The sequence below is a fragment of the Miscanthus floridulus genome, chromosome 19 (genome assembly GCF_019320115.1).
Source record: "Miscanthus floridulus cultivar M001 chromosome 19, ASM1932011v1, whole genome shotgun sequence".
In the NCBI taxonomy this organism is placed as follows: Eukaryota; Viridiplantae; Streptophyta; class Magnoliopsida; order Poales; family Poaceae; genus Miscanthus; species Miscanthus floridulus.
The window spans coordinates 101,007,877-101,150,686 of NC_089598.1; the positions used below are offsets into that span (position 1 = coordinate 101,007,877).

The following is a 142,810-nucleotide window of genomic DNA, read 5'->3' on the forward strand; positions in this document are numbered from 1 at the left end:
CCACAGAATAAGCAAGATCAGGCCTTGAGTTCACCAGATACCTCAAACTCCCAACTAAGCTCCTGTACTTTGTTGCATTAGCTACCAGCTCTGGCTTGCCCGGCAACAGCTTGATATGCTGTTCCATTGGTGTGTCAACAGGGTTACACCCTTTCATTCCTGAGATCTCAACAATCTTTTCAGCATAAGCACTCTGACACACAGTGATTTCCCCTGGCTTCTGCTTCACCTCCAGACCCAAATAGTAGGTCAACAGCCCAAGGTCACTCATGTCAAAACTCTTCTTCATCTGCTGCTTAAATTCAACAATGTTCTTGCTGTCTGGCCCACAGATGATCAGATCATCAACATAGACTCCAACTAGGATCAGAGAGTTGCCTGTACCTCTTCTGTACACAGCATGCTCTTCAGCACTCCTATTGAAACCCAACACCTTCAACTCTTGATCAAGTCTTGCATTCCAGGCTCTGGGAGCCTGTTTGAGGCCATACAATGCTTTCTTGAGTCTTAGAACCTTCCCTGAGTATTTAGGATCAGAGAATCCAGGTGGTGGGTGAACATACACCTCTTCTTCCAGATTGCCATTCAAGAAAGCCGACTTCACATCCATATGATGCACTTGCCATTCACCCTGTGCTGCAAGAGCCAACAACAGCCTAACTGTTTCCATCCTTGCAACTGGAGCAAACACCTCATCATAGTCAACTCCCTGAACTTGGGCATATCCCTTCACCACCAGTCTAGCTTTGTGTTTGACAATCTTGCCAGATGGATCTTTCTTCACCTTAAACACCCATTTAGGCCTATAGCCTTATGATCCTTGGACAAGTCAGCATAAGCCCAAGTCTTGTTCTGTTCTATAGACTTCAATTCAGCTATCATTGCATCCCTCCAACAACTTTCTTCAAGAGCTGCTTCAACACTAGCAGGTTCATCTGCTGCCAGTAAACACATACCACTGTACTCATAGTCCTGCACTTCATCAGTTGAATCCAGCAGTTCTGACATTAGCCTGTATCTGTGTGGCCCTTGGTCAGAAAAAGCTGAATCCTGGCTCGGAGGTGTGACCCAACCATGCCCTTGTGCAACACCCGGCTGTGGTGTGATAGGTGTGCCAGGTGCAGCTTGATCAGAATCAGCAGCACCCCCTTGATCTCCTAAAACTGCATCTTCGGCTAACTGTTCTGCAGGTTCAGGATCTCCTATTGTCGGATTACTGTCAGAGTCTTCATAATGAACAACAAACTCTCCTGACAGCTGATCTGTGTTGCCTGCTGCATTGGCCCAGTCCCATGACACATTTTCATCAAACATGGCATCTCTCCCAACCACTAGCTTGCCAGTAGCAGGATTATAGAATCTATAGCCCTTGGTTCCACTTTCATAGCCAATGAAAATCATCTTGGCTGATCTGTCAGATAGCTTTGTCAGACCAGGTCCAACCAACTTCACATATGCAACACACCCAAAAATCCTCATGTGCTTCACGTTGGGTTTTCTTCCATGCCAAGCTTCATATGGGGTCATGTTGTTCAGGCTCTTTGTAGGACACCTGTTCAACACATACACTGCAGTACATATAGCTTCACCCCAAAATTCAGAAGGTAGTGCCATTGTCTTCAACAAGCATCTGGCCATCTCAACTACACTCTGATTTCTCCTTTCTACCACCCCATTTTGTTGAGGAGTGTAGGGAGTAGTAGTGTAATGCTTTATCCCACCTTCACTGCAGAAAATTGAGAATAGATTGGAATTGAACTCTCCCCCCCCGATCTGTTCTCAATGCCTTCAACTTGCCATCACATTCAACCTCAGCCCTGTTCTTTATTTTCTTAAAGCATTCCAGAGCCTGATCCTTGCTCTTCAGCAATTCCACCCACATATATCTGCTGTGATCATCAACCACCAGCAAAAAATAGGATGCTCCCCCCAAAGACTTTGGAGAGATATGCCCACACAAGTCTACATGCACAAGTTCTAAGCCTTTTTCTGCCCTATAGCTAGACACTTTTGGAAATGGAGATCTATGTAGTTTTCCAAGAGCACACCCATCACAGACTTTCTCTACCCTTGTTACTGTTGGCAAACCAGTGACCATGTTTTTGGATTTTAGATCACTCAGGGCTTTGAAATGCAAATGCCCAAATCTAGCATGCCACCTCCAGGAAACATCATCAGCTTGAGCTTGTAGACAAACTGGTGAGTCTAACCCAAACTTAGCTAGATATAATCTGTTCCCAACTCTAGGTGCAGAGATTAGCAGTGTTTTCTCCTGATCATACACACACAATCTCCCATTCTCCCCAACATATTTGAACCCCTTTTCTTCCAACTGTCCCAAACTAACAATGTTACTTTTCAGTTCAGGAATGAAATACACATCAGTGAGGACCTTGTGACCCTTTTGGCGGTCTTGAATCACCACTGAACCCATGCCTTGGATTCTAACCCTAGAGCCATCCCCAAACCTTACTGAGCCTTTAACACCCTCATTCAGCTGTGACAGCACTGATCTGTTCCCTGTCATATGATTACTAGTGCCGGTATCCAATACCCACACGCCATCGGGAACAAGCACAGGTGTTACCTTTTCAGTGAGATGAATCTGGGACGTCTCCTGTTCGATGTCGCATGTTGCCAACATCAAAGCGCCAGAGTGGTCAGCGCCGCCGGCAACCACGTTCGCCTCCGGCTGCGCCACCTCCTTCTTCTCCTTCTTCGGGCGTTTGCAGTCCTCCGCCCAATGACCGTAGAGGCCGCAATTGCGGCATCGGCCTTTCCTCCTTGGCGTGCCCATGGACGTCAGTTTTACCTAACCCGTGGCGCTGCCGTCAGAGCGCGCTGCTGCCTTGCCCTTGGAGGAGACACCGCCACCACCGCTCCCTCCAGCCTTGTTGCCGGGGTGAAAACGATGCTTGTGCTTCTCCAGCCAATCATCTTCGGCCAGCAGCAGCCGCCCTGCCTTGTCTACGATCTGATCGATCTTGTCGTCAAACCGCTCCTCCGCCGCCCTCAACCGACCGACCAGCTCTTCAACTGTCAGGGTCTTGAGGTCGACGAACATCTCGATGGACACCACGATCTGTGTGAACCGTGATGGCGCCACGCGCAGAAACTTCTTCACAACCCGGAGATCGTCGATCGTCTCGCCCAGCGTCTTGAGATTACCCACCAGATTGGTAATTCTCATGCCGAAATCGTCGACAGACTCCCCCTCCTTGAACTGAATGTTCTCAAATTCTTTTAGGAGCTTTTGGGCATTCACCTCCTTGACGCGATCTGCGCCCACACGCATCGTCTTCACAGCCTCCCACGCCTCTTTCACCGTATTCTTCCTTCCCAACGTCTGCCACATTTCCTTCGGGACCGAGCGCAGGAGCGCACTCATGGCCTGTCGATCTTGTGCACGCTTCGGCTTGTCACCCGGGGTGATCACTTCCCAGATTTCAAGCGCTTCGTAATTGCACTGCATCAACATGGCCCACTCGGTGTAGTTGTCGCTCGTGAGCATTGGCCACATGAGGGAACTCTCCTTCACGGTAGACTTGGTGGATGTGTCGCCCATGGCGGCCGACGGTGATTTTGCGGCGGGGCTTGTGATCTCTCCCTCGGTTCACTCTCTCTCTCGATGGACCACTGGATCCACCGTATACCTCTCCCCTCGGCTCTGATGCCACGATGTTGGAACCAGCCGTCGAAGATCGACGCCGGCGAGTTCGCGACGCCGGCCGGTGGTGACCGCGAAAGCTAAAGACCTAGGAACGAGAGTACAAGAGATGACACGAGATTTTCGCTGCAATGCGCGCAGCTCTCACCGATGCAATCTTTGTTCCTTTTATAGCGGGCTTACCCCGCATCCCCCCACCGCAACAAATTGCTGCACGGTGCGCCGTTATTTTCGGAACGCCCAGTGCGACATGCAAGACATATCTGCTGCGGTGGGTGGACCTGACAATGCGGTCACGGCGTGAGGCTGGGCAGTCTCCAGCTCACCCGCGATTCTACGCCAATCAAATATGGTTTGTTACTAAAACAAACTACCTACATGCACCTAAATGAGATACGTGTTCATTTGACACGATTACAAAGAGATCAAAGCAACAAAACGCGCCGCAGACAGCGTAGACGTCGCAGAGCTGGTGTGGCTCCGCCCAGATGATCATCCACTCGTTGGCCGACGGCACCCAGATGAGCTGTCTCACCTGGCCGGAGACGTCCAAGACGAACCTGGAGATGACCGTGGGGTCTTGCAGAGAGTAGTCGAAGTAGCTGGCGTTGGCGTTGGACACGAACTCGAAGTTGTAAAAGTAGTGCGACGTCATCTCCGGGACACCGGCAAAGATGTTGTCGTTCCACTCTCCACTGCTCCAACTCACGGTTGTGTTCCAGTACGTGAAGAACTGACTGGTCCCGTTCGGGTCGATCCCCAGCGAGTACACGCCGGGAACCGGGTCACTGGAGCTCCTCCAGCAAGTCAGAGCCTGCACGTGGCCGGTGATCTTGTTCATGCCGAGACGGACTCCCGGGAGCCACGTGTCGGTGGGGTGCTCAGCGCTCTGCCACAGGACCTCGCCGTCGTCGCGCCGGAGGACGAGGTTTCCGCTGTCCAAGAGAACAGCCACGGTGCCGTTGGAGCTGCTGCCGGAGATGACGACGTTCGAGGACCAGACGAGCTCGCCGACCTCGTTCGTGAGCACGAGGTTGCCGTCCACCGCAACGGCGAGCTGAGAGGACGCGGGGTCGGAGACCGGCGCGGCTCTGTTAGCGACCCACACGGGCGTGCACGGCGATACGGCTTTCTTGTACCAGATTCCTACGTAGTAGTGGTTGCTGCCATCAGAGGAGGAAGCTGTGTTGCTGTCACCTGCTGGACGGAAGAAGCCGAGCTCAAAGTTGCCGCCCGTCGACACGACGGTCCTGCTGCCGGAGATGGCGGAGTTGGGGATGATGGTGTCCGATGCGAAGCACCCTGCGCTGCCGAGGATGGCCACTGACATTAGAAGCAGTTGCCCGGCTGAAGAAGCCATTGGTGAGGCTAATGAATAATGATGGCGGGGAGCACTGTGATATATAGTGTGATGAACTAAGGAATGGTTCACGGGTCACGCCGGACGGTTGATTGGATGGCCGATTGGCCGGCTAGTCTATACCATTAATGGTAAACAGTGGAGATTTTGACGGGACACTATTCCATTATTCAGGATTCCGCTATTGCTGGATGGTTTGGTATTTTTATTTGTTTGTGGAAAGATTCTCAAACAACAGGAGTATACAACAGGATTCTGACATTGTTGTTCCATCACGACTAGCCAGGTATCTGGCAAGGCTTGGCAGCCGCCATACCTAAAAATACGTACAAAATACTGAATAAACATGGCATACGTACGTATACGTCGATGCATGCTGGTCATCTGTTGGGTCCGGTGGCTGGACTAGTGGGTTTCATCTTGATGGGCTGTAGTTAGCAAACCGAACAGAGGGACCCGTGGAGGCTAATCTGTCCGACGACTGTGTCCAGCAGAATATATCTTGTTTTTTTCCCCTCTCTATCTATCGGATGGCCCTGATCGATCGACTGCTTCAAGCCTCCGTCTATTCGTATTCTAGGATCCGATCACAACTCCAGAACGATAGAACTCTAGCGCTATACACAGTGACGAAGCCTGAAAAAAAAATGAGAGGCTGAACAAAAAAAATAAAGATTTTTTTATCTACTCTTAACCTTAGTCTCTCCTACCTAATACATATATGCATAAAATTTTAAGAAATGACTTAGAGGGCTCCAGGAGCTAGCCCCACCGCTGGCTTCGTCACCGGCTATACAGCGACCTTAGCACGATCATAGATGGCGGCTGCGACGCTGCTCCTGATTGTGCAACGATGGCCCAGCTAGTCTATCTTTTCGTGTTATTTAATCTATATACATGTTTCCTCCGCACCTCAAAATTGTTCCTGCCTCCGCCACTGATCATGAGAGTTATGCAATCTACTATCTATACCTCACACAGTTATTAATGGTTAACAGTGGGGACTTTCAACCCAATTCCAAATTAACAAACATCATCTGGACTTAAAACCAGCAAACCAAGACAACTCTGTAACTTTTCATTTTTGAAACGGTAAAGCTAAGGGCATCTCCAAGATTACCCAAAACAGCCTTCTAATCTAGGAATTTTGGCAAGATAAAAAAAAAACATCTCCATTCCCAATCCTTTTTCCCAGTCTTTTGGCACTTGGTGCGTCACCCGTCTTCCTCCTTCGCGCGCCACAAGGAGGATTTCCCGCGACCGCCTGGGCGACGCTGAGCTCCCTCACGAACCTTTCGTTGCCGGTCGCGGCCGACGTGTAGAGGAGCCATCCGCCGTAGCTGGCCCGGCGGAGGCACGCGCTTGGCGTCGCAGTCGAGCTGGAGGCGGGGAAGGGGCTTATCTAGCTCGGTCGAGCAAGTGGCGGCGGCGATGGCAGCACGGTTAGGCGTGCGTCGTCGTCCCAGACGGACTCGAGGCAGCGGATGCGGCGGAGGGAGGTGAGCTTGACGAGGAGGTTGGGGTCGAGGCGGAGGAGCTCGCGGACGTGGTCGTAGTGGCCGCTGGCCGCCGCCCAGTCGATAGGTGTCGCCCGTGCTCTCCCACTGCACTGGCAAGAAAGGGTGGCCCCTCGATTCCTCCATCGCCAGCTGCATCTCCATGGAGCAGCAGCTATTGACTAAAAACTGAAAGGTGATTTGCACTGTGGAAAGAGTAAGAAATTGTTGTGATAAATTTGTATGCCAGACATGGCCAGAACTAACGTAGTTGATGTCAAGGCGATTGTTTTCTTGCGGCCATTTGAAGGTATGTCGCCGTCGTCCATGGAAGCGATCATCAAGGAAGCGCCAGAGTTTCTCTTCCTCAAAATCTTCTGAATAACTTGTAGAAGATATGGAAAGCTCCTGATTCTTGTCCCTCTCACCAAATGAGATACCTTCTACATTGAGCATAAGACATTCCCGTATCTCACAGCTTCTTTCAATTGTGCTATCACCTCCATGATTGATTTCAACCCAGAGTATAAATGTTCATGCAGCCCGAGGCACAACGGCACGGCACGAAGTCCGCTTTTTTAGCCCGACACGAGCACGGCCCGGCCCGATGACGTGAGAGCCCGGGCTGGCCCGGCCCGAGGGTGCAGGCTGTGCCTAGGCCGCTGCTCAGGCCCGTGGGCTGGCACGACATGGCCCGACCTTCGACGGTCGACCCGGCAGCGGCCCGGCCAGCCCCCTCCCCCTCCTGGGCCTCCTCACTCCTTCATCCCCTCCCCACGGCCCAGTGCGGCCCACCGCCCACCGTCCCCGCCTCCCCCCTTGGCCCGGCTAACCCTAACACCCCATCACCTCCACGTCCACAAAGCCTGGTGCCGGCTAACCCTAACACCCCTCCCGAGAAGCACGGGCGGCTACGCAGCCGTAGCCCCTCAGGCCTCGCTCCCTCCCCGAGTCGTCGGCCTCCACTCCTCCCCCCTCCCCAAGGTCGTCCTCCACTCCTCCCCCCGCCTACGAGCCTCCCAGCGCTCTCATCCCCGACCGTCGCCAGAGCTCAACGCCGGCTAGGTCTTCCCCCTTCAGCCCTTCTCCTCCCTCCTCTCTCTCTCTCTCCGAATCCGTCACCAGCCATGCCTGAATCTGTCGTCCCCTTGGGCGGATCTGGCCTGTCGGCACGTAGATCTATGGTGCCATGGTGGGAGGCGGCGTGGTGGTGCAATGGCAGGGCTGTGGTGCAGCGGCAGCGCGGCGGTGGCACGGGAGCCACGCGGGCTACTCCGGTGGCCGTACTGCGCCGTCCGTGGCCCAGCTGCTCCAGTGGCCGTAGCTCATGGAGCTGCGGGCGGCATCGAGGCCGATGCTGCGCGGGACGTCCCTCCCTCCCTCCCCTCGACCCTCGTGCACGGGCGCCGATGCTGTGCCCCCACACGGACGCCCCCTCCCCGCCTCCACTCCGGCGGCTCACGCTTCCTCCCTTCCCCCTCTCTCTGGCTGCTCGCGCTTCATCGTGGGCCCGAGCTGGCCCAGCACGCTGGACTGATCGTGCTTCTCGGGCCAGCCCGGCCCAATAAACGGCCCAGCAGGCCGTGCCTGGGACGTAGGTCAGGCACGGTGCCCGGTAGGCACGACGTGCCGTGCTGGCCCGAACCCCATCGGGCCATGCCTGGCACGGGCCCGTGCCGTGCCGAGCTAGGCCGGCCCGTTGAACATCTATAACCCAGAGTATCCCAGCATGTACCAAGCAGATGTAAATTTTGTCCATTGGTAGGAATGGAGTCATCTCCTTAGAATAAAAGTTCATGCCAACAAAGTTGCCATCCAAATCAACAAGGGGCCCTCCATTCATTACCATATCGATTCTACACGTGGAGATCATAAAGGTGTTTGCGTAAAACTCGACAGGGATCATCAGTCACTATCCCATACAAGGCCTTCAATTTGCCTGTTTTGAAGCAACGCCCTAAAGCTACTACCTTACTATCAGCGGACCCAAACTGCATGCCATCGTGATCGAAATGTGTAGCTCAAAAACCAGGGTAATAGCTGATGTTGAAAACAGCAACATTTTAATTCAAGTCACAGTGCACCAACCAACCCCTAGCACTTCGGTTATTTGGAAGCCTAAGCCCGGAAAAATCTTGCACCCATTAGCAATATCCAAAGATCTAACCAGATTTACTGAAGTTAGGACACTCGTACCACATTCTTCATTTTTTACAACTATGCCTGTGCATACAGCACGAATCCGATCTCCATTGAATGAAGCCAGTGAGACAACAGTTTCAAATAAATTTGAAACAACTTCTTTACTGAGTCTACTCAAGGTGCCTTTGTTAGATTGATCTCAATCCCAAACTAGGCCCAACGGCCCAGTTAGGCCTTTGATCCGCGCCCTGACAGGGGTGCCCAACCCACTATGGCCGCTCCTGTCACACTACGCAATAAATAGAGATAGAGGCCGGCAGCTCAAGTCACGATGTTTGCCTGAGCCGAGCTCCCCACCGACACCTAAACCCTAATCTGATTTAGAGGGCGCGTAGCCAATGACGGGAAGCACCTCCGCCACCAGCCGCGCTGCCACCGGACTGCGTCACCGCCACCACTGCACTACGCCGCCACCCGTCTTCCCCAACCATTGCTGTCCTAGCGCAGACATCGACTCCATGGTGGACGCGAGCGGATCCTCCTCCACTGCGGTGTCAGGTTTGACACGTCCATCTTCTACCCCTCCTTTTCTCTCGTTCTACCAACTGTTAATGTACTAGTAGATGTTCTATGATTCATGATTCTATTCAACAGCAAGTACCCAGCTAGATCTATGCTACTAGTGATCCTATCGGTACAACAATGGTATCAAAGCAAGGTTTCCCTAGGTGTAGATCTCGATAGAGGTGTTAGAAAAGAGAGAAAGGTTAGATCCGGTTTGGATCTAAGAAGACAGGGTTCGGTTGAACCCTAACCCTAACTGGGTTAAGGAAAGGAGAAGAAGAAGAGGGTTTCGTCCTTAAGAAGGTAAAAGACAAACCCTAAACCCGTGAAGACTTCACGGGGAAGATAAAAAGCGAAACCCTAACCCTAACTCGCAAAAGAAAGAAGAAAAGGAGGGCTCGGCTTCAAGTCTAAATGGAACCCTAAACCCGCAATCAACTGGGGAAGAAGAACAATGCTCATTCCAAAACCCTAACCCTAATTTTTGACCCCATCCCCAATCGGTTGAATCCGAGAACATAAATAGAGAAGCAAATCCGAAGGGGAAGAAGGGGAAAGGGAGGCCTACCTCGCCGCTGCGCCACGCTACTACCTCGCTGGCGCGCGAGGAAAAGAAGGCCGAGCCGAGGGCGCTGCTCGCCGGGCTCTGGCCAAAGGGGCACCGTAGCCAGGCCGCTCGACGGTGGCACGCTCACCCGCTAGGGAGCGCGCTCGCCGGCGAGGGGGCCAGCGACGTCGCTGAGTCATCTGCTCGCTCACACTCGCTCTCGCTTGGGCTCCGCGTGACTGAGAGAGAGGAGGGGACAGTGAAGAGTGAAGAATGGCTAGGGTTTTCGGGTGATGGCCGCCACGTCCCGGTTTTGATCGACCGATCTCATCGCGTAGCCGTCGGATCGGCATGGATGGCTCAGATTGATCGGGCCGACTCACGGCCCAGGCGGGCGAGCGCGCCACGGTGCTTTGCCGGCCCAGGCCCATGTTGCGGCTTGGGTGGCAGCGCGCGCGCGCGGAGGCAATGGGCCGAGCCGGCCTTTTGCCGGTTTTGGGCTGAGAGAGGCAGAATGAGCCCGCTTTTTTTTCTTTTTCCTGGAAATTGAAAATGCAAATTGGCTCAAAAAAATCGAAAAATGTATTTTTTTCCCTGTGGGTAAAAATTCAAGAAAATGAGTTCATTTTTCCGCTGCATATTTTAAAGTTGTTATTTTAATTATTAAATTCAAACCAACGGGAGAATTTAATTTTAAAAACATGAATATATTTTTATCTTATTATAATATTATTTTTATTCTGACCAACGTTGATTAATGGCAATATTATGATGAGTTTTGTCCTGCATTAATTCTATTTCTGTCCAACGATGATGTAGAATTAGTGTAGAAGATAATTGTATGTTTAATTTTGACCAACGTTGGAACTAAGGCATGCAATTGTTATTATTATGTTTATGTTCTCACTCTATATGAATTGTGTTTTCAGGCGGATACAACTTGATGGGTTATATCAAAGAGATCCCCACTCTCAAAGATGATAACTACACGGAGTGGAAGAAAAAGATTGACCTGGCCTTCATCTTGGCTAAGGTGGACTGGGTAGTCATCTCACCATGTCCCACTGAGCCTGTGGCACCGGTGAGGGAGACAAACGAGGCTGATGCCGCTTGGGCAACCAAAGAGAGAGAGATTTAGCATCCCAAAAGATGTCCTATGACCTTGAGCATAGGAAGTGGGTCACTGCCAACAAGAAACGTTTGGGTGTGATAAAGAACATGATTGAGCCTGCAATTGTGGGCTCAATCCCAGAGTGTGATACGATCACTGAGTACCTTGATAGAATAAAGAGTCAGTTCACTAACTCTTCAAAGACATATGCTACACAGCTGATAAAGTAGCTAGTGACAGAGAGGTACTCTGGTAATGGTGGCATAAGAGAGCACATACTAAGGATGAGCAATTTGGCATCCAAGCTAAAACCAATGGATCTGACTCTCAAGGAAGAGTTCCTTATCCATCTGATTTTTGCTTCCTTCCCAAAAGAGTTTGACACTTTTTGTTGTCAACTACAACATACAGCCTGAGAAGTGGGATATGGAGAGGCTCATAGCTATGTGTGTGTAAGAGGAGGAGAGAATGAAAGCTGCCAATGGTAGCACTATCAATTATCTTAAAGACAACAAGAAAAAGAATACTAATGCTAACTCCTCCTCAAAGTCAAAGGGAAAGGGTCACATGCTACATTAGCCTCAGTAGAACAAGTTCACAGTAGAGAAAGACCAGTGTCTCTATTGTAAGAAGATGGGACATTATAAGAAAGATTGTCCTGATTACTTAAAGATGATCATGGCAAAGAAAGGTGAGAACATTATTACGTTCATAAATGAATCCCTATATGTACAATATTCGAAATCTACTTGGTGGATTGACTCAGGTGCAACTGTTCATGTTGCTAATTCTTTATAGGGATTCCATTCGACGAGGACTATGCAAAGAAGCGAAAGACACGTTAAAGTTGCAAATGAAGTCCGAGCAGATGTCGAAGCCATTGGCGATCTTTCTCTAGAGCTTGCTGATGGCTTCACACTTTTACTCAGAGATGTACTTTATGTTCTCTCTCTACAGAGAAACTTGATTAGTGTTTCATGCTTAGATAATGATGGATATGGTTGCCATTTTGGAAATGACAAATGTAAGATAACATTTAATAATGCATGTGTTGGTCTTGCTATCTTACAAAATGAGCTTTATTTGTTATCACTACGTGATGATGTGAATGTTGTATGCGATGATGGGAACGTTGCGTGCGACAATGAGAATGTATCCTTGTCTGCGGATGTAAACAGAAAACAAAAGAGAGCTCACGATACGTTGTCGAAATTATGGCACTGTCGTTTAGGTCATATTTCAAGGGGGGGGAATAGAAAGACTAGTTAAGAATGATATCCTTCCTCCATTAGAGCTCTTAGATTTAGAACAATGCAGAGAATGCATAAAAGGAAAATATGTAAAGAAAATTAAAAAAGATACCAAACGAAGCGCGGGAATTTTACAGATTATTCACACAAACATCTGTGGTCCATTTCCTGTAAAGAGTGTGGATGGTTATGATTCGTTCATAACATTCACAGATGATTTATCCCGTTATGGCTACATTTATCCAATCAAAAAAAGAACAGAAGCATTGGATAAATTTAAGATATTTAAGGCAGAAGTTGAAAACCAACACAATTTAAAGATTAAGATAGTTAGGTCCGACAGTGGGGGGGAGTACTACAGTCGGCATACCCCATATGGCTAAGTTCCTGGACCTTTTGCAAGGTTCTTATAGGAGAATAGCATAGTAGCCCAGTATTCTACACCAGGCGAACCTCAGCAGAATGGAGTAGCTGAAAGGTGCAATTGTACCCTGATGGATATGGTGCGCAGTATGATAAGTTACTCCACTTTACCATTGAGCCTGTGGATGGAGGCGTTAAAAACCACCATTCATATTCTCAATAGAGTACCAAGTAAGTCGGTGCCCAAAACACCGTATGAGTTGTGGACAGGAAGAGTACCCTCACTAAACCACTTACGTGTGGGGGGGAGTCTTGCTGAGGCTAAAGTATTTAACCCAAACATTGGGAAGCTAGATCCCAAAACAGTGAGTTGTCATTTCATTGGCTACCCAGAAAAGTCAAAAGGTTTTCGTTTCTGCTCTCCAGATAGACATACAAAGTTTGTGGAAACGAGATACGCTGTCTTCCTAGAGGATGAAATGATGAGGGGGAGCATGGTAGCTCAAGAAATTGACCTTGAAGAGAAGCGGGTGTATGCGCCCACTCCGATGATTCATGAGCCATTTTTCTCACTACCTACTGTCGCTGCACCGATAGTGTAAGACATTGTGGTGCCAGCACCTATTGTTATTCTGCCTATGGCAACAATGAATGACGATGAGGAACCTGTTCTTCAGGATCCTATAGAACCTATTGCCACACATAAGGGGGAGCAACAACAGCCTCAAACAGAAGATGTGCCAAATGTGGAGGCCCCTAGAAGGTCTCAAAGAGTTAGAAAATCAGTTATTCCTGCTGACTTTGAAGTATACAACACTGAGAAATTTCAAATGGAGGATGATCCCACCTCATTTGAAGAAGCCATGAGAAGTGATCATTCATCAAAGTGGCTTGAGGCCATGGAAGATGAAATGAAATCAATGAATGCCAATAAAGTTTGGGACTTGGAAAAAATTCTTAAAGGAGCCAAAACAGTAGGCTGTAAATGGGTCTACAAAACAAAACTTGACTCTAGGAATATAGAGAGATATAAAGCGCGACTTGTGGCAAAAGGCTTTACGCAAAGAGAAGAGATTGATTACAATGAGAACTTTTCTCCAGTCTCAGGTAAAGATTCCTTCAGAATCATAATGGCATTAGTGGCACATTATGATTTAGAATTACATCAGATGGACGTAAAGACGACATTTCTCAACGGAGACTTAGAGGAAAATGTTTACATGGTACAACCGAAAGGTTTTGTCATGGAAGGAAAAGAACGAATGGGATGTCACCTAAAGAAATCCATTTATGGATTAAAACAAGCTTCAAGACAGTGGTACTTGAAGTTTGATCAGACAATAAGAAATTTTGGGTTTAAAGAGAATGTTGAGGACAATTGTGTCTATGCAAAGTTTAAGAATGGGAAGTTTATCTTCCTTGTCCTATATGTGGACGACATATTATTTACTAGTAGTGATGTCAGTCTACTACTGGAGATAAAGAAGTTTTTGTCCTTAAAATTTAATATGAAAGATCTTGGTGAAGCTTCGTTCGTTCTAGGGATCGAGATTCACCGAGATAGAAGTAAAGGGGTATTAGGACTGTCACAAAAGACATACATAGAAAGAATCTTAAAGAAATTTAGTATGAACAAATGTAGTCCCTCACCTGCTCCTATAGTCAAGGGCGACAGATATGAGGATTTTTTAATGCCCCAGGAACCAATATGAGATCGATCAAATGAAAGCGGTTCCATATGCTTCAGCTGTCGGAAGCTTACAATATGCTCAAATATGTACGCACCCTGACTTGGCATTTATTACCGGGTTACTTGGCAGATTCCAAAGCAATCCTGAAATAGAACACTGAAAATTAGTAAAGAAAGTCTTGCGTTATTTGCAAGAAACGAAAGGCCTCATGATGACGTATAGAAGATCTGATTCACTCTATATAGTGGGATATTCAGATTCTGATTATGCGGGAGATGATAGAAAATCCACATCTGGATATGTATTCACTCTCGCTGGGGGAGCTATTTCATAGAAAAGCTCAAAGCAAACCGTTACTACATCGTCCACTATGTATGCCGAGTTTGTAGCGTGTTATAAGGCAACGGGGTAGGTGAACTGGCTAAAGAAGTTCATACCCGGTTTGAAGGTGGTTGACGATATCTATAGACCACTTAAGTTATACTGCGATAATAATCCGACAGTACAGTATGCTCACAACAATAAGTCAAGTGGTGCTGCCAAACACATTGATATAAAGTATTATGTTGTGAAAGATAAAGTCCGGGATCATGTCATAAGTCTTGAGCATATAAGTACCGAAAAGTTGCTCGTGGATCCGCTTACAAAAGGCTTACCACCCAACGTGTTCAGAGAACATGTAGCCGGCATGGGTTTAAGGGAAAGCCTATAATTCCTGGACAAAAGAAGGCCCAAAGTTAAGTATCTATTTCAGAATGGAGTGGTGTGTTATAGCTGTTAAATCCATCGGCAATTGACCGTGACGATGAAACATGCTCTACGTGCTAATCTGTAATGGAACGAACAAAAGTAAATGATATGAAATTGAAAGATGGTAGGAGATCAACGGGGGATTTGTTAGATTGATCTCAATCCCAAACTGGGCCCAACGGCCCAGTTGGGCCTTTGATCCGCGCCCTGATCGGAGGCGTCCAGCCCACTATGGCTGGAGGGCCCCTGTCACACTGCGCAATAAATAGAGGTGGGGGCCGGCGGCTCAAGTCACGATGTTCGCCTAAGACGAGCTCCCCACCGACATTTAAACCCTAATCTGATTTAGAGGGCGCGCAGTCAGTGACGAGAAGCACATCCGCCACCAGCCACGCCACCACTGCACTGCGCCGCCACTCGTCTTCCCCGACCGTCGCTGCCCTAGCGCAGACATCGACTTCATGGCAGACGCGAGTGGATCCTTCTCCACTGCGGTGTCAGGTTTGACACGTCCATCTTCTACCCCTCCTTTTCTCTCGTTCTACCTACTGTTAATGTACTAGTAGATGTTTTAGGATTCATGATTCTATTTAACAGCAAGTACCCGGCTAGATCTATGCTACTAGTGATCCTATCGGTACAACAGCCTTGACTAGAATGACTTAAGCTGCCAAACTCCTCTTCAAAATCATTGTACAACCACAGCTTTCCTAGTCAAGGAGCATTGCACAACAAAATTATTACTGTTATAATATAACTGCATAAATACATGCAAAAGAGTTACAACTGACAAAGGTGAATCAGTAACTCACTTGTCTTTTTTCTACTTTTGCGAGCTTTTTTCTTACGTATTCGGTTAGGCATCTTTCCAACCCTCCGTCGCCCGAAGTTAGTGGCGGGGGACAAGGCCGATGGACGGTGGCCGGCGGCGCAAGCACCCGAGATCCGGCGTCGAGGAAAGAGAAGCAGGTGAGAGGCGGTGCCGAACCGAGGGGTCAGGGGAACTGCGTGTAGAGCGCCGCCGGATCCGACTATTTGCTGCTTTTTTTTAAGCCGACTATTTGCTGCTGCCAGCAACGATGAAGATGGTTGGGCCGGCCAAAGTTTTGATACAAGCCCAAAAACTGAGTTCAGACCACGGACTAAAATGGGCTAAAGGTGATCCTCTGGCCCATTTCTCCCTGGAGTTTCTGATCCTGTCAAACTGGCTTCTTCGTACGCATCTTTCATTCAGATCGGCTACTTTGACTTCCGCAGAGCCTGACAATTGACCATGTCCATATGAACGAGTTGTCTGCGCTCCGTCCAGGCCCCAAGAATAGAAACGCAACTCCCTTCCCCCTGAGATAGAAACAAAGCATGCTCGCTGCGTAATCTGCCTGTCACGACCACGACGCCGCTCTTATTTTGGCTACGGAACCAATGTTCCTGCAGAAAGAGTGCGTGAATTTTGGGAATTTGGCTACTGTGGCACTTTCGTTTTTATTTGATAATTAGTGTTCAATCATGGACTAATTAGGCTCAAAATGTTCGTCTCGCAATTTCCAACCAAACTATTCAATTAGTTTTTTTCGTCTACATTTAATGCTCTATGCACGTATCGCAAGATTCGATGTGATGACTACTGTAGCACTTTTTGAAAAACTTTTTGGGAACTAAACGCACAGACACATCTATCTGAACAACGCAAGCCATGCACATTTTTCCATTCAACCACGCCCAAAGCGTGGGTCATGCATGGGTGCTTCGGTTTTTAGGAGCCCCGAAGCAAGCGCTCTCCTCTCAATCCTGGGAGTAATACGGTTGCTTCCCGCGTTGGCGATTCTGGGAAACCATGCAAAGCAAACACATATACGTACCTCCCCAGCAAGCAAGCAGGACAGCGCAGCATTTCGACAACGGCATATGCTCACCTCCACTCCTCCAGTCTCCAGGTCCCGAGCCATTTCAAACAACCCTCTTCAGCGCTCTCGGTTCCGTACCATCTCATCATCCTCGATCTGTTCTGCACGCCTCGCCATTGTCCGGCCAAGCAGTTGGTCGCCTCAATCGTCCTCCGGTGAGCGATTGTTTCAAGAAACGTGCGTGCACGGGCGGCGCTAAATACACGTCAACATTTTTGCCGCCGGGGCCGGAACGATGATGCGGGTGCACCGACCTCTTGGCATCGGCAGCATGCTGCTGTGCCACCCTTTCTCGGCCTGCCTCGTCGGCAGCAGGGCGGTGTCGGGCGGGCGCCGCCGGGGGGATAACAATGGGTCGTCGTCGCTGGAGCCATCAGCGAGCACGTGGAGGAAGCCGGAGCCCGGGCGTCTGAAGCTCAACTTCGACGGGTCATCGAAGCACGGCGCGTCCCGGCGCGCGAGCATCGGCGGCGTGTACCGCGACCACGAGGGCGGGTTCGTGCTGGGCTACGCGGAGCGAATCGGCGCCGCGACCAGCTCCGTGGCGGAGCTCGCGGCGCTCCGGCGCGGGCTGGAGCTCGCGGTGGCCAACGGCTGGCGCAGCGTCTGGATCGAGGGCGACGCCAAGACCGTGGTCGACGTCGTGCGGAGCCGAGCGCGGGTAAGGGCACAGGAGGACCTCCGCCTGTGCGGGGAGATCCAGGCGCTGCTGCCGCTGCTCGACGACATGAGCGTCTCGCACGTCCGGCGGCAGGGCAACCGGGTGGCGCACGGCTTCGCCAAGCTTGGCCACGGCGCCGCGCGGCCCAGGGTGTGGCGCGACGTCCCGCCCGACGAGGTGCTCAGGTTCCTGCAGCGCGACGCCGAGGGGAGATGATGTGCATAAGTTCATGTTCATTTATTTATTTGCACGTGATCTCTTGTGCAGTTTGATTGGCGATCGAGATGATCACGCATGCAGCTGCTGACTTTGTACAGAGTCATGATTGCACGTGAACATCAGCTTGGTATTGGGTTGGGGTAAACAATTGTACATTTTATAGGTCATCGTAGCGTTGAAAAAAAATGAAATAACAAAAATATAACTTGAGATATCATTTCTACTTTTTTAGGGCAATCTGCTAGAGCTTCTGTTAATTATCTGAAAGGGACACGTGGCGCAAAGATGACTACTTTGCAAATTGGAGAGTCTCTGTTCTTGTTTTCTTTCTAGTTGTACTAATTCTTCAGGTGTCTGTCAGTGATGCGTTTGTGCATTATGTGGTACCTTGACTATGTAACTTGAGACATTTGCCTCACCTAGTACCGTGAACTACTTTCTAATAACTCCGGTATGATATATTTTCGAAAAATTATGTTTGAAGCTAGTACCCATCACTCCGAATAGAGCCTCGGCGAAACTTAAGGTACCAAATGAGGTTGCGCATCTTCTATTGTGAGCCGGCGTCGGAGCCTGGTCCAGTGCCCAGTGTTGTCGAGCGCCTGGGTCCACCACTGTTTAAAGCTGAAACTTATTATATTATCTTAAAAATAACTACGCTCTTAGGCAATGAGGCATAATGGATCCATATATATATTACCCATGTCTAGGATAAACATGGGCTATCATATTGTCCTTCCGAAATTCCATGAATAAAAAAAACAACTAGGCTACTACCGTGTACACAACTCTTGGAATGACAGCCCTCGTGATCAGACTGACTTCTATCCAAATTCGATGCTATACAATATATTTTTAAGTATGGGTGATAAAATGATTTGTGGTCATTATCACAAAGCATGTAAGGTGGAGCATTGTATTAGAAAGAGTAACACACAATGACAGATTGTGCACCACAAACAAATTCAAAATATCTTAACTTTTGTGAGTGTTGGGGTGGCACAAGGTAGGGGATGGGGGCACGTGCCCCCGCCTCATGCCAATGAATCTTTCAAAAACACTTGCCATGACCCGTGTCAAAATCTACTTCCCCCTCTATTACCACCGAGATTCGATCTATGGTGTTGGTTTCATTTTTTTCCACGCGAAGGTCACCCTCCATTTCCATTTCATGAAAAACCGAAATACAAGCAAGTTTTAAGATAGAGAGAACAGGCATACACAGACGTTCCTACCTCTCTAACTGAACTAGACCTCTGTCTCAGAGACAGCCAGCAGAGGAAACAGAAGAAACACTATCGACAGAATATTGTCGGCAGTCCTCCGAGGGGTATCCCACGAAGGTAGATTGATCGACAGAGATGCGTGTAATCGAGAACAAGAAGGCAACAGAGACACAAGAGTTAGATAGGTTCGGACCGTCAGCGCGACGTAATACCCTACTCCCATGGTCTGTTGGATTGTATTGGCTTCGTATGACGTTGCGTGTGTTTTGAGGGGGTCCCTGCCCGCCTTATATAGTCTGGGGGGCAGGGTTACAAGTCGGTTAGATCTAGGAGATAACCGGAAAGTAATAACAGATTACAGGAATAATGGGATCAAACGTATCCTAACAGATCTCATAGTATCTTCAGGATATCGCCCTTGCCTTGCGGTGCACGCCGAGCAGTGCCGTGCACCGTAGGTCTTCGTCTTGTGGGCTGGACCGCCCCTGGGAGCGCAGCCCATGTAGTCTACCGTGGGTATCTGGGGTCGTACCCCCCACAGCTAGTCCCCGAGTGCCTCGAATCCGCTGTGCAACGCCATCTTGAACTTGTCCGAGCAGGTGTGAATAAAGCCGAGCAGTCAGACTCATAGTCCAACCACCATAATGAGTCGTCGAGCAGTTGTGAACTGTCGCCGAGCAGAGTATCCCAAGTAAGGCTTGCTAGAAGGATGTAAGGAGCTCAAGTTCAAAATCAAAAAATTTCTCACTGTGAACCAAGTGTGCCCACTTAGAGTCCAACCACGAGAAATGGAGGTAATCGTCTTCAACTTTAGGAGGCACGGAGTCTTCCAGATTAGAGAAAAGACACTCACCGCAAGGTGAAGTTTGCCCACTTAGTCCCCGAGCCTGATAGTAGGTGACGTGGTCACGTGGTGTCAGGGTTCAGAAAGTAGAAGAAAAAACAAAGACCAGCCGAGCGGGCAACCAGTCCCCGGGCGTAGCCTGAAAATGAAAAGCGCACATTCACCGCAAGGTGAAGTGTGCCCACTTAGTCCCCGAGTCTGATAGTAGGTGACGTGGTCACGTGGTGACAGGGTCAGAAACAACAGTAACTAGAACAAGTCCCCAGTATGGTGAGAAACCAAGTCATAATGATGACGTAGTCCCCGAGCCACAAGTGGAAGCCTCGGATAAATCAAATCGTGGAGAAAAATTAGAGTAATGGCTGTACAGTAGAAATTACTAAGCCTTGATGGTATTACGGAGAAGTCGGTGAATATTCGGTGTGCAATTCCAAGTTGCGGCAAAAAAAGGGCGATATGGGCTGCAGTTGCGCGGAAGCCCAGATAATGACCCACCACACCGCTTCGGGGAATTCGAAAAGGCACAAATCGTGGTGCGGTTTCCCAAAAACCCTTGAATGCAAAAAGTGGGTAAGGTTTCTTTATAACTGCGCCGCCGCACTCCGCGCTCCCACTTTTGCCACTTTGCCACTTCGTCTTCCTCCTTAGCCCTCGCGCTTCCTGATTCACATTCACACGTGCTTCCGCCGCCAGTCCCAATCCAAATCTAAGATATGGCGTCGAAGAAGGGAGGTGGTAACCCATAGAAGGCGATTGCCGAAGCAAGCCGTGACAAGGAATGGGTGTTGTCCCTCATGGGGGGGATGGAACTCAACGGGATGGTGGAGGTAGGCGTTCTTCCTGACCGTGTCACTGTCGGATGACGTCCGACCGACAGTGAGCCCTACCCGATGCCGCATCCTGACGAAGTGGTAGTTTTTGAAGATTATTTCTAGCATGGATTAGAACTTCCTATTCATCCTTTCTTGCGTGATCTGTTGGAGTATTAGGGAGTAAGCATGTGCAATCTGCATCCGAATACTATCTTGCATATTGTTGTCTTTTATCCACTTCTGCGAGGCATTTCTTGGCATTCTGTCCCACTTCAACCTCTTCCGACGCCTGTTCTGGCTGAAGAAGAAGGGCGGGGGCAGTTCTAGAGTGGTTGGCGGTGTGTATCTACAGCTCCGCGATGGGATGGCGGGTGAGTACATTACTATGCCACTGAACACCTCGCTGAAGGGGTGGAATGCCAGGTGGTTCTACATGAAGCAAAGTCATCCTGCCATCAGATGTGATGTCAACCAGGTCCTGGAGAACCAGAGGAGCTGGTCGAAGAAGCCGACCAATGCTGATATGGATCAGGTAAAGGAGCTCCTCGAGCTGATGAGGGGTATTAAGATGAACGGAGTGGCTGTGGTGGTGAGCTTCATAGTGCGCCGCATCTAGCCCTACAAGGAGAGGGCCCATCCGAGCTTTGACTTCAAGGGAGACACTGACGGCACCCGGGAGAGGTCGGAGTGACTGACGAAGGAGGTTGTGCTATGCCGAGCCATAAAGCTATTCACTCCAAATACGCCATTCAGCGTGCCAGGGCAGCCGAGAGCCTTCAACTGCATGAACCCACCTCCTTAGGTAAAAATCTCAACTATTGGTCCTGGTGTTTTTTTATCATGTGTCGTGCCGAGCAGTGAACTGACTCGCTTGTGGAAAGATCCATTTGTAGGAACGGGCGGCGTACTTCTCGGGCATGCCGAGGAGCAATTGGCTGAAGGCGATAGACACCAGGCCAAGCACTTAGCTAGAGGAAGGTACCATCAGCACCTCATCAGAATCTAAAGGCACAGGTGCTGGTCGGATGGAGAGTCCCCCCGATGTCAGAAAAGGTCAGGGGGAAAAGGGCGACGCAAGATGAGCCGGCCTGAAAGAAGAGGAAAACGGTGGGTGCAGCTCCTTGCAAGCCAGGCGGCATCTCACTTGGCGGCGATTAGATGACTCGGATGCAGAGTGCGGCGATGTCCGAGTGGTCGGACGATGACAGGGCTCTAGTAGCTCCTCCTCCGAGCACTGAGGCACCGCCGCGCAACACGTGCGTGGAGGTGCAGTCGAAAGGAGGGGAGGGAGTCCCCAAGCAGCAGGCGGAGGAGAGGCGTTTGACGCTGAGCTCAACGGCTATACGGAGTCTGTGGAGACATGCTTCATATTCAGCGGCGTTGTTGGAGGCTGGAAAATGAATTCAGAGGACGTATCGGAGCTTATCCTTGGTCAGAGTAATGAATAAAATGCCAGCACCAGCACTGTTGATATTGAGGGCGTCATCGAAGTACATCACCAGTGCTTGGGGCAAGCGCTAGGGATGGGCTCTTGGATCTTGGTCCACTCAGCGATGAAGTCAGCCAGCACCTGCATCTTAATGGTAGATCTGCTTCTAAATTCTATGGAGTAAGTGCCGAGCTCGACTACCCACTTGATGATTCAGCCATTGGCCTCTTTATTATGGAGGATGTCCCCTAAAGGGAACTCGGTGACCACTGTGATCTTGTAGTACTCGAAGTAATGGTAGAGCTTGCATGACGTTACCAGGATGGCGTATAATAGCTTCTGGACCTAGGGGTAACGAGTTTTGGACTCATTAAGAACCACACTGATGAAGTAGACTGGATGTTGCACCTTATAGGCGTGCCTGACTTCCTCACACTCGACGACAATAGATGTGCTAATGACGCAAGAAGTGGCGGCGATGTAAATCAGTAGGGTTTCGTCTGGTTGAGGCACCGTCATGATCGGAGGCTTTGTAAGAAACAACTTGAGCTGCTCGAAAGCTATGTCAGCCTCCACCAACCAGGAGAAGCTCTCAGAGGCCTTGAGTAGTTTGAAGAACGGTAGTCCCTTTTCGCCGAGGCGTGATATAAAGCGGCTAAGAGCAGCCATGCACCCTGTGAGCTTTTGTATATCCTTTACGTAGGTTGGCTGTTTCATATCGGTGATGGCAGAGACCTTGTCGGGGTTGGGTTCGATATCGCGGGTGCTGACGATGTAGCCCAGGAGTATGCTAGATGGAACTCCAAAGATGCACTTTGATGGGTTCAACTTCCATCTGTATCTTTTTAGGTTGGCGAACGTTTCTTTGAGGTCGGAGATGAGATTGTCGGTGGTCTTGGACTTGACGACCACATCATTGATGTAAGCTTTGACATTGCAGCCTATCTGTTGATTGAGGCACATCTAGATGGTCCTTTGGTAGGTCGCCCTAGCGTTCTTGAGTCCAAAGGACATGGTGGTATAGCAATATGCGCCAAAAGGTGTGATGAACGACGTTTTGATCTGGTCATCCTCTTTGAGTGATATCTGGTGATAGCTGGAGTAACAGTCAAGGAAGGAGAGTAGTTCACACCGGTGGTGGAGTCTACAACCTCGTCTATCCGATGCAAGCCGAAGGGGTCTTTAGGGCAGTGTTTGTTGAGATCGTTGTAATCAATGCACATTCTCCATTCTTTATTCTTTTTTTGAACAAGAATAGGGTTTGCTAACCACTCAGGATGATACACTTCTTTAATAAATCTGGCAGCTAGGAGCCATTTTATTTCTACCCTAATAGCCTCCTTGTCTGGCGTGAATCATCAGAGTTTCTGCTTGATCGGTTTGGCGGTCGGCGAGATATTCAAGGAGTGCTCGATCTTCTCCCGTGGTCCCCCCGACATGTCTGTAGGTTTCCAAACAAACACGTCGGTGTTGGCACGTAGGAAGGAGATGAGTGCGCTTTTCTATTTGGGGTCAAGATGATCCCCAATCTTGACGGTCTTGGTGGGGTCGTCGAGGCCGAGGCCGACCTCCTTCGTTTCCTTGGACTTGGCGGAGGCACGTGGAGGCTCTAGCGCTAGGATTTCTAGGTCATCAGTGGGTACTGTCTTGGCATTGGTGACCAAGCTAGCCATCTAGATGGAGAGGTCGGTGGCTTCGATGAGGGTGAGACTCTCTGTCTCGTAGGCGTAGGCGATGGAGAGGTTGGCCCGCAGGGCTAGAACTCCTGTAGGTGAAGGCATCTTCAACACCAGATAGGTGTAGTGCGGTATGGCCATGAACTTGGCTAGAGCTAGCTGACCAAGTATGGCATGGTAGGCGGTGTTGAAGTTAGCGACGTAGAAGTTGATGTGCTTGACACGAAAGTTGCTAGCCATGCCGAATTGTACCGGGAGGGTGATCTCTCCAAGCGGTTTGGATGCCCTGCCAGGTACCATGCCCTAGAAAGAGAAGTCGGAGGGTGTGAGGTCTTCTATTCCAAGGCCTAGCTCCTTTAGGGCTCCGGTGAAGAGGAGGTTCAGAGCACTTCCGCCATCGACGAGTACCTTCTTGAAAAGCACTTTCCTGACGGTTGCATCAAGAATGAGGGGGAAACGTCTTGTGTAAGGGATCTCTTCTACTCTCGGCGGTGGCGAGGCCCCCGAAGATAGTGGTGACCACTTCGTCGTGATCCTAGAAGGCGTTGTTGTTGTTCCCAGGTGGTCAGCGGCCTCTGGTTCTGTCATCATTGTCGTCGTCCGGCTTTTTGGCCTAGAACTCCTTAGCCAAGCCGAGGCAGTCCTTCATCTTGTGCTTGTTGTTCTTATGGAGGGGGAACAGGCCTTCGAGGATCTTCTTATACTGCTTGTCGTAGTTGCACTTGGTGCAAGGTTCGTCAACGGTGGCAACGATGTTGTCTGGTTGGCGACGGCGATACTGACCAGCTCTGGACCCTTCTGGCCAATCACAACCACTGTCCTGACGGTGGCTGTGGTCATCATAGCGGCGGTCACTGTGGCAACGGTCATCAGGGTGCTCATCGCTGTGGTGAATTGGGCGTTGAGTGCCCGCATCCTTGTTGAAGCGTACTTCAGCCTCTTCGGCGTCGGCGTACTAATCGGTGGTCGTGATCATCTAACCAATCCCCTTTGGTGGCTTATGATTGAACTTGGAGCGGAGGTCACGGTGATGGAGTCCTCGGATGAAGGCGGTGATGACTTTCGCTTCCGTGATGTTGGGAATATAATTCCTTATCTTGGAAAAACGTCTGATGTAGGTACGGAGGAGCTTGGACGGTTTCTGATAGATGTGATTTAGATCATGTTTGGTGCCTAGCCGAGTACATGTAGCCATGTAGTTGTCGGTGAAGACCTTCTTCAGTTGTTCCCAAGATCCGATGGAATCCAGGGTGAGGCTCATGAGCCAGTTCATCGCGGTTGGCGTGAGCATGACGGGAAGATAGTTTGCCATGACACTGGTATCTCCCATAGAGGCACACACGGTGGTGGCATAAGCTTGTAGCCACTGTGTGGGGTTCATCCGCCCCTCGTACGGCTCGACCCCAGTGATTTTGAAACCACGGGGCCACTAGAGTGTTCGAAGTGCCCTTGTAAATACTCGGGGCCCTTCAGGATCGTCATTGTCGTGATCAGCGGTATTGGCGGTGTTAAGTGGCTGGAGGGCTGTGTCTAGATTACCGAACTCTTGCTCATACTCCTGACGTCGGCATACTTCTTCTTCATGGTGAGAGAAACGGCGCCCGTCGATATGATGTCACGCATCCCGGAGATTGTTGATGTGCGTCCAGACATCTTGTTCAACCTCTTGGTTGTGTTGGCGAGGGTAGTCGATGCGGTTCCCCCTAGCTCCCCCTAGAGGGGTTGTCCATCATCACGCTATTGATCGATGAAATGGCTTCTGCTGGGGCAGCGATTAGATTTTGGCATGGCGGATCAGTGAATCAAGCTCATCGAGTAGGAAGGTCTTTGATCTTGGTGGATCTCGTTGACCTGGCAGTGTGTAGCTTTGAGCATTACGGCTACCTTGGTGACTTCTAGCATTTGCTCGAGCCGAGCAAGCTCATTGGTGGCCATGACCAAGTTGGCGATTGGGATCTTGTAGACATCATGGCCATCGACATAGACAAATTCATCATCGAGGTTGCATTGGAGTGGGCGTGGCCTCCCTTGCGAGTCAAGCTGTTCATTATGAGCAGCCTCGGGTAGCACAATGGTAGCCTCATTTGCTCAGCGCTGCGCACGGTTGGCGTTCTTGTTGACATGAGCAGCGCGGTCCTCATCGGTTTCTCCATCCTACGGAGGGTTGTCGACGCTAACGTTAAAAATCCCACCTCCTCGGAAGGGTGGGAAAGGAGATTGGACAACGGTGGTTTCGGCGACAGTCTCCATGGAGCCCTAGGACTCAGAGTCTAGATTCTCCTCTAGGATGGTGTGGAGTGATGCTTCGGCGCATCGGTCGATGTGTAGCATGTTGACAGTCGGCGATCTAGTCAGCGAGAGGATAGATGTCTCGCTATTTACTATCTTCCGCCAATTATCTAGAGGGACCGCATTGTCCACACTGCAACCACCGTACGACCGGTTCCCCTATGGCCTTGCATCCCCCGTGGACGCATACGCTCAAGGGCTTCGAAGGACGCTAGCGCTGCCCCCTCTCACATCCGAATTCATGGGAATGGCGAGCTATACTCCCACCTGTTTCTATGAACTCATAGATGACGAGGCTGAGAGTGATGGCTCTAGCATCGGCGACATGGCACCTAGCCACCGTCTGTCCTGGGAGTGTGCTATGGCGGATGCTCTGGGATAGCCGCCGGTGGTAGCGGAGTCCTTGTAGACTCACACCCCTCTAGACCCTCATGCGGGGGCCCTTGCGCTTGCGTAAGAGCACACCGAGGAGCTATGACAATGGCGGCAGAACTAGCCGCCACCTACGCCGGCAAGCTCGGTGCAGCACGTTGCGCCCATGCTCGTAACCCAACGAGCGGCGCCCGGGGTCACGCCCGCCAGGTTCAGCGCGACATTATGGACGAGGGGAACAACCCCCACAGTTTGCTCGGGCTATCCAAAACATTGCCGCTGTGGCAATGCTTCTACACGGCATTCCCGAGCCCGTCGACCCCCAGGAGCGGGCGGTCCACCGGAACCTCCAGGCGCTGGTGGAAGCTACCGCCGTTCAACAGGCGGAAAGCTCCGCATCGTGACTCCAACTCACGGCCTCTCTCCCCACCAGGGGAGTGGAGACGCACCAGACAGATCGCTCCATCCGCTCACTTCTACAGCTGCCAAGCGCAGCATAGGAGGCCACAGTTGCGCTACAGTCCGACCCAACGCCTGCTTCGCACTGACCGCCGGTATGCGAATGGCTCGGTCCGAGCCAAGACACTCGCAGCGTCATCAACAACCGGCATCAGGCCTAGCGTGATGATGACATCCATCGGGTGGCGGTGAGGGTAGGCGACACGGGCCCCGGCTGGACCATCGAGGGGAGCGGTGAAACACGCCCTAGGCATGGTCACCGACCAGACGACTGGAGTCCTAGCCCGGATGGCCCGAGACCATGGGCCTTTGGCCGACGCATCCAAACAGCACCGTTCCCATGGCGTTTGCAACCGCCCACCAACATCGCCAAGTACACCGGAGAGACGAACCCCGATATATGGCTCGAAGATTTCCGGCTCGCCTACCGAGCCAGAGGGATGGATGATGACCATTTCATCATTCAATATCTCCCCATCTGTGTGGGGGAACTTGTTCAAGAATGGCTTGAATTCCTCCTACACGACAATATCCGCAACTGGGTGGACCTCAAGAGGGTATTTGTCAGAAATTTCCAAGAGACGTATGTCTACCCTGGGAACTCCTAGGACCTCAAGAGCTGCCAGCAGGAGCCCAGCGAGTCCCTATGGGATTACATCCATAGGTTCTTCCAACGATGCAACTCCCTCCCTGATGTCGTCGACATAGACATCATCAGCGCATTCCTCTCCGGGATGACCTGTGAGTCCCTGATCCACAAGCTTGGCTACATGAAGCCCCGTACCACCCATGACCTGCTCGACGTCACCACGAACCACACCTCTGGCGAGGAGGCAGTTAGAGCGGTCTTCAACGGAGGTCAGGACAAAGACAAGGCCAAGCGTGAGGACCAAGACAAGGGCCCCTTCACATAGAGGGGCAAGAAGAACAAAAGGAGCGGTGCCGAACGGCCAACACCACGTTGGTTGCCGCAGCTGATCATGCGGGCAAGCAGCCCTAGCTGGGCCTACCTGGCCACTTCAACAAGCTCATGGATAGTCCATGCACCAACCACGCTTACCGAGTCAAACACCTCTACAAGGACTGTGAGCTCCTCAAATGTTTCCTACGATAGGCCGGCGGGCTGAAAGAAGAAAACAACAAAGAGGCGGTAGCCAAGAAGGGAGGCATGGCAGGCAACGACGGGGATAGTTTCCCTAACCCTGAGGAATGCATCATGATCTACGGGGGATCCGACACCATCTGCCCCAAACGACAGCACAAGGTACGCTACAGAGAGGCATGCACCGTCGAGATGGTTGTCCCCTCCTTCCTTACCTGGCCAGAATCTTCTATCACCTTCGATTAGAGGGACCATCCCTCCCACGTCGCTAGACCAGTACGCTACCCGCTCATCATTGACCCCATCGTCTGCAAGAAGCGCCTCACCAAGGTGCCGATGGATGGAGGCAACGGCATCAACATCCTCTACGTCGACACCCTCAATGCCATGTGCATCCCCCGGTTAGAACTCCGCCCAGCGGACTCTCCCTTCCACAGCATGATCCCGAGAGCACAGGCATACCCGCTCAGGCAGATTGACCTACCCATCATGTTTGGCAACCGAGCCAACTTCCGCTCGGAGGTCCTCACCTTTGAAGTGGTGGACTTCATAGGGTCCTACCATGCCATCTTGGGGTGGCCATGCTATGCCAAATTCATGGCGATCCCCAACTACACCTACCTCAAGCTAAAGATGCCGGGACCGAACGGCGTCATCACCATGGGTAGTGCATTCTCGCACACCTTCATGTGCGACCATGAGCATTTCGAGCTCACCACTGCGGTCATCAACTCGTCTGAGCTCCAGCAGCTCGGGGAGTCATCGACCCCAGCAGTCCCGGACAACAACAAACCAACCTCCTCAATGGCCTTCCACTCACTCAAGGAGACTAACATAGTGGGAATCGACCACACTAACCCTACCAAGATGGTGCGGATCAGGACCCAGCTCCCAGCCAAATAGGAATGCAAGCTCATCGACTTCCTATGCGCCAATCGCGATGTCTTCACATGGAAACCTTCTGACATGCCGGGCATACTGCGGGAGGTTGCCGAGCACGCGCTACGCCTCATCCCGGGCTCAAAGCCTGCCAAGCAGCGCCTGTGTCGCTTCAACGACGAGAGGCACAGGGCCATAGGCGAAGAGATCGCCAAATTCCTGGCAGTCGGATTCATCAGACACATATACCACTCCGACTAGCTTGCCAATCCTATTCTTGTTAAAAAGAAGACCGGAAAATGGAGAATGTGCGTTGATTATACTGGCCTCAACAAAGCATGCCCAAAGGATGACTTTCCTTTGCCATGCATAGACTAGATAGTCGACTCCACCTCAGGATGTGAGATCGTCTCCTTTCTGGATGCCTACTCGGGCTATCACCAGATCACGATGAAAGAGTCCAATCAGCTCACAACCTCATTCATCACCCTGTATGGTTCATACTGCTACGTAACCACGCACGTTCGGTCTAAAGAACATTGGCGCCACTTATCAGCGGTGCATGTAGCAATGCTTCGCCGATTAGATCGACCCACTCAACCAACCTGGTCAAGTCGACCGGACAAAACCAACCATCGTCGTCTATGTTGATGACATAGTGGTCAAAATGGCTCAAGCTTGCGACATGATCGCAAACTTGGCCGCAACGTTTGTGAACCTTCGAAGGTTCAACATCAAACTGAATCCCAAAAAATATATTTTTGGGGTTTCAAAGGGGAAGCTGCTCGGATACATTGTGTTCGAGCGCGGTATCGAGGACAACCCCGAAAAGATCATGGCCATCTCCAACATGGGCTCTATACGCAACGTGAAGGGCATACAAAGGCTCACCGGCTGTCTGGCTGCCCTGAGCTGATTCATCTCCAGGCTCGGTGAATGGGGGATGCCGCTCTACAAGCTCCTCAAAAAGACAGATGCCTTCGTCTGGACTGAAGAAGCTCAGCAGGCTCTGGAGAGCCTCAAAGCATCACTGACATCGGACCCAATCCTCGTCGCTCCCAAATAGGGAGAACCCCCTCCTCTACGTCATAGCAAGCAACCATGTGGTGAGCGCCGCCCTGGTCATTGAAAGGGAGGAGCCAGGACACCACCTTAAGGTCCAGTGAACCGTATACTTCATTAGGGAGGTACTCACCGACCCCAAGGTCCAGTACCCCTAGGTGCAGAAACTCCTATATGTCATGTTGATGGTGACCCAGAAACTCCTGCACTACTTCACCGACCACGAAGTCGCGGTCGTCACTTCATAGCCGCTCGGAGACATCGTCCGCAATCGTGATGTCGTGGGATGGATCTCCAAGTGGGCACTCAAACTCATGGGCCACGACAATAGGTATATCCCCCATACCGCTATTAAGTCTCAGGCTCTTATGGATTTTGTTGATGAATGGACAGAGGTCCAGCTACCGACCCCAGACATCACTCACGAGTACTGGACAATGTACTTTGATGGGTCCATCATGGACCCGGCTCGAGGGATGGTGTGGTTCTGATCTCCCCAAATGGGAGTAGGCTCCGCTATACCATCTGCCTCCACTTTTCAGCCTCAAACAATGCTATGAAGTATGAGGCCCTCATCAACGGACTACGCATCGTCATCGAGCTTGGTGCTACGTGACTCTACGTTCGCGGCGACTCGGAGCTAGTCGTCAATCAGGTCATGAAGGAGTCCTCCTGCAAAAGCCCCCTCATGGCAGCACACTGCCAAGAGGTGCACAAGCTCATGGACAAATTCCAGGGGATCGAGCTGCATCACGTCCCCCGAAAGGACAACGATGCCACTGATTTTCTTGCAAAATTGGCCACCAGGCGGGATCCATCTCCAAGTGAGGTCTTCATCAATGACATCCACAAGTCGTCCACTCACATCCTAGAAGATCCAATCTAGACACACCCCGACGCCAAGCCAGCGCTCGGGGGCTCTAACCCAGTACCTCCATGACGACGTCACCAGCTGATGTCGCCGTGTTGGCACTCGATCAAACCAACTGGCGAGCACCGCTACTCGCCTATCTCCTCAAGGAGGTTCTCCCACCCGAAAGGACTGAAACCAGATGGATCGCTCGATGCGCCAAGAATTTCGTCGTGCTCGGTGATGAACTCTACAAACAGAGTCCATCGGGGGTGCTCATGAAGTGCATCCCTTCCAACCAGGGGAAGCAGCTCCTCCTCGAGGTTCGTGTCGGGATCTACGTACATCACATGCCCCCAAGGTTGCTGGTTAGAAAAGCCTTTCACCAAGGTTTTTACTAGCCCACCGCACTACGAGATGCAGAGGAGGTCATCCGTAGGTGTGAGGGATGCTAATTCTATGCTCAGCAAACTCATTTGCCAGCACAGGAGCTTCAAACCATCCCCGTCACCTAGCCATTCATGGTTTGGGGCCTCGACATGCTAGGACCCCTCAAAAAGGGGTCGAGCGGCTTCACTCACCTGCTCGTAGCGATCAACAAGTTCACCAAATGGATAGAGGCCAAGCCCATCACCAACATCCGCTCGAAAGAGGCAGTCAAATTCTTCCTCGACATCATCGACCGGTTCGGTGTTCCTAACTGTATCATCACTGACCACAGGACTAACTTCACTAGGAAGAAGTTCCTAGACTTCAGTGATGGATACGGCACCAAGATCGACTGGGCCTCGGTCGGACATCCACGTACTAACGGTCAGGTCGAGCGTGCCAATGGCATGGTCCTCCAAGGACTTAAGCCATGCATCTTCGACCGACTCAACAAGTACGTCGAGCAATGGGTTGTAGAGGTCCCAGTGATCCTTTGGAGCCTGAGAACGACCCCGAACTGATCCACAGGGTTCACACCTTTCTTCTTGGCCTACGGAGTTGAAGCAGTGCTGCCCTCTGACCTCGACCATGGCGCCCCAAGAGTGAAGGCTTTCGACCACGACCAGGCCACGGAGGCTCAGCAAGACGCTGTCGACCTGCTCAAGGAGGCCTACGAGATGACCATCATTCGCTCCGCTCGCTACCAGCAAACTCTCCACAGGTACCATGAAAGAAAGATCAGGGGGAGGATCCTCGAAGTCGGAGATCTCGTACTCCGGAGGACCCAATCAACGAAGGAGAAGCACAAACTCTCTCCACCGTGGAAAGGTCCCTATACGGTGATCGAGGTGATCCGATCGAGCGCCTATCGACTGAAGGACGACAACGGCAACGTTCTCACCAATACTTGGAACATTGAACAGCTACGTCGTTTTCCCCTAAATTCAGTCATACCGCTTTTATTTGACACTTGCTCCTGTAAAGCACCCCAGCCTGAACACTTTCATCTCGGGTCACTTGGGGGCTCCATAAGGGTACAATATTAAATACTACCTCTCTTTTTTACTATCACATGGTAAAAACTTTTTGCCTGAATGAAAGGGCATCCCTTTTCTTTGATTACCCTACGTGACTTTGTTTTTACTCCTGACTGAGCGCACCCCGCCACAACCTACGGTTACGAGCAGCCCAGCCTCGCGGGCCATGCCCGGGTTCTTAAAGTTGCAGCCTACGAAACGAATGGGCAGGTGCGAAAAAGAAAGGATAAAACAAAGCTATGCTAGGATAAAAAACAAGGAACAGATAGTGATTCTATCACAAAGCAGAACTAATGTATTCATTGATACAAAAACTGTTCACACGGGTGCTCCCCCACGAAACTTAACGATTACATTTGCTGACTACTTCCACTCCAAATGCTACTATGGCCGCTAGGTGGCATTGGCTGATGCCAAAGGTAAAGCCACGACACAAGCTGCCAGAAATAAACACCACCACAAGGGCCCCGCTTGGTTCCGCTCCCTCAACTTTGGTGAGCGCAACGGGTACCTCAAGGGTGTCGCACCCATAGATGCTCAGCAGAAAGCATGGAGCTCTGTTCCTTCTCATGCAGCTGAGGCAGCTCCTGGATAGGGACGCTACTCGCCAAGGTATGGCTGTCGTGGCTAGAGGATGTCTCATCAAACTTTATGAACTGGCTGACCTAAGCAGCTGTAGGCGTGAAACCCGCCACCAGCGTGGTCCTAGGTGACTTCCCCTCCGACAAGGCTTGCCCGATGAAGATCCACCAGAAAGAGTCCGTGTACAGCTCCATCCCGATGAAAGCCTTGCAGACGGTGACGAAGCCGACGATGTGCAGTACCCTCTAGTGCGCCACCTCCTTCGACGAACGTAGCCCCTTCTCAGCGAAGGCGGCCAGCAACACCTCATCTACGCTGGAAGACCTCTAGCTCGACATTGCGCTCTGAAATCATGAATGAGTATGTGAGTTCTCCTTTCCCTCTCCCTTCCCCTATTTAAGGAGGAGATGCAGCAGTTGAAGAAGGGCAAAGGATTAAGGCAAAAAACCCTCTCCCTTCCCCCATTCAATGCGGATAGGAAACGACGGGACGTGCCCTGACCGATGGGACACACCCTGCCTGATGAAATGGTGCCTGGTCAGATGGGACATGGACTAGGTATGGCCCACCACTACCGCTCGCCGGGCATGAGAAACAAAGTGCCACCACGCGTAGGCAGCCCTCCACCTTCCCAGGCGAGACTTGGAAAGGCCCAACTATGGGATCTCTGCCCAGGAGAGACCATTGGGCTTCCTGAGTCAATCGGACGGCTCAGGCAAATGCCGAAAGATAGGTAAGGAGCAGAGGGATGTCCCATATGGGCCATGCCAACTCTGTCATGAACGACGAGCGCGGATCCCAATCAGACATTTCCGATTGGAGCTCCTCAAACCCCATCACTCGAGTCATCAAGGTAACATTACCAACCCCCACTATTTCTTTATATAATCATTCATTCATCTATACATGTATTCATTCATTCCATACATCCGAGGCATCGCATGTGCAGTTAAATGCATCACAACGCTCTGTGTTGCGTCACGAAGCGGCAGTTGCCTCATTCAACATGAGCAATGACCGACCGGGGTTTGAAGGCCAGCCCACGAATGGCTCAAGGCCACCTCGCATCAAACAGAGATAGGGGAGAAAACATAGATGAGCCCTGAGGGGCCCTCGCCCAGTCTTCCCCGAAGCAGACAAGGTCATCTCAACCTTCTTGTTCGATCCTAACCTCAAGCCAAACCCACAGAATCTCCATCGAGGGGGAGCCAAACCTACAGTGTTATGGGCACCCTCAATACCCATACCAAACAAACATGGTAAGGCTCCCCCCACATGCCTCTGTACATCAACAGTGTTGTGGGCGCTGTCATCTACCATACATGGTGAATACGGTAAAACCTCCCACATGCGTCTGACAACAACAGTGTTATGGGCGCTACCATCATCTTGTACCCGACAGTATGGGCAACAAGACTTAGTAGCATGTGTACCCTCTCTCTCCCTTGTAAGGCTGTTCCCTTTATCTATAAAAGGGGATGCACTCTCTCCCAACAGAGAGATCAGTTCACTTACATCGATTCACCCTCTGCTAGCTTTTGACACTCAAAAGTTACACAGAGCGCATGCTCGAATACTTAGCACATAGCAGAGTTCCTGTCCCTCTCTGGCCATTCAAACCAGAGTCTGACCAGACCTCTTGTACCCCCATCTTTCTCCCTTCCGTTTGTAACCCCACAGCAAACTTCGAGCACCTAGGCTTAGGAATAAAGTCACCAACCGACTCAAACTGGACGTAGGGCACGTTGCCTAAACCAATATAAACCCTATGTCATTGAGTGTTAGGCCACATCCGATCACAACGTATGGCAAAACTGCAAATATTTATGTGTTGGTCACTTTCTGCACCGACACATAAACTCTTCTTGTTTAAGAGAACCAACATCAAACCTACTCAAATTAACTCCCACCAGTATACCACCAGATTTACCCTTGGATGGATTTCATTCCCAAAGGTAACCTTCATGAATAATAAAGGATCTAAGTAAAGATAAGACACAATCTTGCATCAGTCTCCTGCTGCCCAATAAAGTCAAAAGAATATTGATGAACGAGATCTTTTAGAAAGGTAGAGACCTCCTTTTTCGAAGGCCTCTACAATTCCATGTCATACCTTGAATTGTCTTTTTTTACTCTTTCCTTTGTTTTATGCTTTAGGGACTGAAGGTTTTTCTTACCTTCAACATCCCCTTTGTTCAAGTCAGGAGCTTCCTGCACTTGTTTGTTCTTTTTTTACTTTTGGGGAAATTTTCAATCTTCTTTTAGGCATTTTCCCTTTTTTTCTTAGAGTGAGCCAAGATGTCACTTTATGTCTCAGAAAGATCATCCTGAAACCATTCAATAAGTCTCTCATTAATATCATTTTCATCTTCTGTAACCTCAATTGAAACCACACTAGTAGATTCATTCTTCCTAGTGTGTAACTTATTCCTAGCAACTTCTAAGTCCCTAAGCAAATCAAAAGTCCCAAAAGAGATATGATTCACATCAACACCCATATTAGCAGATAATCTAAGCATAGTTTTATTAGGAAGTTTAGAAAACATTATAGAAGTACAACTAGTACCTTCCAGATTACGCTTCCTCGCCATTGCTTCATTCTTCTCTTTGGTTGTAAGGGCGATGTCACTCTTCAACCTATCACTCCTTCTAACTTTCACGGGCTTGTTGGGGTTAACTCTAGCTTCTGCTTCCATTGTAGCTTCTTCTTAAGATGTCAAAACTTCTTGATTCTCATTTTCCAGAACAGACACCACTCTCTTGAGTATTCACAATGGCTTCATCAGTCACAACAATCTCAGATGGTGCATTGATCTCCTCCACTGGGTCAGCCTCCTTCATCTGCTTTTCAGTACAAATCTGAGTTATCTTGTCATTGAAGAGTTGAGTCATAGGACTTGAACATCCTTGCCCCACATCACCATAACCCTCAATCTTTCTAATCTTATCACTCAAGGTTTCACTATTAGTTTCTGAATCATCAAAGTTCTCAGGGATATGCACCCTCTCACCATTTTCATCATCTTCTGGTATCTTGTGTAGTTCCTTTTCAGATGTGATACTCTTACCCAACTTTGGTGGTGCTGACATAGTAAGATTAGCAGCCTATTTTTTACTGCCATCTTTACTAGCACCCAATGTGATTATCTTGCCACTAGTGTTACCAGTCAAGTTGATCTATTTATCATTCCCACCTTTGTCATCAGCTTTTGGTTTCTTAGGGGGGAAGGTTGCTCCTGATCATTGATCTTGATTCCACTGTTAAGAATTTTATATGCCCAGTGTACTTACAACAGTCCTTGGAACCTTAGTTATATCCCTACAAGCAATCTTGACTCTAACAAAGTTATGCTTGAACTTGGTCTTCTCATCTATCTCCATAACCTTCCCAACCAGTCCACCAACCTTAGCAATAGTCCTAATAGATCTCTGGCCTGTTGGGATTTTCTAGATTCTGAACTAGGCTTGCGGAAGTTCACCAATGGCTCCAAAACTAACATTATAGAATTGGATTCTTATCTAAGCATTCACATATTTCAGAGGTAGTGAACTAAAGTAGCTCCACTCCTCACATATTTCATTTTGGGTTGGGAAATCTCATGAGAAACTTGTTCTCAGCAATTGGTTTAGCTATCCATCTCCAAGTTTCAGACCCCATCATGTTTCTAAGCTCTTTCTCAATGTCTTTACCAGTTGCATGCCCCCTCTAAAACAATGATCACATCAGTGTTCTCCTTATCTCTGGCCATCCTAGGGTCAACACTCTCTTCAATTAAAAAAAAGCTTTGATCCTCAACCTATGTTGCACATAATTCAAGTCCATAATTCTAGGGGATACACTTCTTCCAGTCATAAGCCATGTGATTACTAAGACCACAAATCTCACAATGTAGCCTCCTATAATCCTTGGTTTCATGATTGGTAAATCCACAGATATCACAAGCAACTCGATTCTGATTATGAGGTGGATCAGGGTGATGCTCAGAATTCTAGGAAGCTTGTTTACCTTGACCTGAACTTGTAGCATCTTGAGCAGCCTTGCCATTCCACTTTTCTTCAGTATCATCTTTCGGAACTGGTTTCCCCTCCCACTTGTCATTTATCGGCGGTTCATCTTGGCCTTCCTTCTAGGTTGAACCACTCCCCGTTGTTCCACCTTTGTTCATGCGCTCCCGCTCCATAATTTCCATGATGTCATCCCCCGTGATTCATCCCAACCTTAACCATGGGAGCCATCTTGGCTCTCACGGTAGCCGCAAATGATCTCGTCGATGAACCTCTCTAGAAGTGCCTGACAAATTTGGTGAGGAAGTGGTTGGATTTGGGTCGGCTAGGGTTACAGATTGGGGACAACTGATTGGATGTTGTCGCGGTCATGGGGAGAGGTGGGGAAGAGGATACGCGGTGATTTGACTCGAAGTCACCCCTTACCTCCCGCTCACCCCCATTGGATCCGCCGCCGCGTGTCCCATGAGTTGGCCCGCACCGAAGGATGCCAGCTACCACCTAAATCTTAGGTGGTGAGCGGAACCACTGTCTCTGACCTGGTGGCTCCACTCCCGAATCTACTGAAATCAAATCGCGTTTACCCGCCGACGCCTTCTTCGTCGGCGTCGCCGCGACCCCATTGCTAGCCCAGCAAAACTCAATTGGAATCGACTTCAACTTCACATTGTTTGGTGCAACATCATCGAACGGAAAGGATTTCTTTGATGCAGTGTACCTGAATCCCTTAGCAGTTGTATCCAAAGGAACTCCGAACCCTCTTGCATGCGCACGTCACCGATTGCTCTGCGACAGCTCCGAGAATGCTTCCTCATTCTGAAGCCAGCTATTTGAAGTAGGCAATGGTGAACTATAGCCACCACGAACCACCGAATCACCCACCGCGCCCCCTCCAGTAGGGACATTAGCCAATTCTGGAAAACCCTCCTCGATCACCAGCGGTGGATCCACACCAGAGATTTGGGGTTTCGGGGGGGAATCTCATCGGCTGGGTGCAGTCACGGCGGAGGCATGGGTGCTATGGGAGAGAGGCGTGCCATCTCCTATCCTCTGATGGTGTTGGTTTCATAATTCTATTGTTTTTGAGTTTGCTACAAGCGTGTCGTTTTAGATTTCTAAGCCACGTGTGGCCCTTTTTATTTGGAGTGGGACTGTGATTTCCATTTTATTATTGTTTTATCATCATAAATCTCCCTAGTCCACTCCCTAATATAGCCCTTGGGCTTAGTGTAAGACAGTTTAAACCTCCAAAATAATGCTAATTTAGTTGTTTCTGTCTCAATGTACTTCATCTGTTGCTTCTAACCTCATACATCATTTGATCATTTTCATGATTCTATCGCTCCATTATGCCTTGGCCATTGATGTTGATTGACAGTGTGAAATTGCAGACCTTAAAAAATGGTGCTATGCATTAGTGACATTGATCACCCTCGTCTTACACCGTGGGTGTGTGCCTCCAAAACCTTGACGTTGATTGACGATGTGAAATTGTAGACCTATGCATCAGTGACATTGATCACCCTCGCCTTAACCGTGGGTGTGTACCTCTTAAACCCTAAGCCTCGGTATAAATCCCTATGTCCTTAGTGATTCGTTTGGTTCACTCTTCCATCTCAAGTTGGATTTTAGGTTTCCCCTCTGACTTATTTATTGAATCGTGGCAAATCAGCAATATGATTTTGGAGTATTTTTACTTGGGTATTTTGAGCTACCTCTAATCTTTGGAACTTTCACAGATTTCTTCACAACTTCTGAAGATTTACTAATCCGTTTCTTTTAGTTGTGTAAGAATTTTTCATATCCTCCTATTCACCCCCTCTAGGCATTGTTAATCATTTCATAGGGCAAAGGTGGTCATGCCCCTCCTCCCAAGAAAAAAATGAAAACTCCTTTAATCAGCTATACTTTTATTAATTTACATTTATTCAATTTAGGAATTTAAACCTACAAGACTAAGATGTTCTTAGAAATCTTCATATACAAAGGTCCCTAAGTGGCAACCTTTTTTCAATCTATGACTGAAGAAGGGACTTTGCAAAGAATATGAAGTCTTTCTATTATCATACATTTTATTTATCATACATCTTACTATATACACTTAGTAAACTTTTGTTACCTATATACACTAAAGTAAAGCCTACTAACTCAGCTTAGAATTAGATTGAATAGGCTAATAAAAATCAATTTTGAGTTGTGGAAAAGGCCTACTTCTGCTCTTTCTGTAAATTGATGCTTGAAATTAATAAATGTGCACATTAAGCAACAAATTAGTACCACTAGCCCCATCTTGATTTCCCTTCAAGCTCCACCATCACTCCTTAAACTATCATTGTGGTTTGATACTCCTCTTATAACACCAAATATGGATTTCTTACTCCCTCCAACTCTCAAAATAGTTTAAAGTACCTCATTGCTCGGGTGAAAAGTCTCTTTCAACGTCTTTTTAATTAAAAAATTAGTAAATACCTGATAAGGTTTTTTAAACCATGAAAAATACCTCTAAGCTTCTCAAATTCTAAGAAAAATCCTGCATATAATTTGCGACACAAAATCCCAAAAAAATAGAGTTGGTGGAAATATCTCTCGAAGGTTCCAAAATTAGATTTAGCTCTAGAAAAATGAGGAAATATCTAAAAAGTTATGGAAGTTTTCCAAACCATTCTAATTAATGTCTACATATGTTATAAAAACTTTCAACTACAAAAATATGAGATATAATAAGCAAACATGCAAAATTCATTTGATGTTGAATGCATTCCTGTTGGTTGCATCTCGAGTTTTTGTCGAAAAGTTTCCAAAAAGACATCAATTATAATGTTTTGAAAAAAATCTAGATTTTCTGAATAGTTTACCTTTTTCTGGATCTAAATCTAATTTATCGAATGTTTTAGAGATATTTTCACAAACTCTAAATATATTATTTGTGTTTTTGGGTCCTAATCTATATCTAAGTTTATTATCAAAACTTTAGAATTTCAAAGATATTTTTCGTGGTTCAAAAACCTTAGCAAATATTCACCAAAAAATTTTAACTAAAAAAAGAATGAAATCACCCTGAAAACACACTTTTAATTGAGTGCACGGAGAGAATTCATATGGTTGTGTAATTTTAAACGTTGAAGGGGGAAAAAATAGTGCAAGTACAAACTACAAAGTTGATCTCTCTTTTACCAAAAACAAAACGTTTCTCTCTCAAACTCACAACCTGTAGTACAGCAGTACCCGTTCTTCATATATGCAGGACAGCAGGAGAGTTGCAGATGCAGATCCAACATGGTTACATGCATGGGAATCGGTAAACTGAAACCGATTGCATCATTGTGTGCAGCGTTGATGAGCTGTGCTTCAGTTCAGTGGTTGTCTCTGATCATATCATTCATCACCGCTGCACCCATCATGTCTTTGGCAGTTGGCACCTCACGCAAAAACCACACACACACAAAAAAAAAATCTCAGATGATTTCTCGCTCCGGGAGTCCGGTTCAACTGTTCCAGTAATAACCAGTGTTAACGCGCGTAAGATGGTCACTCGAGATCAGCAAGACTGCAAGAGCCAAGAGGTAATCACTAATCACATCACAAATTTTCCCATTTCCATTTGTTTGTCACCCAGCAATAAGCAATTCCCATGGCTTCAGAGGACGGATTACATGCAAAATTTGTAGACACATACATCTCTGTATCTGTATGTATGAACAAGAAGAGGAATCGCAATTGGCACACGACGTGTATAGAAAGAAGAACTAATTAGGGCCCCAGCAGACGAGGTGGTACGCCTTGTGCAGCTTCTCCTCCTCCTCCCGCCTGGGCCTGGCGGCCCTGCCGGCGGCCGCGGGAGTGGAGGCCGCGCCCGCGGCCTGGGACGACGAGTGCGACACCGGCACGGCGCGGCCGGTGACGACGACCTTATTGGCGGCGGCGGCGGCGGCGCGGTTGTAGAGCGAGCGGAGCGCGTAGTCCCACCGGCACAGCCCCGCCTGGTCCTTGAGCGCCTCCACCGCGCTCATGCTCGCCGCAACCACCACCGACGACGCCTTCTTGCTCACGGCCATGCACAACGACACGCTAATCTTAATTCACTGCTAGCTAGCTCCGAGCTTGATGATCGGTCACTCGCTCACCAGCTAGAGACTTGTTCTTGCTTCTGAATCTTGGTCTGCTTGTGTTGACGCTCTGCACTGCGGCGATGACGAGGGGAGGGGAGGCGATTATATATGTCCGGCACCGGCAGGTAGCCGATGCAGGCAGTTGGCGGCAGCGAGGAAGGAGAAGGACGGACGCGGCGGGAGGGGAAAACAGGGGGCTCTGCTGGTTGCTGGTTTTCGGCAGCTCACTACACCCAGGTTCCCAAAAACCAGGGGTTGGGCCGCGTCTGGAAGAAGATTCTGCATTCTTTTCTCCCCTTTGCTTTCACCGAAAATGAGCGAGGTGGTGAGGTGCATGTGGGCTGCATACGCCTGGAACGTTCGTTTACGGTTTTTTTTATTGAACCGGTATGAGATAGTTTTTTATACTCCTATAAATTGAGTTTTACTTGGACTTCGTTTGATGACTTTTTACTGATCCATTTAATTCCTTCTATAAAACAGATGATTTCTACTGTCATCCTTCTATAATAACGGTGATGATTTTATAACGCAGTGCAGCACATTTTTACTACAAACTTTATGATTGTGGAATTTGATTTGTGTTTCAGCTACTCTCTATGGCAGCTCCATTTCTAGTGCGTACTAGAATCGGAAAAAGAAATCAAACATTTGTTCCTTCAAAAAAAAATCAAACATTTATAAACTTTGGCATCAATTAGACAAAATATATGTGTTTTCGATGCACCGGTGGATTTGTATTTCACATTTATTTTGGTAAGATGTTGGTTAGGAAAGCTAATGGTCAAAGTATTAGGGCCTCAAGAGGTACCATTTTAGCCTCTTGTATTATCTATAAGATATAGTGGCAGTACACTTCTAGACAGTTATACCCTCGTCTTTTTCTTCACTAAGCAAGTTTTTCCGGATGCATGTCTCATTTCCAAGCCGCTTTGCTTAAACAGCTGTACTTGCAAATGCATTAATTGATAGCACACACGGAGGCTTTGTTTGGCACAGCTTCACCAACAATTTAATGAGCTGTTTTTTTTTTTTTGCCAAACAATCTTTTTTTCAAAACAGTTTTATGGTTGAACCTGTTTTTCTCTTCTCTCACAGAGGGATGAGTTGGGATAAAGCTGAAAAAATTACAATATGCATAGAAACTCCATATGCCCTCTGGGAAGGACCGTGTCAAGAACAGAGCACGCGCCAGGGCATGCGGCCACCAGGCAGGCTCGCGGGCACTGTCGGTGAGGGCTCGGTCGGCGGGACACGGCCGGCGGTGGGGCTCAGGCAACAAAACGCGCTGCCGGTGGGGCACAGGAGGCGGGATGCGGTCACGGGAGGGGCGTCGGCAGCGAGACGCTCCGCCGGTGGGCGCGGGAGGCGGGATGCTGCTGTAGGAGGGGCGCCAGCAGCGAGACGCGCTGCTGGTGGGGCGTGGGCGGCAAGACACGACCACCGGTGGGGCATGGGTGGCGGGACGCGGCCTTCGAGGCTCGCCAACGCCGGAGGGCTTGGACGCAGTTGGGAAGAAGACGAGGGGCGATGGGAAAGAGACGAGGGAAAAATAATAGGAGGAAAAGAAGGAGAGGATTGTATAGTCATTTTATATGCTCAATGCACTAAGTGAAGCCGTTTTGCTAAATGGGGTTATGAAAACAGCTTAGCTTCACCAAAAAAAAAATTGTTTGTGAAAGTAAAATAAAAAATAGTCTTATTAGTGAAGCTGAGTTATGCCAAACGGGCCTAAAAATGATTGAACTTAATCCATTCATATAGTTTTTTGTATTTAATTTGTAGTTTTTTGTATTTAATTTGTATAGTAAGTTGTAACAACTAAAGTGAACGCTGACACGTGTTTCGAATCAAAGAGATCTGACAAGTGATGAGAACTTATGGTTGACGAAGCTGTATACCGTAGAACACACACACGACAAATGAGCCACGGGATGGTAGTTTACTCCATTAGCCCTCTCTCTCTCTCTCTACTTTGATCAGGGTTGGTCGTCTTGGACTCTGCTCGGGTGAGCTGAAGAATTGCATTTGTAATTGTGGACTTGCCAACCAGGGTGTTGGCACTAAATTCAGCCTGGGTTGTCAACACAGAGGTTCACAGATCCTTTTCCCCAGGACACACAACAGAGATGTTACTCCAGCCTCACACATAATAGTTTTGCACGACGGATGTGGACGCTGCGTCTATCGTGACAACCTTTTTGACGCTGAGCCTAGCAGTTCACCGAGAGGAACGTGTACAGTTAGGCGCGTGCCAAACAGGACGGAATCAGCAAAAACAGCTGACAAGATCCCAATCGCTCCAGCCATCTGCTTAAGTTACTACCAGCCGAGCCGTCGGCGATCGATCGCGCGCGGTTTCACCGATGTAGTGGGCAGCACGATGCGATGCGCCGGCGAGGCGACTTCCCTAGAAAAGAACGCGTCCTGTCGTGCCACTGGCCGGTCGTCTCGTTGGTTTGGCAAGGCAGGTTCATTCCATTCCATTCCACCGCCGCGGAGCGAACAGCGAGCAGACGACGACCGCACGCGCGCCGGCACCACGCCACCCGCTGGTTTCGGTGGGCTGGGTCCGGGCGCTTTCGCTGGGTTCGCGCTGCCGCCACGGGCACGGGCAAGATTAGAAGCCACCGAAACCGTGGACGCTCCTCCCGCTCCCAGCCACCGTTTCCCCCGCGCCCGCGCGCACTCCGCACCGCACCGCACGACACGTCGTCGTTCGGCCTGGAACCCACAGCCCCACACCCGCGCCTGGCGCTTGGCGAGACGCGCATCACTTGTTTCCGGAGCCGGGTCTCGCGCCCGCACCAAGGGTCGGTCTGGGTGTGATCGTGTGGCTGAGAAATTCACGCAGGGCCGCTCGCTATAAGTAACGGCCTGAGAAATTCACTTCACCAGGTAGCTAAAACGTACGTGACCAAGCTACCAGTAGCGTCTAAGCGTGCCACAAAGAGAGGTTGCAGCGGGAGCCAGCTAGCCGTCAGGTGGCCTGTGGTGGTGGGGAGCCGTCGGCGTCGGCGACCAGCGGGTGGCACGCAGCCGGCGAGGCATGTGCAACGGGCGGGAGCGCGCGTTCCGCGTCTCCCTGTACGAGCACGACGCGAGGCCGGGGCCGAAGCCGGAGCCGGCGGCGGCAGCAGCTGCTGCGTCCGCGTGCCGGCTCGATGCCAAGGCGGAGGCCGAGACGGTGGCGACGTTGCGGGCCAAGGGACGCGCGTGGACGGCGGCGGGGGAGGAGCGGGAGCGGGAGGCGGAGATCGAGAGGACGGAGAAGCTCATGCACCTGCTCCTCTGGGGACCCAACTGAACTGGAGGGTGAACGGTCCGATGCAATAGTTCGTGGCTTTTCGCGTGCGTGCTTGTGACTTGTGTGGGTAACAATCCATTTGTTAGCATCCTTGTCATGTTCTGCTAGTGGTATTTCGGCTGATTTTGACTGATTTAATAGTATTTTTACGAGGAAGAATAAATCAAAATAAGCATAAACCGGCTGCTTGTTTGGTGGATTCAATACGATGCAAAACTGTCCATTTGTTTGATTTCGTCGTATCATACCGAAAAAGTACAGTACTAATTTTATGTCCAGATGAAGTGGGTGATCATAAACATACGTAGCAATTTTCGTGAAAGTCCGTTTTTTCTTTCTAAACTCTAAAACCAGACAAAACACCTTCTTTAACTTTTAAAATCGTTCATCTTACCTCCCTAGCCCGGTTATAAGCGGTTTTGAAGGCGGTTTTGTCTTTTTCTATTTATTTATTTCGACAAAATCTTTGAAAATCATAGTAAAACACAGAAAAATCATAAAATAGAAAGTCCAATTTTATTGGACTCTACATGAGTAGATCTACACAATGAATATATAATATGGTATGCTTTAGTACAAAGTTTTTGTTATATCTTTAGATCTATGCTTTCTGTAATTAAATGGAATAATTCATAGCTGTAGTTTTTATGGTCCAATTATGGTGAAATTTTTATGGTGGGCTAATTATTGTATGCTTAAACTGTAGTAAAAATTTCATACTCATTAGATCATGTATAACTTAGTTATAGATTTTATTTAGGTTTATGCTTGTTAAATATAAATAAATCTATAACTAAGCTACACATGATCCAATGAGTATGAATTTTTACTGCAATTCAATCATACAATAATTAGCCTACCATAAAAAAATCATCACAATTGGACCATAGAAACTATAGTTATGAATTATTCCAATTAATTACAGAAAAGTATAGATCTAAAGCCACAGCAAAAACTTTATATTAAAGCATACCATATTATATGTTCACTGTGTAGATCTACTCATATGGAGCCAACAAAATAAATAAAAATGATAAAGATAAAACAGCCTTCAAAACTGCTTATAACAGAGCCAGCGAGGTAAGATGAACGATTTTAAAAGTTGAGGGAGGTGTTTTGGCTAGTTTTAGAGTTCAGAAAAGAAAAACGAATTTTTGCGAAAATTGAGGGAGGGGAACTGCGCAGGCTTCCCATCTTAGCTATGGTCTTTGGTCTACGAAGAAGATAGTAGTAGCTCCGTGGGCTAAGATGGAAAGGCCTGGAGATGACACGCAAGACTTGGGCTGTTGTTAATCTCGTTCGGCTTTACGTGGGCTTGTTTTCACGGCCCATTACTGGCCATGATTCCCTGGAGAAAAGAAAGATTGTGGTAAGAGAAGACTGATCAGAAATTCAGAATCAAGTACTCCAACAGCTCGACAAGTAAATACTGCAACAGGCCTTACTTTTAATGCAGGATTTTCTCAAGACACCTTTATGAATCAATACTTCTTCTGCAAAATCTGTATACCCCGTTTGGAGAAAGGAAAAGTCTAGCGAATTCTCCATTCGCGTGACTCTTTGCAGCAAGCAATTTTTTTTTTAAAGTTGTAAACCTTGCTCTGGACAAGTTAGCTCAAATATTGGTATCATTCATGTTGATTTTAGGAGGCCAGTCTCCCTCCTGGCACAAAGATTATAGAAAGTTCTTGTACCTAAAACAAACCCGTCAAGTCATACTACTATTATACTATACAGAGATCAGACAAATGTATCATGCAGCTGAACTGGCTTGAAGCCTGGAAACCTGCTGTACTCTACTACTGGTGTTTTAGTTGCACTATTTTGGCACTACGCTCTTCAGCTGACTGTGTGTGTGGGTCCATGTGTACAGTGTACGTGAATCCATCCTAGTTCTAGCCGACCATTTCTGAGTCGCCAGGTGGGTGGCGGTGAGCGTCTGCTGGACGTGCGCAACGGGCAGGACCGCTGGGGCGCGGAACATGCGATGCGGCAGCAACGGTAGCCTAGCCGGCACACGGCAGCCACTGCCGGCCGGCACGACGCCAAGACGACGGAGTCGGAGCGCGCCAACGCTGAGCTGTGTGTGCCAGGCCAGTGCGGGCTAGGAACCCATGTTCTCCGCACCGTCCCTGGAAAACCGAATTATGTCTTCGTTTTCCCCTGTACTGCATAAAGCAATCTTTTGCGGGAGCTTTTTCTCATGGAGAAGGAGTAGTACACAGTACGGCACACTGTCGAAACCTCCGATTGCAAGAGTCGGTGTCAATCGATTCCATTTCCAAATCGTCCGTGCGAGGATAGGAGGATCCGATGCTCACCACGAGTCCCAACAAACCGGCGGGAAACGAAACCATCCGTGCAGTCTACGGCGCTAGCCGCTAACTCGGACGAACGCAGTTTCTTACGTCTCGGTTGATGCAGAAGCGTAGGTAGGACGCGAAAGGAACGAACTCTCTCTACTTGTTTTTATTTTATATTTATTTTTCGAAGGAACAAACTCTCTGCTTCCGCCAAGAAATAGGCGAAAACACAGAAGCACAACATGCAGAGCCTCTCTTAACTGAATTAGCAGCAGCAGAAGAAAAAAATATGAATTTTGCTGGTGTAAATCATCTTCGAATTTGAAATCTCAGAGATGGAACTTCCGTCGACGGTGGCATGGCCAGTAACGTGTCGAAGGGATGGATGCGACGCAACGACATTCTCCGATGGAGTTGGGTGGGTGTGCACTGGCACAGCAACGTGTGCGGCCCTATTCACTCGAGTTTATTCAAAACTATTTTTTAATATTAAAATAATATTTTTTTCTCACAATATTTAACATAAACATCAATATAAGTCAAATTTCAACTTTAGCGAACAGATACTCCCCCGTCCGAGCCTCCCATGGTGGCACGGTCCCACCCCACCCACTAGTACTCGCAGCGTGGCCCCACTGTCAGCGAGTGTATTTCTCCTTTTTCTACCCCACCCAAAAAAAAATCCACTTGCAATAATACAAGGCGCGGCGGCGCTCCCCTTCCGCTCCCGAGCCCCCAAGTCCCCAACGGTCGAGTACTGACACCCCCCGCCTCTTAAACCTGTCTTCCTCTTTCCCCGCACCGCATCGCCCCAATTCGCACCGCGAGTTTCGAAAAAACAAACCAATCGCGCCTCAGATCACGCGAGGGGGAAGCAGGAAACCATCCCCTCCCAGCCTCCGCTCACCCGTCGATTGATCGTCCCGGTCCAGGTATCCATCCATCCGTCCGGTTTCGAATTTTGTTTGCCCGATTGGATTCCTTCGTGGCTCTGTGCCTCTGTTCGGTTGATTTGCTTCCCCTCTGATCTCTCTGCTTGTGCCGAATCCTCAACGGGACGGGAACAGGGGGCTCTCCGGCGGCGAGGGCGATGGAGGAGGACCCGCTCATCCCGCTGGTGCACGTCTGGAACAACGTCGCCTTCGACCACGCCTCCTCCTCCGCGTGGCACGCCCACTCCCCTGTGCCCGCGAGCGCCCGCCGCGAGGCGGAGGGGGACAAGGAGAACCACCGCCCCGACCCCGAGCCCGACGTCGAGGCGGAGATCGGCCACATCGAGGCGGAGATCCTGCGCCTGTCCTCCCGCCTCCACCACCTCCGCACCTCCAAGCAGACGGAGCCGCCCAAGCGCGGAGAGGTCGCGCCTGCGCCTGTGGCGAAGGCGCCGGGGCCGCGAGGGCTCAGCCTGGGCCCCCTCGACGTCGCCGCTGCCGTCAACCCCAACCCGCTCACCACTGACAAGCAGAAGCAGCAGCCGCGCGCCGCGCAGGGTCTGAAGCCGATCAAGCAGGCCCCGGCGGCGGCGCGGGGTAGGGGTGTCAGCCTCGGGCCCCTCGACATCGTCGCCGCAAACCCTAGGGTCCCCTCCGCCGCCGCCACCGCGCCGCAGAGGAAGATTCAGGGCGAGGGCGGCGCCGCGCGGCCGATCCTGAGGCCGATCAAGGAGCCCCCCGTGCAGCGGCGCAGGGGCGTCAGCCTCGGGCCCTTGGAGATCCACCACGGCGTCGGCAGCAAACCCGGGGCGGCGGCGGCGGCGGCACGGGTCAAGGCCTTCTCCAACAAGCTCGGTGCCGTTCGAGAGGAAGGCCAGCGTTCCAAGCAGCACGCCGTCCCCGCTAGACCGTGGCCATCCAGCAATGTCAGGCAAGGCACCGCAGCAAGCAAAGCCAAGGCGAGGAGCGGGAGCATGAGCCCCAGCAGGTCCAGGAGGCAGTCCACTTCCAAGGCTACTACCGAGACAAGAGCAGGCAGCGCCAAGGCTGCAGAGGCGGCGAGGGGAGGGAACACGGCACTCGTGGTTAACAAAGTGCCTGATGAACTCAAGCCCAAAGGCCTGGTGGTGGGCAATCACACCAGCAATGCAGCCACTGCGAAGAGGCCGGCGGGGAGCTCCAAGGTCAGGGTCGTCCCGAGCCGCTACAGCATCACCCCTGGCTCGTCCCTGGCAGCTGTGTCACAAGACAAACGGTCCAAGCAGTCTCTCCCAGGACCAGCTAGTGCTGCAAGCCAGAGGGAGGAGATCAGAGCAAAGCTCACTGAGCCGTCGAATGACGAGCTGTCTCCTGAAACAGTTGCCAAGGTTGCAGAGCTACTCCCAAGGATCAAGACCATGCCGCCTTCTGATGAGAGCCCGCGTGACTCAGGGTGTGCCAAGCGTGTTGCAGATTTGGTTGGGAAGCGATCCTTCTTCACCGCCCCAGCGGAGGATGGCAATCTCGTCACGCCCTACCAGGCACGGGTGGTTGAAGAACTTGAATCACCTGAGGCAGCAGCAGCAGAAGCAGGAGCATGAGATGTTTGGCTTCGATCAATTCCTTCTGACAGCTTGGCTCCCCTTCGTCATGAGTGTTCGAAGTGCCTGCTTAACTTAAGCTTGCATTTGGGTGAGGCCTCTTTTTGCAGTGTGTTACTACATAGTCTACTGTTACATTCATATCATATCTCATGTCCTATTTTTTTCCCCTCTTGAGACATTGCTAGTACTTTTGTGTTGCCTTTTGAAAAGAGAGTGAAATGTCTGCTCCTGCTGGTGCTCTTGTTTCGAATTGTAATAAGTGTGTTCTTGGTTTGATCAAGTACAGGATCATGCTGTGGTTTATAATATGCCTCTCCTCCTTTATTTGTCTTGCTTTGCTTCCTTTGATTTCGAAATGCATTTGGATAATTTTGCTCTGGGGACTGATGAATTGCTGTCCCTTGTATGTATGTAACTGGTCAGTATCAGTAGCACCTATAAGTTCTCTAAGTTTTCCACCAATCCAGCTAGGAATGTCACATGTTTCTCCTGAATGTTGTACCACAGCCATGCATGATGGTACAATTCTAGTTTTAGTTCTTCTCTGGTTCATGCATAGTTTTTCTCCAACACACAGGAAGAGGAAGTCCGCTGATAAAAAATGTGAAACATTCAAGTAATACATTTTTTCAGCAGTAAAAAATAAGGACTGCACAAACCATGAATCCACATCACCACTGCTTTCAGCTTGGAGATATACATACAAATAGAGGCCAGACTGGACCTTTGGACCACATACAGAGAGGCCTGGATCAGTCATTACTGGATCAGCCATTCATGAGGTCATCTTGAAGCATCACGGGAATGCCGAATGCCCAAATCCTAAGAATATTAGAAAGAAAACAAACTACTGGCGAACAAGACAACCCGCTTTTTTGTCTGAATATAGATGATTGTTCGGTATGAGAGCGATGCCAGTATTTTTAGTGTTGTTCTTGTCTATCCTCCCTCCATTTGGCTGCTTTGACATGTCAGTTGTCCACTACTACTAAATTTCACTGCTTTTTCTCAGTAACAATGTTGCAGGAGCCGTTGGTTTGGCTGCTAGCTAACTCACACGTTTATCCTCCATTTGGCTGCTTTGACATGTCAGTTGCCTACTACTAATTTTCACTGCCTTTCCCAGTAACAATGTTGCAGGAACCGTTAGTTTGGCTGCTAGCTAACTCCCACTTGCTCCTATCATAACGGATTGGTAGGGTGCTTAGGTTGACGGTTCAGCATATGCTCCTCCTGTAGTCCTGACAGCAGAAATTAGAGACCGACACTGATGTAGTTCTTGAGCTATGGATTATAGTCGTATGTTTGCAGTGCTACATGCAAGCCTTAATTCCTTAAAGTCTGGAAATTCTACCTGTCATTGTATTTGTAAGACAAAAATACTAGATTTGCAATAAATCGCACAAAGTACAAGAGACTAAAAGGCGATCGCTATAGCTGAATTTAGAACCCTGTTCCTAAAAAAGGTTGAATTTAACTGAAGTTGCAATATATATCACAAAGGAATCATAATGATGGATCGATGAGTCGAGATTACAAGCAAAAAAAAAAAAGGACATCAAATAAACTAGAGCTAAACCTCAGTGAAAAAGGAGTCAGACATAACTTAGACACTCCATATTTTGCTGAAGATGGTTTGCAGTCTGTTATTAGATAGTTTCCTGACGATCTTCTTGGCGTCGAAGTCACCAGAGTCTGCCAGTTCTTTCAGGCAGCAGAAATTCTCTGATGCCACAATCTTCTTCCTTCCACTGTGGGTCTCAGCCAAGGACATGATAGCAGAGAGAATCAGGTCCTTCGCCATCAGCTTGCCCTCAGCTGGATCAAGAAGCTGCAGCAGCTTATTCAGACTGTCGCCGTCTTGAATGAAGATGACGCGATTGGGGTGAAGCATCAGCAAGCTGGACAGAACCTGAGCCGCCATTTCCCGGACTCGGCAGGATTTCGCTCCAAGCAAGCTTGACAGGGCGCTCAAATACCCTGCTCTGCCCATCATCCGGTTGTACTCCTCAGAAACCTCAGAGAGATGCCTCAGAATCTTGAGGGTGCATTCGAGGACAGCGTAGTCGCCATTGTTCAGGTAGAAGAGCAGCCAGCCAAGAACATCCGAGCTGATGAGGTCATCCAAGGAGTTTGCAGAAGAGAAGCAGAAGAACCAGATGGCTGCAAGAGCAACCTCCCTGGCCTTGTATGAGTATGGAAAGTCGGGGTATATCAACTGGAGGAGTGACTGGATCACCCCCATGCCGACGGCTTCCTCCCTGACGTCGGCGTCATCTAGAGCCATGGCGTGGAGCAACTCGACGGCGCCGAGCTTGCGGACCTCCTCCTTCTTCTGGGAGAGCTTCACCAGCTCCGTGACCACGCCTTGCTCCACCATGAACATCTTCACTTCCTCCACCCGGCTCAGGTTCCTCAGTACTGCAAAAGACGAGCTGATGAGCTTGCTGCTGCTGCCGGCGCCCGCGCAGGCGTGGAGCAGCGTGGCGAGGCCGCCGTGCGCGCAGACGGCCCACACGTTGTCGGAGTTCTCCGTCAGCTCCCTCAGCGCATGCGCTGCCCTCTCCTTGCCCAGCTCGCTGGCCGTGTCCGTGTTCTCCAGCAGCTGGACAAGCGGGGCGATCACCCCCGCCTTCACCAGCATTCCTCTGTAACACTCGGAGCTCGCGACGACGGCGACGGCACCAGCGGCCTCTTCTTGGATGCATGCCTCCGTGGACTCGAGGAACCCGGTGAGCAAGGCGATGCCGTCGTCGACGTCAAGAGCGACAACCTTTGCGCAGAATTCGTCTTCTGCCAAGAGCTCTCTGATGGTGGCCAGTGCCTGGCTCCTCTGGACGGTGCCACCGATCCGGATCCTGGAGAAGAGATCCTTGAGGTAGAACGCCTTCTCACCTACGCTGGCCTCGACGCTAGGCCTGACGGCGACAATGGCCTTCGACGGCGAAGGCACCCCGGACGATGCCATCTCCTTGAGCTGCTTCATGTGTGCATCAAGCTTGCAGCTCAGGTTGTCCAGGTCGCTCCTCAGACGAAGCCTTCCACCCTTGTATGACCCGTCGCTGCACTGAGAAGCAACGACCTGGATGCTCCTCACGGTTGCTGAAGCCAGCCGCAGAAGCTCAGCCAGCACAGGATGCTCCTCGTCGTCATCGTTGCCGTCGCCATCGGCGCCGATGCCGCTGCAGAGCGAATTCAGCCTGCAGCAGAGCTGATGGAGCATGTCCTTGATGGACTGCCACTTGGCTGGGAACTGTGAGACACAGCAGGCCAGTGAAGAGGACGCCATGGACATGAGGAGCTCCAGTGCCTCACCATTGCTGACTCCTGGTGCTTCTTCAGCTTCTCCCATCTCTGCACTCTGTGGAGGTCACCACAAGAACACTGTCTAACTATGTAGTAGCATTCATCTTGGGATTGGGAGCTTGAGAAGCTATGTATGTATGGTGGTGCAGGGAGCTTGGACAAATGTTAGTTTTGTACTGGCATCTACTGGTAGCCAGTGCACGCCACTATGGGGGCAGATGGGTAGGCTGGTTGGTAGTGCCGGCACCAATCTCTGATCTGTCCTCTAGTTACCCCTGCCAATCTGCCGTGCTGCCTGCCTCCTGTTGGTTTCTTCCATTGGAATCTTGCACCTCTCTCTGTCAATTTGTGTACAGCCTGCAGCTTCATCTCTGGCTTGGTCAGTTGTTTTCTCTGTCATGCTCCCATCTCACTGTAACTTTGTACTTAGCAGTCTGCAGTAGCTAAAAGAGTAATTTATCTGACCAGTATGAATGAATTGTTAGCATACAATTTAGCAGCAAATTGCTGCAATGAATGGGATGGAATTGGATGGAATGATGGCTTGCATCAGTGGGCTGGGTGAGTCTGCAGAAAGAGTTAAAGGATGCTGAATACCCTTTATTTCATCGCCTCCTTGGGATATAATGGAGTCATGAGCTACAGTTGAGTTGGTGATTATGCAGCGCTCTGCTCATCATGTATTATGAGGCCAGCATCGAGTACCTTTCCGGGAGTAAAATAACGGCAAAATGGCTTTACGCTTCTCTTTCTGTTGGTACCCATTGGCAGCTGTGTCCCGATGATTCATGCAAGATGTGCTGTTGGTCACCTAACCTGCTCCGTAGCAGCGTATGATACTTGAAGGTAAAGTCACAGTACAGCAACGGCTTCAAACACTGTTCTGGTTATGAGCTCATCTAACGCCCTCCCCCACAAAAAGAATGCAAAAATTCCGTCAGTGGCAAACAACAACATTACAACATGAACTTTTTTTTGAGAGATATTACAACATGAACTCATGATGAACAACATGTCTCATTGCGAACCTGAATGTGGAACAATGTGTCAGTGACACATTAGTCCATATAGTTTGGCATTAGTTGCATATAGTCATTCAGTGGCAAATATGAAATTGTTCCCAGTTCCAAATTACAATATGTCATTAAAAATGTATCTTTGTTTAGCATGTTCTTATTGGCCTGTGGTCTGGGCCAGGACATGCGGCGAAACAAAGGCAGAGCTGGGTCTAGCTAGGGTAATCAGTTGGCAAGTGCGTGCAAATCTAGTAAGGTACACTAAGGACTCTTGGGCTTTAAGCTTGGAGATGACTTGAGAGATTTCTTTTGTGAGAAAAGGATCAGAGGATGAGCCCTACCTGTTCTTGCTTTCAATGATTTTTCCCCCCACCGGCCACTCCAGTGATGAATGGGATCAGGGACTAAAGTTTAGTAAATGTCACATCGGGTATTTAGGTATTACTTAGAAAGACTTAATAGATTCGTCTAGTAAATTAGTCTTAATTTGTACAATTAGTTTTGTAATTAGTCTAATTTTAATACTCTATGCATACGTCCAAACATTCAATGTGACAACGACAAAATTTAGTAGAGGGAACTAAACACCCCCACAGGCAAGGGGACAGGCATTGATTTGGATGGTGTAAATGCACGTTTGTACCATAACTCTGTCATGAAAGGTATACTACCTACAGAAGACAGCGTGAATGGAGCACTTACCAAGATGCCAAAACTACATCACAGGATGCAAAAAAAAAAAGGATGAACTGATGAGGTGTCGTGTCCAATTGTCCATGGATGATGGATCTCATCTGCAAACTGCAAATGCCTCTTGTATCTTCTGCCCCAGCGACGTACGGTACGGTACTTACCGTGGTACTCACCGGATTTTACCTTCAAGTAACATGTACAATTTGCTTTGTACGGTATTCACCGGATTGAGTGAAAAAAGCACTCGTGTCATGTTGCGATGCAAAAATCTCATCCAAATAACTCTTTCTAACGAACCATCACTTACGGTGCCTGTATAGCAGAAAATATATGCAAGAAATTCCAGCAGTTCTATATAAGCAAGTAATTCCAGGAGACTACCTACAAAAAGAAAGAAAGAAAAACAACAACCAAAGCTCTATGGGTGATCAGCAACAACAACAACCGTGTACAATATGGTCACCGCAAATCTTCATAACTTCTATCAACACCGCTAGCTGCGACCAAGAACCGGAAACCATCGACCACATCGTCGTGTCGTGTTCCTTCGCCAAGCAAGTTGCGTCCTCAGCCCGGTTCAGGGGATAGCGACCCAGGACACAATACTGGAATTCTAGAACGCGTGGAGGTCGCAGTGGAACTGACCCTGCAGGCGCGGCGCGGACTCGGGTCTTTGCTCTTGTCGCCTGGGAACTCTGGAAGGAGAGAACGCGAGATGCTTTCGAGGCGCCAACACCCAAATACCATTCCTTATGATAGTCATCAAGCATGAGAAGGATCATTGGGTACAAGCTGGCGCCAAGAACCTCGATTGTCTGATGTCTAGAATAATAGGCTAGAGTCGCAGTGTTCAGGGAGGGCTTGAGCTTATTTCATATCTTTGTGCCCTCGTTTAAGTCGCTGCCAAGGCGCATCGTAAAAAACTCTCTCTTCCTTCATACAAATGCGCACAAGTCTTTTGCGTGTTCGAGAAAAAAAAAACACCGCTAGCTGCCACAACAAAACTCCCCACTGCAACCATAGGCCACTTAAACCGCAGTGCACGCTCGCACTTCAAACCTTATGTATTGTGGTCGTTGAATACCTCAGCCATAACTTAGCATACCACTATGCAGGATCCATTGCTATAGTGTCGCTGCAGCTCTACAAACTACCGATCGATGAAAGAATTCCACTAGATCTGGACTTCTTCAAGGCTACTTTGTAGTCGCCGCCAAGAAAAACAACAAGACTACTTTTTAGTCGTCACCAAGAAAAAACAATGCGGCACATCCGCTATTGGACTCCACACCACACTCTTGCCACCCCAAGAGAAACCACAACACACGAAGGTATCATCATATCTACTCTCACGGATCTTTTAGTTGTATTGCCCCATAAAAAAAGGTGTGCAGCGCGTGCCACCTTGGAACAACACCACTTGAAAATTCTTGCTTCAAATACCACTTGAAAATTCTTGCTTCAAATAGTAGCACGATAAGGATCTCGTGAATCTTGATGGTAATTTGATTTTTTTTTTTCTTTTTAGTTTTTTTAAAAGAGGCGTAGTAGCCTGATGAGCTACCTGCAAAATTTCATAGTCGAATATACCGGTCCAGAAAATACATCCTATCACTATCACTCAGAAACTATACCGCTCTCAATTAGAGCATGTTTGTTTCAACTTTTTTTTGGCTTCTACTAGCCAAAAGCTGAAACAAACAACCTAATTGTTTTTGAAACGAACGACAGGAGCTTTGTCTCTCAATTAAGGAAGGAGAGAATAGTTTTATGTACATGTCTTAGTTCAGCAGAAAGGGGAGGCAAAGGAGGAAAAAAGGATCATCAAACACTGATATGCTAGCCTTCCCTTTCTAAAGCCCTTTTCCTTTGTGCAATGTCTTCCTTCACTCTTGAGGCAACCTGCAAAGCTGATTCCTGAGCATTGTTGAAAATTCTTCGATTTCTCTCCTTTCAAAGATTCCAGCATGTGTAAATCACCAGACCATTGAAAGCGTCTTCTTTCTTCTTTTGCAACCTTGGGCACGGTCTCTCCCCACCATGTTCTCAAGTGAGCAGGGTCCTGGTCAAACTGTGTCAGCTAGGTGTCAAAGTGCTCCCAGGTTAAGATTTGGGTCCATACCACCTTGCGCGAACGGGCATAGAAGCGATAGGTGTAAGCATGTTTCCAAAGGGCAATCACACAACACATAATGATCTTGGTGAGGTCATCCTCTTCTTTTTTTTTTTGCAGGTTCTCTACCCTTAGTCAACCTGTTCGCTGGTTGGTTTCTAGACTGATAAGCCCGACTGGTGCTGGTTTGTTGTGAGAGGAAAACTCCGTTGGCTGACTGATAAGCCCTGACTCAAACCAACACGCGAATAGGCTGTATTTTCTCCTGCACCAGAATCCACGCGAAGACATTACATCTGTTTTCCGCCTGATTGTTGAGTTGGTTTTGAAAAGCTAGAAAAAGCTTACTCTAAGAAAGTAAACTAAAAGTTGAATGCATGCTTTGAGGAGCTTTTCTTGCTTTTTGGCGTGCTGAGAAGCTAAAAAAATATTAAAAACCCAGTAACAAAAAACCAACGACAAGAAGCCAAAAGCTAGGAAGGCACCCAAAAGCTAGAAAGTCACCCAAAGGCCAAAACCAACAAACAGATCCTGACTAAGTAAGTGGTAAACGAAGGTACCAGAGGGAGAAGAACCTGTCCTAACCTGTCCTGCTTTACATGCTCTGCAAGCAGCTCCTGTTCCAGTGAATCCAAAGCAGATTATTATCACAACCGGTAATGATAAACTAACGGTCGAACAGGGGGAGCGTATAGCCGTATCCATACAGCACGTGATTGAGAAGGGCCAGCTGCGGCAGAAGAGGCCGGCGTGAGCAGCAAAAAAAATGGACCACTCGGCATTCCATTGGCCGGGAGGACCAATCCATGCGTAGACACTAGAGAACATGGATGCCGGAGTTCCCACACCATGTGATGTAGGCGTACTACATCCCGTGGCCACCCTTGAGGCAGACATGCCGTTATTGCTGTCAGTAATCAGCATCATCACTGCTGTTACAAGCAGTGAAAACCTGAACAACACTCGAGACCTCATCTGGTTGGTGAGGTCTGGGGATGGTCAGTCAGCTTGGTAGGTTCACATACCCTAGTCTAAAAGATGAGAACTGCAGCAACAATTCACTTCATAACAACGAACTTGCACGGCATGCGTGCAAACAATGGCTCGCGACAATTTCACGTGAGGTGGTTCGATTCTCGCGGCAAGAATCTGATGCCATGTTCCAAACGGGGCTACAGCGCAAGCTAAAAAGGGGGGCCCTCTTTATTCCAAAGCTGCTTCACATGTTGAGAGCCTTCCATCCATCCACATTCATCCATCATGTAGCAGGAGCAAGGAAAATGAACACCGTGCATCAGACACAGACGAAAGAACAGCAGTTTCGTTGGCAGGACAAGGCGCGGGGGCGGGAAACAGGAACAGCTTTGCTTGCCTCAAGCTCCAGCAGCAAATTGATTATTCTTCAGAAGAAATCCCTGTGCAGAAGAAGGGTGACGATGCATCTGGTTCGGCGGCGGGTACTAAATCCGGCTTGAATCCCTCCCGAATATGAACCGGCGAGTCCAGTCGGAAACCACCAGCATCCTCGTGCGCCAGCTCACTTGCTTGCTGGGATACATGGGAAGAGAACAATGATAGCGAGTTAGAACAGTCATGAGTTGCCACAAAAACGACTTGTGTTATTCATGATGAAAAAGGATATGGCGGTGGCTGAAGTGGAGAGAATAGCAACATGCAAACACAATGAGGGGTCGTGCTTTCTCCGGTCAGATGGGTTGTAGATGATGAGGGCGCACTCGAGAGTGAGTTTCTACCTGGCATACACAGAGTACCACAGCCACTGAGTGCTGTGGCCTATGGAGACCCAGTCGCCCGGGAGCTCTGCAGCAGCTTGTTCTCCACCCAGGGGTGCGAATTGCCCGAAATGCTTGTACCTTGAAAGCAACGGCATCAAGAGGAGATGAGTAGGCATACAATGCAAAAATAAGTTGAAGAGCTAACAGTATCAGTATAAGCTTTACATGTCGAGATCTATTTTTGAAAATTATATTTGGTTAGCAACGATTTTCACTGGATAAAAACAAGTTCTGAACTGACCATCTTTCTGAATATGAATTATTAGTCTCTATGCCCTTATTAAGCTTGTCAGAACTCAGAAATAATGCCTTTCAGGCCTGACATAGCATGCAACTATGCAGTTATGACTTTGGAGTGTGAACAGAAAGCTAAATACCGAAATGGGCGGAAAAAGTGACGGCCAGATCCCCCTGTCATGCGCAAAGGGCCTTCTGGTTCCTCTTTGCATTTTTCCATTTTGTTGAAACATTCAGCGAGATACTGTCCTTGTTGTGCAGCGACCTAACAGTCAGGAAACTGGTTATTCACAAATCATAGCATTGTCTGTGCTATACTGCTATATATACCATTAACAGACAACTTGCATATCGCCATAGAGCAAACCTGAGCTGTTGCTGGAGCATTTTTCACTTGGGAATCAACATGGCTCAGAGCTTTTTTGAACTCCTCTGTATCAACCACCATAGACTCCTTGTGAGAATCACCTATTGCGCCTTTTATTAAATCCGCAATATCAAGCATGTGCATACTTTTCATATAGAGCTCTACTTGTGGATATCTTATACATATATCTTCTAAAACATCATTGATCTCTTTCAGTGTTAAAGTGCCAGAATTGTTCTTGTCTGCCATCTCGAATACCATTGAAATATCGTCCTGAAAGTATAGAAACAGATAAGTCGGAGGGATTTGCTGTTGAAAAATACATATGAACTACAGAATGGTAGATCTCATACATATGAATTATTGAGCAATAAACCTTATTCACGATTTACAGAATATCAGTATAAGCTTGTGCAGTGATGTAAATGACATGACTGTTGACCTTTACAAGCTGTCAAGTTGGAAAGCAAGAACAATAGGCTTTATCTGTAAATAGGGATTAAAGGCTCTACACATACCATTATTTTTCTTTGACTAACTGTAGCACAGTCACCAATTGCATAAACACCTTCACACTCACGAACTCTTAACCACTCATTAGTTGCCAAGGCACGCCGATTAGTCTGTTCAAGGAGAGAATATTTTGATATAGTAACAAAACATTGGAGTTGTACTATTGCTGAGTAAGTCATAAATGGGTTAACTGGTAATGAGAGATTCAACAACCTGCCCAATTTGTTGCATGAAGTCCATGATGACAGGACGAGTACCAATGCCAGCAGACCAAACAGCCATTCCATAAGGCACTGATACCTCATTGCCAGCTGATTTGCTCTTCATTGTAATCAAATCATCAGACACCTTTATCACTCTGAAGCCCGTGCACACTTCGATGCCATCCCTCTGGAACTTCTGTTCAGCAAATGCAGCTATTCTTTCATCAAACCTATATAGCAGAAAATAGACATTCATATCATGGTAAACGTTACAATCTGCTGAGGTTAAATCAAGAATAGATTCTGAACAGTGTTCATGTTTTCATCCAATTTGAAATGCTTTCCCATGTAAAAAAGGAAAAAAAAACACCCAACTGCAACTGTAATACAGATACACTAAGCTAACCTGGAGGTTCTCTTATCCAAAGTACACAGGACTATTACAGCAACATGGAAGATAAAGATGGCTATTACTGCAACAAGACTATCTAAGAAGTCCATAGAACCTTACATATTCAATATATGCTCTCCCGATTGAATAATTGTTATCTTCACAAAGTCTTGAATGGCAGGGTATAGTTTCACCAAATCTTCGACAAGAAAATCATGCATCTCTGCTGCAAATTCAACTCCAGTAGGTCCACCACCAATAACTACAAAATGTAGAATTTTCCTTTTCTCCTCGTCGCTAATATTTGGAAGTGATGCTTTTTCGAAACAATCTATGACACACCTCCGTATCTTCTGAGCATCCTCTACTTCCTGACTTTCACGATGTGAAGCCATATCATGATAGAGGAAGACAAAAAATATTACATGATAGATGATGCAGTTAGTAGCTTCATGAATGTAAATCTTCAAAGAATGACCATAAGGATACTGAAGATTTATACTGCATTAAGGGCAAACTCACACAACAGGGTCATTCAGAGAATGTAATGACATTGAGCAGGTGCTCCATGGGAATGTTAACGTGTGAAAAAGAAAACCTAGGTCACATATGCTTAACATAAGTAGCTACAAGCTATATATGCGTTCCAAATGGGTGTGCACTACATCATGCCAAATGGTTCAGTGTAAACTGACATTTGACTCCCTTTCATGATTACAATTTGACAGGTTCTTTCATGCAATGAAATCTATGTGTCAATGTAAGATTTTATCATTGCAGTTACATTGTTTTGTTAGTCATAAAAGTGTCGTTTCACACAGCATTAGACAATTAGATCCAAATCAAAAGCGTCTTCATGATGTTATAAAAGATCAAGCAGAATAACTACAGCTTATAATTGATATATGGATCATAACAGAATATGTAGGGAATTTTACCTTCAAAAAGCAGCAGTGCTCCAGCACTCCAGGAGTGTTAAATGTACTTACAGTAGCTCCAAGAGCAACAACTAAGTAATCATAATCCAACACAAAATCACCGTTCCCATCAAGATTAGTTCCAACAGCAGAACGGCAATGTACAGTTTTTTTATTTGCATCAATCTTGAAACACTCTGCTTCACAAAATGTGACATCCTTGTTTTTCTATGAAAAAGAAAGACAAGGAGAACAAGAAAACGGTCAGTATGTCACTCAACTAACACAGAAAGTGAATGAACGCATCCAAGGTATCAATGTAAGCACTATGAGTAAACAAGAAATGAATCTTTTGGCATTTTGATGTCAATGCTATGCCACTTTGACAACTAAATTTTATCATCAGTCGTCACATATTAGGGATAGCTGAACAAGTCACAAAGAGCAACATTGTGATTTATGAAATAATTTCATGTCTACACATATCACTTCTATATATCCAAACTACAAAAGTACACATTACAAAACTATATCTATGATCTGATTATGCTGACTGCATGAGCTCTAGGGCCCCACAACAGTTAACCAACACACGGCAAGACCCAAGAGCCAAGAGATACTGAGTAAGGAGGGCTGTACCCCAAAGGTTCATTCGTAGTAGGAGAATAGACAAACACCACACCCGATTACTTTCAGAACACAATAGCACAGAATCAAATGGCAAAGAAGTACCTTCTCAAGGATCCTCCGTATCGATTCGACAATGCTGCGCGCCTCGACGGTGCCACATGTGACACTCGGAAGCAGAGGCGTGAATGCGAAGTAGTTCCGGGGCGATATGACCTTCACTTCATACCGGGAGCAGTCGAGGTTCTTGAGGAATGACGTCCCAGCCCAGCCAGTCCCAAGAACCAGCACCTTCTTCTTGGGAGCATCCTGAGATAGCTCCGGAGCACTCTCTGCAGCGGAATCCGCGTACACCACAAGGCCTCCACCACTGCAAAGCGGCAGCGACTCTTTTAGCAAATGCACAGCCCAAATAAACAACTTGGTTCGGACTTCGGAGTAGTCAAAGTGAAATCTTGGGACCAAACCGAAGGTATGGATTGAAAGGGGGGATTTTCCCTTCCCTTCTCAAAAGTACAAATAGACGGATGGCCAAAAAGACCAAGAACATGATCCCAGGGCCTTCACAGTTGACTACGATTGTCGACTAGGAAAGCAACTCAAAGGGGCGGGAAGAAACAAATAGGTAACCAGAAAAAGGAACAGTAAATCACGCGACGAAACCCCAAAAAAATAAAGGAGCAAAATCGGGCGGATTTCTGGTGGAAAGCGACGGAGGAAGCACAATCACCCGCACCTGGCCGCTGCGAACAGAAGTGCTGCTGTGGAGACGCCGGGGCGCGCGATCCTGTCCAGCAATCGAGCACCGGCTCGAGAGGTGAAGAAGGAGAAACCCATCCTTCTCTCGCCTCAGACCTCACTGAGTTCTGGCTTCTGAAGTGACGAACCCCAATCGCGAACGATGAACGAATAACGATCCGCTGAGGGCGTAGAAAGCAAGGAGAGCGATGGAAAAAGCGAGCCTACCTGCTGGACTGAGTCCTATTAGCCCCCTTGGTCGCTGCTCATTGGATAGCTGCTGCGGATGTGTCGCAGCAGCAGGGACCGCAGCTCCCCTCTGACCTGACCTGTCCCAAGTACGAGTATAAAATAGAAAGAAAATTGCCCCAAATTTGAGGTGATGCAGGAATAAAAGGTTCCAGATCTCATCGACGTGCACGTCCAAGACTTTTGCAGCCGCGTTAAGATCTGACACGTCACACCATCGCTAATATTCACCGGCCGATCCGCGTCAATTCCCCATCACCCTCCGATGAGTCATGGCCGTTCCTGCATTTCTTTTTACACAATGACCTGATGACCAGAGCAGTAATAAATGGCTAAATAATTGACTTGACCTGACCAGCATGTGACACGTCCACACGGCCTATCGCTTCTTTTTTCCTTTTTTTCTTTCTTTTTTTCTTTTCTTATCTAGAAACATGCCATATGCTTCAGTCAGGGGGCTTCAGCCTCCCTGCCCCCACGCTGCTTTTTCCTGATGTCCTGCCGACCTGCATGAGTATAAACTGATTGAGCTATCCTGCTGCACGAGCAAAGCATTGATGGAACTTTAAAGGCAGTGCTACTGCACCGGCATCTCACATTCAGATTCAGGAATGATCAAATAGTAACCTACAGTATATGCCCGTTCGCTGGTACGAAACCTGGCTGAAACTGGCGGAAAAACACTGTTCTGACTGAATTGTTGTGAAAGAAAAATACTATTCCGACTAAAAAAAGAAGCCGAACAAGTCAAATATGGAGTAAGCCGAACAGGGCCATAATCTAATCTAGAGATGGACATACGAGCAACCGCAGGTGCAAAGCATAGAGCCAAACATAAAAGCAGTAACTCATAAAAGCAGTAAGGGCTCATTTGGCCGGGCTCCTAACAGCTCCGGCTCCATTTGACATTGACAAGCTGTTTTTCTCTCTGATCCTTTTCTCTCTCACTGACAATAAAGGAATTGCCGGAGCTAGTATTTTTGGCTTCCCGGCTCCGGCTCCGGCTCCTCTGCACACTACAGCGCTCCTACAGTTTAAGAGCCGGAGCAGACAAGAGCCCGGTCAAACGGCCCCTAAGAAAGACAACAAAATGACAATGTTGCTCTTTTTTTAAGGGAAATGAGTAGCCAAACTGCACTGTTCTTAACCGCTGTGCTGTTTTTTTAGGGAAAATCGGGTGAAAAGAGGGGGATCCTGTCAACAAAAACAAAACAAAGTAAACAAAAAATTTAAAATTTAAAACCTAAAAAATTTAAAATAATTAAAAAAGAAATGAACAGTGTGCAGACAATAATGGAGGAGGCAGGGGTTCCTGAGCGGTTAAGACCCCCTGGGCCTATTTGGATAAAGGATCTTTGTAGGAATATCAAAAGAAATAAAAACGCTGGAAAGGGAAATGAGTAGCGCGTTTGGAACGAAGAAAAACAATCTTTCCTTTCCTCCGGAACACTGTGCCTCTTTTACGATTTTACAGGAAAATAAAACTCTAGTGCGATCTCTGGTTTCTGCTTCCTTTGCGAAGTCCGAGGTGAGCACACCATTAAACACACGGATGGGGTGCATTACCATAAGAAAAGAGCCAGGTGACTAGTACTACTTTGTAGTTTGATTCTTTGTTTGTGCTAAGTACTGCTCCTCAGCTGCTTTTTCCTGCGTTTCGATTTCCCGCGTTCCAAACACTCTTTCACATCATATTCCTATGTTTTTCCTTTCCTCTGTTTTGCTAGGATGCCTATATCACTTTCCTGTGTTTTTTTTCATTCCTCTGTTTTGCATTCCTTTGTTCCAAACAAGCCCTGGATCGAGGGAAATTTTCTCGAATCCCATGTTTTTCCTTTAAAAATTTATACCAATCATGTAAAAATCATGCGTTCCAAAGCGAGTCTAAAAGAGTATAGTTAAAAAATAAACAGTACGAACAGTGCGCGGACAGCGGAGGAGGCAGGGACTCCCGGGCGGTTAAAAGAGTAGTGGTTATTATTATAACACTATATAGCATGTAGTGCCTGTCTAGTAAGGAATCGATGCACGATTAAATCGTCAGACTTTTCCTTTCTCATGATGGAATGTATGAATTATGCGGTAAACATTTGACTTCTTGCGGCAGCAGAAGAATTTGTAATTGAGAGCCCCCTTCAGTAATTTTACAAGAATTTCTTATCCATCTGCTATGTTGAACTCTGATCAACAAGGACTATAATTTTTTTCACGCACTTAGGAATTCAGGAACGAAAACAAATCAAGCTGGCGGCCACGGAGCTCCGATAAAACACTAGCGCGCCCTCTCCCCCCTCCCTAAAGTTTTCCAGATGGGCCGGGCACGATGGGCCGGCCCAGGCATGGCCCAAGAAAGCACGGCCCAAGCACGGCCCGGCCCGGCAGCCTACGTGCCCGTGCCTGGCACGGCCCGCCCCCATGCCCGTGCCTGGGCTGCCAATTCGGCCCATGGGCCAGCACGGGCACGGCACGGTAAAGTGGCCTGGCCCGCTATCCAGGGAACTCAGCTGTCCGATCCCCCCCTGATGGATTATGGCCGTTGGATCCAGGGCAACGACGCCGCCGCGTATATAAGCCGGCCGGCCTCCCCTGCTCCCCACCCACAGAAACCCTAACTCATTTCATCCTCTCGGGCTCGCTGGCCCACGCTCTCCCTCCTCTCCTCTCTGGCTCTCGCCCTCTCCGACGACGGTGGCGAAGGGCAACGGCCCTTCCCAAGGGCGACGCCGACTCGCCGTCGTCCCCACGGACCCCGCCTCCTCTTCTCATCCTCCAGCAGCCGCAGCTCTGGAGCTCCGACGATGCAGGTAACATCCCCTTCTACTCTTCTTCTTCTTTCTCTCACTGTCACTGACTCACTCCCTCTTCTGCAGATCCGCTGCTGCTAGGAGCTCCGGCTCCGCCGTCTTCGTCGCTGGCGACGTCTAGGTAAGACACCCTAACCCTAGCTCCGAAGCCTAACCCTAACCCAAGCTCCGATCTGCTCCGTTCTTGATTTCTTTTCTTGAATCTTGAGTTCTTGACTGATGTTCATGTTCTTCCTTTCTTCTTCTTTTGGCAGACGTTTGAGGCCAGGGCAAGTGAGGATGCCGTCCCGGCCTCCCTCTGTCTCTGAGGACACGGTGGAGGCTAGTGCCACTGCCATGGCTGATGAGATGGAGAGGGTCCGCGACCTCCCTGGTGATGACGACGATGACGACATGGGCGACGAATAGGTAGAAGAGCTCTTCGGCCGTGGAGCTGTACCTGGTGCAGCTGGTGCAGAGGACCCCATCGACATTGATGGTGACGAAGGTGGTGGTGGAGAAGAAGACGGTGAGAACGCCGACGACGACCAGGACCAGGTATCACGCCCCTCTACCTCTGATGTGTGGCAAGATTTCCAGAAGCTCTTCAAAATGGGTCCCAAAGGTAAGAAGATCAGGTATGGTGCTGTCTGCATCCATTGCAAAAAATAGTACTCTGGTAGATCTGCAGGTGGCACTGGCCACCTCCGTCGTCACAGGGATAAATGTGCTAAGAGGCGAGAGAAAAATAGGGGGTCTAGTCAGTCTCAGATTTTTTTTAATCCTGATGGTTCTATGCGTAATTGGGATTACTGTCCTATGCGTGCTCGTACTGAACTGTGTAGATTGCTTGCTAGGGTAGATGTTCCTATCAGCTTTGGTGAATCTGCTGTATTTGAGGAATACATTAATAATGCTCATAATCCTAAGTTTCAGGCTGTCTCTACACAAACCACAACTAGAGACTTAACCAAAATGCTTTCTAATAGAAAGAGTAAGCTTGTTGAGGTACTTGCTTCTGATTCTGTTAATTGTGTGTGCCTTACCTCTGATATTTGGTCTGGCAAAGCCAAAGAGGATTATCTTAGTGTTGTTGCTCATTACATAAACCCTGATTGGCAACTAGAGAAGAGGGTTCTTGGTCTTGTGCTTATTGATTGTTCCCATAATGGACAGAACATTGCTGATAGAGTTGCATCTGTTCTTGGTGAATATGGTGTGCTTGAAAAAGTGTTTGCTATTACTTTGGACAATGCTTCATCTAATGTTTCTGCCATGCGTATGCTAAGACCTATTTTATCTAAATATCTTGATCTTGAGGTTCCTGTAGAGGATCCAAGACATCCTGAAACTAATGTTACTACTATGTTCTTGCATCAGCGTTGTGCATGCCATATAATCAACCTGATTGTTAAGGAGGCACTTGATTATCTTAAACCTTTGATTGAAGTTTTTAGAACTGCAATATCATTTTTAAACTCATCTAACCAGAGAATTGCAGTATACAAAAACTATTGCATTGCTTCTAGTTATAGGCCTAGAAAGTTTCAGTTGGACATGGATGTAAGGTGGAACTCTACATATCTCATGCTTAAGACTTTGTTTCCTCACAAAGATCCTTTCACCACTTTCATACATGCTAATTATCCTAGAGGTGAGGGAGGTGAGTTGCTTCTAACTGAAGAACATTGGGTTGTTGCTGAAAAAGTCTTTAAGTTTCTTGAATTGTTCTATGATGCTACTGTTGCCTTATCTGGTGTTTACTATCCTACATCCCCACTTATGCTTCATTATCTGGTTAAGATTGCTATACACCTGAACAAGTATGCTAATGACATTCACCTGAGGAATATGGTTCAACCTATGGTAGACAAATATAATAAGTATTGGAGGGACATACCTTTGCTCTATTCTTTTGCATTCATCTTGGACCCTAGAGCTAAAATGAAGGGTTTTACAAAAGTGCTAAGGAAGTTGATGAACCTTACCAGTACAGACTACATTGCTTACCAGGTTGGCACTAGAGCTAGGCTTACTGATGTTTATAATAAGTATGAGGAGAATTATGGAGCTGTTAGGTTGAGGAGGACTGTCCCTCAAAACCTAACTGGTAAGAAAAGGTCTGCTTGGGATGAAATATATGATGATGATTCTAGTTCTTCTGGTGGGGGTACTTCACTGCTGCATTCTACTCTTAATCTGTCTAGAGATACATCTGCTACTGCTTTGCTGCATGCTGCTACTTCTTTAGTTTCTAATGCTTCTGAACTTGTCTCATACTTAGACTGTGCTACTGTTAGCCAGTTGGATGATTCATTTGACATCTTGAGATGGTGGCATGAGCACAAACTGACATATCCAGTGCTGTCCATCATGACAAAGGATGTTTTAACTGTTCCTGTCTCTACCATATCTTCAGAATCTACCTTTAGTATGACTGACAGGATCATCGAGGAGCGGCGGAGGAGGTTGAAGCCGGAGACGGTGGAGTGCCTCACCTGCATCAAGGACTGGGAATTGGCGGAGGCAAGGCTGCAGCACAATGTGGAGGACAAGGAGCTTAAAGAAGCATTTGAAGACCTCTATCTTGATTAGTGCTCCCGCCGCCAAGGTAAATCATACCCCTAAGTCCCTAACTTCCTCTTCTTCTTTTGCTAACTGATTAGTAATCCTAATGCTAACTCTGTTCTTCTTTTGCAGCTGGCCAGCTGGGAGCTTGAAGCTTGAAGCTTTGAAGCATTAGTCTTCATCTTTATTACTTGGGTCTGTAATATGAGAACTTGGACAATGATGTAAGAACATTGAACATTTGAACTTTGGAGCTAGGCTGTACTCTTTTCCTGACTAGGGTTTCTCACAAGGGTGAGTTTTATCTAGCAGGTTTTTAGTGAGGCAGCCATTGCACATGCTCCCATATTCCTATTTTCTTAACTCTTGTGTGTTTGCTCTGTTTTTGTTTCTCCAGTGCTTTGGTTAAAATGTGTTTAGTGTCTGGGCCGGCACGGGCACTGGCGTGCCACCGTGCCTGCTGGCACGGCACGGCACGGTTTACACTTGATAGTGTCGTGCCTGGGCTGCCACTTCGGCACGGTGGCACTATCAGGCACGGCACGGCGGGCCGCCGTGCCGCATAGTGCCGTGCCTGGCCGTGCCCGTGCCCGTGCCGTGCCGGGCGGCCCGTTTGGAAAACTATACCCCTCCCCCCTCCAGCTGGGGACACCGGCTGCACTGAAAGAACACATCGATTTTCTCAAATGATAAGTACAAAAGAGAAATGATTGAGTAGTTCAAAGTTGTCGCTTTGATAAACAAAATGTACATTTGAATTAACTGCACGAGTACTCCTATAATAAATATAAACTTTTTGCAAACTATAGCGCACATAATCATATCTTTGTCTAATCAAGCTAGCCGCGCAATTTGATAATTTTATTATAGAGGCAGCCTTGCTCTGTTGCTCATAAATTGTTAGACATGATAAACCTTGTCGTATAGGCTATCAATCATCTGAAAGTAAGCATCCCTGAATTTTTCCTTGAACATCATGGTGCAAAACACCGTCCAAAGACCCATCACAAATCCCAAGCCCATACTGATGTAGAAAGATGATCTATCATGTATAGTGCCTTCATCTTCCTCATAACTATTCTTGTTTGCTTCGTTCGTGGAGCAATTGTTGACAAGAGGAGGTCCACAAAGTCCAGGATTACCTATGTACATGTACTGATCATTGAGTGTTTGCAGCTGTTTTGCTGAGGGGATCTGTCCCGATAAATTATTGTAGGACAGGTTCAAGCAAATTAAAAAAAAATGATATTCTTTCCTATAACTTTGGTCAAATTTGAAATGATTTGACTTAAGACAAATTTAAAACAGCACATATTGGCATCTGCAGTCTGCAGAGCATAGAGCCAAACAAGCAGATATGGAGAGAACACTCTTGTCTATGTTAAACTTGCCGCTCTGCAGGAACACTCAGCCACCCAGGGTACACTTCCCAGGCTTTCTGCAGGTTAATCAGCAAGACACATGATCTTGTAGTTCTGAATATGACTTGAATTCTATTGTGTTAGGTATAGGTTCATATAATCTTCATGCCAAAAACAAGTTGACTCCTAAAAGCAGTAAGAAAGATAGCAAATAATGACAAAGTAAAGGCTTTATTATTATTAGTATAACAGTATATAGCATGTAGTGCCTGTCTAGTAAAGAATCGATGCACAAAATAGTGATTAAACTATCAGACTTTTCCTTTCTCATAAAGTCATAATGGAATGTATGAATTTTGCTGTAAACATTCGACTTCCTGCAGCAGCAGCAGAATTTTTAACTAAGAGCCCCCCTTCAGTAACTTTACAAGAACTTTTTATCCATCTAATATACTGAACTCTGGTCGACAAGGATAATAAAAAAATTCACTCACTCAGGAAGTCAGGAACGGAAATAGATCAAGCTACCTGATAAGAACAAAATGCCTAGAGAATACAACTCCCTCATCATTCATGGCCTATGCCAAACAAATACCATACCTACTATACATGCAACAAATACAGTGGCTTGCATGTTTTCCAATTCATAGATTAATGACCAAAATGTCAAAAAGACAGTGCCAAATTGACAAATCATACTTTCAACACATATGAATAGCCAACAACATATATATAAACTTGGAGGTGACATACTACTAGACAAGTCCTTACTTGCAATCTGATACAATTCGACTGATGGCAAACTAAAAAACATCAGAATGCACTGACTGGTTTGCTACAGGATCAGTCACTCAGAACTATCCGAGCATCTGGTGAAGTTTTTTCATAATTCAGTACTGTCTCTAGAAAAAGGGATGTATCCAATGGTTCTTCTCCAAGTCCTTCCATGTAATTCACCTCAGGAAGTAACAGTAGCCCTCCTCAACAGAAAGCTTACTAGCCGCATCTCAAAGTAGTGTCCGTGAACTTCATCACCTTCCCAAATATAAGGTTATTCAAATTTTAAACCATACTCTGTCACATCTTCCTCATACTGCTTATCTTCTAGCACATCTTCCTCAGATAGTTCATGGTCTGGCACATTTTCATCACAAGGATCTTCCTCACAGACATCCTCGTAAACCATACTCTGTCACATCTTCCTCATACTGCTTATCTTCTAGCACATCTTCCTCAGATTGTTCATCGTCTGGCACATTTTCATCACAAGGATCTTCCTCATAGACATCCTCGTAGCATAGCCCTTCCTTAAGCATATATTCTTTTGGTTATTCTTCTAATAATAGTTCTTCCTCAATCTCATATGCCTCGTATAGCTCTTCATCGGGCTCTTCTTCATCTAGATCATCTTCCTTGTACAGATCTTCATGTAGCTCATCCTCAAATAGCTCTCCATCTGGCTCATCTTCCTCTGCTACATCCAAGGAATTGTCCACAGAGGCATCATGGCTGCTCAATTGGAGCTGCAGGTAGAAGAAGTCTGCATTCAGAAATACTAGAGAGAGAACATCAATGTAATGAGTACTATCAACTGAATGCATTCCTTGAGTTCACAATGCACTGAATGCAATAATTTAACATTGACCTGCACAAAGAGCCTCTCCAGCTGGGGACACCAGCAGCACTGGAAGAACACATCGCGATGTAAGCAAAATTAGTGTTGTCTGTTGCAATCACTATCAGCAGCAACTCTCTTAAACTCAGCAAATTAATCAACTTGGTCAAGTAAGTAGCTGATCCGAAACACTCCAGCACATAAACTCTCCGCCTTATGTGGAGATAAAGAACAGATTGCAGAAAGTTTAATTACTCATTTACTCACTCCATTTCAATAGTAACTCATTTTTCATTTTTTTGGTAAATCAAATTTCTCTAGATTTGATCAAGACATATTTTACAGTGGACTTGATTGTTAGTTTGATCTCCACCAATTGGCCCAACGGGCCCTTATCCGCGCCTTGATCGGGGGCGCCCAACCGCTTCATGGTTGGTGGGCTCCCGTCGCACAGCACGAATAAAAGGGAGGTGGGGGCCACGGCACATGATACGAGGTTGATCTGAGCCGCCGTAACCCGCCAAAAGAGATACCCTAATCCGATCTAAAGAGAACGTGCTGCCAGCGACGGAAAGCCGCCACCGACTTCACCGTCGCCTCTGCATCGCCACCACTGCGCTGGACTTCACCGCCCGCACTGCGTACCCGCCAATAGGGCAGCTACTTCCTCCTCTACCTCCTCTGCCAAGCCCGAAAGCATGGCCCCTCTACATCTCCCTCTCTCATTGTCTCCCTCTCTGTATTAGGTTATAGGTTGAATTGAACTAAACAAGTACTAGATTCCCCTCCAATCTACACCTAGATGAACTTAAGAACCTAACATTGGTATCAAAGCCAGGCTTTCTAGGTTGCAGATCTAGTTTGGGGTAGAAAACAGAAAAGGAATCGAGAGAGAAGTGATCCAAACCCTAACCCGAGATGAGACAAGGGGGGATCAACAGGGCTCCTCCACCGCAGTAACCACCGCCGTCGCGCGGACCGCGCCGCTGTTTCGATGGCGTGCGGGAAGGTAGCCACCCCGAGCCGCCGTGGGCGCGTGGGGTAAGAGAAAGAAAGAAGGGGATGAACGAATCAAAACAAAGTTTTATTTTTCCAGAAATGACGACGGCTCGCCAGTAGCAAGGACGAAACCCTAACCCTAGAAAGAGGGGAAGTTAGAAAGTAGAAGGGGTGGAGAAACTGACCTTTCTCCCTCTCCATCATCGGATTCGCTCCGGGAAGATCGCCGGCGAGGTAACTCTAGATCAGCCGGCCTTCGGGCTCGCGCCGGGTCTCCGGGTCTTCGAGGTTGCACCGCCGGCGAAAGGTTCACCCACAGTGCCGCTCGACGGCGACGCGCTCACCCTCGGGTGAATGCGCTCACCAGCGAATGGGGCTGCGCGGGAGCCGAAGGGGCCGGCCGAGGGGACTAACCGGAGCGCGCGCGCTCTATCGCCTTAGCTTGGGCCGCCACTCCGCTCTCCTCCGCTCGCTCGTCGACGTTAGCTCACCAGCGGTGCACGGCTCTCACTCGTGGCGCTCGGTTGTGGTGCTGAGAAGGGAAGGAGAAAGGGTTTTCCCAGAGTCGCCGACCGTGGGCTGGTGGCCAGACTGAGCAGCGTGCCGGCATAAGAGCCGCCAGCGGCGCGCCCTTCGGTCAACCAGGATAGCTAGGGTTAGGGTTAGGGGAGCCCGAACCGGCCGATGGCTCATATGCCTTCCGATCCGAGCGCTCCACTGTTCGATCTAGATGGACGGATGGGATCAAGGCCGGGGGAGGGGCGAGCGGCGCAACTAGCCGATTTGGTGGCCCGTCCGTCGGCTGCTGGGCTGAAGGCCTAGGCGGGCAAAGAGCTGCTGGGCCGCCGAGCCGAGCAGGCCAAGCCGCTACAAGCCGTGCTGAGAACGCAAGCGGGCCGAGCCAACGCGGTTTTGAGTTGTTGTAGCGCTGCTGGGCCGGACGAGTGCACAGAGAAGTTTGTGAATTAAGTTTAGACCTTTCAGAAGCATATTTTGATGAATTTTGATTAGTTTTTCATCTTTATTCAATTTTGAACCGACCGGATAAATTGTTCAGAGAGTAGATGAGTACAAAGAGATGTTTTTAAAAAGTAGATAAAGAATTTATCTAGTTTCCGCTGCAAAGTTTAATGTTGATTATCTTCTAATTAAATTCAAACCAACGGGAGAATTTGATTTGAAGAGTAGTTACATTTAGTAAATTATGATCATGTTTATCCTCTAATTAAATTGGAACCAACGGGAAGATTTAATTAGAGGAGTAGTCCGTTTTTGTTTATGTTAAACTATGGTATTATTATTTTTTGACCAACGTTAATGATAACAATATTATAATGAGTTTAAGTTTGAGGTTTAAATCTTTGATAAATTTCACACCAACATGGTTAATTTTTTAGAGAGTAGATAAAGACCAAGAAATGCTCCTGAACTAATAGAATAATGTATTTTATTAACATGTTTTTGCTGCAATGAAGTTGATTATCTTCTAATTAAATTCGAACCAACGGATGAATTTAATTTTGAAGAGTAGTTATATGGATTTCAAGTTAATTTATGAGTTTTAATGCATCAATTCTATTTTCTGCCCAACGGTGATGTAGAATTGATGCAGAAGCATATTGTATGTTTTATTTTTAACCGACAAGATCACTCGGCTACATGCCAATAGGCTGCAACGCTGGGGCATGTGAATAAAAAGGCTTGAGTCAAGCCAGTTCAGGACAATTTTTGTTAGTTTAATAATTTTCTGATTAAATTGGAACCAACGGGAAGATTTAATTGGAAAATAAAATATAAGTGAATGTTTAGTCGTCATGACTAAGTTTTCGTATAGATGTATCCCGCATGGGGAGAAGTTTTGGCATAGTAATTATGCTAGTCCATCCTGCATGGCTGGAGAAGTTTTGTGATGATTCACATGTTTTGTATCCCGCATAGCGAGAGAAATTTGGGTAGCTCTTATGCTATCCTAGTATTGACCATGGCACAATAGAAAATGCATCATTATGGTCAATGCTAACCAAAGGATAAGAAAAAGATGCAAGCGTGACTTGTAAAAGTACTGGTAATGAAATACCCCGTTGAGTTCTTAAAGTGAATTAAGGAAAGTGTACTTCTAAAAGGACCAAGAAATAACTTTGTTTACATGACACAACCATGTGAATAAAGTAAGTTATAAGTGTCTTCTCGTTTATAGGCTTTCTGAATAGTTATCGAAATTATGGCACTAAAGTTCATGTCATATTTCGAGGGGAAGAATATAAAGATCAATTAAGAAAGATACTCTTCATTAAGAGTGAGATAAAGATTAATTAAGGTGAATATGACCGTCGGAGGAGTACAACGGTTACAACAATGATACCCCTAAGCAGAGAAATAGCTAAATTCCTGAACCTTTTAAAATTCCGATAGGAAAATAGCGTAGTCAGTCTCAAAGATATTAAGGTGGTGCTTAAAGCGCCATATGAGATTTTAACAGATTAAACCCAAAATAAGATATTTGAAGATACACTATCTTTAGAAAAGATGAGAAGATATGGGGGAGCATGGTATGTAGAGGTATGTAGAGACCTAAGACTTGAAGAGAAGCGGGACTACGTGCCCACTTCAGTGATTCAAAACAACAAATTTCTCAATACTTGTTGATGTTGTATGACTTATACAACACATGTTGTTGGCTCTTCGAAGAAGATGGATAATATAAACAAGGATCTTATGATACAGGAGCCTGTAGAATCAATTGCCTCTTGGCAATGAAGGGCAACAACAACCCATATGAAAGTGCCAGTAACTGAGGCCTCAGAAGGTCTCAAAGAATTAGTAAACTAGTTTTCTGATGACTATGAAGTCTATGTTAGTAAAGAAATTCAAATAAAGGGTGATCCCACCTCATTTGAAGAAGCCATGAGAAGCGTTTACTTGTTTAAATGGCTAGAAAGATATAAAGTTGAAATGAATTCGATGAATACCAATGATGTTTGGGACTTAGAAGTAATTTCTAATAGAGCCAAAATAGTAGGCTGTTAATGGGTCTACAAGACAAAATATGACTCTAAAGGAAATGTAGAAAGATAGAAAGCATGACTTGTAGCAATATGCTTTACGCAAAGAAAAATGAATAGATTACAATGAGAGTTTTCTCTCTAGTCTTATACAAGGAATCTTTTAGAATCATAATGGTGTTCATGGCACATTACGATTTACAGTTACATTAGATAGATGTAAAGACGGTATTCCTCAATGGAGATTTGTATGAAAAGCGTTTACATGGCACAACCTAAAAGGTTTTGTCATAAAAGAAAAGAACATATGGGATGCCGCTGGTAGAAATCCATTTATGGATTAAAAGTAAGTCTTTAGACAATAATATTTGAAGTTGATGAAAATATGAGAAAGTTTGGGGTTTAAAGAAAATGAGAAGGATGATAGCGTTTATGCGAGGATCAAGAATAGAAAATTCATTTTCCACATCCTGTGAATAGATGACATTCTACTCCTTAGTAGTGATGTTAATCTGTCATTAAAGAAGAAGAAGTTTTGTTCTCAAATTTCAATGTGAATGATCTTGGTGAAGTGTCATTGGTTCTAGGAATCGAAATTCACTGAGATAGAAGAAAATGGGGTATTAGGACTATCGCAAAGACATACCTGAAAAAGATTATAGAGAAATAAAGTATGCATGCGAGTAAACCTACGCCTGCTCTTATAGTCAAGGGTAATAGATTTGGGAACTTTAAGTGTTTCAGGAGCCGATATGAGATCGATCAAAAGAATATGGTTCCATATGCTTCAGCTGTTGGAAGCTTGATGTGTGTACAAGTACAAGTAAGAACTTACCCTGACGTAGTTTATGTATCCGGGATATTTTGGTAGAAGTTCAGTTTAGATATAGATCACTGGAATTGAGTTGAGAATGTCTTACAATTTTGCAAAGTATAATAGGCCTCATGCTGAGTAAGAAAGAATAAGTACTGTCAAATAGTTGAGGGTACAAAAAGTTAAGTCTTGGCGAGATGTGTAGTGAAATCCACAGCAGTTGCTAACACTCACAGTTGAAGTATTATTGTGGAAAAGCTTCAAAGAAACAGTTGTGGTGTCATCAGTAATGCATACCATAGTATAGCTTGTCATGAGGCTTAAGGAACAGGCAAAAGGAGGTTAAGGGAATTTGTACCCGGATTTAACAATGGTAGACAACGACAATAACCATTTAAAGTAAGTTAACTCCTAAGACAACATGTCAAGTGTGCTGCCAAACATATTGACACTAAGTTATATGTTGTAAAGGAGAAAATCCAGAATTATTTTGAAAGCATTGAGCACATGAGTACCGAGTAAGTACTTGTGGATCCGCTTACCAAAGGCTAACTACCCAGTGCGTTTAGAGAACACACAGTCAACATGGGTTTATGGGAAAGCCTATGATTTCTAGATATTAAGGGCCTAGTTGAGTATCTGTTTCAAAATAGAGAGGTGCATTGTTGTTGTTAAGTCTAATGGCAACTGACCGTGATGATGAGGCATGCTCTATGCACTGATCTATGATGGAATGTGAATAAGATAAAGTAAGTTAAGTTTAAGTCATAAGGTGATATCAAGGGGGAGAATGTTAGTTTGATCTCCGCCAATCGGCCCAACGGCCAATTGGGCCCTTGGATCCGTGCCCTGATCGAGGGCGTCCAACTGCTTCATGGTTGGTGGGCTCCCGTTGCACAGCACGAATAAAAAGGGAGTTGAGGGCCAGGGCACATGATACGAGGTTGACCTGAGCCACCGTAACCCACCAAAATCGAGACCCTAATCTGATTTAAAGAGAACATGCTGCCAGCGACGGGAAGCCGCCACTGACTTCACCTTCGCCTCTGCATCGCCACCACTACGCCGGACTTCACCACCTGCACTACATACCCGCCAACAGGGCAGCTACTTCCTCCTCTACCTCTGTCGGGTACCATAAAAAGGGGTCCCCTAAGCAAGAACCAAAAAAATCGCTTGGACCCTGTAATAATCAAAGCCAAGAGACAACTACCGGCAAACCCCACCTTATCCGAGACTCGGCTGGACCGCCCGGCCCACCTTGAACAGTACCCCGACTCGCCCGAGGCTCCACCCATAAGGCCTCGGATGAGGTGCTGATTCTCCGCCTCGCTCGAGGCCCCGCACGTAAGGCTCGGGCGAGGTGCTGATTCTCCGCCTCGCTCGAGGCTCCGCACGTAAGGCTCAGATGAGGTGATGATTCTCCGCCTCGCTCGAGACCCTGCCCGCCAGGCCTTGGACAAGGTACCAATTCTCCGCCTCACTCGAGGCCCCGCCCGCCAGGCCTCGGATGAGGTACCAATTCTCCGCCTCGCTCGAGGCCCCGCACGTAAGGTCTCGGACGAGGTACCGATTCTCCGCCTCGCTCGAGGCCCCGCCCGCCAGGCCTCGGATGAGGTACTGATTCTCCAACTCGCCCGAGGCCCCACATGTAAGGCCTCGGACAGGGTTCTGATTCTCCATCTCGCTTGAGGCCGGCTCGGCGACAACCCCGTCGCCTCTGCCTCGACCGATTTCCCTGACAGAACGTCACGTCCAACTAGCACGCCCAACCACTCCCACGACGTCAGCCGAACAACGGCTCGACATAGCGGAGTGACCGACGAGATGGGAGTCGCATCAACACTATGCCGTCCGGGACAAGACGGGGCAGGGGTTACCGGCCGCTGTGCTCAGCACTGTGCCCACGACTGACACTCGTACTGCACTGTGCTACCTAACCCCTGCTCCGAGGACAGTGCGGCGTGGGGAGTCAAGTCCGGGTACCTATAGCCTCGGAATCAGTGTATAGGACCAACTGCTCCCTCCGAGCCTCGGCCATGTGCTTCGGGGTCTCGGTAGCCACGAGATTCGTGCCTGCCGAGCCCCCCATGATGGTTCAGCCTCTGCATCAACTAGGCCTCAGCTCTCTACGTTGTCAACATACAGCGACCGACATGTCGTCCACAGCATGTGTTGTGCCCTGCGTCAAGCTATTACTAGAGCTCCCACGTCGCACAGGATTGGACGTGACCGGTGCTTCGCTCTAGTGCATCAAGGACAAGACCGCTCCATCGACCATGCCGCCATAGTGACAAGCCACAGGGCAGGGCATACTGCCTCCGCTCATGAACCGCCGCATAGCGAACACATGTATCGCCCCTGTCCCCCCCCCCCTTCAACTATAAAAGGGAGTGATCGGGGCCGTTTCTAGAAAAAACGCAGATAGATGCTCAGACATAGAGACTCACGTAGACTCACCCACACATGCCCCAGCAATGCTCAACACTCTGTAATATGCATGCTTCCTCGCTGCCTGAGATCAACATCTCAAGCAACCCACACCGCTCCACGCAGAGACCTGGGACTAGCTCCCTCTCTCGCCTAGCTTGTAACCCCCTACTATAAGCACCTCGGTGCAAGGAATACAAGATTGATCTCTCAGACTGGACGTAGGGCACCTATTGCCTGAACCAGTATAAACCTTATGTCTCTTTACATCACCATCCGAGATTAGGGGCACGCAGTACATTTTCACTAGTCGGTTGAGGGCCCGCCGGTCCAAAACACCGACAGTTGGCACGCCAGGTAGGTGTTCTACTACGTGTCAGCTTTGTCATCCCAACAAGTTCCGGATGGTAGACCCCGTACGATCAATGCGTGTCAGCACGGTGATCTGGTTCGGGAGCCTAGAGTTCATGTCTCTAGGATCTGAGTATGATATGGTACTCCTCACACCTAGAGCCCCACCGATCGACGACGACATCACGCACCAGCAGCCCAGGCGCAGACAGTGCCCGGGCCGCCGCTCTCGTCACGCTCGCCAAGCATGACACGAGCCGGACCACCCCGACACTACACAAGCTTAGGGCGATGCACCGCGCTCCGCCGGTATCCCATGCCGGGCTGTTGGTACGGAGTCCCTGGTTAGGGACCTATCCAGCTTAAGCCTAGGTAAGGGAAAGACGCCGATGGCATGCAGCGATGCCCCATCATCAAGCTCTGCCCCGCCACCTCCTGAGGAGTCACCTTCGATGGAGCGAAGCCCGGCGACGACACCATCCTTGTACCCCTTCGGGTTTGGCAATACCGCTGCCGCCTACGCTTCCACCTATGCTTCCGCTCACGCGGAGTCCTCAAGACGCCACCAGTGCTTCGCCCTCGACCTCGACGCCATAACCTCGACCCACTCCCACGCTGACTCCTTGGAGGAGGACAAGGCATGGGCCAGAGTGGACTTCTCCGGGCTTCGCGACCCTAAAGCCATGCGCCGCTTCATGGCTGCAAGCGACTACTGCTTCGGCTACTCCGACTCCAATGACGAATGCACTTACGACCCCACTCGTGAGTGCTTCCACGTCGGGCTTGGGATGCTGAGAGCGAGCAATGTGGACAAAGGGGTAGACAATTGCTCCCCGCTCCGTGAGGGGGCAGGCGACGCCACACCTCCACGCGACGAGCTCTCGGCAGCGCGGAACGAGAACCTCGCCCATGAAGAACATCGACACCTTGACTTAGAGCAGCTCCATGAGCTCTAGGCCAAGGTCAAGCAAGACTGACTCCTTCTGCAGCAACTCCGAGACACCCTCGAGCAAGAGCAGCGGGGTCGCAGTGATGGCGGAGCAGCCCGGTGGAGGGCTCGCGACGTCCACCACCGCATCAACAACGACATAGGGGGCGAGCAACCCCCTATCTTCAATCACGCTAGCCCAAACGTCACGGCAGTGGTGATGCTACTCTGGACTATGCCCGAGCCCTCTACCATGGAGGGCGACTGGCCCATGGTGAGCTCTGAGACCTCCTCGAGACCGCCGCGGTACAGCAGGCCAAAAGCTCCACCTCTAGGCAGCATGGAGGCGCCTCAGAACTACCCGCGGCATCGCCTCGACAGGGTAGAGAGGCCTCGGTTCGTCCTGAGCCTGCTCGGGCACCAACGACCTACAGGGCCCTGTCGGTGCACGATCGCCTCGGCGACCGACGTGAGGCACAAGGCGACCACGATGTGGTCAGCACGCGATGGCACCACAACAACGAGGGGCCCACCCGAGGCTACCACCCGCACCGAGGCGGTCGCTATGACAGTGGAGAGGACCGCAGTCCTTCCCCTAGGCCACCTGGTCCTTGAGTTTTTAGCAGGGCCATCCGCGATGCTCACTTCCCAGCCCGGTTTCGCCAACCGGCCAACCTCACGAAGTACAGCGGTGAGACCAACCCCGAGCTGTGGCTGGCTGATTACCACCTGGCTTGTCAGCTAGGCGGCATGGACGATGACCTGCTCATCATCCGCAACCTCCCCTTGTTCCTGTCAGACTCGGTGCGAGCCTAGCTCGAACACCTCCCTCCCTCACAGATCCACAACTGGCACGACTTGGTAAAGGTCTTCGTCGGGAATTTCCAGGGCACATACGTGCGCCCCGGGAACTACTAGGACCTCAAGAGTTGTCGCCAGGGGCCAGACGAGTCTCTCCGAGACTTCATCCGACGCTTCTCCAAGCAATGCACCGAGTTGCCCAGCGTCGGCGACTCGGAAATTGTCCAGGCTTTCCTCTCCGGCACCACCTGTCGAGACTTGGTCTGAGAGTTAGGCCAGAACATGCCGACCTCGGCTGCCATGCTCCTCGACATCGCCACCAACTTCGCCTTGGGCGAAGAGGCCGTCGGGGCCATCTTCCCCGACAACGACGCCAAGGGGAAGTAGAGGTACGAGGCCCCCGGGGCCTCGGCTCCCCACCTCCCCAAGAAAAAGAAAAAGGGTCACCAGGAGAAGTAGGAGGTCCTCGAGGCCGGTCTAGTCATGGCCATAGAGCGCAAGAATCCTCGAGGCCCGAGGGGCCCCGGGCTCTTCGACGACATGCTGAAGAAGCCCTGCCCTTACCACCAGGGCCCGGTGAAGCACACCCTCGAAGAGTGCACCATGCTCCGGTGTTACTATGCCAAGCTCGGGCTCCCCTACGACGATGCCAAGAAGAAGGGCGCCAGCGACAGGGACGACGACAAGGACGACGGGTTCCCTAAGGTGTACAATGCCTTCATGATCTTTGGCGGGCCTTCAGCGTGCCTCACGGCACGTCAGCGAAAGAGGGAGCGCTAGGAAGTCTTCTCGGTTAAGGTGGCCACTCCCCGATACCTCGACTGGTCTCGAGAGGCAATCACCTTTGATCGGGATGACCACCCCGATTACGTCCCAAACCCCGGGCAGTACCCACTTGTCGTCAACCCGATCATCGGCAACACCTGGCTCACCAAGGTGTTGATGGACAGAGGTAGCGGTCTCAACATCCTCTACGCCAACACCCTAGAACTCCTGGGGCTCAACCAATCGCGGATCCGAGGCGATGCCACGCCTTTCCACGGCATCGTGCCAGGGAAACGCACGTGACTCCTCGAGTGTGTCGACTTGCCCGTCTGCTTTGGCACTCCCTCCAACTACCGCAAGGAGGTCCTCACCTTCGAGGTGGTTGGATTCAAGGGGGCCTACCACGCCATCCTGGGGCACCCATGCTACGTTAAGTTCATGGCGATCCCCAACTACACATACCTCAAGCTCAAGATGCCAGGTCCCAACGGCGTCATCACTATCGAGTCCACATACGAGCATGCATACAAATGCGACGTCAAATGCATTGAGTACGCCGGGGCTCTCATGGAGGCCAAGACCCTCATCGTCAACCTCGACCAACTTGGTAGCGAGCTGCCCAAGCCCAAGCGTCATGCCGGGACTTTCGAGCCCGCGGAGGCCGTCAAGCTCGTCCCGGTCGACCCCAGCGGCCCCAACGACCGAGCGCTGAGGATCAGCGCCACCCTCGATAGCAAATAGGAAGCCATGCTCGTCGACTTTCTCCGTATGAATGCCGATGTATTCGCATGGAGTCCCTCGGACATGCTGAGCATACCGAGGGAAGTCACCGAGCATGCCTTGGACATCCGGGCCGTCTCTAGACCAGTGAAGCAGCGCCTGTGCTGATTCGATGAGGAAAAGCGTAGGGCCATCGGCGAGGAGGTGCAGAAGCTTTTGGCGGTTGGATTCATCAAGGAAGTATCCCATCCGGAGTGGTTAGCTAATCCTATATTAGTTAAGAAGAACAATGGGAAGTGGATGATGTGTGTAGACTACACCGGTTTGAATAAAGCATGTCCAAAAGTCCCTTTCCCATTACCTTGAATTGATCAAATCATTGACTCCACTGTGGGATGCAAAACCCTATCTTTCCTTGATGCGTATTCCGGTTACCATCAAATCAAGATGAAAGAATCCGACCAGCTCGCGACTTCTTTCATCACACCCTTCGGCATGTACTGCTATGTGACTATGCCATTCGGCCTCAGAAACGCAGGGGCCACGTACCAGCGGTGCATGACCCAGGTCTTTGGTGAACACATCGGGCGAACCATCAAGGCCTACGTGGACGACATCGTGGTCAAGTACAGAAAGGCCGGTGATCTTATCGATGACCTAGAGATAGCCTTCAAATGCCTCAGAGAGAGGGGCATCAAGCTCAACCCCGAGAAGTGTGTCTTCGGGGTCCCCCGAGGCATGCTCTTGGGATTCATAGTCTCGGAGCGCGGCATCGAGGCCAACCTGGAGAAGGTCTTGGCCGTGACTAACATGGGACCAATCTGAGATCTCAAAGGAGTGCAAAGGGTTATGGGATGCCTTGCGGCCCTAAGTCGCTTCATCTCATGCCTTGGCGAAAAAGGCTTGCCTCTGTACCGCCTCTTGAGGAAATCCGAATGCTTTTCTTGGACCCCCGATGATGCGACCACACCAGCGTCGGGCACCTCGGCGATCTCTCCGACCACCTCGGCAACCTCTCCAACCACCTCGATGAGCTCTCTGACCACTTCACCGACCTCGGTGACCTCTCCAACCACCTCACCGGCTGATACACCACTCCAAGTCCCTACTGGACCAATCACTCGTAGCCGCGCCAAAAAGATACAACAAGAGGTGCACGCGCTACTTTGTGAATTTCAATTAAACATTGATGGTAATTTTGAGCTACCTAAGTCATGCATGTTGTTATTACTCAGGTTGTCCGAGAAGGAAGACAAGGATACATCAAGGATGGATCAGAGAGAAGAGCTACATTCGAGTCAATCCAGCGTGGCGTCCGACCAGTTTTATTGAAGACTGCTCCGAAGCTCAACAGTCTGCATGAAACTAAAGATCCCGTGCAAAACTGAAGGAGTTATGAACAAAATAATGAAGACTGTATAAGAAGCCTAGAAGACGCACGGGAACTAAAGGCCACCTCATAAAAGCTCTAGCTAGTTGACCTTCCACCTCCCCAACGTGGTTTCTTCAGTTCACATCTATCTTAGAGACTTCTCGTAGTATAAATACTACCTCTAGGCTACTAGAAAAGGACTTTTTAATGATTTGATAATCCCAATGATATTGCAGCTGAGCTGCCGAGTGCTTACTCAAACCCTTGTTCTTCCTTGTTCTTCCTGAACTTGTGAAGAGATTCCTCTGGAATCCACTAGCTAGTTCGTGCTCTGCGGGTTCCAGTATGGCTGCCCCGCCTTGTCTGGATTAGCTCCGGTTGTGGTTCTACGGTCGTTCGGAGATCGAGTTGAAGTCTTCGTGGTTTTGGTGTCTCTCTCCCCGTCACTTGGTCGCATCCAACCTTGGTCAGGTATAAAGCTAGTTATTCCGCTGTTCTCCAGCAAGTTACCCTTTGATTCCTGCTGCCTTGTTGCAAGTTATCTTGATCGTGACCTACTATCATGAAGATCGGGCCAACTCCCGTACTGAAATAGTTTAGTACCTATCATCTGGTATCAGAGCTTCGGATTGACACGGTAGGTCTTGCCATCATCCATATCGTTATCCTTGTTTAATCTACTTCATATATTTATGTTTAATCATATCCTATAATCCAAAGCCACACAAAAAAATACCTATAACCATTTCATGGTACTGTTACGTTGTGTTTTGTGTTCATCAAGTTGCTAGTCACCATCATTTATAAAAAAAGAAATTGAGTTGTGTCGTTCGTTACCGCTGTCGGTGTTATAAAAAAATAATAGATCGAAAAAGGAAGAAGTGAAAAGAATTTGAAGGATCTGTGTTGTGGTGTATTGCTAAAAATTTTAGTTTACACATTTGAGTTGGTGGTGATCTTGTTAGCAGCAACGTCGTATCTTTGAGCACATCAAACCACTCGGTTGGCAGTATCGTAGCCCTCCTTGATAGCCACCTATAGCTCCACCAAAAACCTAAACCGGGACATTTGATTCGTAATCCTTACGACCTCTCTACCACCCCCGTTGAAGCTACCACACCAGCACTGTCATGGTCCTTGAGATCAGGAAAGAACTTGGGTAAGTAAAAGGTGAGATCGAGTGTTTTCACAAATTTACCTATTCCACTTTTTCTTGCAACCTAGTCTAACATGGCAGGATCCAATTCGAGTATTCATGGTGGAAACCATGGAGATGGGGAGCCCCCTATCACACGGGCTGAGGTGCGCCACATGGCAAACTCGCTGGTGGAGGCGATGGAGAGGATGCTTGACGCTCGTCTTCCCACGGAGGGAGGCCGAGGACCACATCGTCGTCATGAAGAAAATCACCGAGAGGAGTCTAGTGATGAGAATTCTGGTTTTGGCCATGGATTTGATCGCTTCGGCGATGGCCATGGAGGACATGGTGGTGGTCGCCGTGCTGGTTTTGATAATCAGCGTGGAGGCCGTCATGCACATGGACGTCGTGTACGATTTGAAGATGAAGATGAGGTTCATGATGAGTATGAGGCGGGATTTGATGATAATGAAAATCCTTTTGGTCACCATGGGCATTTCGGACAGCCACATGAACATCATCGTGGTGCTAGTCATGATGGGGAAAATCATTGTGGTCATCGCAATAGAGATGATCCAGATAGCATTGCTCGTGTAAAGTTGAGTGTTCCAAAATTTTCAGGGAAAGAAAATGCTGATGCTTATCTTGAATGGGAGGAGCAATGTGATCAGATTTTTAGAGTGCATAATCTTTCTGATCAGAGGCATGTCAACCTTGCTTCTGTTGAGTTTTTAGGTTACGCTCTCACATGGTGGAACCAAGTTCAAGAAAATCAACATGTGTTGGGACGTGATCGTATCAACACATGGGCTGAGATGAAGAGAGTGTTGAGAAGATGCTTTGTGCCATCAAGCTATCAGCGTGACCTCCACAATAGGTTATAAACATTGAGACAAGGATCAAAATCTATTGATGATTACTTCAAGGAGATGGAGTTACTCTTGGTGAGATCTGGAATTAGAGAAGATGAAGAGTAAAAAATGGCAAGATTTTTTGAATGGTCTCAATGAAGAAATTTTAGGTTTTGTTGAAATGTTTCCATATCATAATTTGCAAGACCTTGTTGATCAAGCTATGCGCACCGAGAGAAAATTCAGCAAGAGGGATGAAGAAGGTCTTATGGGAGCCAATCAATTTCAGCCCCATGGCGTCGGCAGCAGTTCGGTACCTTTATTGGTCGGGGAAGATCACAAGGAGTTGCTACTAGGCCTTCTCCATCCATTGGTGCTGCAAAGACCATGGTTTCTACTGCTTCTTCACCTGTAGTTCAGCAAGAATAGCGACGTCCTGCTGCAGGCACAACAACCCCTTCTGTTGTATCAGCTGCTGCTGCTTCTTCCCATACCTGAGGCATCATTTGTCACAAGTGCCAAGGTCGAGGACATATTGCTGCTCAATGTCCTAGTTGAAGGACCATGATTATAAATGAGCAAGGTGAATGGGAATCTGAAAGCAAACCTGAGGAAGAAGCTCCAATATATGATGAAGAAATTATGCAAGATAAAGGTGATGAAATTCAACCTAATGATGGGGACAACAATTGCTTCATTTCTCGCTGAGTGCTTAGTGTTACTGCTGTCCAAGAAGAGAATAATCAGCGGCACAATCTTTTTCACACCCAGGGTATGATCAAGGACAAGTTGTGTCGAATCATTGTTGACAATGGCAGCTGCAATAATATTGCAAGTCGAGAATTAGTTGAAAGATTGGGACTGAAACAGCGGCGCCACCCTTCTCCATACAAGATGCAATGGTTAAATGATTGTGGTGCGTTGCGTGTAACAAATATTGTGACCGTTCCCTTCTCCATTGGGCGGTACAATGATCATGTGGAGTGTAATGTGGTTCCAATGGAAGCATGCCAATTGTTGTTAGGAAGACCTTGGTTGTATGACCGAGATGCTCAGATTTGTGGTCGCGCCAACAAGATTGTTCTCTTGTACAAAGGAGAGCGCATCACTTTGCTTCCCTTGTCACCGGAGGAGATTGTGAGAGATGATCTAAAAAGAAAATAGCGAGAGAGCGAGAACCACCTATGAGTGACCCACAAAAATAGTGAGGGAGAGATTCCAAAGCCAAATAAAACCCCACAGCCTCAAAAAACCAAGACACCGGGAAAAGAGGGTTTAGTTATGATGACTAGGAAAGGGGATTTAAAAGAATTGAGTGAACCCAATGCTGTGTTCTATGTACTCCTGTATAAGGACAATTTTCTTGTCACTAATGACTTACCCTCTACTTTGCCTAGTGTTGTTTTTGATGTGTTACAGGAATATGAAGATGTGTTTCTGGATGAAGTGCCACCAGGACTACCACCTAAGAGAGGAATCGAACATCAAATTGATCTTGTGACCGGTGCTTCACTCCCAAACCGTGCTGCCTACCACGCCAACCTAGAAGAAACCAAGGAGATTCAGCGACAAGTGGAAGAATTGATGAGAAAAGGGTACGTACAAGAAAGTCTATCACCTTGTGCTGTTCCTGTCCTTTTAGTGCCTAAGAAAGATGGGTCTTGGCGGATGTGTGTGGATTGTCGAGCAATAAATAACATTACCATGAGGTATAGACACCCCATCCCTCGGTTAGATGATATGCTTGATGAACTTAGTGGTGCTATCATATTCACTAAAATTGATTTAAGAAGTGGATACCACTAGATTCGCATGAGAGAAGGAGATGAATGGAAAACAGCCGTTAAAATAAAATTTGGGTTGTATGAATAGTTGGTAATGCCTTTCGGGTTAACCAATGCACCAAGTACATTTATGAGATTGATGAATCATGTGCTTAGAGCTTTTATTGGCAAATTTGTTGTCGTTTACTTTGATGACATCTTAATTTACAGCAAGTCTCTTGATGAACATGTTGAACATATCCAATGTGTGCTTGCTATCCTACGTGAACAAAAATTGTATGCTAACCTTGAAAAGTGCACCTTTTGCACCGACAAGGTAGTCTTTCTTGGATTTGTTGTTACAGGACAAGGAGTGGAGGTAGATGAAGAAAAGATCAAGGCTGTCCGGGACTGGACGCCTCCACAGAACATGAGCCAAGTAAGAAGCTTCCTTGGACTTGCTGGTTTCTATCAGCGGTTCATGAAGGATTTCAGCACTATTGCTGCACCAATCAATGAGCTGACAAAGAAAGAAGTGCTCTTCAAGTGGGGAGAAGCACAACAAAAGGCATTTGAAGAATTAAAGATGAAGTTAACAACAACGCCAGTCCTTGCACTCCCAGATTTTGGTAAGTCATTTGAAATAGAATGTGATGCAAGTGGAGTTGGGATTGGAGGTGTGCTCATGCAAGGACGAAGGCCAATTGATACTTCATTGAAAAGCTAAGTGGTCCAACTCTAAATTATTCAGTTTATGATAAAGAATTATATGCTCTTGTTCAGAGTCTGGAACCTTGGGAACATTACCTTTTTCCTAAAGAATTTGTGATACACTCAGATCATGAATCATTGAAACACCTTAAAGGACAACTGAAACTGAATAGAAGACATGCAAAATGGTGTGAATTCATTGAATCATTTCCCTATATTGTAAGTACAAGAAAGGAAAAGAGAATGTTGTAGCATATGCGTTGTCTCGACGTCACACTTTGCTAACCCAACTTGACACTAAGATTCTTGGATTAGAAAGCATAAAAGGTTTATATCCAACTGATTCATATTTTGCTGAACCATATTCCAAGTGTCGAGATGGCAAAGGATGGAAAAACTTTCATGTGCATGATGGGTTTTTGTTTCGAGCTAACAAACTATGTATTCCAGATTGCTCTGTTCGAATTTTACTTGTGCAGGAAGCCCACGCAGGAGGACTCATGGGCCATTTTGGCGCCAAGAAGACAGAACAAGTCCTTATCGACCACTTCTTTTGGCCAAAGATGAGAAGAGATGTGGAGAGACATGTTCTTCGCTACGAATCATGCCACAAAGCTAAGTCTCATGTGAATCCTTATGGATTATACACTCCTCTGCCTATCCCTAGTGTGCCTTGGGAAGATATCTCCATAGATTTTGTTCTTGGTTTACCTCGAACCAAGCGGGGAAGGGATTCCATCTTTGTTGTGGTTGATCATTTTAGCAAAATGGCACATTTTATCCCATGCCACAAGAGCGATGATGCTTCACATATCGCTGAATTATTTTTCAAAGAAATTGTACGACTACATGGAGTGCCACGAACCATTGTTTCTGATCGTGACACCAAATTTTTGAGTTACTTTTGGAAAACTTTGTGGGGAAAACTTGGAACACGGTTGCTGTTCTCTACGATGTGTCATCCATAAACGGATGGACAAACTAAAGTTGTGAACCGTACTCTATCAATGCTACTACGAGCTATCCTCAAGAAGAACTTAAAACTTTGGGAAGAAAGTTTGCCACATGTCGAGTTTGCATACAATAGGGCAGTACACTCGACCACTAAATTTTGTCCATTTGAAATTGTATATGGGTTTAAACCCACTGCTCCCATAGATCTTTTGCCTTTACCTATGTAGGAACATGTAAACTTCGATGCAAGCAAGCGAACCGAGTTTGTCAAGAACCTTCATGATAGAGCTCAGACAAACATTGAAAAGATGACAATGATGTATGAGAAGCACACCAATAAAGGTCGAAGGAAGGTGTTATTTGAACCAGGAGACTTGGTTTGGGTGCATCTACGCAAGGATAGATTTCCTAAACAACGCAAAAGCAAGTTGCAAGCCCGAGCTGATGGTCCATTCAAAGTGCTACGCAAGATCAACGACAATGCTTATGAAATTGATCTGCCTAGTACTTATGGTGTGAGTACCAGTTTTAATGTGGCCGACCTATCTCCATTCTTTGGATTGGAAGAGTTGAGGATGACTCTTTTTCAAGGGGGGAGGATGATGTGACCACGCCAGCGTCGGGCACCTCGGCGATCTCTCCGACCACCTCGGCGACCTCTCCGACCACCTCGGTGAGCTCTCCGACCACCTCAACGACCTCTCCGACCACTTCACCAACCTCGGTGACCTCTCCGACCACCTCACCGGCTGATACACAACTCCAAGTCCCTACTAGACCAATCACTCATAGCCACGCCAAAAAGATACAACAAGAGGTGCACGCGCTACTTTGTGAATTTCAATGAAACATTGATGGTAATTTCGAGCTACCTAAGTCATGCATGTTGTTATTACTCAGGTTCTCCGAGAAGGAAGACAAGGATACATCAAGGATGGATCAGAGAGAAGAGCTACGTTCGAGTCAATCCAGCGTGGCGTCTGACTAGTTTTAGTGAAGACTGCTCCGAAGCTCAACAGTCTACATGAAACTAAAGATCCCATGCAAAACTGAAGGAGTTATGACCAAAATAATGAAGACTGCACAAGAAGCCCAGAAGACGCATGGGAATTGAAGGCCACCTCATAAAAGCTCTAGCCAGTTGACCTTCCACCTCTCCCAACGTGGTTTCTTCAGTTCACATCTATCTTAGAGACTTCTCGTAGTATAAATACTACCTCTAGGCTACTAGAAAAGGACTTTTTGATGATTTGATAATCCTAGTGATATTGCAGCCGAGCTGCCGAGTGCTTACTCAAACCCTTGTTCTTCCTGGACTTGTGAAGAGATTCCTCTGGAATCCACTAGTTCGTGCTCTACGGGTTCCAGTATGGCTGCCCCGCCTTCTGTGGATTAGCTCCGGTTGTGGTTCTGCGGTCGTTCGGAGATCGAGTCGAAGTCTTCGTGGTTTCGGTGTCTCTTTCCCCATCGCTTGGTCGCATCCAACCTTGGTCAGGTATAAAGCTAGTTATTTCGCTATTCTCCAGCAAGTTACCCTTTGATTCCCGCTGCCTTGTTGCAAGTTATCTTGATCGTGACCTACTGTCGTGAAGATCGGGCCAACTCTCGTACTGAAATAGTTCAGTACCTATCACCCGAGGCCGAAGAAGCTCTCGCCAAACTCAAGGCACTACTCACCAATCCTCCCATCCTGATACCACCAGCCAAGGGTGAGAGCCTCTTACTCTACGTCGCTGCAATGACCCAAGTGGTCAGTGCGGCCGTAGTAGTCGAGAGGCACGAAGAAGGGCACGCTCTACCCATCCAATGACCTATTTACTTCATCAGCGAAGTACTCTCCGAGACCAAAACACGCTACCCCCCACATCCAGAAGCTAATCTATGCCGTAGTCTTGGCTCGACGCAAGCTACGTCACTACTTCGAGTCCCACCCGGTGACCATGGTGTCGTCTTTCCCCCTAGGAGAGATAATCCATAACCGGGAGGCTTCGGGTAGGATAGCCAAGTGGGCGGTCGAACTCATGGGGGAAGCCCTGTCTTTCGCGCCTCGGAAAGCAATTAAATCTCAGGTCTTGGCTGATTTTGTGGCCAAATGGACCGACACCCAACTGCCACCTGCTCAAGTCTAGGCGGAATGCTAGACCATGTACTTCGACGGGTCCCTGATGAAGACCGGGGCAGGCGCGGGTCTGCTCTTCATCTCACCCCTCGGAGTGCACATGCGATACATGGTTCAGCTCCACTTTGCCGCCTCCAACAACATAGCCGAGTACGAAGCCCTCGTCAACGGCTTGCAGATCACCATTGAACTTGGAGTATGGCGTCTCAACATATAGGGTGATTCATAGCTCATCGTCGATCAAGTGATGAAGGAGTCAAACTACCATGACCCCAAAATGGAGGCATACTGCAAGTTGGTACGTCGCCTAGAAGACAAGTTCGATGGTCTCGAACTCAACCACATCGCGCGAAAATTCAACGAGGCCATGGACAAACTGGCAAAGATTACATCGGCACGGGCCCTGGTCCCCCCGAACATCTTCGCCAGAGACCTCCACAAGCCTTCCATCAACTATGCCTCGACGGCGGAAGAGGGCCCACCGATCGAGCCCACCGCAGGGCCTAAGGGCTCCTCTGTCACCAAGACCCCTTCGGCCGAGCCCGAGGTCATGGAAGTCAACGTAGAGCCTCCTAAGGCCAACCAGGGCATGGACTGGCGAGTCCCGTTCCTTGATTGCCTCGTTCGAGGAGAGCTTCCTGCAGACAGGACCAAAGCATGACGGCTTGCGCAATGAGCCAAAACTTACGTCCTCAGCAACGGCGAGTTGTACAGGCGAAGCCCATCTGGCATCCTCCAATGATGCATCACCACCGAGGCAGGTCAAGCCCTACTTTGGGACTTGCACGTGGGAGCCTGCGGGCACCATGCGGCGCCTCGGACGCTCGTCGGAAACGCCTTCCGCCAAGGGTTCTACTGGCCAAGGGCGGTTGCTGACGCCACCAAGTTGGTACGCTCCTGCGAGGGATGCCAGTACTATGCGTGGCAGACACACCTCCCGGCCTAAGCCCTCCAAACCATCCCCATTACATGGCCATTCACCATGTGGGGGCTCGACATGGTTGGGCCTCTATAGAAGGCCCCCGGGGGCTATACCCATTTACTGGTAGCGATTGATAAGTTCTCCAAGTGGATCGAGGCTCATCCGATCAATCGAATCAAATCTGAGCAAGCGGTGCTGTTCTTCACTGATATCATCCACAGGTTCGAGGTTCCGAACACCACCGATAATGGGACACAATTCACCGGCCACAAGTTCCTGACGTTCTGCGATGACCACCACATCCGTGTGGCCTGGTCGGCCGTAGGACGCCCTAGGACAAACGGCCAAGTAGAACATGCCAATGGCATGATCCTATAGGGCCTCAAGCTGAGAATATACAACCGGTTGAAGAAATTTGGCAAGAAATGGCTTGCCGAACTCCCGTCGGTCATCTAGAGCCTAAGGAACACTCCGAGCCGAGCCATAAGATTCACACCGTTCTTCCTAGTCTATGGAGCCGAGGCCATCCTCCCCACTGACTTGGAGTATGGTTCCCTGAGGCTACAGGCCTACAACGAGCAAAGCAACCGCACTACCCGCGAGGATGCCCTCGACCAACTGGAGGAAGCCCGAGATGTTGTGCTACTACATTCAGCCAAGTACCAGCAATCTCTACGACGCTATCAAGCCCGGCGCATTTGAAGCCGAGACCAAAAGGTGGGCGACCTAGTGCTGAGACCGAGGCAGAGCAACAAGGGCCGCCACAAGCTGACCCCACCATGGGAAGGGCCGTACATCGTCGCCCAAGTGCTAAAGCCCGAGACCTACAAGCTAGCCAATGAGAAGGGTGAAATCCTCACCAACGCTTGGAACATAGAACAGCTACGTCGCTTCTACCCTTAAATTCCCAAGCATTATATACATTATTTCTCGAAATACAATAAAGAAGCGTTCTTTAGTTGTTTTAATTTTTTCGAGAAACCCCCCAAACCTATCGATGGGGGATCAGCGTTACGATAACGCTAAAAGGGAGACTCGGCTCTGCCTCTGTAGAGGTACCCACCGCGGGGCTCGAACAAGACTCAGCTCTGCCTCTACAGAACCGAGCTTCCCTTGGGGGCTAGAAGGGGGGGACCCCCCCTAAGTCCCAGGCACCATTTTTTAATCATTTTTCGAAAAAATTTCTACGCCAAACTCTCTAGCATGCTCTAACAAATCGATTGTAAAAAAACCTAAGGACCGAAAGTCTATCTCAGGGCCAAAAGGCCGACCGAGCCGCAAGACGGCCTATGCCTCTGGGCTACGGCACTCCCTCACCACCTTTTGCCCGAGGGGCAGCTTAGGCTCCGAGGAAGTGTTTTGCAAGCAATATGTTCAGAGACGAGACAGAGGGCAGAGGCTTGGAAATACAATACAAAATGATTAAAAAGCGTATACATGAGTACTTTAAAAGGCCTCGATGGCCACCAACATTATGATACAGTAACATAATCCCTAATCTATTTACACAGCCCCTTTGTCCCAAGTCAGAACTCAGGATCGCTAGCGTCGGTGGTTGGCGCAGGAGGAACCACCTCCTCTTCGAATAGCTTGGCCAGCGCCGTGCCAGGGGCCTCAGCTGCCTCCACCAGCTTCATGACCTCCTCCTCAGCCTCCTTGTCATCCTCAGCCAAGACATAACCATCGCTGACGGCCTTGAGGTTGATGCCGGTGTAGTGCGAGGAGACGACGGCTAGGGCGCGCTTGACGCCCGTGTGCAGCGCCCCCTGGAGTCACTAGCGCACTTGGCCGCTCATCGCAATCAAGTGGCTCCCAAGGGAGCTGCTCGACTGGACCCCCTCAACCTCTAGGGCCTCGTAGGCAGTACGGGCGGCGCTCTGCAGTGCGTTGTGCTCCCCGATCTCGGCCTCGAGCACCGCCTGCACCGCGACGGAAGCCTCAGCTGCCTGGGTGACCTCCCTCTCCAGCCCTGCGTCACATCGGGGAGTTAGGGGTCAAACGCAAGAAAAATGAATAAAACAAGGGGCGTGGCCCAATGGGGCTCACCCTCGGCCTTTTCCTTCTAGGCTAAGGCCTTGACCCGGGAGGCCTCGGCCACCTTGAGGGCCTCATCCAGGGCACCTTTCATCAGCAGGTGCGCGCCCTGCTCTGCCCCCAGCTACCCAGCGATGACCTTGGCAGAGACCGCCGCTTCTTTGGCCCGGGACCTGAAGGTGTCCTGCTCGCCGGCCACCCGGGTCAGCTTCTCCTCCAGCTCCTTGATCCGCGCCGCCAAAGGGATGGCTTGCTCCTGAGCCATGGTTGCCTCGGCCTTCGCATCGGCACAGCGAAGGCAGAGGTCCTCCACCTCCGCGCTCCATGCCGACAGAAGCTCGTTGGCATTGGTGAGCAAGTCCTTCTGCCACCGGAGCTAGTCCTAGACGTCCCTCTCCCATCGGAGGAAGATCGACTTTCCAAGGGACCGGGCCTCGAGCTCCTAGATAGGTAGAACAGAGGTCAAGTACTGCGTGAAAAACTCAGGAAAAAGACGACACCGCACGAGAAAAGAAGGCACGTACCTGGGCAACGCCGGGCAGATCGTCGGCCACGACGGACAACGCTATCCACAGCGACCGCTCCGCCAAACGACGGTACTGCTCGAAGGAGTCCCAACGACCCCCCTAGGCCGCGTCCTCGAGGGCGAATAGGGGCTCCCCCTCAGGGTCGTCCTGGCTCCGCCACAAGACACGCGGGTGATCCCACCCGCGGGGCTCGGGTTGTACCTGCACGAGGGCCGAGCTTCCCTCGCCAGAGGTCGAAGCTGGCTGCTCCATGGTGCTGGCCGCCTTAGCATCCGCCACCTCCTTCCCCGGGAAGTATCATCGGAGGAGAACGAATGGACCTCCACTTCCTGGGCGCTCTCTCGCGACAGCGGCAGGTCTTGGACCGGGGGCGGTGCTGAGGCTTGCGCCACCTTCATCTCCGCCTCCTGGGCCACCCGCTCCGCCGCGCCTACACCGGCCTCCGCCACCTCGGCCTCGGTGGTCCTGGACGCCCTAGCCTCCATCGCCTCGGCCTCGGAGGTCCTAAGGGCATCGTCTTTGGCCTTGGTGACCTCAGCGACTGAGGGCGCCTCGGCTTCATCCAACTCATGGGCCTCGGCCTCACGGGGCATAGGCTCCTCCTCCTCCGCTTGCTCTGTGGCCGCCCCAGTAGCCTCTCCCTGGGCGACCAGCTCCTTTGGGTCGGCCCTCGCTGACGCCGCGCCATGCTGTATGGCGGCTTGCGCCTCTACCACCCATTGGGTAGTGGAGCTAGCGCTCACCTTGTGCGCCTTATGTGGCGCCAAGGTGGGCGCCTCCGCATGACACTTCCGGCTGAGGACGAGATACTTACGTGGTTAGCATACGACCAAGGAATGAACGGAAGATACCGCAAACTCCACTGACAAAACACTTACCTCGAGCGGGGACACAACACCTTCTGCACCGCGCCCCTCATCCTCTGCAACGGCGGTGGCGGCGGCGGTGGCATGGCCCCTGTGTCCGCCGATGTCGGCCGGCCCTCACCGGACTTCGGCACTGCCTTGACCCTCTGCGGAGGCTGTTGGGTCACCTCCTCCGTTGCCTACTCCGCCTCCGCTGTCGAGCCCACTGGGCTGACAGCGCGCTTCCCTAATGCCTGGGCCTCGGGCGTGTTGGCCTCGGCCCTAGGGCGAGCGATCGCCGGCCTCGAGGCGTCCTCTCCTCCTCTTCCTCCTGGAAATGCCGGGCTGATCACCAACACCCCGGGCACCGTCCCCCTAATGTTAGGGAGATGGTCCAGGGTACCCCGTCCCACCTCGCTCTCGTCATCATCGCTCGAGGAGTCCGACAACGACGGTGACGGAGATGCCTCCACCGGGAGACCATCGTGCCTCTGCTGCTGACGACGCTTCTCTAGCTCTTCGCGCTCAAGGTTCTTCCTCTTACGCCTTGCCTCCTCGGTGTCCTTCCTCTTCTTCTACGCCTTGGCATGCGCCCGATTCACCGCCCGCCACTCTGCGTCCTCGGGAATGGGCGGCGGGGAGGCTCGCACATCCCTCATCCCCTGTAGTAACGGCAAACACAAATAAGGGACATAGGAAATGGTGAGGAACGAGGAGGCCTCGAGGGCCGCAGCAGCGCGTGACTTACTAGAGAGAGGTACCCCCACGATGGGCACATCGCGAATGGGGTCAAGCCACTGTTCCTCAGTCGCCCCTCCACCGTCTCTCTCACCTGACGTAGAATCTCCTCGTCAGAGAGGGTGACGGTGGACATCCGAACACCCTCAATCGGCTCATCTGGTGTCATGTCAAATAGGCGCCGCCGCCGAGCCATCAACGGCAGCACCCTCCGGTGGTGGAAGGCTGCCACCACCACAGCCACCATAAGGCTGCGACTGCACAGCCTCTCCAGCCCCTCTAGGAGTGGCTGCAGCTTGGGTTGATCGACCACCAGGACGCTGTACCTCCACTTCTCCGGCAGGCTCTCCATGATCCGCCTGGTATAGGGGGGAAGCCCGTCGTCATCGTTGTGGAGGTAGAACCAGCTGTTGTACCAGCGATGGTTGGACGACGCGAGCTGGGCTAGGATGTAGAGGAGCTGCCGGTCTTGGCACACTTGGAGAGTGCAGCCGCCAGCCCTCTTTGCCTTCCGCGTGCCCATTGTGCCCGTTGGCTTGGTGGTGAGCCCCGCCCGAAAGAGGTTGAGCCACAGCTCCCAGTGGGAGGCAATACCTAGGTACCCCTCGCAGACGGCGACGAAGATGGCCGCCTGCGTGATGGAGTTGGAATTGAAGTTGTGGAGCTCCACGCCATAGTAGTGCAGGAGCGCCCGCATGAACCGGTCCGTCGACAGGCCGAGACCACGCTCGTGGAAGGACACGAAGCTCATGATGTAGCCATCGCGTGGCCTCAGCTTCAGCTCGCCCCCTGGAGCAATCCACTCCGGTTTGTTGGGGTCGGTAACCGAGCGGAGAAGGCCATCATCGATGAGCGACTGTAGCGTCTCCATGGACACGTCGGACGGACCCCAAGGATCCGCCTGGAGGACAACAGCGCCACCGGCCATGGGAGCGGTGGAGAATGCGGCTATGGCGGTAAGGCTCGCTCTCTCTCGCCTCTCCCTCTCTCTTCCTCCCCCTTCTCCCTTCTTCTCCCCGGCGCTCTCTATTCTTAGCAACCGCTCGAGGGCAAAAAGGTCAAACGTATGCAGGCAAGGTAAGGAGGGGAGGGGCGAGGCTCATCACGTATTTATGAGGGAAAGGGGCGAAACGGACGGGCGACGAAACCAGGAAAATCTCCCTCAGATCTGGCGCAGTTAACCTAGATCCAATTAAACTGCCCACGCATCCATCTTTTCCTTGTTAATCATGCGCAAAGTAACGTCCCATCCGCAGACATCGCGTCGCATCCGACCGCAGCAATGGCAGGCGCCGTCCTGTCTCCCCGAGAAACTGCCTCAAAAGGCGCACTTGCCGTTGTCAGCCGATGGGAGGGGAATGTCCCCCACCCAATTCCTTTTAGACGAAGGAACTGGGCACCGAGCCCGTTACGGTCCAGAGGTTCGAAGGCTGGGCCCCCGAGGGTCTCGACAGCCGCCCTAGGACAACAGAGTTAGGGATGACTATGGGTGAGCCCATACATGGCCGAGGCCCAAGCAAGCGATCGCTTGGGATGCCCTAAGTCATGTCCGAGACTGGCAGTGAGGTCTCTGAATGGGATCCCACTGTAGGGAGGCGCCGAGCCCCCGGGGCCAATCAAACGGCCCTGGGACCCACTAGAGAAGCCCTATGGTACTTTCGGAGTGCGTCTCTGGACCGCTGGCTGACCCCTATCGAATGGGGCATGGGCCTCCACTCGGACTTACCCGATAATAGCTCACCGGAGGTGTCACAGCTCGTGCCTACTGAGGGTAGCCTGGCATACTCCACCCCTCCTTCCGAACGAAAAGGATGCACGAGGGTCGCACAAAAAGCTAGGGGAACTCCTGATCGCCCTCTCGCTCCGTGCAGAGGCTTGGGGGCTCTTCCTGCAACCAAGCCGAGACCCAGCGACCCAGGCTCGCACTCGAGGGCTCAGCAAACAACCCCTCCTTCTGAACGAAAAGGATGCACGAGGGTCACACAAAAAGCCAGGGGAACTCTTGACCGCCCTCTCGCTCCGTGCAGAGGCTCGGGGGCTCTTCCTGCAACCAAGCCGAGACCCAGCGACCCAAACTCGTACTCGAGGGCTCGGTAAACAACCCCTCCTTCTGAATGAAAAGGATGCGCGAGGGTCGCACAAAAAGCTAGGGGAACTCCTGATCGCCCTCTCGCTCCGTGCAGAGGCTCGGGGGCTCTTCCTGCAACCAAGCCGAGACCCAGCGACCCAGGCTCACACTCGAGGGCTCGGCAAACAACCCCTCCTTCTGAGTGAAAAGGATGCGCAAGGGTCGCATAAAAATCCAGGGGAACTCCTGATCGCCCTCTCGCTCCGTGCAGAGGCTCAGGGGCTCTTCCTGCAACTAGGTCGAAGACAAGCAACCCAAACTCGCATGGCAAAAACTCGATAAAAGGCACCGAGCCTGTTACGGTCCAGGGGTTCGAAGGCTGGGCCCCCGAGAGTTTCGACAGCCGCCCTAGGACAAATAGAGTCAGGGATGACTATGGGCGAGCCCATACATGGCCGAGGCCCAAGCAAGCAATTGCTTGGGATGCCCTAAGTCGTGTCCAAGACCGACAGGGAAGTCTCTGAATGGAATCCCACCGTACGGAGGCACCGAGCCCCTGGGGCCAATCAAATGGCCCTGGGACCCACTAGAGAAGCCCTCTGGTACTTTTGGAGTGCGTCTCTGGACCGCTAGCCGACCCCTATCGAATGGGGCACGGGCCTCCACTTGGACTTACCCGATAACAGCTCATCGGAGATGTCACTGCTCGTGCCCACCGAGGGTAGCCTGGCATACTCCACCCCTCCTTCTGAACGAAAAGGATGCGTGAGGGCCGCACAAAAAAGATAGGAGAACTCCTGATCGCCCTCTTGCTCCAAGCAGAGGCTCAGGGACTCTTCCTGCAACCAGGCCGAGGCCCAGCGACCCGAACTCGCACTCATGGACTCGGCAAACGCGATAAAACTCCTCGCTCAACAAGAGAAAAGCCCCTAGAGGAATAAATCCACTCCTCCAGGGCCTCGGGGGCTACACCCAGCGGGTACACTCGCGCGCATCCACCGAAGCCTCGAGTACGAAACACCATCCCACCAGGAGCTGCCGCGAGCCAAGTCTCGTCAAAACCTTAGGGAGAACGCTCACGCTCTCCCCAAGGCTCGGGGGCTACTGTCGGGTACCATAAAAAGGGGTCCCCTAAGCAAGAACCGAAAAAATCGCTTGGACCCTGTAATAATTGAAGCCAAGAGACAACTACCAAAAAACCCCCACCTTATCCGAGACTTGGCTGGACCGCCTGGCCCACCTTGAACAGTACCCCGACTCGCCTGAGGCTCCACCCGTAAGGCCTCGGACGAGATGCTGATTCTCTGCCTCGCTCGTGGCCCCACACATAAGGCTCGAACGAGGTGCTGATTCTCCGCCTCGCTCGAGGCCCCGCACGTAAGGCTCGGACGAGGTGCTGATTCTCCGCCTCGCTCGAGGCCCCGCCCGCCAGGCCTCGGACGAGGTACCGATTCTCCGCCTCGCTTGAGGCCCCGCCCGCCAGGCCTCGAACGAGGTACCGATTCTCTGCCTCGCTCGAGGCCCCGCACGTAAGGTCTTGGATGAGGTACCGATTCTCCGCCTCGCTCGAGGCCTCGCCCGCCAGGCCTCGGACGAGGTACCGATTCTCCGACTCGCCCGAGGCCCTGCACGTAAGGCCTCGGACGGGGTTCCAATTCTTCGTCTCGCTCGAGGCCGGCTCGGCGACAACCCCGTCGCCTCCGCCTCGACCGATTTCCCTGATAGAACGTCACGTCCAACTAGCGCGCCCAACCACTCCCGCGACGTTAGCCGAACGACGGCTCGACACAACGGAGTGACCAACGAGATGGGAGTCGCATCAATACCATGCCGTCCGAGACAGGACGGGGCAGGGGTTACCGACCGCTGTGCTTGGCACTGTGCCCACGACTGACACTCATACTGCACTGTGCTACCTAACCCCTGCTCTGAGGACAGCGCGGCGTGGGGAGTCAAGTCCGGGTACCTGTAGCCTCAGAATCAGTGTACAGGACCAACTGCTCCCTCCGAGCCTCGGCCATGCGCTTCGGGGTCTCGACAGCCTCGGGATTCGCGCCCGCCGAGCCTCCCACGATGGTTCGGCCTCTGCATCAACTAGGCCTCGGCTCTCTACGTTGTCAACATACAGCGACCGGCACGTCCTCCACAGCATGTGTCATGCCCTGCGTCAAGCTATCACTGGAGCTCCCACGTCGTACAGGATCGGACGTGACCGGCGCGTCGCTCTAGTGCATCAAGGACAAGACCGCTCCATCAACCATGCCGCCACAGTGACAAGCCACAGGGCAAGGCATACCGCCTCCGCTCACGAACCGCCGCGTAGCGAACACATGTATCGCCCCTGTCCCCCCTTCAACTATAAAAGGGAGTGACCGGGGCCGTTTCTAGAAAAAAACAAACGTAGATAGACGCTCAGACGCAGAGACTCATGTAGACTCACCCACACACGCCCCAGCAACGCTCAACACTCTGTAATACGCACGCTTCCTCGCTGCCTGAGATCAACATCTCAAGCAACCCACACCGCTCCACGCAGAGACCTGGGACTAGCTCCCTCTCTCGCCCAGCTTGTAACCCCCTACTACAAGCACCTCGGTGCAAGGAATACAAGATCGATCTCTCAGACTGGATGTAGGGCACCTATTGCATGAACCAGTATAAACCTTGTGTCTCTTTACATCACCATCCGGGATTAGGGGCACGCAGTACATTTTCACTAGTCGGTTGAGGGCCCGCCGGTCCAAAACACCGACAACCTCCTCTGCCAAGCCCGAAGGTATGGCCCATCTACATCTCCCTCTCTCACGATCTCCCTATCTGTATTAGGTTATAGGTTGAATTGAACTAAACAAGTACTGGATTCCCCTTCAATCCACACCTAGATGAACTTAAGAACCTAACATTGATAAACTAATTTAATTTTATAAATGTTAAATATATATTTTTATAAATTGGATCAAAATTAGAAGAGTTTAACCATGATAAAATTAAGGCGAATTATATTGAGCAGAAAGCTGTATGGATGCGGGATGCCTCGAGGCCTGTGTTAAGAATCTTTGAAGCTCTACCAAACGGATGTAAATCGACCAGCTTTCATCGTGAAGCTAGCCAATGGCTTTCTCTCTCTTTTTTTTGTATAGAGGACGCGGATAAAAAAAATGCTCCAAACTTCTCGGTTGCTCCCCCACAATACCAGGGCCTTGTTTAGATGACCCTCAAATTCCAAGTTTTTTTACTCTCTCTCCATCACATCAATTTTTAGCTATTTGCATGAAGCATTAAATGTAGGTAAAAAAATAACTAATTGCACAGTTTAGTTGGAAATCACGAGATGAATCTTTTGAGCCTAGTTGGTCCACGATTGGACAATATTTATCAAATAAGACGAAAGTGGTACTATTCATCAAGTTGCAAAAAGTTGCAATCTAAACATGGCCCAGATATGAACTTCTCTGTCAAGTTTTGCCACTGGAATAAATGCCGCGACACCTCACCTTCCCGGCACGGATGAGCCCCTCAGTTCCGACCCCACGCCGCCCTTTCTCGTCCGCACGGCGCGCCTGGCGACTAGGGTTGCGGCGCCGCCCTGCGCCGCCTGCCGGAGCCACCGTTCGCCGCTTCAACCCACGCCGTCGCGGGGGCGCTCCTGGACGGAGTCAGCTGGTCCGAGCCGCGTCCTGCGGATCTCCAGGCCCGCCCGAAGTCGACGCCCGCTTCCAGTCCTGGACGGGCGGCCGAAGCCACGCGCATCTCCAGGCCGCCGGGATCCTCGCGTCTTCTCCAACCTGCACGCTCGCCGGGCCGATACATATGAAGCCCATCATATGTATTGGCCCATTCAGGATACGGGCCAGGGCCCAGCACTACGGTAGGCCCTGCTAGGCTGCTACGCCGTGCCCCCGCAAGCCGGCAGCTCAGCCAGACGCCGCCGCCGCACGGTGCCTATTCGCCGACGTCCCCCCACGCGCGGCGAGCTGCACCACCTTCCGGCGGTATTTCCGTAAGTTTCTCCTCCTCTCCCCTCCCGTGGCCGTAGTCCTTTCATGTCCGGATGTCCCCTCTCCCGTGCCCCAACTCTTTGCTTGATTTTTCCCGGCCAAGAAGGAACTCAACTACTCAAGTAGTTCTAGTGCAGCTTCTGCAAGCGCTTTCACTAATATGTATTGGGCTTCCGGATGGAACTGTGAGCGGGAGGGGAAAAGAATTGGATCAGTGATCTGCTGATCTCCTCCGAGCTCTCCTCGACTCCTCCAACCCTAAAGCCTCGAGTCAAAGTCGATTACTTGAATAGTTTAATCCTTTCTTAATCTGATATGTTAGACTAGACTTCAGCACTAAGCACTCGTATGTTCTTATTTCGATTTTGAGAATTGGATGTAGATGCTTGGCAGGCTTGGCATGGCTGTTGGAGTGCTGGCAATATGCAAACTTGGAGCAGAACAGCAAAATGCAAGAACGCAAGGCTGCCGCTGCTTTTAGAATTTTAATATGCCTTACTATTTATTTATTAAAACAACATATATGTGTATCGGGTTTTCTAGAAAAATGTCCTGCGCATGTATCTAGATTTGCTCAATATTAGATGAGATGTATGTATCAGTGTCAGTAAGCGTGCTGTATAGACAGTAGATTGCACTGTGCATTTCTTTTTCATGTACCTTATTGCAAGTTGGCATACCCCAAAACCAAGCTACCATTCTCTTTGAACTTGGCTACCCTTTAGTCCATTATTGCAATTCAAGGGCAAAAGTAATCCTGCATTGCAGCACAAGGACTCCTGCAAACTAACTCACACAAACACGGATAGTTGAAGGAGAAAAATAAATGTGGTCCGTCGTTGCAGGCCTTCAGTGCACACAATTACCATCTCCTGATAAGCCGCTTATGCTGATTTGTACGGCTGATTTGTTGGGAGAGAAAAATACTATACCATGACTGATAAGCCGGCTTATAATGGCAGCCGAACAGAGCTACCAGCGAAAAATCTTAATATTTCGGTCAGGGAACCTTGATCCTTCAGTTTTGTTCCATGTGGAGTAAATTCTTCAGATTAGTTTGTAAGACCTAATTTTCATCATGCTTTGTTCTAGAGACCCTCCGCCTATAATTATGTTGTGTTATTTCTATATGGTATTAAAATATGCAAGCGTATGTATCAATCGTGCCAAGCCTTATTATGACTACACTTTCTGATATTGGCTTTCCGCTTGTATATATGCGGGTACATGTGCAATCACTAACATACCTTTTGCATTTCTGTGTTCTGATTCCTGAATATCAAGTTGTTTCACTTCAATTTTTAATAGATCGGTTTTACTTTTCTATTGGCATTAAAAAAAAAGGTGATATTTTGGAGAAAACATTCATACATTTGCAGTTTCCCTCTCCTGATTTACAGCACTATTTCGAATACAGTTTTATTAGCTCCTTTTTTTCCCTTTAGTGTGTGTTCATTTAATTTCTTATTATGCTAAGCCTTTTCTTTTTTTACTATGAAGCAGGCTTTCTGGAATCAGATTTCTTGAGAACTGTCTGTTGCATAGCTAAACTAGGCTCTTGTTCATATTATGGATCAGCAACCTAAGATTGAGGCTGATTTTCTTGACCCAACATTACTCTTAGGTGAGACACATTATCAGGAGGGGTATAAAAATGGCTATAATGATGGTTTGGCATCTGGAAAGGAAGAGGGAAGGCACGTTGGTTTAAAGATGGGTTTCCAAGTCGGTGAAGAACTGGGTTTCTTTCAGGGCTGTCTGGATGTGTGGACGTCTGCAATTCTCATTGATCAGAGCGCCTTCTCAGCTCGGGTCAGGAAGAATATTGAGCAGCTAGCTGCACTGGTGGGCAGCTATCCGCTGTCTGATCCAGAGAATGAACACATTCAAGACGTGATGGAGAAGATAAGGCTGAAATTCAGGGTTATCACTGCAAGCTTAGGAGTGAAGTTAGAGTATGAAGGCCACCCCACATCATCAAAGCAGGACGTTGAAGACCTGTGAGCGCGATAGATGGAAATTAGATTTTAGTTTCTCTTGGTCTTTGCTGTCTTAAGTTCTCCGAATCTTGTCTTCAAGTCATTGGGATCATGAGGAGCTGCCCTGAGACAGCCCTGAGACAACAACGGTCAGATTCAGATCATAATCATTTGTATAGTTTTAACAATGTCTTAAGTTTTGTCTTATGACCTGCTGTCTGGCGCCTGCCATATGTTGTCCATGATTAGTCATTAGGGTTTTGGCAGAGATCCACTAGTATACTCGTGTAATAATGCCCTTTTAGAACGCAAAAAGCATTATTATGAATGGTCTTCCTTACCATTTTCTTTGGATTACTTCTTGACTTCTTGTATCGTACATGTTGGGAGCATATATCTCATTGTAAAAACACACGTCCCATATATTGCAAATCTGCATAGATCTACTTCTCATAAGTATGTCCATCCCATTCGCACGTATAGAAAATCGGTGATAGCCCCTTTGGGAGGATATAATCTCAAAGCTTGGACAGTGTGTTCACCTTTGCCTCCTCACTGCACCCATCTTAATTGTGTCCATCACTCTGCAAACTACACGTCCACACCTCATTCCAGGCCACACCTTCTAGTGGATGATCCTCCTCTGATGACTTTACTGCCCTCTGCCCCTCTTTATATGAGTGGCTGACACGTGGGCCTAGTCTAAACCCCTGAAGTCACAGGACCATTCAGAAATTGAGAAATTCAGAGTAAAAGGACAGTAATTCAGAAATACAGCCTCTGTCCCTTTTTTTTATCTTCAAAGCTGGCTCTATGGCCTTGTTATTGAAACCACAGACTCAACGGTGTTGCGAGCCACATACGAAGGTTCCGTTCTGACGGCTCTGCTCTCCTCCACATATAAAGGTTCCTATATAAGCATTCAAAAAAATAAAGGTTCCTATATAAAGGTGTTTGTCCCTAAAGCCAGGTTGCACGTCACGGGAGCAGTTTTTTTTTTTTTTTTTGAGAAACCGGGTTGTATTTCACATATAATGCTGACAGTTTACATCCCAAATCTTACAAAGACACCTTTGAAAGAAAGAAAAATTACATCCAGGTCCTTGCAAGACTCTGCTGGTCGTCCTCGCCGCCGACTGTTGGAACAGTAGCCTTGAAGCCGACCACCTTCCCGACAATGGAACATCAAAGTTTTTCAGTGGCACCAAGAGTAGCACATCAGAAATACCAACATGCTTTGTAGTCGCTAAATGTCCAGGCCGAGCAAGATGGCTAGTGGCCATCGCATCGTCGGAGAACAAGGGATCTGGTGCCCCAACCACCAACAACCCCGGCACGCCGGGCGACGATACACCCGGAAGGGGAAGCAAAAGAGGTGGGAACTGAAAACCAGCCCGATCTCACAAGTTGGTAGAAAGAAATACAGTACAACATAGCATTGTCGCCGGTATGATTACCAAGCCACCTCTGATCAGCAACCGCCATGTCGTTGGTAGCGAAATCGACGCCACCGTGGACAACATGGGCATCGAAGGCACATAGAAGGCTAAGACATCAACGCAAAAGATGACCTCGCCGCTGAAAACATCATCAATGTCAAAGCCTCCACAGAAAACGCCTTCGCCATGCACCATGCACCTGTTAGAAACAGAACGGCGGTGAACACCGACGAGATGAACACGAGCGGCGGCGAGAGAGAATGAGCGAGCAAGAACACAATGATTTTGGTGCTGCCTGAAAGCGCAGCTTTTCTGTGCTTCTATTCTCCTTTTTATTTGGAAACTTAAACAACTATGAGCCACATACATGATCAGCACGTTGCGGGAGTTTTGGCACGTCCATCCCCATGCCTCCGCAAAGTCATCCATGCTGTGAACTCAGGTACGTGGGCAGCTAGTCTACGCCACAACCTCCTACGCGTGCGGTCGCCACAGATCGGGGCTCACGCGCATGCAACTGCTAGAAACAGAAAGATGCCATGCAATCCTAACTAACCGGCACACACAAGATTACTAACAAAATCTCCTCCTAATTCTTGTGTATGCCCTGTACATCAACTACTCCGATCCTGGAGCGCAAGTTGAAGAATTGCTCACGTCCCAGGGCTTTGGTCAGTATGTCCGCCAGCTGATCTGCAGTTCCAATCGACTTGGTCTTCACCCTGCCATCCTCAACACACTCTCGAATGAAGTCATACCTGACATCAATGTGTTTGCTATGGTCGTGGAACACAGGATTCTTGCCGAGCGCGATGGCGGACTTGTTGTCAATCTTCAAGCTGGTGGCACCGGCCTCTCTGCCTCTGAGTTCTGAGATCAGCCGTGCCAGCCAAATTCCCTGACAAGCAGCTGTAGTTGTAGCTATGTACTATGCTTCACAGGATGATAGAGCTACAACCTTTTGCTTCTGAGATTGCCAGGTGACGGGGTTGTTACCGAGGAAGAAGAGGACGCCGGTGGTGCTCTTCCGCGTATCAATGTCACCCGCCTGATCGCTATCGCTGTAGCTGAGCAGACGAGCCTCCTTCTTCTTCCTCTGGTACTGGCAGCCATAGCTGAGGGTCCCAGAGATGTACCTGAGGATCCTCTTGACTGCCCCCAAATGCTCGGTGGTCGGGTTTTCCATGAACCGACTCACATAGCCCACTGAATATGCCAAGTCCGGCCTTGTATTCACCAGATATCGTAGGGACCCCACAATGCTTCTGTAATGAGTAGGATTAACAGCGGGGGCAGTGCTCAACTTACTGAGTTTTAGGTGTGGTTCCATGGGGGTGCAGGTTGATTTGCACCTAGTTATCCGTGCTGTCTCCAGAATCTTGGCAGCGTATGCGTTCTGGCACAGGGTGATGCCCTCCTCCGATTGGGATACCTCTAGGCTAAGGTAGTAGTGGAGGCGCCCCAAGTCGCTCATCTTGAAGGTGGAGTGCATCTCTGAGTTGAATGCGTCGATGTCGACTTGATTGCCGTCGGCGATGATAAGATCATCGACGTACACACCCACCACGAGGCGACGGTCCCCAGCACCATGGAGCTAGACGGCGTGCTCGGAGGTACTCCTCTAGAACCCGAGCCTAATCAGGGACTCATCAAGTTTGGCGTACCAGGCTCGTGGGGCTTGCCGGAGCCCGTAAAGTGCTTTGACGAGGTGGAGCACCTTGTGCTCATGGCCCTAGAGGATGAAGCCGGGGGGCTACTCGACGTAGACTTCTTCTTGCAGCACACCATTCAGGAATGCAGACTTGACGTCCATGTGATGGACAGCCCAGCCTTCGCATGCGGCATGCGCGAGCAACAGCCGCTCAGACTCTAGGCGCGCCATGGGAGCGAAGACTTCATCGAAATCGATCCCTTGGCGCTGAACATAGCCCTTGGCAACCAGCCAGGCCTTATGCTTGGTGACGATCCCGGATGCATCCTTCTTGGCCTTGTAGACCCACTTGAGGCCTATTGGCCAGGTGCGGGGTGGTGGCTCGACTAACTCCCACGTGCCACTCGCTTCGATGGAGGTCATCTCATCCAGCATAGCATGGTGCTAGCACTCATGGCATAGTGCCTCCTCGAGTGAGGTTGGCTCAGCGTCGCTTGCAAGCAGCAGTCGCTCCTCCAGCTCCCAGTCAGCAAGCCTCGGTGGTGAGGCCAGCCCGATCACGTTGTCAACTCGCCATAACCAAAGAGATGCATCATCGTCGTGGTCGGCATCCAGCTATTCGCTGGCTCCAGTTCCTGGCGGTGACACAAACTTGATGTTCTGGTGTGGCGCCGGGCTTGATGTCACGGACGCAGAGCCGCTGGCTATAGGGGTCACCGCGGACGGGTCCACGGCTGGTGGCGGTGACACTGCTGATGGAGCAGGTGAAGCTGAGCCTGGCGCCGAGTCCGCAGCTGGAGCGCACGTCATCGCTGCACTTGTGGTGGTGATCACTGCGGGCTCTAGGGGCTCGGTCTCCTCGATGACGAAGTCGCCGGAGTCGACGTCGTGTTTAGCGGACCACGCCCACTGTGCTGCTTCATCGAAGATGATGTCACGGCTGATGTGGATGTGCCAGGTCGTCGGATCATAGATGCGATACGCCATAGAGTCGGGCTCGTACCCAACGAAGATCATGCGCCGGCTGTGGTCGTCCAGCTTCTTCTGGTTCGGCGTGGTCACTTTGACGTGAGCGACACACCCAAATATGTGGAGGTGGTGCACCGCCGGTGTGCTCCCGGTCCATAGCTCGTACGACATCCTTCCCCCGATGGCCTTGTACGACGATCGGTTCAGGAGGTACATAGCCGTCACCACGACTTCTCCCCAGAATACGCCGGGAAGGGACTTGGCCTTCAACATGCTTCGAGCCATGCCCACGATGGTCTGGTTGTGGTGTTCCACGATGCTATTCTGTTGGGGCATGTACGACATCGTGAGCTCATGTCGAACTCCGAGGTGGGCACAGTAGTCGACGAAGTCTGTCGTGGCGAACTCGCCCCCGTGATTGGTACGCAGGGTGAGCAGCTTCTTCCTGGTCTTACGTTCGGTCGTGGCTTGGATGTTCTTGATGGCGGCAGTAGTGGCATCCTTGCTCGGCAACAGGGTGATCCACATATACCATGAGAAATCGTCGACGAGCAAAAGAAAGTACCGATTGCCGCTGGGTGTCGCAGGCGTGATGGGACCACAGATGTCACCGTGGAGAAGTTGCAGCGCCTCCGTCGAACGTCCGAGCGCCTTCTGTGGGAACGGCACCCAGCGCTGCTTGCCGGCGAGACATGCCTTGCAGACTTGCTCCACCTGGCTGAGTAGGGGCAGACCTTGGACCAGCCCCTCGCACGCCATCTTGCGCAGTGCGACAGAGTTGATGTGGCCAAACCGTGTGTGCCACGTCCAGGCGGCGTCGTCGGAGCATGCGGCCAGGCAAACTGGGCGTGCTATGGTGACATCGAGCATGTACAGTCTGCCTGGACTCCATGGGATCTTCGCAAGCAGGCGACGCTCCTCGTCGCGTATGCGCATCACACCTTCCTCCACGAGCACTTGGAAGCTGCCTTCGTCGAGCTGGCTGATGGAGATGATGTTGGCGGTGAGGCGCGGTAGGTAGTAGACATTGGGAAGCGACCGGTGCTCCCCGTTCTTGCAGGTGAAGAGCACGGTGCCGCTCCCTTCGATCTGCGTGATGGAGCCATCGCCAAACCTGACGGAGCCAATGATGCTGGTGTCGAGATCGGCGAAGGCAGCCTTGGACCGGACATATGATTGGAGGCACCGGTGTCCAAGATCCATCGCCTCGGATCCGGATCTGCATCAGAGTCGAGGGCGGCGAACACCTTGCGCTCGATGAGGTGGAGGGTAGGGAGCGTCGCTGGTGTAGAAGTTGAGTGCGGCGTCGGCGACGGAACTGGTGACGGCGCATCATAAGGGAACAAGGCGATGGCCATCATGAGTGTGGCCTCCTCCTCTTGGGCCACATGGGCCTGCTCCTCCCTTTTTTTCTTGCGGCAGTCATGGGCCCAATGGCCTTTCTTCCTGCAGTGCTTACAGGGCTCGTCTGGAACGGGCTGGCTCGAGTTGGAGCCAGACCTCCCTTCGTTGTTGCCACCACTGCCGCGTCCCCAGCCTCTACCATGGCGCCGTCCACGATCACCAGAGCTGGAGCCGCCGTGGTCGGACTCTTGGCCCTTCTGCTTGTACCGCTCGGCCCACTGCTCTTCGGTGAGTAGCAGTTTACCGACAACGGTTTGCAGCGGAGGTGGCTCGACATCATCAGCCGCCTTCAATCTCCCTGTGACCTCCTCAATTGAAAGCTGAGAAATGTCGAGAAGGGCCTCAATGGAGATTACCAACTGCTTGTAGCGTGGGCAAACGACGCGCAGGTACTTGGCCACCATGTTCTCGTCGGGTTCCGGGTCACCCAGCGTCGCTAGGCGCTGCACGATTTGAGCAAGGGTGAAGGAGATAGAGATGAAAGAGGGTTAGTCTCGCTGATTCACAAAGTGGCCAGACGCTGGTCTCAGGAGGACCGACACGTTCGGTCAGGCGTGGCAGCATAGACCTGGCGTCGGTCATTTGACTAGACGCTGGGTCTCGGACTGACCGGACGCTAGAAGGCAGCGTCCGGTTAGAGCTGACATGGTAGTACTGAGGTCAAGGGGACTGACCGGACGCTGGCAACATCTGGTCAAGGTCGACCGGACGCGTCCGGGCAAGGTTTGCCGTCTCTGGGAGCTTACTGGAAACGACCGGACGTTGGGGGTTCAGCGTTCGGTCACTGGGGGTTCAGCATTCGGTCACTTTTGCCGAAGCCTCCGGTCGTGTCATGACCATTGAGATCAGGTGGCTTCGGTTGAATGCATTGTTACATGTGGCTGTCATCAGGCGACCGGACGCTAGGTCCAGCGTCTGGTCAATATGACCGAAGTGTCCGATCGGCTCGTGTTCAGTGCAGTGAAGGGGTACAACGGCTCTATTTCATGGGGGCTTCTATTTAAGCCCCATGGCCGGTTCAAGCTCTCTCTCTTGGCCATTTACATTGACATAGCAACCTTGTGAGCCTAGCCAAAGCCCTCCCACTCATCTCCATCATTGTTTCACCATCATTGTGAGATTGGAAGAGAATCCAAGTGCATTGGTTGAGTGATTGCATCTAGTGGCACTTGGCATTCGTGTTTCGCTATGGGATTCACTTGTTACTCTTGGTGGTTGCCGCCACCTAGATGGCTTGGAGCAGCGAGGATCATTGAGCGGAGGTTGGTGATTGTCTTCGGCTTCGATCGTGGTGATTGTGAGGGGTCTTGTGCCTTCCTTGGCGGAGAGCCGAAAGGTAACTCTAGTAGATTGCTTGTGTCATTAAGTTACCTCACTTGTGGGTAGGTTCTTGCGGTGTCCAATTGTGTGGACGAGGTTCGTGCAACACCTCTTAGCCACCGAACCACCAAGTGTTGGTCGACACAACGGGGACTAGTGTGCCGGCAAGCACGTGAACCTCAGGAGAAAAATTGGTTATCTCTTGCCCTTTGGTATTCTCTCGGTGATTGATTTAGTATTCATCTTGTGATTGGTCCACTCCTCTACACGGCGGTATAATCACCCTACCCACTCATTTATATTCTTGCAAACTAGTTGTGGCAAGCTCTTTTGTGTAATTAGAATTGAGAGCTTGCTTTGTTTTTTAAGTTCATCTAGTGGATCTCTTTAGAGTAGCAAGTTTGAGAGCTCTTAGTGAGTCGTAACATTGCAAGTTGTGTGACTAGTAATCATTGCAACTAGAATTATTAGATAGGTGGCTTGCAACCCTTGTAGAGCTAGAGAAAGTTTGCATTTCGCTATTTGTCATACTAATCAAATTGCTCTAGTTGATTTGTAGATTTTTAAATAGGCTATTCACCCCCCCTCTAGCCATATTATGACCTTTTAAGTGGTATCAGAGCCGTGGTCACCGTTTGATTGAAGGCTTAACAACCTCGGTGTCAAATTATGGCTCAAGTTGTGTTCAACCATGTGGGGGGCAAACCATCATTCTTTGATGGCACATGCTATGATTATTGGAAGAGAAAGATGAGGATGTATCTTGGTTCAATCAATGATCAAGTATGGGAGATGACCGAGAATGACTATGCTATCATTGATCCCGATGACCCCACCAACCAAGATAAGACCAACAAGCAATGCAATACAATGGCTCTCAACACCATATACAATGCCATTGATTCCAAGGTGTTTGAGCAAATCAAGGATTGTGAAAGAGCAAATGAGGTGTGGAAGAGATTGGAGGAAACATATGAGGGGCACACCGGTGGTGAAGAGTGCCAAGTTGTATATCCTCAAGAATAAATTGACAAGCTTCAAGATGAAGGAAGATGAGAGCATTCCAGAGATGTTCCATCGCTTGCAAGTGATTGTCAATGATTTGAAGGCATTGGGAGAAAAGATTAAGGATGATGATGTCTCTCATTGGTTCTTGATATGCCTACCTCCAAAATTTGAGATGTTGAGATTACTCGTCATAAGAGGAGGATTGAAGGAGATTACCCCCAACCAAGTACTAGGTGATGTCATGACCCAAGAAACATACTGTGTGGAAATGGAGGGGGATGACAAGGATGACAAGAAGGAAGAAGAAGACAAGAAGAAGAAGAGTATAGCATTCAAGGCTAGCTCATCATCATCCAAGAACAAGGGCAAGTCCAAGAAAGAATCAAGTGATGATAATGATCTTAGTGATATTGATGATGAAGCTATGGCCCTCCTTGTCTATAAGATGGGAAAATTCATGAAGAAGAAGGGCTATGGTGCAAGAAAGAGAAGAGATCACACCAAAAGCAAAGAATATGTGAGAAGATGCTACAATTGCAAGAGCCCCGATCATGTTGTAGCAAATTGTCCCTACAATAGTGATAATGATGAGAATGAGAAGAAGAAGCTCAAAAAGGATAAGAAAGAAAAGAAGGAGAAGAGAATGACCTTCCAAAAGAAGAAGAAAGGTGGAGGCTATGTGGTCACATGGGATAGTGATGGCTCTTTAGATAGTGATAGCTCTAGTGATGATGACAAAAAATCTATCAAGAGAGCACTAGCAAGCATCGCCATCAATGACAAGCTCTCCATCTTCGACACTCCATCGACATGCCTCATGGCAAAACCTACCAAGGTAAAATATGATGTGAGTGATGATGATGAATGTGAAAGTGATGCTTGTAGGAGTGATGATAATGATGATGAGGAGTACTCCAAGGAGGAGCTCATGGACATGTGTGAGCAAGTGCATACTTGCTTTGAGATGAAGAGAAAGGAGTGCAAGGAATTTAACAAGAAAGTCAAATTTCTTGAGCAATCCCTTGATGAGCTCAATGCCACTCATGAGAGGCTAATGGAAGCCCATGAGAAGCTTGGCAAAGCTCACTCTAAGCTTGAGAAAGCTAACTCCTCTCTCATTGAGCAAGTCAAAGTGGAGGAAGCCAAGAAGGAGCAAGTGATCAGATCATATGATGTGGGACTAACTTGTGATCTTATTGATAAATCATTTTATAAGCCTGTTGTAGTTGCTCCCACTAACACTTCTTATAGCACTACTACTTCTACTTCACCTTTAAGTGATGGTCTCACTTGTGATGCCTCATTAATGGTGGAAAATGATACCCTCAAGAAGGAGGTGAATGAGCTCACTCGTGCCTTAGGCAATGCCTATGGTGGATATACCCGCTTGCTAAAGTGCTTGGGTAGCCAAAGGTTTTCTCTCAACAAAGAGGGATTAGGCTATACCCCCAAGAAAAGCAAGGCGGCCTTTGTCACTCCCAAAGTTAACTTTGTGAAGGGCAATGGTCGGTTTTGCAATAGATGCAAGCAAGTTGGGCATATAGAGCAATATTGCAAAATTAACAAGATCAAGCTACCTATTGTATCCTCAATTAAATTTGATTCTTGTTACATGCTTGTTAAGGGTGCCAATGGTGTGAAGGCTAAGTTTATTGGTACACAATTGTGGGCCCAAAGAAGAAGGCCATTTGGGTACCAAAGACCTTGGTAACTAACCTTCAAGGACCTAAACAAGTTTGGGTACCTAAAAAGAATTGATCTTCTTTTGTAGGTCAATTATAAAGACAAAGGAAGGCATTGGGTGCTTGATAGTGGGTGCACACAACACATGACCGGTGATCCAAGAATGTTCAATTCAATCAATAAAAACAAGAGCAATGGGATTGATAGTATCACATTTGGTGACAATGGTAAAGGTAAGGTCAAAGGGCTTGGTAAGATAGCAATATCCAATGACTTGAGCATTTCCAATGTGCTACTAGTAGAGAGCTTAAACTTCAACCTTTTGTCGGTAGCTCAATTGTGTGATCTTAGTTTCACGTGCATATTTGGTGTGAATGATGTAGAGATTATAAGTGTAGATGGCTCTAACTTGATATTCAAAGGATTTAGATATAAAAATCTATACTTGGTTGATTTCAATGCTAGAGAAGCTCAATTGAGAACATGTTTGATCACTAAGTCTAGCATGAGTTGGTTATGGCATAGAAGGCTTGGTCATGTTGGAATGAAACAATTGAACAAGTTGATTAAGCATAACTTAGTTAGAGGCTTGAAAGATGTCACATTTGAGAATGATAAGTTATGTAGTGCATGTCAAGCTGGAAAACAAGTTGGTAATACACATCCTAAGAAGAGCATGATGAGCACATCTAAGGCATTTGAGTTGATGCACATGGACTTGTTTGGACCAACCACATACACAAGCATTGGTGGAAACAAATATGGATTTGTAATTGTGGATGATTTCACTAGATACACATGTGTATTCTTTCTTGTTGACAAGAGTGATGTGTTTGCAACATTCAAATCATTTGTCAAGGGCATTCACAATAAGTTTGAAACAACCATCAAGAAAGTTAGAAGTGACAATGGTAGTGAATTCAAGAACACTAGAATTGATGAGTTGTGTGATGAATTTGGAATTAGACATCAATTCTCGGCCAAGTACACTCCCCAATCAAATGGCTTAGTTGAAAGGAAGAATAGAATTTTGATTGACATGGCAAGATCAATGTTGAGTGAGTACAATGTGAGTCATTCATTTTGGGCCGAAGCAATAAACACGGCTTGCTATTATAGCAACCGACTCTATTGTCACCCCATGATGGAGAAGACACCTTATGAGCTTTTGAATGGAAGAAATCCCAACATAGCATACTTTCGGGTTTTTGGTTGTAAATGCTACATATTGAAGAAAGGCACTAGATTGAGCAAGTTTGAAAAGAAATGTGATGAATGTTTCTTGCTTGGTTACTCCACTACTAGCAAGGCTTATAGAGTTTGGAATTTGGCTAGCGGTACTCTTGAGGAGGTTCATGATGTGGAGTTTGTGAAACAAATAGTTCCCAAGAGGAAGATGAGAATCTAGATGATGTAAGAGGCACTTAATTGGTCAATGCAATGAAGAACATGGACATTGGTGATATAAGGCCTAGAGAGGTGATTGATGTTGAAGATGACAAGAATCAAGTGCTCTCTAACTCAAATGTGCAAGCTAGTGGTTCTCATGATCAAGTTCAAGCAAGAACTAGTGATGACAAAGTGCAAGATCAACAACAAGTGGCTAGTTCATCATCTCAACCAAGTGATCTATCAAATGCAAGCAATCAAGTGCAAGTGCTTCAACCAACCAATGTTGCAAGAAATCATCCCTTAGACACTATCATTGGTGATATTTCAAGAGGTGTGCAAACTAGATCAAGATTGGCTTCATTTTGTGAGCATTTCTCATTTGTGTCACCCATTGAACCTAAGAAGATATATGAAGCTTTGAAGGATGTTGATTGGGTCAATGCTATGCATGAAGAGCTAAACAACTTTACAAGAAACCAAGTATGGGAGTTAGTTGAGAGGCCTAAGGATCATAATGTGATTGGAACCAAGTGGGTCTTTCGGAACAAACAAGATCAAGATGGGATAGTAATAAGGAACAAAGCAAGATTAGTGGCTCAAGGTTACACTCAAGTTGAAGGTCTTGACTTTGGAGAAACATATGCCTCGGTTGCAAGATTAGAAGCAATTAGGATCTTGTTAGCCTATGCTTATGCCAACAACATCAAGTTGTACCAAATGGATGTGAAGAGTGCATTTCTCAATGGGTATATCAATGAGCTTGTGTATGTTGAGCAACCTCTCGGTTTTGAAGATGAAAAGAAACCCAACCATGTTTACAAGTTGAGAAAAGCTTTGTATGGGTTAAAACAATCACCTAGAGCATGGTATGAGAGATTGAGAGATTTCCTACTCTCTAAGGGATTCAAGATAGGAAAGGTTGACACCACTCTTTTCACCAAGAAGCTTGGAAATGCCTTGTTTGTAATGCAAATCTATGTTGATGATATTATTTTTTGGTCAACAAATCAAGATTTTTGTGAGGAGTTTGGCAAGATGATGGCAAGTGAGTTTGAGATGTCCATGATTGGACAGCTTAGCTACTTCCTTGGTCTTTAAATCAAGCAAATGAAGAATGACACATTTATGAGTCAAGGCAAGTATATCAAGGACATGCTCAAGAAGTTTGGAATGGATAATAGTAAAGCTATTAGTACACCAATGGGGACAAGTGAAAGCTTGGATAGTGATGCTAGTGGCAACATAGTGGATCAAAAGATGTATCAGTCTATGATTGGAAGCCTACTCTATGTGACCGTATCAAGGCCGGATGTCATGTTTAGTGTATGCATGTGTGCTAGATTCCAAGCCTCACCAAGAGAAAGTCATTTGAAAGCAATAAAGAGAATATTGAGGTACTTAAAGCATACACAAAATGTTGGATTGTGGTATCCCAAAGGAGCAAGGTTTGAGTTGATTGGATATTCGGACTCTGATTATACGGGATGTAAAGTTGAAAGAAAGAGCACATTGGGCACATGTCAACTATTGGGAAGATCACTTGCGTCTTGGTCATCAAAGAAGCAAAATAGTGTAGCATTTTCAACCGCTGAAGCGGAGTACATTTCGGCCGGTAGTTGTTGTGCTCAATTACTTTGGATGAAGTCTACTTTGAGTGACTTTGGAATTAAATTCAAGCAAGTACCATTGCTATGTGACAATGAGAGTGCCGTAAAGCTCACCAACAACCCGGTTCAACATTCAAGAACAAAGCATATTGATATCCGCCATCATTTCATAAGAGATCACCAACAAAAAGGGGACATTTGCATTGATAGTGTGGGCACCGAAGATCAACTTGTCGATATCTTCACCAAGCCACTTGGTGAGAAGAGGTTTTGCAAGATAAGGAATGAATTGAACATACTTGACTTCTCCAATATATGTTGATGCACCCCCAATTTATATGACATGCCTCTCCTTCGAGCAATTCAAGGTAAAAGTTGATTGACATGGCATACATCCTTGCTAAGGACATGTTTAGTGCATCCAGACATATTTCACATTTGAATAGGCTCATTCATGAAAACAAATGAATTTGATGCTTGTATGGTACCACTATTGCTTGTATGTTTGAAATGATCTAGTGGTAGCATATGACATGTTTGTGGGCTTGTAAACCTAGTGTTTGATCTAGAAAATAAGCTACAAGTGTTTAACTCAACTTGGTACAAGATAACCCTTATTTGGAGGTGTGAAGAAGCTTGTCATTGGATCAAACGGAGTTAAATATCTTTTGCAAGTAATCTTGATTGAACCAAATTGGGGAAAATGATCCTCATTTCACATGGTTTCACCCCAACCTATCTATAATTTGAGCTCACCTTTTGTGCTAATTGTTGACAAAGGGGGAGAGAAATTCACAAAGATAGTAAGATAGGAGGAGCAAACAAATGAAATGACATTGTAAGGGTATCAATAAAAAATGCACACAAGTAGGGGGAGCAAGCTCATAAACTTGTATGTTGCATTTGAATGTGCATTTCATATGTTTGTTTGCATGGCACAAGTTTTAAATTTGAACATTCTATCCATGCTTGCGTGATGTATGCTAGTTGTAAATTTGAATGATGAAAAAAAATCTAGCATGCATAGGATTTGTAGTGATTTGATTTCCAAGTATTTACAAGTGGTATCTAGCTAAAGTAACTAGACTTATGTTCATTCTATGGAAACTAGACCCTTGCTTGTAATGTTGATCTCATAGGGTATTCTAGTTTTTGTGTATGTCTAGTTACTAATGGTGCTAAGGAAGGTATATTGGTGCACTCCGATTGATATCACGCTTCAAAGGTCCATCTCTTATACCTTAGCATCATTTGGTAGACATTGTCTCCTATATTTCCTATCTAAGCATATGTGCAAGCTACAATCCAAACTCTTAGCACATATGTAGGGGGATCAATTGCTACCATTTGGGATTTATGAAACTTGTCCATATCCTTTACACATGGTGAATATGCTTGGGCAAGCAACATGGATTCAATTAAATTTCAACTCATATCTTTGTGAAAGGGTTGTCATCAATTACCAAAAAGGGGGAGATTGAAAGCTCTAGTTTGGTTTTGGTTAATTGATGAAACCCTAAGTGCTAACCTAGTTTATCAAAGTGATTATGAGATAGGTAGCACTACTCCAAGTGATGAAGCAATGGCGAAGATTATGACAATGGTGATGACATGGTGATGATCAAAGTGCTTCGACTTGGAAAGAAGAAAGAGAAAAGGCTCAAGACAAAGGTATAATTTGTAGGAGCTATTTTGTTTTGGTGATCAAGATACTTAGAGAGTGTGATCACATTTAGGATTGATAGCCATACTATTAAGAGGGGTGAAACTCATATCGAAATGCGGTTATCAAAGTGCCACTAGATGCTCTAACTCATTGCATATGCATTTAGGATCTAGTGGAATGCTAACACTCTTGAAAATATTTATGAAAATATGCTAACATATGTGCACAAGGTGATACACTTGGTGGTTGGCATATTTGAGCAAGGGTGAAGGAGATAGAGATGAAAGAGGGTCAGTCTTGCTGATTCACAAAGTGACCAGACGCTGGTCTCAGGAGGACCGGCGCGTCCGGTCAGGCGTGGCAGCGTAGACCTAGCGTCGGTCATTTGACCGAACGCTAGGTCTCGGACTGACCGGACGCCGGAAGGCAGCGTCCGGTCAGAGCTGACATGACAGTACCGAGGTCAAGGGGAGCGACCGGACGCTGGCAACATCCGGTCAAGGTTGACCGGACACGTCCGGTCAAGGTTTGCCGTCTTTGGGAGCTTACTGGAAATGACTGGACATTGGGGGTTCAGCATCCGGTCACTTTTGCCGAAGCGTCCGATCGTGTCATGACCGTTGAGATCAGGTGGCTTCGGTTGAACGTAGTGTTACACGTGGCTGTCATCAGGCGACCGGACACTAGGTCCAACATCCGGTCAATATGACTAGAGTGTCCGGTCGGCCCGTGTTCAGTGCAGTGAAGGGGTACAATGGCTCTATTTTGTGGGGGCTTCTATTTAAGCCCCATGGCCGGTTCAAGCTCTCTCTCTTGGCCATTTGCATTGACATAGCAACCTTGTGAGCCTAGCCAAAGCCCTCCCACTCATCTCCATCATTGTGAGATTGGGAGAGAATCCAAGTGCATTGCTTGAGTGATTGCATCTAGTGGCACTTGGCATTCGTGTTTTGCTGTGGGATTCACTTGTTACTCTCGCCACCTAGATGGCTTGGAGCAGTGAGGATCATTGAGCGGAGGTTGGTGATTGTCTCTGGCTCCGATCGTGGTGATTGTGAGGGGTCTTGTGCCTTCCCCGGCGGAGAGCCAAAAGGTAACTCTAGTGGATTGCTCGTGTCATTGAGTTACCTCACTTGTGAGTAGGTTCTTACGGTGTCCAATTGTGTGGACGAGGTTCGTGCAACACCTCTTAGCCACCGAACCACCAAGTGTTGGTCGACACAACGGGGACTAGCGTGCCGGCAAGCACGTGAACCTCGGGAGAAAAATTGATTGTCTCTTGCCCTTTGGTATTCTCCCAGTGATTGATTTAGTATTCATCTTGTGATTGGTTCACTCCTCTACACGGCGGTATAATCACCCTACTCACTCATTTATATTCTTGCAAACTAGTTGTGGCAAGCTCTTTAGTGTAATTAGAATTGAGAGCTTGCTTTGTTTTTTAAGTTCATCTAGTGGAGCCCTTTAGAGTAGCAAGTTTGAGAGCTCTTAGTGAGTCATAACATTGCAAGTTGTGTGACTAGTAATCATTGCAACTAGAATTATTGGATAGGTGGCTTGCAACCCTTGTAGAGCTAGAGCAAGTTTGCATTTCGCTATTTGTCATACTAATCAAATTGCTTTAGTTGATTTGTAGATTTTTAAATAGGCTATTCACCCCCCCTCTAGCCATATTATGACCTTTCAGTTGTCATCAATCACCAAAAAGGGGGAGATTGAAAGTGTAATCAAGCCTTAATTGTGGGTTTTGGTGATAATGACTACGCAATTAGAGAACTAATGAGATTTATCGAGATGACAAGCAGGGAATTTATATTTAGGATGCTACATGAAATAGAGGAGCCCCCAATTATAAATGTAGATGGCTTCAAACTCAAAGGAGGTTTAAATTCTTTTATATATTGAATTTGAGTATAGGAAAAGCCATACTATAAAGGGGGGCCCAATGCTTAAGTTAATATGTGCTACCAAGTGCTCAAACAATCATATGGATCCTCAGATTCACAGCCAAGATAGTCTACACTTCACTATTACCCTTGCTATCTTGCATGGTGCAAGCTCTGACTCGCCTGACCCCTTGGGTGCGAGCTTCAACTCGCCCAACCCTCTTGGGTGCGAGCTTCGACTCGCCCGACCCCTTGGGCGTGGGCTTTGGTTGGCCCGACCCTTTGGTCATGGCCTTGTCTCACCTGACCCCAAGCCATGGGCTCCGGCTTACCCGACCCTTTGGTCACGGGCTCCGTCTTGCCCGACCCCAAGGTCGCGGGCTCCGGCTTGCCTGACCCTTTGGTTGTGGGCTCCGACTCACCCGACCCTTTGGTCGTGGTCTCGTCTCTCCCGACCTCTTGGGTGTAGTGTCCGTTGAGGGCTAGGGGTATATATACCTTTCCCTTTCCTCAACAATGGTTATCTGTGATTTAAAGTGAACATTGGGGGCTGGGGGTTATATATACCTTTCCCCTTCCTCCCCAACGGTAACAAAACAAAAAACATGCTCTCTTCTTCCTCACTTGAGCACGCCCAAAATAGAGCAGGAGCTCTCTCTCTCACTCCATTGTTGACCTCAAGCCCCCAAGCAAATCCATTGATTTCCCCATCAATCCTTGAGGGATAAGGGTCCAAAACTCGATTAGAGAGCAGCTCCATTGATTCTCAAACTCTAAAGAGCACTTGGTTCACGTTTTAGCCGGCGGTTGTGTTTGTTACTCTTGGAGCTTGGCTCCTAGCCAGCTAGAGCATTGCTCGCGGAGCTTGCCAACTTGTGTGGCAACCCCGGGAGGTTTGTAACCATCTCTTAAAGCTAGTAAACTCACCCCTCATCTCAAGAGTTAAGTCTCTTGACTTGAGAATGAGGAAGGGCTGGAACGCTCTAAGGCTTAGTGGCTAACCTCAATAACATGGAGGTAGGCAAGCCTTGGTGGCGAGCTGAACCACGGGATAAATCATTGTGTCACTTGTGCTTGATTTACATTACTTGCATGACATATTGTTGATTGAGGTGATTTCTAGAGTTTGAGGCTACTCTACTTGTGTGTGGTGTTCCCATCACTTTCAGCTGTCGATCTATGATCTACTACCCTATAGGAAGCTAAGAAATTTACCCAATCTAAATTTTGTTGGGTAGATTTTGAACTATGAACTAATCTCTCCTATAGGTGTGGCAGTGCTACGTTCACAGAGCGGCAGAGATCCTATAAGTAGTATCAGAGCTAGGTTACCTCATGTGCGCTTCACCACGTGAAGTATGGAGCCTGGGGGAGGATCCGGTGTTGTGAAGCCCATCAACGTCGATCCAAAGGACGTTTGGCTGCATGACACCGACAGCAGTGAGCTTAGCGCCTCTATAGCGAGCAACTCCACACTCCCGCAGCTAGAGGCAACCGATGCTGAAAAAGCTCAAAATGAAGAAGAAAGAAGAATAAGAAGGGCAGCTAGAAAAGAGAAAAGAGAAGCAAGAGAGAAGAAGAAGAAGGAACAACGGCAATTAGAAGAGAAGAAAGCAAGAAAAGAAGAAAGAAGACTCAAGAGAGAAGTTAGAAGAAAAAGAAGAGAAGCAAGGAAAAAGAAGGAACAAGAAGCAAAAGCCTCCAATGCATCTTCAAGTGAGCTATCTAGCAGCTCCGAAGATGGTGATGATGATGTGTCCTTTCAAGTGCATAGCAATAAGGACAAGAAAGGAAAGGGCAAGAAGAATAACGATAACAAATATACCGCCGTATCCTTTAACTATTCTTCTATGTCTATGACTAACCATGAATCTAACCATGGAAGAAATGAGAATCATCCACCTCAACGGTCAAGCTAATAGTGTGCTACTTAGTGCCTTAGATGGTGATGAGTACAATAGAGTGATTGGTGTGGATGTTGCCAAGCAAATTTGGGATACTTAGTGCCTTAGAAATGAGAATTATCCATCCCAAGAAGGAACAGTAGGGTCCCTTACAGGTAAGTTAAGAGAGTTAGTGGACACATCGGTTAGGAGGCATGTAAATATCTTATGCGTCCAAGAGACTAAATGAAAGGGGCAGAAGGCGAAGGAGTTGGACTGTAACACCTCTGGTGTTATGAGCTCACTTAGCACATAGGTTAATGCCTAAGAGAAAATTAGCAACACAAGTTTTCGGGTTTTAAAACACACATGGAATGACGAGTGTGTCTTATGTGGTTCGCTTTGATGGACTAACTAAATATTTGAGTTAATTCACTTAGTGCGTAAAAGTATTTAAAAATATCCGATAACGATTCTAGCAAGTAAATGGTGAATGGGTTGTTCTGTTGGATTGAGCATGAAGGTAATTTTTATAAACAAAAATAAAATATAACTTGTAATTGGTACTTAATGAAATTTGAAGTGCAAGTTTAGTAGATGAAAATGCAACTCTTGTTTTGGTGAGTAAAAGTTATTCAATAGTATATATGATAGCTCATAAATCGGATCCAAGATTTAAACTAGAACCTTTCGTTGAGTCGGCGAGAAATTAGATTTATGTTCGAAAGGTCAATTTTGGCAAATTATGTTGAGCAAAATAGTTCAATAGTGCTTAAGTATTTCGCTCCTATGGGTTAGTATGCAGTATGGGCTAGGTCATGATATACTTGTTAGTTGAAATCGACAGGGTTTAGACCTTTTAGAAATTAAGGCAAAAGCGCTAGTGGATGTTAGTTCAAAACTAAAAGCTATAATTTTCTAAGTCAAAAACGATAATAGACAGTGCGATGTTGGCATTTAAATTTCGACAAACATACCTCAACACTAATGTTATGATTTTGCAAAGTTGGTTGCATCAGAGTAAGTACTTGAGCCTGGGATAGGTCATAGTTGCGTTAGGGGTTATGACGCTCACTCTAAAATTAACCAGACTTCACTAGAACGCGTTGGGGATGTGTCGTTGGCGCTCTGTTCGTGAACCGGCAACTATAGCGAATGATCTCGGCCGCTCACCCCAACTACCTCGTCTCGCTCGTTCTCGGCCGTTCATGCCACCTACCCGAGCTACGGCTGTTGCGTACTGCATTCGCCCTGCTTTTTCTCTTCTCGGTCTCTGCCTCTGTTGCCTGCCTCGGCCGAGTCGAGTACCCGCTGTGGCAGTGCCCACCATCGCCCCGCCTTCACGTGTGTGTGCGAGCACGCGCAAGTCCCCACGACCCACGCTGGACTGTAGCTCCACAGCACTGTTCCTCCACATGTAGCACCAGCGCCCCTCCTCTTCCTCCCCGCGTCGCGCGCCCTCGTGTTGCAGGCTACCGTGCCCCCGTCTGGCTACCGACTAGTCCATAGCTGTGCGCCACGCAGCCGCTACAGACCGTGTTGCCCCACACCGCGTCCCCATCGTGGCCGTGCCACCGTCACGACCGCCTTGGCGAGCACCTAGTTTGCGAGCAGCCACCGCCGCTGTTTCCGTTGAGCCAGCGCCTCCACCAGCTCCGTTGTTTTCCCCCTCACCTCTGCGTGCCTCCTCATCGAGCCTACCATGGTCGGAGCCCCACCATGTTCTTCCATTGGCACAGTCCCGGCCAGGCGCCACCGATGTCTCCGTGCCACCCCCCGATGCACCGTGGCCGCCCGTCGCTGCCCCGCCATCGACTGCGCCATGGCCGCTCACGCGTGCGATCGGAGCCATCGATTGGCGCCGCTGCGATGTGCTCGCATGGCCGTCGTGCTATGCCCCGCCTTGGTCCGCGCCGTGGCCAGGCCCGGGTCCGGTCGTGGTCCGCGCACCTCCCCACACCACCCCACGATAGCACTGCCGCCGACAAGCCACCCCATCTACCGGCGGAGTACCTCCCCTGCTCGATGCTCTGTTTTGAGGTAGAAAAGGACTTGAACATAAATAGAATATTTTACTGTGTTCACTTTGTAAAAACGTTAGACTCATAAATTTACAAGTAAAGTATTAGTTAATTCCGAGAAAACTCAGGGGCCTTCGTGCAAGTTGGCCACCGTGCCTGGGCTCGTCTGCGTGGGCCGACCGCTTCTGGCTTGCTGGGCCACTGTCTGCCGCCTGGGCCGCCGCGCCCCATCCCTGCTTGGGCCGTCCGCGCTGTTACCGCCGTCGCTGGGCCGCGCCTTGCCAGCAGGCCACGCGCGTGCCCACGGGCCGAGCCGGCTCGTCGGTCGTGGGCCACGCTGAGGCCGTGCTCGCCGTGGGCCGTTTGGGCCGCGGTGTTCTTTTCTTTTTCCAATGAATTAGTGAAGATTTCCTAATATAAATTCTGAGCTGATTTTGTTATTTAAATATAAAATCATTTAGGAGTCCAAAAATTTTGAAACCAATTTTGTTAGGCTCCTAAAATCATGATCTATCTATTAGCGTAATTGGGTCATCTAGTTTTAAAAATGTTTACAGGGTTGCTCTAATTATTTTAAAATATTTAATATTGTTAAAATATGAACTTGTAGAAATTTTTGTGATAAATCGGTGACAGTGTTGACTTTGAAAATTTTATAGTAAATTACTAATATTATTTGCTGCTCACTGTAATTTTTGCGGCTCCTGAATAATTAGTTTGCTAGATAGATAATGATACCCCTATTTCGAATAAAGATTAAATCAATAGAACGGAATAAGAAAACACCTTGGAATTGTATAATTAAAACACTTGTTTGGAAATGGCATCTTTCTCGACGATATTGATGCGTAGATTAGTACGTTAGTCATTAGAGCTAGATTGTTAGTTCGTAGTATGTACTCCGTTTTAAGAGTTGTTGTTGCCTTGTTAATTATCTGTTGCATCATTTGTATCAATGCATATCATATAGGTACGATGATGGATCAACGAATCAATTGAAAGATGATTGGAAATCTGAAGATGGTGTAATGGTATTCTCTCCAGGAGATGATGTAATGGGCTTTCTATTCAGATGATGGTGGATGATCTGAAGATGCAGATGCTAACTTTTTAGTATATATCTTACCCAGGCAAGCCTCGGTGCATAACCCCTGCTTTTCTGCACTTTAAATTATACTTATGCATTAAGTTTTAAGGAGTTGAATGAAACTCATTTGCATATATATATATATATATATATATATATATATATATATGAGTCTTACTAGTATGATAGGACCGTGTAGATTGCTATGCTACAGGACTCCGGTAGAAGTCAAGTGATTGTCTGTCACCCGCGAGAGATACAAAATATATTATTATCGTTACTATATTATTATCACTCATGATAAGAATGGTGAAAGGAAAAATGGAGATCGGACAAGGATATGGTTTGGGTATTGATGGGTGTAAGAGGTTGTGTCCTACGGCCAACATGGCATAGCTTAGTTACACTGTTTTCCCTGTCTGTGTTGGTTAAGGACCGGCCGTTGTATTGGGTTCTAGGCAGGTCACCGACTTATTATCCTGAGCACATACTTGTGTATGGGCGCAGAAAAGACTTTCTACTCTCTTGGCATGGGTTCCGGCTCTTTCCGGACCAACTTTTAGGGTGGTTTTTGGGTGAAGGTCCTTGTATTGCACTGAGTCCGAAACTCAGGGGCGGGGGCTTGGAGTCCAAATTTGGACGGGGACTTAGACCCCGTGACAGGAGGATAGTGGGTTGGTTCTGCTTGTGCCTGGGAAACAAGCGGGGCGTGTGTTTGGGGATACCTAGCTGGGCACATTGATTCGCGAATCGCCGAGCGATCCGGTACGGCTTGTCTACAGTCTAGCAACGTAGTAAGAACTGGAAGATGAAAGATGGTAAAAATGATTCTGATTACTTACCACTTACTTGAAAGTAGCACATGTGCTTACATAGAATGGTTGGTTAATGAACTAATGTTGATTGCTAATAAAATTGAATATAAGGACGCACGATTAGTAATGCTCCTGCAGATGCAATAAACCCACAAGCCAGATAGCCTTGCATATCCTTGGAGTCTTTTCTTTTCTCCTGTCGAGTAAGTCTTGCTGAGTGCAGTTGAGTACTCAGGGTTTTATTTCCCCCTGTTGCAGGTGACAGGTGGATGATAGAGCTGACCCTTGTGTGTGGATTCCTCCTGGTGGGATCAGAGAGGATTCCTTTACACTGCAATCATAGTTTTTATTTATAACTCTCACTAAATGTTTTTTTAAATGGAAGTTTTATAATATGTTGTCATAGTCTATATATCAATGCTTCATCATATCATGAATAGTTATTTATTTCCGTTGTAACTCTAATCACATGTTTATATTCTGCTGTTAAATTAAATTATTCATAACTCTGATAACATGATCATATTCCGCTATTATAAACAATAAATATTATACTCTAATGTTGCATAAAAGTGATATAAGAAATGGTTAAAATGTTATAAGCTTTATTCTCTTATTTGTGATCCTGATGAAAAAATATGGATTTTCGGGTTCTCCTTTGGGGTGTGCTCGATGGAACTGCGTAATTTGGTATCCTCCCTTGAGTACTTAGTGTCTAATGGAAGACGAGTACTCCTGGGAGGCATTAGATTAGGCGGTTCTGCCATATGTGATATCAGAGCATAAATGAGGAAATAAAGCTTCAAAAACCTTTTTCTAAAATAAAATTTGACAATAAATTCTTTTCAAAGAATAGGACGTCTTTATGTGAAATTATATTAGTAGCTCTACTACTATGGTTATGTATCTAGGATAGATGGCACTCTGCTGACTTAGGTAGGCTTAATCAATTTTTCTATAGGTACACTGACCCCGAGCATAGTCCAATAGTATCGACTAGCTACAGGGAGAGGACGATGTACCAAAAATCTGAGAACGGTTGCCCTATATGTTGACAATAGTGGAAGGACGTATAGGACGTGCATTCATGCATATCCTATTTGTGCATTGTAGTGCCCGTATTAATTGCAGATACGCCATCCATAGGTGTCACGTGTGTCGTATTGTGCACGACTAACTTATTTCTGTTCTGGAGTTATTTCTGCACTGTGGCTTCGTGCTCCGCGTTCGCCCGTGGTTCACGCCTGTCGTGACCCACGTCTCCCCGTACTCTTTTCTACGCTCTTGTCGGACACTTGCCCTACAGTCTAACTAGTCAGTAATGGCCTCGGACCTCGCTCGCCTCGAACGCGTGAAAAATTTGGTCGATTCATTCGTAGTGATTCCGTGCAGGAACCCTAGTGGACCGCGCTAGGACCACTGAGCGCTCCGCCTTTATAAACATGGTCTGGCTTAGCCATTGGTACCACCACTCGGCGCACTTTAGCTTGTCTAGCTTTTTCTTTGAGCAAGTTTTTTGCTCAGTCCTTCCTTACAACCATCGCCAGAAATAGCAGGAGCTTGGGTTAGTAGTTACTGCCTGAACGTTGAGGGTTTTCCCAGAATCCTGCATGCCACCCTGCAAAAGCTTGGAGTCAAAGATCGTCCCGAGTATGAGGGCCGTGAGTATGAAAAGTATGACACTAAGCGGTGTGAGGTTACCGTCTACATTGGGAAGAGTGAAGAGTTTCCCGACCTCACTGAAGCCTGGAATGTGACCGCAAGAAGGTCAAGTAGTGCCTAAGAAGGATACCTTTCGGTATCTGGGATCGATGCTACAGAGAGATGGAGATATTGATGCGGACGTTAGCCATAGAATCAAAGCAGGGTGGATCAAGTGGCGACAAGCTTCTGCCTTCTCTGTGACAAGAGGGTACCACAAAAGCTAAAAGGCAAGTTTTATAGAACGGCGATTAGACTGACTATGTTGTATGGAGCAGAATGTTGGCCTACAAATATTCGACATGTTCAACAACTGAGTGTTGTAGAAATGTGTATGTTGCAATGGATTTGTGGTCACACAAGAATGGACCGAGTTCGGAACGATGATATACGTGATCGCCTAGAGGTAGCACCAATTGAAGAAAAACTTGTCCAATATCGATTGAGGTGGTTTAGCCATGTCCAAAGGAGACCTTCAGAGGCACCAGTGCATTGTGGAGTCCTAAGCCAAGCTAATAATATAAGGAGAGGTAGAGGAAGACCGAAATTGACATAGGGATGTAATAAAAAGAGATTTGAAAGCTTGGGATATACCTAGAGATCTATGTTTGAATAGAAGTGTTTGAAAAGCAGCTATTGAAGTGCCTGAACCGTGACTTGGGGCTTTTGGTGGGTTTCAACTCTAGCCTACCCCAACTTGCTTAGGGCTGAAAGGCTATGTTGTTGTTATTGTTGTTGTTGTAATATTCAAGAAAACTTGTGAACTCTTATTCAAGAAATTCACCACTCTGTGATGCAGAAACAAAAGAACCAACAGATCGACGAATTGATGTGGATTCCTTAGATACTAGTGAAGTATTATGGCACCAGTCTTATGTAAATGGAAGTGTTCACGTAGCAAATCAAAAGTAGTGTTTAGGACTGAGCTAGTTTCATTTTATTTTTCAACAATGTTTCAAGTACTGAATTTTAGTCAAGCATTGGTGGACTGAATTGTCAGTAACTGAGTTATCATAAGTAATCAGAAAGCAAAGCACCAAACTAAAAGGAACATACAGGGGGAAAACCTTGAAAAATTGACATAAATTGTGCCACACTGGATGCATAAACAAATCCAGCAGTAAATAAAGACTTGAATAGGAAGATTTTCATTCTTTCAGATGATAAGTACGATGTTCAAAATGGAAAACATCATCATTGAGAGCCTTGATAAATGACAAGAAAACAATAAGAAAGATAAGTAAATATTGAAGAACAGCTATAAGATATAAGAAATACGGCGAGAAGCCCTCCCCACCCTCCCACACCCACACCCAAACCCGCGCACCCGTACACATACGCCCCACAGGACTAGAGTAGACACAAGCTCCAAATAGTGGGTTTAGCAATTCAGTTAGAAATCACATAATTTGGTAACAATTCAGTTTCTCATCCACACCTTATTTCAGTTAGAAATCACATAATTTCCATAGCGAAGGGAGATAGTGAACCATTTAAAATTATTAACAGAAAAACTGTTACCAAACACGTACTTCTCAAGTTCACATTCTATGAGGCCATGACAGTCGCAACAGATAATTATATCCATCACTATCAGCATTGCACTTTGTATATCAATCAAGCTACTTCTCGAAAATTACCATATCAAAAATATATGTTGGGAACAAGGCTACAAAGTCATGTAAATAAGTGCAGACCTCCCCACTTTGATGCACTTATACCTCAAGGCAAGAAACCAACATATAACATTATCACTAATATTTCTCATCCGCAATTTTGGTTTCTTCATATTTTATCAATATAAGAGCTACAAGCAACAGGATAATTCCCTAATAGTCTGGTATTCTATCCATAGGACTCCAACTAGACTCGTCATTAACAACTAAAACTTGATACTTCAGAATGAGATGGTTGAGTTCCAAGGTAAATCTTCACTCTTTCCTACTGAAACTGTGAGATGTTCTCACTCAAAAAATAAAGAGAAAAGAAACGATAATCTTTGATTTTTCAGCCTTCTTTCATAGTTACAAGGTACAATTGAATGATGGAAGCATATCCAATCTCCCGTGCACTAGCTTTATTTCATGTAAAATCCCATTTCTTGATTAGTCCATAGTAAAGGGATTAGCATCCATAAATCATGAAAATTATTGATAAAAAAGAATGGGAATTATGTTACTAATTTGCTTCTCTAGTTCACACTCCATAGAAGTCACAACAAACAACTAAATTCATCACTAGCGGCATTGCACTTTGCCACTTTGTATATCAATAGGGCAACTTTCCTGAATATTACCATATCGAAAAATGGCAAAAAGACTACAACTCATGTAAATAAGAAAAAGCCTCCCCACTTTGATGCAATCTGATACCTCAAGGTAACAAATGAACAAGGAAGAAGACCGACAAGGCGACAACATATAGCATCATCAATATGTCTGATACACAACTTCATTCATCTTTGTTTGAATTGTTAAATATGATACAAAGCTGCTTCAATTCATAGGGATAATATGGCAAATACAAGATGCAAGTGGTATCAAGACATGAAAGCAAGCACATACAGGACAGGATACCATGCATTTTAACTTTGCTAGTAGTAATATTGAAGAAAGATATTAACAAGAAAACATTGCTTTTCATATATTATCTATAAGAGCTACCACCAAGAGGATAGTGACCAGATAGTTATTACTATCCAAAGGGCTCTGACTTGACTGATCACTGACAATTAAATCTTGGTAAAAACCTCAGAATGATACGGTTCTGTTGCACCATCATCAAACTCCCTAAACACTATCTTGCCACTGGCCAAAGCTTCTTTGAGAAGCAAAACGCTTGCTTCTGGTACACCGGGCAAATCCAGTGGAGTGACATTGGGTGAAACTATTAATAATTTCCACAGGGAGCTAGCTTTCCTCAATAGAAAACTGACTAGCTGCACCTCAATGCAGCACCAATTGAAGTTTGTGACCTTTACCATCACAACATCCTGCGGTGGCTCTTCCCTCACCTCATCAACAGAACCTTTCTTGGGCAAATATTTAAATGTCGGGAGCTACAAAGATGAACCATAATCATCCACAAGCATTACAATTAGACAAGATCTCAGGATGACTATGAAGCAATGGAATTTAGAAAACATTGAAGGTATACCTGCACAAAGAGCCTCTCCAGATTAGGACATTGGCAGGCCTTGAGGAACACATAGAGGCCAGCAAGGTTAACAGTTTCCATTTCTAACATGAGTAGCTGTAGCTCTTTCAAACCATGTATTGATACTGGGCCTTGGGGCACTTGGTCGAATATTTGGCAACGAAGAGAAAAGCTAAAAAAAAGGCATGATTAGGTTAAAAGACCTTTGTATTTTTATTTTTGATAAAATCGAACAGCTTGTAGCAAGGTGATTAGGAGACCAGATAAAATAAAATCCAATACAAAGAACATACCGGGAGGGCATTGCAACATATGGTGAGGAAGTTGAGGCCGGATAAATCCTTTGGGAAATAACAATATTTCAACTTATGGTTAACCTGTTTTACTGGGTGAGTAAACCGAATATAAAAATCAGCAAGCGCGGTGTGGCTTTGAACGAAGAACGGCATCTCGAGGAAGTCGCACTGTAGCGGAAGGAGCCAAGTCTAGGCAAACAGGCCAAATTCGCTCTGATGTATCCGTCGCACTCCACGATGGTGACTCTCCTCAGGTTCCAATGCATGATGGTCCAGCGTCTCTTGAAGTCACAATGGCAGCCGCACAGGTCGAGAGTGATGAGGCTTGGGCACAGCGCCATGATTTTGTCAAACCCCGCTTTAATGGGTACTGAGTAGAGCCGGATGACCTCGAGAGCGTGGAACGGCTGGGCGTCCTTGTAGTACATGCTGGAGATGCTGATGCGGCGGAGCGCGAGGAGCGCTGGAGCGGGCTCGATAGCGGCAGGTGGAAGTTGAGCTTGCTGCTCTTCCGCATCTCGATGTGGAGGTCCTCGACGCGGCACTCGGCGGCGTATTCGGTAAAGCGTCGGAGCTCCGAGGACTTGAGCTTGCTGGTCTCGACGACGAGGGAGAAGCGGTCGAGGCGGCGACGCGGGCCCGGCTCGCGAGCCAGCGCGTCGAGCTCCCTCAGTAGGGCGTCGCGGGAGCGGAGTTGGACCTCGACAGAGGCGGGGTACGCCCACCGGTCCTTCCACAGGTCGCGCCACCCGCGCGCGAGCGCCCCCATGCGAATGGCGTCCTTGAGGGGGAGGTGCGTCAGGATGTGCTGCCGCAGCTCGTTCCACCGCTTCGCATCGGTCCCCAAGCTCATCCACCCTCTTCCTCTTCTCTCCGCCTCCGCTGCAGACGCCGGCGCCGCCGTCGGTGCCGATCGCCATCTCCCTCTCGTTCTCCAATTTGGGAACCCGATCTGCTATCGACAAAGAGATGGACTGTTGAACTGGGCCGAAACTGATGCCCAGGGACGCTCAAGCAGAGCCACGGAGTGCGGACTTAATTTTGAGCTTTCGGCCCATGCCGCAATGCATAAACCTTGTACTGGTATGAACGTTTTCTTTGTGCTAAAAAAAATGAACGTTTTCTTTTCTTCTATTTTCCCATTATTAAGAATACTTCTTTTATTTGAAATAATAAAAGAGAAAAAAAACTCTTACGGCTGGATTCTTGCTAGTCAGTACTTGGGAAAAACAAGATGCAGTTCTACAGTAGATGGATAAAACTTCGGAATCACACTTGAAAACGATCATGCAAAATATAATAATAAATAAAACTCATACATGAAGATCCACAGCAACAGTTTTTGACCGTGAGGCCACATAAAACTAATCAGATGATGAATATAATAGACTAAGTAACACCAAAAAGAAAAGATGGTATTGGTATCAATGATAGTATGCATAAATTTCTAAACTCTAATTCAAGAAATTCACCACTCGGTAGTGCAGAAACCAAAGTCCTAACATATACTAGTTAAATATTATCTTATCAACTTATGAAAATTAAAGTTGTTGAGTTAACAATAATATCAAAACTGGCGTTCAACACTGAGCCAACTTTTATTTTATTTTTCAATAATGTATGAAGTACAGAATTTTAGTCCTGCACTGGTGACTAAATTGTCTGTCCTTGTCTCCCTGAGTTATCTTAATATAATTGAGGTATCAATCAACCATAAAAAATATCCTAATATAATTGACTAATTGAGCCTGGATGCATTGTATTATGTTGAGCACTACTATATATCTGAAATATTTTTCTTATAATTATGTATGTGCATTGTTCAAAATCCTAAATGCACCTATGCTGAATGGAACCTAGAGAATTACTGCTCCATATAAAAGATTGCTGTCAGCATCCATTGATTCTGCGATTCATGGATTCAGTAGTATTTGTTCAAACATACCGATAAAGTTTTATTAAGTACGTACAATAGGTCATTGAACTTTGCATGCAGTACCAGCTCGACTTAAGCAGAAAATAACTGTAACTTGAACTGATCCTCATGTATAGACAAGAAAAGCACGCGCAATTTGACTGCAAAAGCAAGCTCGACTTCTGGGTCTTTTATAGTACCATGCACTTGTTGAAGCATCAGGGCATCAGGCCCGAAACATAAAGGTAGCCGGTCCTGGTAGCAGCAACGCAATGAAGAAATGGCTTCACCATGAGTAGAAATATTACATCAAGCAGCCACCATATAGGCCGCTAAAACATGCGAACAACAAAAACCAAGAGCATGACACAGCACTAGATGCACAAGATTACCCTATGATATCATTTAATTATGGGTAGCAACTAGCAAAGATGATAAATTTGAATCAGCAAGCAAACTACCAAACTCATAGGAACTGAAAGGGGGAACTTAATACACATGCTGTGCCACCTCAATGCATAAAAAATGCAGGACTGAATAAAGACGTGAGATAGGAAAGTTTATTCTTTCCGAGTGAAACTCTGAGCTCTATGCACTAAAAAAAACAATGATATCAGATTCTCTGCCCACATTCGTACTTAAGAGGCACAAAGCTCGATTATAATTATAAAGTGTGCTAGGTGCGCTAGCTATAATGTTCAGAAGTGTTTTGATAATTATTGGAAGCCTTAACAAGAAAAGAATAACACAGAAAAGTAAACAGTGCAGGGTACCTATAAATATAACAAAGAAATATGGCTAAGCTGCCCCCCACCCCCACCCCACCCCACCCCAACAAAAAAAAATGTTACTTAAAGTAGACAACAAGCTCCAAAGAGCAATTTAGTATCACAATTCATCTATTTAATGACATAAAGTTATCCAATCTACCATGTGCTACACCATATTTGAGTAGAAATCCCTTTTTCCATGGGGTGCATAGCAAAGGGAGATAGAGAACCATTACTCAATTAGCAGCCATAAACCATGAAAAATCATTGACAACAGAAGTCTGTAACCAAGTTTGCTTCTCTAGTTCGCACCCCACCCCATGGCAATCACAACAGATGATTAAATCCATCAGTATCAGAATTGCACTCTGTTTATCAATCAGGCTACTTCTTGAAAGTTGTCATATCAAAAAATGTTGGCAACAAGACTACAGGCCATGGAAGTTAGCACAGACCTCTTCACTTTGATTCAATCTGATACCTCAAGGTAAATATCAACAAGAAACATAACCGATAAGATATAACATATCATTATGGGAGTTGCTATATTTCAGGTGCATGAATTTGCAGGCAACAATTTTATACAATCAACAAGTATAATTAAAAGGACAACTCACAAGAGACAAGTCATACTTTTTTTTTCTATTAGCCAAATAAACAATGAAAAATTTACATGCTGCCTAAACAACAACGAAAGCTCAGGCACCTAAAATATAGGAGAAGTGTGATCCACAACTTAACTCATATTCGTTTGAGTTATGAAAGATAATATGAAGCTCCAGAGTTGCTCCGATTCATCATCATAAGGATAATATTAATATGTCAAATACATCATGCGAGTGGTGCCAAGACATCAAAGCAAGAGCATATTGGAACACCATGCATTTTTAATACTTCGCTAGGAGTAATATTCAAGAAAGAAATTAAGGAGACAACATTGGTTTCTTGATATCTTACAATTTTCTCAGTAAGAACTGCAACCAAAATGTTAATGTCCTGATAGGCTAGTATTACTATCCATAGGGCTCTGATTCGACTGGTGACTGCACTATAGATTGATATAGGCCTTATGATATGGTTGAGTTGCTGCATTATCTGACTCGGTAAACATTATCGTGCCATTGACCAAAGCTTCTTTGAGAAGCGAAAGGTCCGCTTCTGGTGCACCGGGCGAATCCACTGGAGTGACATTGCGAGAAACTATTAACAGTTTCTGCAGAGAGCTAGCTTTCCTCAATAGAAAACTCACTAGCTGCACCTCGGTGGGGCACCAGTTGAAGTTCATGACCTTTATCATGACAAGGTTGTCTAAGCCATCTTCCTGTGGCTCTTCCCGCACCTGATCAATAGAACCTTCCGTGGGCTTTAATCTATATGCTGGGAGCTACAAAGAACCATAGTAAAAAACACAGGATGACTATGAAGCAAAGAAATTACAAAGGCATTGATTGTGTTAACCTGCACAAAGAGCCTCTCCAGATTAGGACACTGGAAGGTCTTGAGGAACAGATACAGGTTAGCTAGGTTGACAGCTTTCGTTTGTAACATGAGTAGGTGTAGCTCTTTCAATCCATGTAAGTTGAAGTTGGGCAATTGGGCACTGACCCCATCATCTGACAAGACAGATGCACCCTAAAATAAAAGGCACGGTTAGGTTAGGAAACCATGATTTTTTTTCTTTCATATTTATGGAAATCAAGCAACTAAAAGTTACTCCTAAGTGACAAGAAGACCACAAATAATAAACAAGATTGAATTCGGAGAAAGTACCGTGAGGGCTTTGTAACTGATGGTGAGAACGTTGAGTCTGGATAAATCCTTCGGGAGAGATTTCCTCAACTTATCGATATGCCACTCTTTCATCGTTACTGAGTCATATAACTGAATATAAAGATCAGAAAGCACGGCATCGCGTGGAATGGATAAAGGCAAGTTGGAGAAGCAGCCGCTGTAGCGGAAGGAGCGCAGGCTAGGAACACGCATGAAGTCCAGACTGGTAATCCTATCACAGCCCGCGATGGTAAGACTCCTCAGGTTCGGCGGCAGCCTGTCGAACACCAAACCGTTACAGCTGCAGCAGCGCAGATCGAGAGTGAGGAGGCTGGGGCACAGCGCAATCATTTCTCTGAGAGCCTCCCTGCGGAAGGAGACAGATGCGAGCCGGATGACCACGAGAGCGTGGAGTGGCCGGGCGCCCTTGTGGTACATTTTAGAGACGCTGATGTGGCGGAGCGAGAGGCACGCGAGGGCCGGGCTCGACAGCGGCAAGTGGAAGTTGAGCCTGCTCGCGGTCGTGCCCTGGAGCGTCTGCACGTGGAGATCCTCGACGCCGCACTCGGCGGCGTAATCGAGAAAACGCCGGAGTTCCGAGGACTTGAGGTTGCAGATGTCGACGATCAGGGAGAAGCGCTCGAGGCGGCGGCGCGGCCGCGGCTCGCGCGCCAGCGCGTCCAGCTCTCTCCACGGGTCGTCGCGGGAGCGGAGGTGCACCTCGAGGGAGGCGCGATGCGCCCACCGGCCCCTCCACAGGTCGCGCCACCCGTGAGCGAGCGACCCCTTGCGGATGGCGTCCTTGAGGGGGAGGTGCGTCAGGACGTGCAGCCGCAGCTCGTCCGGCAGCGCCGAGATGCGGTATACCGAGACCACATCCGAAGCCACCGCCTCGCATCGGTCATCCACCCTTTGCCTCTTCCCTCCGCCGCCGCCGCTGTCGGAACCGATGGCCATTCTCGTCCCGGATTTGGGGAAAACCCTTCCTCTCATTCGCCTCGTCCCTCACCCAACTCCGCCGGAACCAGAAAGGCAGAAACCGATGTGTTTTTTTTTTTAGAAAAATCAGAAACCGATGTGCTGGCCGCTGCGACCCTCGCAGGTTAAACTAAAGAAAGCGTCCAAAAATGATTTCTAAGCTTATGATATATTTAGCAATTATATACCTATCTTACACTAATACTAATACTATTTCTAAACGAATCTAGACGAGCACGTGAGCCTTGACAAGTTTAATCGAGTGCGGTCAAAATAAATTTCCGACACTTGTTTGGCCCAAACTATGCACGCTTTCAGGGCCGAAACGTGGACGCTCAAGAAGACCAGGTGTGCTGCCGGAGTTTTGGGCTCTTGGCCCATGCGTAAGCCGATGTGCTCCGTTACTAGGAAATAAAATTGTCATATTTTTGCTCAAAAAATGTCACTAGGAAATAAAATAAGCAGACAATAAAAAATATTGCCTATGGAAAAACATACAACAACAACAACAACAACAAAGCCTTTAAGTTCCAAATAAGTTAGGGTAAGTTAGAGTTAAAACCCAACAAAAGCAATCAATGTTCAGGCACGTGAATAGCTGTTTTTCAAGCACTCCTATCCAAGGCTAAGTCTTTATGTATATTTTATTCTTTCAAGTCTCCTTTTATTGCATCTACCCAAGTCAACTTCGGTCTTTCTCTGTCTCTCTTCATGTTACTATCCTGGCTTAGGATTCCACTACGCACCGGTGCCTCTGGAGGTCTCTATTGGACATGTCCAAACCATCTCAACCGGTGTTGGACAAGCTTTTCTTCAATTGGTGCTACCCCTAATCTATCACGTATATCATCGTTCCGAACTCGATCCCTTCTTGTATGACCACAAATCCAACGCAACATATGCATTTTCGCACACTTATCTGTTGAACATGTTGTCTTTTCGTAGGCCAACATTCTGCACCATACAACATAGCAGGTCTAATCGTCGTCGTATAAAACTTGTCTTTTAGCTTCTGTGGTACCCTTTTGTCACATAGGACACTGTGGGGGTATTAACCCCTATACCCTTACGGCTAAGCTTGGGCTGGCCCGGATCGATGGGTTCAGTCCACCCGAAAGATGACGTGCGGCCCAGTTAACCTGATCGGAGTCCCGCACAAGGAATCAAGACGGATTTGGCGACCAAGCAGGATCCTGGTCGGTTAGAATAGGAATCCTTATCCGGCCAGATATGGCAATTGTAACTGACTAGGATTAGTTTCCAGATCTGTAACCCTGCCCCCCGGACTATATAAGGCGGGCAGGGGACCCCTCTAAAAAATATCTCTCATTGACATACAGCAATACAAATCAGACGCAGGACGTAGGTATTACGCCTTCTTGGCGGCCGAACCTGGATAAAACCTCGTGTCTGTCTTGCGTCACCGTCTTGTTTGGGGCTTGCGCATCTGTCTGCCGATAATCTACTACCTTGGGCATACCCCTAGGTAGACTGCCGACCATATTTCGTCGACAGTGGCGCGCCAGGTAGGGGGTGTGCGTACTGCTCTCCAAACAAACAAGATGGTCATCATCTCCGACCCCATGGCTACGCCCAGCGGCCTCACGTTCACCGTCGGCCAGATCACCTGGACCACCAGCTCCGACGACTCCATCGCCATGGCCACGGGGGTGGCATGGATTCAGCCTGCGCCGACGACTACTTCACCTGCATCGGCTATGGCTCCGACCACGGTGAACACGGCTCCGACCACGGTGAACACGGCTCCGACCACGGTGAACACGGCTCCGACCACGATGGACCTGGCTCCGACCACGGGACATCTGGCTCCGACCACGCCTACAGCCACAACCCGTCATCCGCTTCCCCGCTACAGAGGGAAGCAGATCGACAACACCGACCTGCTCGATTCTGTTGATCGGGTCGACATCCAACTCGCTGAAACCCTGGCTCTGGTAAGTACGATTCAAATTCAACCTAACGAGCAGGTAACAGCTCTCCACGACAGATCTATCCGACCAGTTCGGACCAGTCGTCCTGTGCGATTTGGAACAGATCTTGTGGTCATATCAACTCCTGAGGGGCGTTTCGCTCGTCGCCGGCCAGACATCGCGACGGGTCTCCGACTCTGCGAGTACGAAGCCCCGACGGAGAACCACCAGGTCCAGCCCTACGGCCTGCAAAACGCTGCCTCCAGCTACGCGTACAACCTGCGACACCGCTCGGATCTGTGTCCTGTACACCGATCTCGGCCGAAGCCATGCAACATCGTCAACATGGTCCGGATCGAAGATTATCGGGAAGGATCCGTCCACACAGTCCGAGAAGGTGACTCCAGCTCCTCATCCGGCATCGCGTCCAACGCATCTGTCCACACCGAGCTTCAGCGTCACGAAGATGAAGGCGCCCAATACGATCTGGATCTACCAGACCACGCCCTGGGTTTTCCCCAATTTCCGTCTTTCCCGCCAAGACGAGGGGATTTGATCCATGTTGTCAGCAACGACGAGCCGCCAGCAGTTGGCGAAACAGAACAAGAAAAGACCGCACGCGAAGCACGCAATATTGACCGGTTTAATCGTCGGCAAATCGAAGCTGAAGCAGACCAGGAGGCACGACGCATAAGGGTCCAACCGCGCGACCTCAACAATGCTTTCGACAGGGTGGGGGACAAACAAGTCTTCAAGACCCCAAGCGCCAACGTAGCCGTCGCCATGGCGACGATGCAGCGGCTGCCCAACACTCCCGAGACTCAAGTAATCCGTGATGACATACAAGCTTATCTGACGGCTGCTATGGCTCAGACCGCAGAGATGAACCAAGCCCGGGCTCCATCCGTTTCTGTCGAATCAAGCCACAGCCGCCAATACTCAAGTCGCTCACAGCCACTCAACCTACGTGGCTCGCGCAATAACGACCCATCGGACAACCGTCAAGGCGGGAACGGTGGTCGTGATGGTGGTCGGGACGACAACCGCCGCCGGGAGGATAACCGCCACGACGTTCGAGGCGACAACCGCCGAGATAACCGCGACAATCGCCGTGATAACCACGGTCGCAGCGCTAATCCAGGTGGCAATCGAGATCGCCGCGATGGCAATAACGATCTCCGCCATTACCTCGGTGGACGTGATTTGCGTGCTCGCATCAACCAGAGAGCCGACGATCGTGCATCCCATGAAAGCTATCGCCGTATGGAGTACGACACCGTCCACGGTCCGCCGGGTCTGAAGCAGTTCACTCCACACCTACGCCAAGTCATATGGCCCAAGAATTTCAAGCTCGAGAAGCTTCAGAAGTACGACGGCAAAGAAAACCCCGAATTATGGGTCATGCTCTATGAAACCACGTGCCGGTCAGCCATGGCTGACGAGCACGTTATGTCTAACTACTTCCCAGTCGCCGTTGGTCATGCAGGTCACCAATGGCTGGTTAGCTTGCCGGCAAACTCTTTTGACTCTTGGCAGGAACTCAAGCAGGCCTTCATCGACAATTTCATCGCTACTTGTGAACAACCCGGCAACAAGTACGATCTGCAACGGATCCGAGATCGGAAAGACGAACCACTGCGCGAGTACGTTCGGCGTTTCTCGGAGATGCGCATCAAGGTCCCATCAATATCCGACAACGAAGCAATCGAGGCTTTCGTCACTGGCCTCCGCTTCCACGACGCCCTGAGAGACAAGCTCCTCCGGAAAAGACCTGAGTCAGTCACAGCGCTCTTGGCCACCGCTAAGAAATACGCGGACGCTGACGACGCTAAAAAGATAATCGTCGAAGAAGAAGCAAGGGTCCCACGCTCCGACCACCCCCCACACCGCGATGATTACCGCGGCAACCGTGGTCGGAACGACAATTTTGACCGCCGCAACCAGCGCAACGACTCCCGCGACCACCGTGATCAACGTAATCAGCGGCGCAACCGCCGTGACGATTACAGAAGCAAGCGTGCTCGGGAAAATGATGGCGAGGTCAATACTGTGAAAAAGGGCGGAGGACGTCGTAACTACGAGGACGATTACGCCAAGGCATTGAAGGGCCCCTGCCAGCTCCATCCCAAGTCGAACCATACCATGGAGAATTGTCGCGTCCTCAAGACTATCTACACGCGCCAACAGGCTCCGGATACGTCCGACAAGCCTACTAACGTGAGGGAACAGCGCAACGAGGACGACGACGACGATGATGCAGATCCTCGTCATAAATACGTCAAGCCGACGGATCGCGTGCACACCATCATCGGCGGCAAGGTGTCCATTGAGACCAAACGAGAACGCAAGCTGCTCGCCCGCGCCTGCTTGAACGTGGCAAAGAACGACAACCTTCTTACCGATCCGCGGCTTCCTCCGTGGTCTCACCGTGAAATCTACTTCAGCAGGAAGGACCAATGGGCCGCCATACCCGAGCCAGGGCGTTTTCCCCTGGTCCTCGATCCTTGTATCAACAAGGTTCAGTTCGACAGGGTACTGATCGACGGCGGCAGCTCCATTGATATACTGTTCAAGAACAGCCTGCCCGCTCTGAAAATAGCCCAGGCGGACCTGAAGCCGTACGAGGCACAGTTCTGGGGCGTTCTCCCCGGACAGAGCTCCACACCTCTCGGGCAGATCACGCTACCTGTGCAGTTTGGGACTCCGGACCACTTCCGCACCGACTACGTCAACTTCGTGGTCGCTGATTTCGACGGCACCTACCATGCTATTCTTGGTCGACCGTCGCTCACCAAGTTCATGGCCATACCTCATTACAGGTATCTGGTGCTCAAGATGCCTACTGAGAAAGGAGTTTTAACCCTCAGGGGCAACGTATACGCAGCTTACACCTGCGAGGACGACAGCTTCAAAATAGCAGAGGCCCACGACCTCTCTATTCGCATGGCCGAGACCATTCTCGACGCTAAGAAGACCACGGCCGACCACTTGGAGATCCCAGAGCTCGAGGCTCCGCGCAAGAACATCAGGTGCAAGGAGCACAAGACGATCCAGCTGGTCGAGGGTGACCCCAGCAAAACGGCCCTCATCGGGGCCGACCTGGATCCCAAATAGGAAGACGCGCTCGTCAGGTTCTTGAGGGGCAACGTGGATGTGTTTGCATGGAAACCTTCCGACATGCCTGGTGTACCTCGGGACTTGATTGAGCACTCCTTGAATGTCAACAGCAAAGCCAAACCAATCAAGCAGAAGCTACGACGGTTCGCTCGCGACAAAAAGGAGGCGATTAGGGTAGAAGTTACACGGCTTTTGGCAGCCGGATTTATCAAAGAAGTGTATCATCCGGAATGGTTAGCCAACCCGGTTCTTGTACGCAAAAAGAATAATGAATGGAGAATGTGCGTTGATTACACTGATCTCAACAAACACTGCCCTAAGGACCCCTTTGGCTTACCTCGCATAGACGAGGTCGTAGATTCAACCGCCGGTTGCGAGCTGCTTTCCTTTCTCGATTGCTACTCTGGTTATCACCAGATCGCTCTCAAAAAGGACGACCAGATCAAGACATCTTTCATCACGCCTTTCGGCGCCTACTGCTACACGACCATGTCGTTCGGGCTCAAAAACGCCGGTGCTACCTACCAACGCGCTATACAGGCCTGCCTCAACGACGAGATAAGAGACGGCCTCGTCGAGGCTTACGTCGACGATGTAGTTATCAAAACCAAGGAAGCACATACCCTTGTTGACAATCTGGAACGCGCCTTCGCAGCCCTTAATATGTTCCAATGGAAATTAAACCCAAAGAAGTGCATCTTTGGTGTCCCTTCTGGCATATTGCTCGGCAACGTCGTCAGTTACGACGGCATACGCCCTAACCCGGAGAAAGTCAAAGCTGTCTTAGACATGAAGCCCCCAAAAAAGGTGAAGGATGTCCAGAAGCTCACCGGCTGCATGGCTGCTCTAAGCCGTTTCATATCAAGATTAGGAGAAAAAGGACTACCATTCTTCAAACTGCTCAAAGCGTCCGAGAAGTTCGAGTGGTCGGAGGAAGCAGACACCGCCTTCATGCAGCTGAAACAATACCTCACGTCACCTCCGGTACTTACTGCTCCCAGAGAAGACGAAACTCTCCTACTTTACATTGCGGCAACCGATCGGGTGGTTTCCACTACACTGGTGGTCGAGCGTGACGAGCCGGGCCACGCCTACAAGGTACAGCGGCCAATTTATTTCATTAGTGAGGTACTCAACGAATCCAAGACCAGGTACCCACAGATTCAGAAACTGCTCTACGCCATACTGATAACATCTCGAAAGTTGAGACATTACTTCGACGGATATCGTGTGGTGGTCATGACCGAGTATCCTTTGGGGGACATTATTCGCAATAAGGACGCGAACGGGCGCATCGTCAAATGGGCAATGGAGCTATGCCCCCTTTCCTTGGAATTTGCAAGCCGTACTACAATCAAGTCTCAGGCACTCGTCGATTTCATCGTCGAGTGGACAGACTTAAGCACTCCCGCCTCTCCGAGATCCGACGAATGTTGGACGATGTACTTCGACGGTTCTCTCAACATTGACGGTGCGGGAGCAGGAGTTCTTTTCGTATCACCATCCAAGGAAAAGCTCCGGTACGTCCTCAGGATTTATTTCCCAGCATCTAATAATGCCGCCGAGTATGAAGCATGCCTGCATGGTCTACGCATTGCGGTTGAGCTTGGAGTTAAACGTCTCTATGTCTATGGAGATTCGGCTCTGGTCATCAACCAACTCAACAAGGACTGGGACACGACCAGTGAAAAGATGGACGCATATTGCAAATCGATAAGAAAGCTGGAAGGCAGGTTCTATGGCATCGAGTACATACACGTGGTCCGGGACAAGAACCAGGCAGCAGATGCATTGTCAAAGTTAGGATCATCCCGAGCCAAAATCCCACATGGCGTATTCGTCCAAGACCTGCTCACGCCCTCCATTGAAGACGAAGATTCAACGACCGACAAAGTCTTAGACCAGCAATTAGTGGCTACGGTTCCAGCGCCGAGCACAACCGAGCCGCTTCCGACCACTCATGAGCCAGACTGGAGAACACCTTTCATCAAGTACTTAACAGACGGTAGCG

General features: G+C 48.4%; 9 protein-coding genes, 1 long non-coding RNA gene and 1 pseudogene across 11 annotated transcripts; 3 read left to right on the forward strand and 8 right to left on the reverse strand.

Moving 5' to 3' along the window:
* Positions 1 to 2,812: 2,812 nt before the first annotated feature.
* On the reverse strand, positions 2,813 to 3,565 carry LOC136526486 (uncharacterized). Its single transcript, XM_066519144.1, has one exon. The coding sequence runs from the start codon at positions 3,563 to 3,565 to the stop codon at positions 2,813 to 2,815; it is 753 nt and encodes a 250-aa protein (XP_066375241.1).
* Positions 3,566 to 4,037: 472 nt separating this feature from the next.
* Positions 4,038 to 5,027, reverse strand: LOC136526487 (G-type lectin S-receptor-like serine/threonine-protein kinase At2g19130). The gene has a single exon (XM_066519145.1). The coding sequence runs from the start codon at positions 5,025 to 5,027 to the stop codon at positions 4,038 to 4,040; it is 990 nt and encodes a 329-aa protein (XP_066375242.1).
* A 35,315-nt stretch (positions 5,028 to 40,342) lies between these two features.
* Positions 40,343 to 41,112, reverse strand: LOC136528365 (uncharacterized). Its single transcript, XM_066521320.1, has one exon. It carries the CDS (start codon positions 40,831 to 40,833, stop codon positions 40,525 to 40,527), a length of 309 nt encoding a protein of 102 aa, XP_066377417.1. The 5' UTR covers positions 40,834 to 41,112; the 3' UTR covers positions 40,343 to 40,524.
* Positions 41,113 to 43,778: 2,666 nt separating this feature from the next.
* On the forward strand, positions 43,779 to 44,398 carry LOC136528366 (uncharacterized). The gene has a single exon (XM_066521321.1). It carries the CDS (start codon positions 43,937 to 43,939, stop codon positions 44,192 to 44,194), a length of 258 nt encoding a protein of 85 aa, XP_066377418.1. The 5' UTR covers positions 43,779 to 43,936; the 3' UTR covers positions 44,195 to 44,398.
* Positions 44,399 to 47,253: 2,855 nt separating this feature from the next.
* Positions 47,254 to 49,328, forward strand: LOC136528890 (uncharacterized). The gene is made up of 2 exons (XM_066521886.1): positions 47,254 to 47,429; positions 47,565 to 49,328. The coding sequence occupies exon 2, from the start codon at positions 47,588 to 47,590 to the stop codon at positions 49,007 to 49,009; it is 1,422 nt and encodes a 473-aa protein (XP_066377983.1). The 5' UTR covers positions 47,254 to 47,429; positions 47,565 to 47,587; the 3' UTR covers positions 49,010 to 49,328.
* Positions 49,329 to 50,510: 1,182 nt separating this feature from the next.
* LOC136529266 (protein ARABIDILLO 2-like) lies at positions 50,511 to 52,525 on the reverse strand. Its single transcript, XM_066522353.1, has one exon. It carries the CDS (start codon positions 52,362 to 52,364, stop codon positions 50,619 to 50,621), a length of 1,746 nt encoding a protein of 581 aa, XP_066378450.1. The 5' UTR covers positions 52,365 to 52,525; the 3' UTR covers positions 50,511 to 50,618.
* A 4,661-nt stretch (positions 52,526 to 57,186) lies between these two features.
* LOC136528474 (external alternative NAD(P)H-ubiquinone oxidoreductase B1, mitochondrial-like) lies at positions 57,187 to 62,261 on the reverse strand. Of its 2 annotated transcripts, XM_066521440.1 has the most exons (11): positions 62,158 to 62,261; positions 61,928 to 62,064; positions 61,297 to 61,561; positions 60,586 to 60,792; positions 59,768 to 60,018; positions 59,267 to 59,486; positions 59,059 to 59,163; positions 58,541 to 58,813; positions 58,314 to 58,438; positions 57,895 to 58,014; positions 57,187 to 57,688 (listed from the first exon to the last, which is right to left on the reverse strand). In XM_066521440.1, the coding sequence occupies exons 2-11, from the start codon at positions 62,026 to 62,028 to the stop codon at positions 57,601 to 57,603; spliced, it is 1,755 nt and encodes a 584-aa protein (XP_066377537.1). In that variant the 5' UTR covers positions 62,029 to 62,064; positions 62,158 to 62,261; the 3' UTR covers positions 57,187 to 57,600. The 2 variants fall into 2 exon arrangements, with proteins under 2 accessions (XP_066377537.1, XP_066377536.1); XM_066521439.1 differs by lacking the exon at positions 62,158 to 62,261 and having other exon boundaries at positions 61,928 to 62,143.
* Positions 62,262 to 69,604: 7,343 nt separating this feature from the next.
* Positions 69,605 to 101,357, reverse strand: LOC136528098 (uncharacterized). Its single transcript, XR_010776985.1, has 3 exons — positions 100,852 to 101,357; positions 70,536 to 70,574; positions 69,605 to 70,413 (listed from the first exon to the last, which is right to left on the reverse strand). It is a non-coding gene; the product is annotated as an uncharacterized lncRNA (long non-coding RNA).
* A 1,567-nt stretch (positions 101,358 to 102,924) lies between these two features.
* LOC136526488 (uncharacterized) lies at positions 102,925 to 103,359 on the forward strand. Its single transcript, XM_066519147.1, has one exon. It carries the CDS (start codon positions 102,925 to 102,927, stop codon positions 103,357 to 103,359), a length of 435 nt encoding a protein of 144 aa, XP_066375244.1.
* A 25,962-nt stretch (positions 103,360 to 129,321) lies between these two features.
* On the reverse strand, positions 129,322 to 131,238 carry LOC136529276 (putative FBD-associated F-box protein At1g61330; annotated as a pseudogene).
* Positions 131,239 to 133,769: 2,531 nt separating this feature from the next.
* LOC136528840 (FBD-associated F-box protein At5g18780-like) lies at positions 133,770 to 135,869 on the reverse strand. The gene is made up of 3 exons (XM_066521835.1): positions 134,774 to 135,869; positions 134,462 to 134,635; positions 133,770 to 134,387 (listed from the first exon to the last, which is right to left on the reverse strand). Exons 1-3 carry the CDS (start codon positions 135,764 to 135,766, stop codon positions 134,052 to 134,054), a joined length of 1,503 nt encoding a protein of 500 aa, XP_066377932.1. The 5' UTR covers positions 135,767 to 135,869; the 3' UTR covers positions 133,770 to 134,051.
* Between the last annotated feature and the right edge of the window lie 6,941 nt (positions 135,870 to 142,810).

Excerpts from the sequence above, each read along its gene's own strand:
- LOC136526486 (XM_066519144.1), bottom strand. The coding sequence starts at position 3,565 with ATGGGCGACACATCCACCAAGTCTACCGTGAAGGAGAGTTCCCTCATG.
- LOC136526487 (XM_066519145.1), bottom strand. The coding sequence starts at position 5,027 with ATGGCTTCTTCAGCCGGGCAACTGCTTCTAATGTCAGTGGCCATCCTC.
- LOC136528365 (XM_066521320.1), bottom strand. The coding sequence starts at position 40,833 with ATGGCCGTGAGCAAGAAGGCGTCGTCGGTGGTGGTTGCGGCGAGCATG.
- LOC136528366 (XM_066521321.1), top strand. The coding sequence starts at position 43,937 with ATGTGCAACGGGCGGGAGCGCGCGTTCCGCGTCTCCCTGTACGAGCAC.
- LOC136528890 (XM_066521886.1), top strand. The coding sequence starts at position 47,588 with ATGGAGGAGGACCCGCTCATCCCGCTGGTGCACGTCTGGAACAACGTC.
- LOC136529266 (XM_066522353.1), bottom strand. The coding sequence starts at position 52,364 with ATGGGAGAAGCTGAAGAAGCACCAGGAGTCAGCAATGGTGAGGCACTG.
- LOC136528474 (XM_066521440.1), bottom strand. The coding sequence starts at position 62,028 with ATGGGTTTCTCCTTCTTCACCTCTCGAGCCGGTGCTCGATTGCTGGAC. Across the intron at positions 61,562-61,927 it reads CTTCTGTTCGCAGCGGCCAG|TGGTGGAGGCCTTGTGGTGT; the intron begins GTGCGGGTGATT and ends GCCGCTTTGCAG. Across the intron at positions 60,793-61,296 it reads TACGGAGGATCCTTGAGAAG|AAAAACAAGGATGTCACATT; the intron begins GTACTTCTTTGC and ends TCTTTTTCATAG.
- LOC136526488 (XM_066519147.1), top strand. The coding sequence starts at position 102,925 with ATGGATCAGCAACCTAAGATTGAGGCTGATTTTCTTGACCCAACATTA.
- LOC136528840 (XM_066521835.1), bottom strand. The coding sequence starts at position 135,766 with ATGAGAGGAAGGGTTTTCCCCAAATCCGGGACGAGAATGGCCATCGGT. Across the intron at positions 134,636-134,773 it reads TCAGTTACAAAGCCCTCACG|GGTGCATCTGTCTTGTCAGA; the intron begins GTACTTTCTCCG and ends CTTTTATTTTAG. Across the intron at positions 134,388-134,461 it reads TGGAGAGGCTCTTTGTGCAG|CTCCCAGCATATAGATTAAA; the intron begins GTTAACACAATC and ends GGTTCTTTGTAG.